At 44.4% G+C, this 143,408-nt stretch overlaps 3 protein-coding genes and 1 pseudogene across 12 annotated transcripts; 2 read left to right on the top strand and 2 right to left on the bottom strand.

Moving 5' to 3' along the window:
• Positions 1 to 10,824: 10,824 nt before the first annotated feature.
• On the top strand, positions 10,825 to 33,392 carry FAM89A (family with sequence similarity 89 member A). The gene is made up of 2 exons (XM_007173779.3): positions 10,825 to 11,173; positions 27,805 to 33,392. The coding sequence occupies exons 1-2, from the start codon at positions 10,901 to 10,903 to the stop codon at positions 28,066 to 28,068; spliced, it is 537 nt and encodes a 178-aa protein (XP_007173841.2). The 5' UTR covers positions 10,825 to 10,900; the 3' UTR covers positions 28,069 to 33,392.
• On the bottom strand, positions 11,395 to 19,048 carry LOC130705066 (short coiled-coil protein B-like; annotated as a pseudogene).
• A 3,924-nt stretch (positions 33,393 to 37,316) lies between the features above and the next one.
• Positions 37,317 to 51,802, bottom strand: ARV1 (ARV1 homolog, fatty acid homeostasis modulator). The gene is made up of 5 exons (XM_007173780.2): positions 51,567 to 51,802; positions 47,059 to 47,178; positions 44,255 to 44,408; positions 41,334 to 41,558; positions 37,317 to 40,530 (listed from the first exon to the last, which is right to left on the bottom strand). Exons 1-5 carry the CDS (start codon positions 51,777 to 51,779, stop codon positions 40,388 to 40,390), a joined length of 855 nt encoding a protein of 284 aa, XP_007173842.2. The 5' UTR covers positions 51,780 to 51,802; the 3' UTR covers positions 37,317 to 40,387.
• A 169-nt stretch (positions 51,803 to 51,971) lies between these two features.
• Positions 51,972 to 121,102, top strand: TTC13 (tetratricopeptide repeat domain 13). Of its 10 annotated transcripts, none has more exons than XM_057531078.1 (23): positions 51,972 to 52,322; positions 68,567 to 68,661; positions 72,510 to 72,585; positions 75,836 to 75,906; positions 84,639 to 84,704; positions 86,429 to 86,521; positions 89,272 to 89,388; positions 90,341 to 90,451; positions 95,885 to 95,967; positions 97,464 to 97,605; positions 97,903 to 98,077; positions 100,090 to 100,246; positions 103,772 to 103,902; positions 104,873 to 105,005; positions 105,611 to 105,703; positions 107,961 to 108,044; positions 108,894 to 108,978; positions 112,888 to 112,994; positions 115,272 to 115,407; positions 116,362 to 116,441; positions 118,390 to 118,468; positions 118,609 to 118,688; positions 120,194 to 121,102. In XM_057531078.1, the coding sequence occupies exons 1-23, from the start codon at positions 52,055 to 52,057 to the stop codon at positions 120,306 to 120,308; spliced, it is 2,577 nt and encodes an 858-aa protein (XP_057387061.1). In that variant the 5' UTR covers positions 51,972 to 52,054; the 3' UTR covers positions 120,309 to 121,102. The 10 variants fall into 10 exon arrangements, with proteins under 10 accessions (XP_057387061.1, XP_057387060.1, XP_057387063.1 ...); XM_057531077.1 differs by having other exon boundaries at positions 112,885 to 112,994; XM_057531080.1 differs by lacking the exon at positions 86,429 to 86,521.
• The last annotated feature ends 22,306 nt before the right edge of the window (positions 121,103 to 143,408 follow it).

The raw sequence follows: 143,408 nt of genomic DNA, 5'->3' as shown, positions 1-143,408 counted from the left end.
TGTCATAATTTTGCCTGGAGCTCACCTTGGGAAGGACAGGGGGCAGTGACTGCTTTCTTGATTTCTAGGCCCATATATTTACCTGCCACTGGTTTTCTAATTGGAAGCTTCCTCTATACCTCGAAACTCAATATGTATCCAACCAACTTCTTCACTGTCTCCTTCAAAGACTGTTCTTCCTCCTTATGTCCCTTCTCTTTGGGAGAATCAGCGCCATTCACCTGCTGCCTGAAACAGAAAGCTGGGCTCCCCCTTGCCTTCTCTTTCCTCCCTCAGACCTAGTCAGTCACTGATACCTGTCAGTCTGACCACCTCAACTCCACCCAACGATGAAGGCCCCTGGTCCGCCTGTGCTCTGCTATATCTCTCATATAATAGGTGTTCAAGAGATAGGTACTGAATGAAAGAATACATGAATGAATAGATCCTCACCACTACTACCCTGGTTAAGTCCTTCTTTTCTTTTGAACTTTTCAGATGAACTGCTCTGATAGCCTAAAAAGGACAGCAAGCAACAAACCCTCCAATCCGTTGACCACAACTCTGCCAAAGGGATTGTTCTAAAATACTCTCAATTCTTGTTATTCACAGCAGTGATGTTCTATGAAGTTGCCACAAACCCTGAATTAGCAAATGCTGAACCATTTCTCCTAAGGGGAAATATAGGATTAGGTTCCTGAGGGCTCCTGGTCATAACATTTTCATCAGTTAATCAGTACATAACCTTGTCTTACGTGCATTTCTGTTTAAGGACACCTTACTTAATATATCTGGCTGATTCATTAACATTGTTACCCAGCCACAGCACCACAGTGAATGCCTGAACAATCTTATCTAACAAACACACAGTGTTTTCTCCAGAGCACACATCACAGCCTTCTTGCCCTTAGGAGCAACAGATAGCACTTCAGCACTCAGCATGGGGACCTTTTTAAACAACAAAGTCACCAGCAAAAAGCGCAAAAATGCCAAAAAAGTGGCACTAAATAGACAACAAAAAGGACACTTTTTTAGAGTAGGAACTGACACAGGAAGGCAGAGGTCCCCATCCTCCAGCTCAGCTGGGGACGTGGACACTGAGAGATTCAGATTTTTCACTTCTCCGTCCAGGTCCACAGATGATCATAAAACTGCTGCAAGTATTGTTTTTGAGGTTACAAATAAACTTTACCAAGTAGGCAAATTGGAAAATGCAGAATCCGCAAATATAGAACCTGTGAATGATGAAGATGGACACCAAACCCCATTATGCCACTCCTTGCCTGAGCCTTCAGGGCCTTGTTTTTGCCCCCAGGGAACTGGGCTTTGTCTACCCTACTTCAATCATAGGACCAATTACGGATATTCAACTTGTGAGCTTATGTGCTGGTCTCCTGTGCTTCTTGAGCGGAGAAACTGTTTGTTTGTATTCCTATCACATATCACAGTGGCTGGTACATGGTAGTTATTTAATATACAGTAAATTAAAAAAAATAAGTTAATGAACCAATAAAGTGAAAAAAATTAATTAGTAATGGTAGATCTCAGGGTATCTAAGATAGATGACAGAGAAGCCATTACTTTAAAACTTGTTTTCAATGTATTGTTAATAAATCTGCCTGGAGTGAGTGCATACATCTATTTAACTGATTAACTTTGGTACCAAACTTCCCACCAGAAAAATTAAAAAGGTAGTAACCTGTTGGCCAGATCACACCACTCTTTGCCATGCAGTTGGATTAATTGGTAGAGCTGAATAAAGCACAGCTCACTTTCACTCTGCTGCATGGAACACTGACGACTTTGTCTGAATTAATTCTGTCTGATGCTCCCGATTCTATGTACATTCCAATTTCCCTTTGCTCTTTGTGTGGATTCTTGGCCAATGTGTGCCGAGAGCTTTTGGTCTTCTTCCACTTTCTGTCCAGTGAATTCTAACCCCATTATTTGATATTCATTTAAACAGTGAACAGTGCCAAGTGGGGAAACTCCATGAGTTTTAGTTTCAGTTCAGCTGTTATCTAAAAGGGATTTGCAAATAATCTTCCAACCACAGGATTCTTGGAAACGCTGGCCATTATAAAGGGGGCTTTTGAATGGCTTGTTTCAACTTGAATCTTGTCAACTGAACGGTTTTTATTGTGTGTGCCAGTCCCAGTGACCAATGTAATCATTCTCTCAACTCTCATTTATTGGGGATAAAAAAAGTAAGCATGCATAGATAGTCTCTGAGGATGATTCTCAAATCTCTGTATCCCACCAGTCATCAAATACTATGTTATTTTTTGTTAAAGGTCTCTTTCATCCTGCTTCTCTTCATCCTCAGAGCCAGGCCCTTGGGGTAGGGGCCAGCTTTAACTCCCGTCTGGACAGAAACATTCGCTTCTTAATTGTTCCTTCCTTCTTTTCTTGTGTCAGCTTCTTCCCCTCCCCGACCCCATCCATCCTGAGCCCTGCCACGTTCATGTTCTAAAACACAGATGTAGCTCATCGTGGTGTGTGCGATTGACTCTGTTCTTGTCGGGTCACCTCACTAGATTTTCAGGATTAAGAGATTCCTGGCCAAGAAACAAAAGCATAATCATCTCATTCTCCAAATGGATTTGGATGAAAACTGGTAATAAAATCAGGTCTAGGGACTTCCTTGGCGGTCCAGTGGTTAAGAATCCGCCTTCCAATGCGGGGGACATGGGTTAGATCCCTGGTCGGGGGAACTAAGGTCTCACGTGCGGCGGGGCAACTAAGCCCACGTGCTGTAGAGCCCGTGCGCCACAACTAGAGAGAAGCCCACGCACTGCCACCAAAGATCCCGCGTGCCGCAACTAAGACCAGACCCAGCCAAATAAATAAATAAACATAAATATTTGAAAAATATATAAAATAAAATCAGGTCTAACTCCAAGAGGAGACAGTAGAGATCAGCCGAGCTGGGTCTTTAAGGGATCCCACAGGGGACAGCACCATACTTAATGCTGTATCAAGGTCAGGAGCATCTAATCTCGTCACCACTAACTGGACAGTTGGACATGTTTTATTGGGAAAATGATGTTTCTCTTTGCTTCTATGCCTCTGCAGTAGTAGGTTCAGTAATACATATGTGAGACCTTTTGTCTGAAAATATCAAAACACAGATTTCATCATTCCTGCACGAAAAATATCTGTCCTCCCTCTCTGCTGAAGAGCAAGTCTCAGAGCCCTACCTGAACTTTTCGGCTAATGATCCCACCTGGTCTCTGTGGGGTTTCTCGGCCTCAGTTACCTGCGCCATTCACATTACCATCCTCATTCTTGCTCACAGGCCCCCTCTCTCTCTCCTTGCTGTGGAGCTCATGTGGGCCCCTGTCCTGCAAGCTCTGTCTTTTTAACTCCTTAAAGGCCCAGAGAAGTCCAGCTCTTCTTCCAAGTCCTTTCTCTATTGATAATCCCTATTTGTGAACTCCTGTAGTCTGTAGCATTCTATTTTGGCATGTATATTATTCAACAATGCTTTTTATGTTTTTAACCCTTTCATATATGTATATCTGAATTGTAAGCTCCTGGGGACTCAGGACTTATTTTAAGCCAGCACTGTCCAACCGCAATACAACGTGAGCCATAAATGCGAGCCTCATATGTAATTATAAATTTTCTAATAGCCACATAAAAAATAAACAGATGAAATTAATTTTAATAATACATTTTATGTAACCAAATATATCCAAAATATTTTTTCAACATGCAATCAATGTAAACAGTTGTTAATGAAACACCTCACATTCTTTATTTCATATTAAGCCTTTGGAATCCAGTGCACAGCACATCTCAGTTTGGAGTGGCCACATTTCAGGTGTTCAGTAGCCCTTTGGGGCTAGTGGCTACCATATTGGACAGCTCAGTTTTAGGTACTCTTAGCCCTTGATATCCCACATGGTTGGGTGATGGTATAACGTACATAAAGAATGTGAGTCAACATACTGTTGTCACACTGGCGGAAGGTCTCTGGCACAAGTTTCAGTCCTTGACCCTGTTCTGTTTATCGTTTTCATTGATGGCTTGGATCGTGCAGTGGTTAAGAACACCCGCTCTGCAAAGTGTATATATTAACAATACTGTACTGTACACTTCACCATTTGTAAAGAGGATAGACTTCATGTTATGTGTTTATTACCACAATTAAAAAAAAAAAAAAGAACATCTGCTCTGAGTCAGAGAGACCTTAATTTCAAATCTCAGTACTACCACTAACCACATGGGTGAATGTGAGCAAGTTAATTTTTCTTCTCTTAACTTTGGTTTCATCATCCATAACTGGGGATAATTACACCAACCTCAAAGGAGTGTTATGAAGAGTGAAAGAGATACTGTCTGTAAGATGCTTACCCCAGTACACAGGACATAGTAAGCCCTTAAAAATATTAGGTTTTACCACTATCATTACCACCATAAATGGTATATTTATTAATTTGGCAGGTGAGATAATTCTGGGGTAAGACGGGTATTAAGTTAAAGAATCAAAAAGCTTTTCCCAGACTGGATGCAATAGGTTGAATAAAACAAGCTGAAATTTCTATAGATAAGTGAAAGTACTGCATTTAGGTTAAAAAATCCAACCATACAAAAATAAGCTTTCAGCTTAATTGTAGTTCATATGAAAAGAGGCACTTAATTGTTTTATAAGTTAAAATTTAATTTAATTCTATAAATTAAAATTTATACTTGACTAAATATAGTTAGGAATATAATTATACTTTTTATTTTATCACATATTTAATGTAAAATGCAAGTAGTACAAAAGGGTATAAAGTAAAAGGTTAAAAAACCTCCCTCTGAGAACCCCCTTTCCCACTCCCTAGAGGTAAGGAGCCCCTTTCTTACATGTCCTTCCAGGAATGTCCTGTGCCTAAATAAACATATATTTGTTTATCCTTTAAAACTTTTAACACTTATGGGGATAGACTTATTCTCTTGTGCAACTTACTTGAAAAGGGGTTAAAACTTAAGTTGGATTAACGGTCAATATTATTCATAAGTGGGATGTGTCAACTCCAAACTTTAATTTGATTTTAAGCTTCAAAAGAAGTAAGCCAATGGTAAAACGGAGGAAATAGTCCAATGCTTTTTAGAACTTGTCCAACACATCTGGAATTTTTCACTTTCATATGGACACTACCTTTCAAGAAAAATACTGACAAACTGTATGTGTCTGGAGGAGACTGAATAAGGGGGCAACGAATTCAAAACCATTGTCTTCACAAAAGGTGAGCTGGAGGCCCTCAGGATGTTTAACGGGAAGTAGGAATATCCCAGAGGAGCGGGACGAAAAGCAGCCGTGCCAACCACCCCAAGGAGCAGCGCCTGAGCAGAACCAGGATTCTAATAGTTGGGGGCATATTTTTGACTAAGTAAAGACTCCTGTGGAGATAAATGAGATCATGGACGTAAAAGGGCTTTTTAAATTGCCACCAAGGAGGAAAATTATTTCTAAAAGTTAGAAAGGTCTGCAAGTTGAATGGACAGGTTTCATCAAGTGTGACCCCCGATCATTTCAGATATTCACGGAGAGGACGGGACTGCATTAACAAAAATAATTACCATGTTCTTAAAAGCATTTCATTCATTATCGCAGAGTGACTTATTTGTATCTCTGAGCCTGGCTCACTGCCTGGCACAAAGTAGATCAAAGGGCAAAGAAGGAAGGAAGAGGGGGAGGGAGGGAGGCAGGAAGAGAGAAATGAAGCATTTTTCCCTTCTATTTATGCTTTTTTTCCCCCCTCCCACTCACTTGCCCATCTTTTTTTTTTTTTTTTTTGGCTGCATCAGGTCTTAGTTGTGGCATGCCGGGTCTTTTGTTGTGGCACGTGGGTGTCTCTCTAGTTGTGGAGTGCGGGCTCAGTAGTTGTAGTGCGCGGGCTTACTTGCCCCACTGCATGTGGGATCTTAGCTCCCTGACCAGGGATCAAACCTGCGTCCCCTGCATTGGAAGGCGGATTCTTAACCCCTGGACTACCAGGGAAGTCCCTTCCCCTCTATTTCTCAGTCACCTCTTGCCTGGATTTCTCACACACATTACTCTAGTTCTCTACCCACTTCTCCCTCTCCTCTCCCACTAGATTTGATGACTGTCCCTTCTCGTCTCTGAAGGGCATATTATTGTCTGGTTAAGCCCCTCGGCTAGATGCTTCACCTTGCACTTCAGAAAATCAAGTTTGTGGCGGATTTTTCCCAAATGTTCTAATTCATTTACTGCATTTTCTAGGTTTTTGCGCTCTCTTTGGCATTTTTTTCTTCTTTTTTTTTAACTTCAAAGGGCTAGTGAGTGACAATGTTTCCAAACGCTGGTTGAGAGGTGCTCTCTCTGTGATCTCTTCCATTTCAAGTGTTTCAACCATCACCTCTAAATGCCCACTCTGGTCCAGCCTTTACACACCCAAACAGCACCTCGGATTCTGCCTCTGGCATCTCCCCGGTAAGAAGACAGTGGCCTGTGGCAAGGTCCCATCATTTACGAGATGAGCAAAACCTAGGCAAGTCAGCTACCTTATTCCTCATTCGTCAGATGGAACTCTAATACTCACCTCCCAGAGGTTGTGTAGGTCAAATGAGAAAAATATATGAGAAATCTATCAAGTGCTAGTTTTCGGTTTCCTATCCTTTGCTTTCCGCCACCTAATTCAGGCCTTCATCTCCTCTCAATTCAAAGATGCATTCGCCTCTCAACTACTCTCCCTGCCTCTAACCTCTGCTTCCACCTGCAACCTGCTGGATATGCAAGTGCCAGAACGATCTTCTAAGGCTCAGGCTGTGTTGCTTTAAAATGCTCAATAGCTTCCCCTGCCTAAGAAATAGAGTCCAAACTTCTGAGCATGCATTCTGAAACCCTCCCTGGTCTAAGGTCAGAGCCATGGTTCTCACCTCTCTGCCCTTTGTCTCCCAAATGTAACCCACCTTCTAACCAACTAGGACTCTTCCCATCCCTCCCTGGTCTGTCTTCACTTACTGAAAGTCTACTTACCCTTCAAGCCCAATTTAAATGAACACGCTCCTGGTATACGTTTTCTGAATCCCCACGAAGAATCTTTCCCTGCTGGGACTGCCAGTGTTTGCTTTCTACTTCTATGACAACGTCATCTCCCCTGATAGACTGTAAATGACTTGAAGTCATGGATTGAACCTCACCCATCTTTATGTTCATCACAGAGCTTAGCACTGTGGTTTACACATAGTAGGTACTCAACAAATTACATCTAATGATACGTTCTTTAAAAAAAATTTTTAATACCCCCTAGGTGCCTAGCATTGTGTCAGGTGCTATGGCAGCTACAAAAAGCCTTGCCCCTAGGGGCTTCCCTGGTGGCGCAGTGGTTGAGAATCTGCCTGCCAATGCAGGGGACACGGGTTCGAGCCCTGGTCTGGGAAGATCCCACATGCCGCGGAGCAACTAGGCCCGTGAGCCACAACTACTGAGCCTGTGCGTCTGGAGCCTGTGCTCCGCAACAAGAGAGGCCGCGATAGTGAGAGGCCCGTGCACCGCGATGAAGAGTGGCCCCCGCTTGCCACAACTAGAGAAAGCCCTCGTACAGAAACGAAGACCCAACACAGCCAAAAATAAAAATAAATAAAAATTTTTTTTTAAAAAAGCCTTGCCCTTGTCCCTGACTCAACAAAATATTGTTGAGGTTACAAGATTCTTTCATATAGTTTTCTCATATATAAAAACTATATGAAAGAATCCACGGAGACAATACTTTGGGAAAGATCTGCAGTGCTCTCCTTACTTGCTGCAAGTAATAAATCCTTCCTTCTCCTGGGGGAAAAAAAAAGGAAGAAGAAGAATCTGTGATTACATGCTAAGTTCTTAGTTCCACTTAGTGTCTACACAGTTGCATGTAAAGATTTTTGAAAGGCTTTGTGTACATTTTTTAATTTATAACTTGTTTTAGAAATGACAGAAACATAAGAAATTACATCTTGAAATAAATACATTTGCTAAATACATTGCACAATTACTCTCAAAGTATTCTAATTTTAGGTCTTGACACAAGTGAAAAATGTTTACTACGGACAAGAAGACAAATTTCTCTCTGGTTAGCAGAATTTAAGGTCATCAGCTCTAAAAAGAAAGCTCAATCGAAATTTTAATGTATTTTTCAGGTTCCTTCTGTTCTATCCACAACCTAAGTTATTAAACTTTTAGAATTATAAAAAAGCACAAAAGAACTCTGTGATGTTCCAGAAAGTACACACCAAGTGGGTAGGGATTAGAGTTGGGATGAAGAAGTGGCTGGATTAGTGGAAGGACAGGGAAGAAGGAGATGAGAATGCCTCTTGGTGAGTCTTTGAAAGTTCACTCTGAGCTCCTGGCTGAAGAGGCTGGGAAACAAAGCAGAGCTCCACTGAGTGTCAGCAGATGTGAGGTCAGTGCTCCCAGGCCCAGGTCCTGGACCTTGACCTACAGAAAAGTCTAAGAAGAGGTGTGGGTTAACAACTAGAGCACTGAATTAAAAGTCTGTATTTTCTGGGACTTCCCTGGCAGTCCAGTGGTTAAGACTCTGCGCATTCCAGTGCGGGTGTTGTGGATTCGATCCCTGGTCAGGGACCTGAGATCCACATGCCACGCGGTGTGACAAAAAAAAAAAAAAAGTCCGTATTTTCTGACTTCCAAGAGCCTGTGAACAAACAAAACAAAAGAGGAAAAAAAAAAAAAAGACTGATTTAGCTGCATAGGAGATGGCTGGGGTTCATTCTGGTTTGAGGTCAGAATGCTGGTGTTTCAGACTTGAATTAAAGCAAAAACACATATTTTCAGAAGTTTTTAAAAATTACTTCATTCCTGATATAAACATGAACCTTAAAAGGTATCTTATATTTGCATTTGAATAAGCAGGTACTATCTGACATGCCCCATGGGTGTCAAAATATTTGGTGGGCTCTTGCCTAATTATGTTTTGGGTTTATACAAATAAAGTCTTAATCAGTACCACAGAAATTCTGTAGAAATTTCTACTATTCACACTGGATGTTGCTTGTTGATATAAAGGGGACAATTTCAATGTGTTCATCTCGTTGAGTATATACCTGAACACAGAAACTGCCTTTAATATTGTAGGGTTTGCATCATGTAAACTGTCTCTCTCGTCCCGGCATCAGGGATCTCATGCTGCTATTCTGCTGGCCCCAAGCCTCTTTCCTTCTTGCCATCCGTAATTCTCTCAAGTACATGCTTTCAAATGAGTTCAGTGCCCAGATACTTTGAAATTATTTCTTTTCGTATTGTACCATCACATAACCGAACCTCCAAACACCTCACTTCAGTGACTTCTGCTAGCTACTGCAGGACAGACAGCAACCTGACACCCCAAATTAAAGGAATTCATGCCAGGGTGTGAACCAAAGATCAAATGTCCCATCTCTTCCTCTCCCTTAGTCCTGGCACCAGCAAATCTGTAACTCTCCCAGACACCCACTGTTTAAATAGGCGAATGAATGAATCCCTGAAATCCGGAAATGTAACTAGGCAATTAGTGGAAGGTGAGGCACGGTGATGAGGAGGAAAATTCTGGGCACTGGGTAGGGTGGGAAGCTTTCCTGATACCCTTGAATCACCCTGCTTGCACTGGGGCTTCTCCATGTTGCTCTCACCCAGTCGCAAGGGTCCAGCGAGAATATCTGCCAATGTCACAAACATTGATTCTGGAGAGGGCTTTAAGGGGGGTGGTAGATTAAAGGGGTAGAACCCCTCAAAAGCGCAGGGCTCTTTTATGTTGAATGCCTGAAGCGCTCAGAACACTTTATAATTGTGATCCTATTGAATGCATTTAGAACAATTAAGTCCCTTTTATAGTGAAAACCAACGATCAATGGGCATTCCATTTATCCACTCTCTATATACTGCAGTAGTTTTTAATCTGCAATGAGGTTGTCTCTGCAAATCAGTCCCTAACTTCTGTTTTTACCTTTTCTGTCTCTAATCTGGTTATAACATTTTTATTCTTCCTCCAAAGGGTAGAGCCTGCTTCTCTCTCTCTTTTCTCTCCCTCTCTGAGGTGTGAATCGTGTTTATTTTCGCCTCAGTGATGACTAGTTTCTGAGCGATAATCCCGTTCTCCACTCTGCTATTTCCGTTTAGAACGACCCTCGCGTTCACAGCCAGGCTGAAAGACGTGTTCGTTCGCATTTTGAAGTTCCCAAAGTGGACCTGGCGCTCTTCTTGGCTGCTGTCGGCACGGCTGGACGTTGCCATTTACTGAGAAGGCCAGCGCGCCCTGGAGTGAACTAGTGACTCCAGAGCCCCGCCTGCTCCCCCCTCGGTCAGCGCGGACGCCGCCAGGTGGATCCTGGCTTCCGGGGACGGTGACGGCCGGCGGGATCACCAGCGCGGCCAAACCTCCCCGACGTCCTGCCCGGCCCGAGGGGGAGCCTCTGTACCCCGACTGCCCGCACCAGCCCGCCTCGTCGGGTGGCGTCTGAGGCGACCCTCCCCCATCAGTACTGACAAGCAGCTTTGGGGGCTGGTGGCGGAGCCCACCTCGCCGGGAGTGGGGCAGCCCGGGCAGGGCTTGATCGCGCGAGGAGGGCGCGGGGGTGAGGCCGGAGTCTCGAGAGGTGCTCAAGGTGGCGCCGGGGATGGGCGCAGCGGTGGGGGTGGGCGCGGGGGGTACGGGGTAGGGGTCCACGGTGAACTGGGACGCGGGGGTGAGCGCCGAAGCGCTGGGGGTCGGGTGGGTGCTAAGTGGGCGGGGCCGTAGGAGAGCCCGGGAGGTGGGGCGCCAAGGGGGCGGGGCGGGGACGCAGGGAGGGGCGGGGCGCGGGGCGGGGGCAGCGCGGCGGGGAGGGGAAGTGGGCGGGGCGCCGCCGGGAAGGGGGCGGGCCCGGGAGCCTGGGCCCCAGGCGGCGGCAGCGGCGGCGGAGGAGGACTTGCGGGCTAGCGGTCTGGCCGAGCGGGATGAGCGGGCCCGGGGCAGCCGGCTCGGTGCGCGGGCTGCGGGTGGACGGGCTGCCCCCGCTGCCCAAGAGCCTGAGCGGGCTGCTGCACTCGGCGTCGGGCGGCGGCGCGTCGGGGGGCTGGAGGCACCTGGAGCGGCTGTACGCGCAGAAGTCGCGCATACAGGACGAGCTGAGCCGCGGGGGCGCTGGCGGCGGCGGGGCGCGGGCCGCGGCGCTGCCCGCCAAGCCTCCCAATCTGGACGCCGCGCTGGCCCTGCTGCGCAAGGAGATGGTAAGGGAGGTCCGCGGGCTGGGGCGGGGGGTCCTTCCCCTGCCGGCTCGCCGTCCCGGGAAAGTTGGCCGGAAGTCCCCGCGACACCCGCCAGTCTCCGGCTCTTTTGCCCCAAGCGCCGGCGCCGAAAGAGGGACACTGTCCGCTCTGTGCCCGCGACTGGACCCTCGCGCTGGGAGGGTACCCCTCTCAAAAGGCAGCTTTTTGGAGACCGGGCTCCCCTAGTCCGGCCCCAGCTGGCTTAGAGACCCGGGAGGCGCGGCGTGGGGCTGGCGCTTGGCCTAGGGCCGGGGGCGGCTGGTCACCCCTCCCCAGAGGACGGCAGACCCCCCGGGTCGGGGAGCGGCCATCGCTGCGCGCGAGGGGTTGAGAGCTGTGTGCGATTGTGTTTTCCTGCGCTGAAGAGGAACAGCTTTTTGTCCTTGCGAGTGTAGACGGCAGATGGGAACAGCCCTCGCCCCTCCCCCGCGCCCGAGGCGCCGCGTGCAGAATTGGATTACGGCGGAGCGGCTCCGGCCCACAGATGGCCGTGAAAGCCGCCGTTCGCCCTGACCGTGTCCGCGCGGTGCGCCGACACCCTGAGCGCGCTGGAGAGGAGTGGGGCGGTGGCATCCTCGCCGTCTGGGTGAAGCCCGTGCAGGTTCTTCAGGTTGTGTCCGGGCTCCAAACAATGGGGCTTGGTTTTTCGAAGTCGTTGGGAAGTATGTTAGGTGTTTGTGGACTAGGACGCACGACTTAAGGTGACGCCAGAAGCAGCTCAAGGGCAGGGATTTGGGTGGCAGGGAGCCTTTCTCCAGCCTTCTCCAGGCTTAGGCCAGCCTAGAAGAGAACAGAAAAACTTCCTCCCTCTAACCCTCCTGCAGGGCCCCTGAGCACCTTCCCCTGGCCACCCTCTCTCTTTTTAGAATTTGCCCATTCCTTTTACCTAGTGCAGGTTTTTCCCCTCTCCTGGCACAGGTAAATACTTTATTAAGAAAATCTGATATATGTAAACTGCTTTTTCCCCAAGAATAAATTTGCCAAAAAATTTATAATAGGAATCCTTTAAATATGCCTCGAGTGCATTAAGATATTCTTTAGAAAAATTCAATTTATGCGTTTTTTCAGGAGCATATCTGTTCTGCAAACTAAGAATTAAATCTAGAAAAACAGCCTTAACACCTTTTAATCAATTAGATATCATCTTCCCACTCTGTGGCTGCCACTGAAGTGATTTCCAGTTCTCTCCGAAAAGATTTTTCTAAGCTTCTTACAGAATGACTTAAATTCCAAGCCAACTGTTTTAAATTTATTAATAAACATTAATCGACACCAGCATTGCACAACTGGTAAGCTGTGTTTTAATTAGATAAATCTACACCGAGTATGTTTACAGCCTGAACTTGGATGCAGCATAAATACGGGGGTGAAATAGGAAGACCCATTCTGGTTAAGTTACCAGAACAGAGACAGGAAAACCTCAGAGAGGTTTTTTCCTGTTGTGAAGCTCTCTCTGCTTTGTAAAAGTGCCTTGGAGTCTCACATACTCCCAAGTGGGAGTAAACATGCCCTTCCCGAAAGTGTTTTTCTAGGTCCCTCCTGGTGCAACTGAAGTATAGCCACAGCCTTCTCATTATGCCTTGGACCAGAGCTCTCTCAAAGCCTAACTATCTGAAGCACAAGGAAAACAAACAGCCATCTTAAGTCTGTCTGATATTTAGCTGAGATAAAGACAAAATATGGCTACAGGCCTTGACAGGTCCCTTCCAAGAAATGTCACAAGGTCTTTCGAAGTACTCTGGTTTTTTGGCTTTTTGAGATTTACTAACCTAGGGCAGTGGGGTCTGAGTGGTCACCTCAAACTGAGGTTCCCACTGGGGGGCCTTGCAAGATCAGAATGGAGAGTTCGTGCCTGAATTACCTGCCTAGTAGTTTGTGTTGATCTATTGACTCTGAAGGCCTGAGGTCAGATCTGTGTCAAGGGACCTAACTAGAAGTCCTGGCAGAATGAAATTAGTTCCTTTTGAAACAGTCCTGTGCCAGCACAGAAAGAGGGCCAGCTTCCAGCAGCAGTAGTGCGGAAGGCCTCAGAAGGTGGCTGCATTTTAAGAAGAGAGAGGGTGATAGGAGACTAGCAGCACAGCCGGCCCGAAGGGCGCTCCCATTGGAATAGCGCAGGAGTGGACATTGCAGCTGCGAGGGGCCGGGGGCCGGGGCAAGGTGGGTTGTGGAAAGCCTCAGGTAGCAAAGGCACGGGTTAAGCAGGAGAGCTGGCTTTGAAGCGTTGATGTGATAGCAGGGTGCTGAGGAGGGAGAGCTGGGCCTGGCAGATGCTAGAGGTATGGTCGGGGCAGGTGAGAGCTTCCGGCAGCATGGGGACCCGGGAACGGGAAACAAGAATCAAATGGGAGCTACTTCTCTGAAGCAGAATCTGCAGGAATTGCTGATACAATGTTAGGAGTCAGGGATAGTGATGCTGAGGGACCAGAGATGACTTAAGTGTTTTAATGGAAAGTGCAGCTAAGCAAAACAATGAAAAATTACAGTCCTAGCACCTGGAGATAATCACTGTTAATATCTGGGTATATCTCCCAATAGGCACGATGTAAATGCTTTCCTTACATCGTCTTATTTGAATTTTATAACTTCTCCACAAGATAGGTACTGAAAGTCTCTGTTTTTAAAAATATGACTCAGAATTTAAGTAACTCACCTAAGGGGGACAAACTCAACCAGATGTGTCCGGCTCCAAGACCCTGTTTAATCACTGCATTTTACTGCTTTTGGGGGGCACATATTACAAATACTTTCTAGGTCACTGTATACTATAGCGTCTTCTCTCACTCCATAGTGTGCCATTATACGGCAGTCATAACCTTGATAATCCGTCATCGGGAAAGCGGGGTTCATCACAGCACTAGGGGAGTCAGGCGGAGTGGCTGCTTATGGGGGAAGGGGGTTTGCCATTACATCAGCGGAAAGAGTATGTTAAACATTTCAGAATGTGGAGCTGGAGGCTGGCAGAGTCTGGCCTGGAGATAACTGATGGATGGACGGTGAGGGCAGAACCTGGGGAAGCTGGTGTCCAGGGGCGCCCGTGTGGGCAGAGGTTCTGTCCCATGACTGGCGACGCCCTGCTCTGCTCTGAGGGTGCTGGTTTCCTGTCCTCGTAACAGGGTAACTCTGAAATTCTGTGCCCCTGTGAGTTCCCTTCCCCTCCCCTAGCGAGCTCATTTGGAGAGCCGCGAGGGTCACACAGATGCTTATTGCTCTTTAGACCTGAGAAAGTCCTTTAAAACAAGAAGCTGAGGTTGTTGTTTGTTTGTTTGTTTTCCAACATCAGAGAATATTTTTGGATCATATTCAACAGATGTTGACCAGGTGTCTGCTAGTTATAAAGTGTTGTGGAGGATACAGAGGTGAATAGGAACTATCTGGGTGTTAAGGAGCTTATAACATCTGGTAGAGGTGGGCCTCTTTGCAGCAATATGATTGCTGTAGTTTAGACCACTGGTCATTTTTTCATGTCTGAAGACTCTGTATTAGTAATAGAGACTCAGTTTGAACCAACTCTTGCAAAAGGAGAACCTTGTAGGGCTGTGTGTGTACAGAGACAGACTAGAACCAGGGTTGATGGGGAGCCCAGGAAGGCCACTGTACTCTTCTTTCCCCTCCTTTTTATGTAAAAAAATTTTTTCCCTACATTTTGGAATGTGGCTGCGAACAGTGTCCACACTCCTAGTTTCAGCCATGTTTCTTTTTTAAAAAATATTTATTTATTTATTTATTTGGTTGTGCCGGGGCTTAGTTGCAGATACAGGGCTCCTTAGTTGCGGCTCGCCGGCTCCTTAGTTGTGGCACATGGACTCCTTAGTTGTGGCATGCAAACTCTTAGTTGTGGCATGCATGCTGGAATCTAGTTCCCCGTCCAGGGATCGAACCCGGGCCCCCTGCACTGGGAACACAGAGTCTTATCCACTGCACCACCAGGGAAGTCCCTCAGCCATGCTTCTTACTGTCACTTTGAAAATACTGTGTGGAAGGATGCCAGTGGGTCCAGCTTGGTGGGGTCTGGCCGGCCTGGGCCAGCTATCGGTGACCGAGGGCAGAATGGTATTTTACTAGGATGGTATGACCATGTGGATGGGGTTCGGGGCTGGGCATCCCTCAAAGAAAGAACAATTTGCAGAAATGGAGCAGGGGGCAGCTGTTCGACAGCCAAAATACTAGATGTCTACCGCAGACCTTTTTCTGGATAAGAATACTTTGCCCTCAAGGGCCCCATAGTTTAAAAGATTTTCATCTGCCACGCTGACAGGCTAGCTTGGCTCAGAAGATCTCGGTTGGCGTTTCAAATCCTTGCGTGTGGTTGAAGGACACAGGTGACTCTCAGGGTCCCCAGGGACCTGGCACACACCTTTCCTTGCAGGGTTCTTCAGAGGCCACTGGCCAGCAGCCCTGTGGGGTTAGCCCGTCAAGCTTAGGTCCTCAAAAGCGTCCCATGGAAGCGGAGAGACACACGAGAGCCTCAGCCGTGGGGCTGGGAGATGGCCGTGTCTCTCCTCAGAGACATGGGGTCCGTGTCTTCTTGGGTTCCGCTCCTCAAACCAGCAGCACGTTCTAGTAGCTTTGAAGACTCTTTGCCTCATTTTTTTCTTTTTTTCTTCAAAGTGTCCAACAGTTGCTTTGGCCACCCACTTGTGCGTGAGTGGGAGGAAGTCACCTGCACAGAACTTTCGAGTTCCAGAACTGCAATGGTTTGGGTGAAGAATTTGATCTGAGAAAAAGGATTTGATTCCTGAGAGCAGCAACACTTATCTTTCCCGCATGTCAGTTGAGACAACAGCTAAAGGCCTAACGAGCTTGTCCAGTGAACTATATTCTAGGAGACAGGCATGAGCCTCAATAGTCCAAATCCCCGCAGAGTTCAGTCCTCATCCTACACACGAAACTAGGGTCTCAGGAGGTTTGAGTCTTTAAATGGGTTTCTGGTTGGAGGTCCAATCTTGAGCCAGGCCTGTGAAATGCCATCTGGAATAAGTGCATTAGCTCCCAATGCAGCGTTCTTGATTGACCTTGGTCAGAGGCGACTGGGGATGGCCGCTGGCCTTTAGTATTGTCTTTGTGTTTCCACTGGTCTTCTCACCAGTATGGCTTATCTTGGTGTTCCCCAAATGGACCAGCAGCCCCAGAGTCCCCTGTGGTGCTTGCTAAAAATGCAGATTCCTGGGCCCCTTCCTATACCAACAGAATCAGAATGGGGGAGAGGCAGAATCTGCATTTTTAACAAGCTCTTTGAGAGCTGGGAAGCTCATGAGCCGGACATCAAGAGCTTGAATCCTGTTATTAAATTATGTGATATAACTTGGGCAAGCCTCTTCATTATTTTAGGCTACAGGTCCCTTATTGGGAAAATGAGATTAAATGCCATAAAGGATCCATTTGGCAATAGTAGTATAATTCTTTTCCCCTCATGTTTTTATGGGTCATTATGGTGCCTGTAGAAGATGTTTGCTCTGTCATAGAATAACGTGGGCACGGGGGCAGGTCCTCCCTAATGCGGTGTGCTTAGTGCCCCTGAGGACCCTTGCACAGCTATACCTGCTTGTTGCAGAACCACTTAACGCAAAAGACTGGGAGCAGAAAAGGAAGAAGGGTGTAAGTTTGCTATTCTTGGACTTCGTTCATCAGAAATTTGGCTGTTAAAATAGTTCTTAAAGATTTTAGGCCATTCTTACCATGTGTAATACCTGTCTCCATCCCAGTATCCACGCAATAAAAGCAAAAGCTAAAAGTCTATATGATAGTTCGTGCGTGTGAAAGCAGACTTGTGTCTATGGGGTCATTGGCCTGGTTTCATTCCCTTTCAAGGTTATCTCTAAGTGAGATTATACTTACAGTCTTAAGATTTGAAGATGTAAAGGATTGAAAGATTTTTTCGTACCACTTTCAACTTTTATCTATTACTGTACCTCCCTGTAGAGACTATAAATTCACATTTTTCCCGACTCATAAGTCTCTCACGAATAGCGCTGCCCTTCTGCTTTTTCTCCCCCTTTTGGTTAAAGGCATTCATCTGTTAAGTGTGGCTCTAAAAGTGCCCCAGTTGTTGGCACTTTGGGTACCTCTTCGTTTACGGAGCCAGTGCCCAGGCCTTTCTGCACCCTGCAGGCCATCAGCGTTCCCCGCTCTGGGCCCGGGCCTGACGTTGCTGGAGATCTTCGAGGCCGCGTGGGCAAGGGTGTTCAGAGAGGGCTCAGGAAGAGGACCACGGCCCTCAGGCAGCTTCTCCCACCCAGCAGCAGTCAGAAGCTGTGCAGTTTTGCTCCTGCAATGCCTGCCTCAACACTACAGGGACTTCAGAACCCAATTTGAGAAGCTAAATTTCTCACGATACTGCGTAAGAAACCTTACGGACAGATCACAGAGTCCCTGAGCAGGAAACCAGCCCTGAGACTGGCCAGGTCAGATATTTGCCCCCTCTTGCCCAGTGCTATTCTCCAGAGCCCTGGCCTCCTGTTCACCTCACTCCTTGCCCATATTCTCCAGATGTTTCCAAGTGATAAGTAGGCAGGGCTCACAAAGGCTGCTCCTTCTTTCCTGTAGCTCATTCCCCCACAGACATAACAGAGATGTTCATTCTCCCCCAAGAGACAAACCCTTAGCCTTCCTTGTGGATCTACAGAAATTCGTTAAGAGAGGTGGCCTTCTCAGTTTTTATGAGCGCTCTCTGTTCACTTCCTTGATTGGCCCTAAAGAGCCATGGGCTGGCCTCGTTTTGCAGGTCAGAGAATCCTGTCTTCAAGTATTCGGAGAGGGAGGTGCTGTCCTTGACTGGAGAAGTGGAGTGGGGGGTGTGTCCTCTGATCGGTGCTCTCTAGGGGAGGGGTAACGTCTGTGGGATGCCAGGCCTGTCCCAGCCTGGGGAGGTGGGGCTGAGGAAGGTTACCAAAATACGTATGGAGACTAGAAACTTGGAAGGAGGGTGTTTGGTGTATTCTTAGGTTGTCAGCTGTACTTAGGATCGGCAATAAAATAGCCAAGTTCATGCAGGTAAAGAGAACCGGCAAGGTGTTTAAAATCCCTTGTAACCACAGATATGCAAATTAAAACAATAAGGTATCATGTTTTACCTAAAAGATTAGCAAAGATTGAAGAGAATGGTCATAGTGATGGTGTGGGTTTGGGCACCGTAAGCACCGTAAAGCACCGTAAAACAGAACGGACACCAACCACTTTCTCTTGCTTTTTTTTTTTTTTTTTTTTTTTTTTTAAAGGATTTTCTTATTTATTTATTTATTTATTTATTTATTTTTGGCTGTGTTGGGTCTTCGGTTCGTGCGAGGGCTTTCTCCAGTTGCGGCAAGCGGGGGCCACTCTTCATCGCGGTGCGGGGACCGCTCTTCATCGCGGTGCGCGGGCCTTTCTCTATCGCGGCCCCTCCCGTCGCGGGGCACAGGCTCCAGACGCGCAGGCTCAGCAATTGTGGCTCACGGGCCCAGCTGCTCCGTGGCATGTGGGATCTTCCCAGACCAGGGCTCGAACCCGTGTCCCCTGCATTAGCAGGCAGATTCTCAACCACTGCGCCACCAGGGAAGCCCCTCTCTTGCTTTTTATGTCAGTTGTCTAGAAAACACTAGATGCTGACATGAAGTTTTCTGTATATTGTCCAAGAACTTGGTTTTCTGATTTTTAGCTTCAGATGGTCTTCCTTAGCTGCATCTGCTCTTGCAGAGAGGCAATTTCAATTAGTTGGATATCATTCAAGACAATGACAAAATGCAAGCTAACCCTCAAATGTGTGTTGAGTTCCAACGTGTCATTAATAAGTCGTGTTTTTTCCTCTAGTCCCACCTGATTTTTAGCATCAACTGCATACACGTTTGCATTCCTCATCTTGAGTAATGAACTTTCAGGCCTTGGACACAGATCCTTGATGAATGGTCTGCTGTTTGTGGCCCCAGGATTGGTGAAGGATTGGAAGGAGGGCATCCCATTCCCCTTCTCTGCCTTCTCCCCTGAAATTTCATTTTCATAAATTTATCTTACAGAAATAATCACACAAGGGAATAACAGTACTTGTACCAGAATATCTTTTGCAGTGATATATAGTAGTATTCTATAATAATAATATATAACAGTGATAGAATACTGTATAGTTGTTGAGAAGAATGTGGTAACTATGTAAATAAACATAGGTGTTCAAGGTATGGAAAAGTAAGTTACAAAACAGCACATGTATACATTTGTGTATGCATGGTGTCTTGAGGGACACATGCTAAACAGCTACAAGTGGATATGTTAAGAACAGTGGTTCTTAAATTATGGTCTGAGGACATCTAGGGGTTCCCAGATCCTTTCGGGGGTCCGTAATTATGTGGTGGTCACCTTGACAAATGTGATTTTCCAAAATAGTACCTAAGAAAATGTATCGATATTTCGAGGAGCTAAATAATTCAGTGAATCATTTTTCCACATTTTTCACACAACCAACGCTTGACACGTGGTTAAAAGATCCATTCAGAGTGCGAGACTGGCGGGTTTTAATGAAACAGTATGAGGAGCTCATTTTGGCATAGTTTCACATTCCACACTGGAGCCAACTTAAGGATAGTGTCAAAGAAAAATAGCCACAATTACCTGAAAGGTGATTAAAATACTCCTCTTTTTCCCAATTACATATCTGTGTGAGGCCAGGTTTATTTCAACCAAAAAAAGCATGTTACAAGGATCAAGTACGGAGCAGATAAGCCAGAGATTAAAAAGATTTACAAAATCTCATTTATAAAAATGTTATTTATATTAACAATGGGTGTAGTGTTTTTGAATGGATTACTATTAGAGTTTCTCAGTTTCAATTTCCAATAAGGTGACTATTGATAGGTATAACTCACGTAAACAAGAGATCCTGGGGGCCCTCAATAATTTTAAGAGTATAAAGGGGTCCCAAGACCAAAACATTTGAAGATTGCTGCTTTAGAACATGAAATTACGGAAGACTCTTTGTATAATTATGAGCCGTTGACTTTTTAATAGTTAGAATATTTTATTTTTGTAATCGGGAAAGTTAAGGAAGGTACAAGGACGTTTCTTAAAGACAATGGTTGATCGCTTTTCTTCATCTTTACCTAGGACACAACGAGAGGAAATGGGCTTCACTGGTACTGTCATTACTTTAGGTTAGAGATGAGCAAGAATATCTTCATGAGAACTGCTGAGTTGCAGAATGGGCTCCATCCATCAGTGCGGATGCCTTCTGGTGTAAGCAGAAAACTCCACTCAAACTGCCTTTCCTCATCAAGGAGTTTATGGGAGAGTGTAGAGGTGGGCCGAGCTTTGGGTCTGGCTTAATCTCTGGCGAGGCCACGCATCTGGTCTGTTTGCAGTCTCTGAGTCACCAGGGCTCTTCCGAGGCGGTCCTCAGCTCAGCGGGGCTACAGTGTTAACAGGAGACGAGGCTGACTGATGTGCGTCCCCCTGGGGAGGAGCCGTGGGACGGATGGAAGCCTGCTTAGGGAGCCCAGAATCACAGCATGCCGGGGAGCTCGGGGTCCTGCAGGGGCAGCTCTGTCCAGCTCCGGCTGCTGAGTTCATAGCTTTTTCTCTATTAGATCAACACCAATGAAGCTGTTCTCTTTGGCTTTCCTTTTCTAAACAGTATGCAGGTCAGCGTCCTTCTGTCAACACATCCTTTATTCAGAAATCAGGTTATGATCCCTTAGTCACTGCTTTATTGCATTCCAGTCCTGTGGATGCGCACTAGACACTCTCATTAAACCGGGGGCATTTACCAAGTCTTGTCTGAAATAAATTTACAAGCTGTTCATTGGATATGCTTACTCATTCATTACGTTTTTAGAAGATAACTTTAAAAATTCTCTTGTTATGAATTAATACATATTCACAGTAGAAAATCAGGAAAATTCAGAAAAGCCCCAAATAAAAGGCACTTGTGATCTCAGCAGCTTGCTGCACTGCAGCTGACGTGGCGGCATCTCCCAGTGTTGTCTGTGCAGGCAGGGCAAGCTGATGGTCCGGCATGGACGCTGGGGTCCTACCACCTGCTTGCAGCCCCCTGCTGTTAGTGAAGGGCCTACATCTTTCAGGGCTTCAGTTTCCTCATCATAACAGAATCCACACCTACCTCACAGAACAAGGATGAGGATTACCTATTTGTGTACAGCTGAGATTTTCTACTCCACGGTCCCCAGAAATGAACTGGTTAGCTGGTTAAAAGTTACGTGAGGGACTTCCCTGGTGGCGCAGTGGTTAAGAATCCGCCTGCCAATGCGGGGGACACGGGTTCGAGCCCTGGTCTGGGAAGATCCCACATGCTGCAGAGCAACTAAGCCCGTGCGCCACAACTACTGAGCCTGCGCTCTAGAGCCCACGAGCCACAACTACTGAGCCTACGTGCCACAACTACTGAAGCCCGCACGCCTAGAGCCTGTGCTCTGTAACAAGAGAAGACACCGCAATGAGAAGCCCGCGCAGCACAACCAAGAGTAGCCCCCGCTCGCCGCAACTAGAGAAAAGACCGCGCGCAGCAACGAAGACCCAACGCAGCCAAAAAAAAAAAAAAAAGTTATGTGATGTTTTAAGGCTTTTGATAGACATTGCCAGTGAGTCCTCCAGAAAGGTTTTACAAGCATGCAGCCCTATTATTACTAGTTTTTAAAATTAGCAGTAACATGCTTGTTGGAAAAAAAAAATTAAGCAGTACAGAAGGCCGTGAACATCCAGCCACACTTTCCAGAAGTAAATTCTGCTAAATGGACATTTTCTCTTCTAGTCAAAAGCTTGCACATGTGTGTGCATAGATGTATAAAGTGAGATCCTACTAAACATACTATTCCGTACCTTGAACTTCCGTGCCTAATGGTGTGTGTTGGTCAGTGTCCTACTCTAGTACTTCGAGAGCTTCTCTGTCTTTTAAATGACTACCTGGTTTTTATTGTATGACTATAACATAATTTCTTAAGTCAAGTTTCTATCATCCATTATGTTCCGAACTGAACTTTCACCCGACAGACTTTTTCTGCATCTGTCCCCGTATTTTGGGGCCCCCTGTACTGTAGTTCCTGATTCTGTAGCTTAACTTTGGATCTATACATCCCTCGCCCCACGTGAGGTGGGATGTTTTTCATCTTAGGTTGAGGAATCACAGCGATAGGAGAGAGTGGATTGGCAGGGGAGGGGGCTCATTGCCCATGCTGGCATCAGATCTGCTTCCCCTGCCCCTGGGCCCAGGCTCCTATACGGCGCTGGGCACAAATAAGGCCATTTCCTTGTATGTTTGTCTTGTTTTCTACTCACTGCTGTGTTTGGGAAGAAGTTGCACTGGTGGATTACCCCAAATTTTGTTTTTAGTTACTTAAATAAAACAGACTGTTTTTCTTAAATGTATTTTTTACTTCTGAGAAAATCTTAAAATTTTTCATGATGCTTTGTTTTCAATCAACATAAATCTCCCATGAAAGTCTTCTTTCATCTTCTAGGCCTTGTACCCTAATGGTAATGTTTCTATTATAATCTGAAAGTCAGGAAGAACTTCCTCCTCAACACCACCCTCCAAAGATATCCAGAGGCTGGGTGACCCCAGACCCAGCTGGGAACCACCACCCTGTCTGAGGTGTATTCATGGGGCCAGCCCACCGTGAACTCCCGTCGCGAGCGAGGGTGGTTCAGGATTGTCCGGCCCCATCGTTGGAGATGTTGCGGATTGGTGAGCCACCTGTGTGTGCAGCAGGCCGCGTGCAGGGAGCTCTGCTCGTGGGAAGAGTTCAGGAAGGAGGCAGGAATCCTGAACAGAGAGAGGAAGGAATCGCGCTAGCAGTTTAAAGAGATGGAAGCGAGTGGCTTGTTCTGAATTGTCTCAGAGGTCTAGAACAAGGGGCTGCCAATTACAGGGTCTTAGAATTCTGTGTTTTTCTACAGTGAGCCTGTCTGAATTTTTCAACTGCGCTTTCAAATAAGAGCTGCATTTTCTGAATCCAGCTGTGAATCAGGAGAGCAGCTGTCCTTTAGGGACACGTCAGTAAGGTGACAGGCTTCTGCTTGCAGGGTGTGGACAGTGGCGAGGGTTAGTGGGCTTGCTGAGGGCATGTTCCCCTGCTTAGCTCCCCACCCCCGCCTCACTTTCTTCTGGAAGAATGAGAAGTTCTTGTTCATGGGTGATTTCATCATGTCCTAAAACATAATTGCAGTTGAGTTCTCTTGGCGTCAGTGTTGAGAGCCTGCTTTCTGGCCTATCATGAGTTTGTCTTCCAGCTGCAGATGGCTGGCTCTGTAATGAGCGCTCAGGAAGGAACCTTGGTTTTGTGCCTTCTCCTGTCAGGCAAGAGGTGAGTGCTTTTTTGATGACGTGGCGAGAACCACGTGGTCTGTGGCTTTCCTCGGGGGGACCTTGGTTTGGAGCCAGGGGCCTGCAGATCCTAGTGCGACCCACTGCCAGGACGCTGCCAGGCGTCCTCTGGGAGGGCATCGAGGTCTCCAGAGCGAGGCGCTTTCCCTCGGGCAACCAGTATCCGAGTTTCCTCTGCAAGGTTCTGCACTGGGTGCTGAGGGACCCAAAGGGGAGATGGGTCCCTGTCTCCTGGGCTCCTCCTACAGTAGGAGAAGGAAGACCGTGTGTGTACCTGTAGCATAAGGTAGAGAGTGATAAATGCCATGAGACAGGCAGAGAAGGCAAGGGAAAGCGAGGCGCTCGGGTGGCTGAGCCCATCCAGGTCTGAAGAGTGGAGGAGACCCTGGGGCTGGGCTTCAACAGATGTAGCTGGAGACGGCCAGGGGACACTCGGGGTGAAGGGGCCTCAACCTGAACAGTGCGTGAGGCGCAGGGGAGCATAGTTTCAGACCAGATAAGGGGATGCTGCCTAGGGGTTTTCAATTTACGTCTAGAAAATTCAAGTGCAAACGTTCAAACAAGCACAGCTGGGGGAGAGGGGTCCTGGCTAGGAAGCTCGGTTGTTCCTAGCTTCCTGTCTACTTAGCCCATGTCCTCCTAGCTGATCTGGAGGATTGCTGGTGAATCAGAGGAAGTGGAATCTAGCGCCCGAAGAAGGAGGTCCCGAGAAGCTGGGTGGGGTGTGGGCGTGTGCGTGCACATGTGTTGCTTTTAAATCCCTGTAATCCTGTTCAGTTAGTCCAAACGCTTGGCATCTGTTGGCTTGTATAACAGGCATGTACAGGGCTGCGCTGTATTCCTAGGCTGGTCAGACTTGGTTTCTAGGCCAGCTTTCTGCTCGATGACAAGGCAGCTTTGTGAGTCACTGGCTGCCGCGGTGCAGAAAGGTCCAGGTCATGATCCGACTCCCAGCCTAGTGTTGTCTCCCACGTAGGCCTGGGAATGCCTTGGAGGACCTCGGCACCTAAAGAGAATAGCCTGGAACCTCGCTTCGGGGGTGGCACGGCATCGTGGGAAGTCGGGGCCTCTGCAGCCTGTCAGGGGTTGTAGAGCCTAGTTTTCTGCATTCACCTGTGCCCACTGCATTCCAGTGGCCCAGCAGGGTGACAGACCTGGGCCAGTCGCATGTCACTCCCTGCTACTTCTGTCTTTTTCCCTTACAGTTTTGGGATTCCCCCAACCCTACTGGTATCAGAGTGACCCAGTAGAAGCATCTCCAGGATTCCGGATGAATGTCTACTACGACTTTCAGAGCAAATATTGGTGGTACTCTGTGGAAGGCGTGACTTCCTTTATTAACGTTTATGTTCCCTGTATAAAATCCTAGAGAAGGTTGGGGCCATGTGAATTTGCCAAGTCTGAACCTTGTGGCTTGGTTGTTGTATTCAGATCCGGATACCGTGGAGGAGGCTTGGAAAGTCCAGAGGAAAGAACTAGATGATTAATAGAACAGAGAGTCATCACGAATAGTGGAAGGACTGAGGATATTAGCTCGGAGAAGGCAAGTGGTTTAGGGGGTGAAGGTGGTGGAAAGAGATTATCCTCAAAGATTTAAAAGGTGGTGAAGAAAGAGAGTAACTCAATTTGTATGTGCAGCGGCGACACCTAGCATCAAAGGGCTCGCAGAATTTGACTCGGTATAAAGAATAATTACATCGGTTTGAAATGAACGAACTGGTTTGCAAGGTCCTCTTTGTTGGGGTTTGAAGTAAGACGTGGGAGGGCCTTTCCTCCTTGAGAGTCTGCAGTTACCACTGCTTCCCACAAAGCAGGCTGGCAGGGAGGGCGTGCATCCGGTGTGGCCGCCCCGGCGACGCCGCCCACACTCCGGGCCGGGGACTCCCGCTCGGGATCAGGGCTCAGGGGGCGGAGGAGCGAGGCGGCACGCGGGCGCTGCCCCGGCCGGAGCTCCCAGGTCCCTGCCATTCCTTTCCAAGCTGAAACCCTGAAGGCCAGCAGAGTGGAAAAGAACAGCGAGGAGGGAAACAAGGGTGGCAGCAGCTGCCGCTCTTTTCAGGAGCTGAACACTTGGTCTGCGGTGCTGTCACAGCTTGGATCCGGGCCGGCGGGCGGGCGCCCGGGGCCGCGCCGCGCCCCGGATGCGGCGCCGCGCCCTGGATGCTGCGCCGCGCCCCGGATGCGCCGCCGCGCCCCCTGCCGGCCTGCGGTTCCGGGCGCCCAGGACAGTCCCTACACGTGGCCCAGGAGAGGCAGACGGATACTCCCGTCAAGAACCCTGGTTCTTCACTAGAACTGGACTTCAGGATCATCTGCGTAATTTTAAAAACACAAATGTCAGGGACCCCACTCTTCCGACATACACACGTACATGTGTGCGCACTCAGGCGCGCGCGCACACACACACACACACACACACACACACTCATTAGGAATAGTGATGGTGTCTTGTCCCGACAGTGGGACATTGTGGCCGCCCGGTCACCTCTTGGTTTGCCTTCCCTGTTCAAGGTGTACTTTGGAGAGTAGGATGCCTTGGGGCATGTCTGCCCTTCAGGAAATGCCTTCTCCCAGGCGCTCGCCGTTCGTTGAGGACTAAGAAGCGGTGGTTTAGGACAAGAGCCCAGTGTTTGCGTAGCCGCAGATTATCTGGCCCAAAGCCTCCATTTATTGACAGGTTGAGGGCAAGGGCCTCAACAAAGCCATGGGAAGTGCCGGAGCTGGGCCTGGAGGCCACGCCCCCGGCTTGTGGCGAGGTCTCTTCCTGGGAACAGCTTCTTTAGGAGTTCTAGGTGGAAGGAATTCTAGAATAATGGGAAACGCTCCAGAAAGAACAGGACCTGCATCTCCGTCTGGGTCTTCCTTTGAGCGTCTTGGCTAATATGCAAAGGCGGTGCGAGCGGCTCCGTTTCTGTGGTCTGTTCGGCTGTACTGGAGGGAGGGCTGGTGACTGGGAGTGGTTGACGGTGTGAAGAGTGACCAGGAATTTATCACCCAATCTTGTCACCAGGTGACCGCTCCTTACTGGGCCCTAGCTTCCCTTGTGTAGAAAATCTCCCTGCTGGGTAATTATAAAGACTAATTCCTCTGACACTCTCTGTGTTTTTCTGTGTATTCTTCCCCGTGCATCGTGACTGCTTTAGCCTAGAGCTTGATACACAGGAGGCATTTGATTCCTGTTTATTTAAATGGTTGATATTTCATTTGATCCTCCCAATAGATTAAGAGAAAGTATTCCATTTTGTCATCAAGCAAGGCATAGAGATGATAAATGACTTGCTCAAGGGCTGAGAAGCAGAAGGCAGTTCTTGTGGCGTCTTGTTTAGAGTGTCTCCCCTCGAGACTCCGTGAGGTTTGCCACCCAGCTGCTCTGCTCGGGGTCCCCGTCACCAGTGGCCTCCCTGGGGCCTGAGTCAGAATCTGCAGGCTTAGCAAGATCCCCAAGTGGTTCTCATGCACAGGAAAGTGTAGATGCGCTGGTCCAGGCTGCATTTCTAGGTGAATTAACCCTTCTCCCTTTGGGATTGTTGGAAACGACGCATCACCTGTCCTGACTGTGCTCTCTTCCCTGGGATGGGCCGCGGGGAAGGGAGGAACCTGAAGGTAAACAAATACGTGACTTTTAAATGTTCTTGGTTCTGTCATCACTTGTGAAAATAGTTCCCAGGAGAATCTGTAGCGGTCCCGGGTCTTACTAGGCTGATTCGGTGGCCGCTCTGGGGAGTGATCCCACAGCCATCTCAGGAGGAGATGTCCTCTTGTCCAGAGGAGAGGGAGTCTGACCACTTGTGAGCCTGGAGATGGAGCTGGTTGGAGGGTGGGCGCTCCAAGGGGCAGTGTGTGACACTGACCGGTGAGCCAGTGGCGGTGGCAAGGAGACTGTTGCCCCAGGGAGGAGAGACGGCCGTAGCAGGGCAGGCACACGTGGGTCTTCTCTGAATCTGATGGTGGCAAGAGGAAATGACACCCTTGAATCTTGCTGTCCAAAGTGAAGCCAGCTGGGGCTTCCAGAATGTGCAAAGCTGTTGCTCTGCAGGGCGTGCTGGGGCCCCCGCCGCCCTGCGGGTGTGATCCTTCCCTGACATGTTGAGTAACGTCTGAGGCGTGGGCATCACGTAGTTAAGGTTTTCTCCAAACTGGAAACCCGAAGCATTCAGTTGATGCTCTGCGTCGTTTGCCACGTGGATAGAATGTGCTGGCGCGGGCAGACGGCTGGCTGAGGGTACAGCTGAGATGCCACTCCACTGCTGACTTCTCGTTTTTTACCTGCCTGCCCCCTTCCCTCAAGGTTGGCCTCCGACAGCTGGACATGTCCTTGCTCTGCCAGCTGTACAGCCTCTACGAGTCCATCCAGGAATACAAGGGAGCATGCCAGGCAGCGTCTGGCCCAGACTGCACGTACGCTCTGGAGAACGGCTTCTTTGATGAGGAGGAGGAGTATTTCCAGGAGCAGAACCCCCTGCACGACGGGAGGGAGCGAAGATCCCCGAGGGACCCCTCACTGCCCGTCTCCCCGCTCTGCAGCGGCGACTGGATCCTGGAGTCCATCTAAAGGGCCCTCTCCGCCCCCACTGCGGGCCGTCCCCGGGCCAGTGGGACCAGTGCCGCCAGTTTAGTTTGCAGGCAGGGAGATCTGCCTGGGCGCGGGGCCTCGGGCCGTTTCGGGGGCCCCTTTCTACTGAGGTGACCTGGAGGCGTTCAGCAATCTCCTCACAGCCTGGTCCTGAGGCCCTGCGGCCAAGGATTTGTACGGAGAGCGTAATGAGGGGGTCCCTGGAGAAGACCTTCTCGGGTATTTTGTGCGAGATGAGAGGACCCGTGTGTAGCTGGCCGCTTTCTCACAGGTAGGGTTTGCCTGCAGTTTACAGTGTAAGAGAGCTAACACTTCCCTGCTGCCCTTCCTCGGTGTGTTCAGCAGCCTCTCCTGCTGTTTCCTGAGCTCTGAAGCCACTGGGTTGAGCTTTATTTATTTGTAAGCTGCATTACTCATGGTCCAGGTGACTCAGTAAAAGCTTGTCACTGAAACAGTAAACATTTCAGGTCACACCAATCAAGAGAACTGCATTCTCTTAACCTGTCAAAATTTTTTGTATCATTGTTTGTCCAGCAGATGTGGGAGGAAGGAAGATAGTACAAAGATACTTCAAGTGGGGAAAAACACTGGAGCAAGCTGTGTTTTGTATCACTCACGGCAAGGCGGTGAACGTTTTAGGTTTTAAAGATTCTGAATGTCAGCTACTATGTGAGAAAGCAAACTCTTCCACTCAAAATGGTCGTCACCTTAAGCCTTACTATATTTATTAAAATCTTTTATGCACACTTTACGCTTTGTAGGTTAAAAGTGAGGATAAAATGCTAAACTGTCTGTGGTTGTGTATCGATATTATTTTGGTCTGAATTAAGAATCATCAACTTCCGTCACTTGAATGCGTTGAATCCGATCAACTACGGAAAGAAAATTGCAGTTTGTTTTCTTGCCATTAAGAATTTGAAAGAAGCTTTATTCCTCTCTTAGCTCATCCTTGGAGTTGTTTTATCAATAGACTGCGGCTTACAGTTAGGTATCAGTGCTGTTCAGTCATTGAATACTCTGGACCCCGTGCTTCTCTTCTTCCCTTTGGTGCAGTAGTTGCTTATTAGCACCTTTTTGGGAGTCAGAGAGAGGAAGTAAAACTCACCATCGTGAACCAGCATGTTGACAGCCTGTTATGTACACAACGCCATGTCAGGAATTGGGGTGATATGCAGAGAAGGAAGAGCATTCCTGCTCATTTGCTATGTTGAAAGTCACCATTAAAATGAGGGGTGGCAGGAAACTGCCTTCAGCAAGTGGCGTGACTGTTCGGTGGGGAAAATTTATTTTATTTATTTATTTTTGGCTGCGCTGGGTCTTCGTTGCTGAGCGTGGGCTTTCTCTAGTTGAGGCGAGCGGGGGCTACTCTTCGTTGCGGTGCACCGGCTTCTCACTGCAGTGGCTTCTCCTGTTGCGGAGCACGGGCTCTAGGCGCGCGGGCTTCAGGAGTTGTGGCTCGCGGGCTCAGTAGTTGTGGCGCCCGGGCTTAGTTGCTCCGCGGCATGTGGGATCTTCCCAGACCAGGGCTCGAACCCGTGTCCCCTGCCTTGGCAGGCGGATTCTTAACCACTGCACCACCAGGGAAGTCCTCGGTGGGGAAAATTGAAAGTGGCAAAACCAGGTGAAGTCTGGTTGTCTACTGGAACCTCTTCCTTCGAGGCTGGGCCCCTGCTTAACAATGAGTTGAACCTGAGCTCAGCTGTTCTGAACCTTGGCCACGTGAGAATCACGTGGGGGAGCTTTTAGAACAATATCGAGCCTGGATCAAGACTCCCCCTTGTGGCCCCCTCGCGCCCACTCCACTCCCCGCTTCGGCCCCTAGCATCATTCAGATTTAATTAGTAAGGAGTGAGGCCTGGGCGCCTGTACGGTTCTAAAAGCTTCGCCCCCCCCCCCCAAGTGATTCTAATGTGGATCTAGCTGAGATCTAGAATTCAAAATGTAGTCCCTGGAGCAGGCGTCCCCGGAAACGTGGTGTAGAATCTCACCCCACCCAGCCTTCTGCCCCCGGCCGTGCATCTTGACACAATTCCTCCTACGATCATGCTGCAGAACGTTCCAGAAGTGCTGCTTTAAGTCAGCCCAGCACCAACACTGCCGCTCTCAGAGGGCTTCGGCCCCTCCCTGTAGCACTAAAGAATTGCCTGGCCTGCCCCAGGCGGAGCTTGCAGGGCTGGCTGTGTCTCAGGGAGCCCTCTGATTCCGAATGCTCGCCTTCCCTGGGTCTGCGGGACCTGCAGTGACTCCCAGGGCCTGTGAGTTTCTGGGCCTTTGTCTCATCACTGTGGGATGGCCTGTCAGAGTTAGAAGTGGAATGAATCAAGGCCAGCAAGGGGCCCTTCCCTTCCGGCTGGGCTGACACATTCCTCGCTCCTGCAGTGAAGTGGCAGATAGACATAAACCACTGTGGTGGTTAGTGCTGCATCTGAAATATATATAAATCACCCCAGACTTTCTCTTACTCTAAATGTAGTACACTTTAAATACTGTAAATACAGCTTGGCAAGGAATCTTAAAGTTTCCCAAATCATAAAATGTTTTCGAATATACCCTTCTACAAAGGTGCCACGGGGGACTAGAAAATAAATTCAGCTGGTTTCCTTTTTTGCTACCTGGCATAAGTCATTACCTTTAAGTTCAGAGTGGGTCTGTCTTGCTACTCGGTGACCAGCAGAGAAACGTAGACGATAAGGCAGTCCAGCGTTACCTGATGAAAGCTGAAGAAATTGTGAACTACTCTGTAAGGCGACATCCATAGTAGTTAAGAAAAACACCTCTAGCTTCCTAAGCATATGTGGAGTGAACTCAGAACTGTTGCTAATTTAAGCCTTGCAATTCACAAGCGATACTGTTCCTCTTATGTCCCCAGTGGAATTCATAGTCGGTTAACCAACCTGACTCCTTGCTTTCATGCCTCTGTAACCTAGGGTGATGTCATTCATTCAGCTAGCATTATCATTTAGCATTTTTGGGGATCACATTGATACGGGCGCCGAGAACAGATGAATAACGTGAAGAGCCTCTGGCCGGTACTCCGCTTCCACAAATAGCTTAGCACGTGATGTTGAGTACTGTGATGGGGGAAGTACCATGGGCCACTGAGTGCCAGAAGACTCCACAGCTCCTCGGGGATATTGGTGGAGATGACATCTGAGCTGGCTTTGGAGGCTGAATAAGTCCTTCAAGAGGCCAAGAGTGAGAAGGCAGATGTAGTGGCTTAAACAAAGTCTCCAAAAACTTTTACGTGCAGTGCCGTGTGCTTTCATAAAACACTTTCATTTCTATAATTTAAATGGGTTAAGTGATTTGCCTAAGACCATGGCTAAATAATAGCAGAGCTGGAGTTCTCAGACACAGTTTGTGCTTTACGTTTAAGGCGCAAGAGGTGCTGGGATAATGTGAAATCTAAGGAGACTGTCTGGTACAGCCCCTTCACCTTCATCACAGTGCTGTATTATTTAATGATTTGTTGTGTAGTGCTTTCTACTGGATCTTGGTCTGACGTCTACATGCACAGGCCTGATTTCTTTCAGAGCCTGTCATAATAAACATATGCCAAGTGTATGTGTGACCCAAAGACCCTACAGCAACCAACATCACTTCACTGGAGGCGAGTTGTCAGTGGAGTCTGATCTCTCTGCCCAAGGAAAACTTAGCGATTGTCAAAGCCCAAGCATGTCCAGTCCTCTTGTCTTCGTGGATTGTACTTTCAGTTCAGAGAGATGTATCTGAGCCCATTCTGTACGGAGGTGGTAGAACTTTGGATGGAAGGTAACATCTGGAGGTTACACCTGAAGAACAGCTGATGCCTGCTGGGTCAGTGTCATGGGTGAAAAGGCTATGGGAACGTGTGGGCCTCCAGACCACCTAGTGTGGGCTTTGGAGAGGGTGTCAACAGCCTGCCTGATGCCTTTGTTCTAATCAACTGTGATAAGGATGTATGATTTTCCACCTCACTCCTCTGGCCACCAGTTAACTGAGGACAGGTCCCTGGAGACCCAGCTTCCAACCTGGTTCTCCTGACTTTCTGAAGAACTTGCACAAGCAAGCTTAGCATCTACAGAATGTTGAGCACAACCCTTGTTAAATACATGAACAAAGCAAGATTAGCAAAATAAAAGCATGAAGCGATTAGTAGTTTAGGAAGAGTTACAGCCCCAGAGAGGCAGGTCCCTGTGAGAGGGGAGGACAAGAGGATGAGAGAATTACGCACTGTCAACCTCAGGCAAAAGCGCAAAGACCCCCTCTCTCTGCTCTCCGTTCCATCTCCAAGGCAGAAGCACTAATGAAAGTCAGTGACCAGTGGGGCCCCAGGAACACAGAAGCCACTGTTACTGGGAAGGCCGATTTTGGTGGGAGGAGTACTTGCATTAGAAATAGACGTGGTTAAAGCCACAGACACCATACGACCTGGGAGCACTTCCCAAGTCTCTCACAAGGGCAAGGTATCGGAGAAGAGAAGTTAGGACTTTGTTCTGGGACGTAGGGAAGAGAGCAGCTTACCTTTCATTCTCTCTCTCCTGCCCTCAGGGTGATGAGATGCCAGGGTGGGCTCAGGGAGAAAGGGCAAAAGAGGAAACCACTTAAGATGACCTCTAGGACATCATTTGTGTTAGAGACGAGAAAGCTCTGAAATTCCTAAGTCCAGCACAATGCTAGGAAAGCCATGGAGACTTGAGGTTGAAGGGCAGGCTGGTAATAGCGCCTATTCATCTGGTGTGTCCCTGTGCACGGACGCCTCAGGAATCTAGATGGAGGTGAGTTTGGAGAACGAGGAGGGTGCTTGCTAACCAGACTCCACCTGCAGTTGCTGTGTGTCCCCAGCCAGGCCATCGCCAGGAGTACTCCTCACTGGGCGCTGGTCCTCTCTGGCCGATCCCCATCTGCCTTCCCCGCGGAAGTACTAGGGAAGATGAGTTCAGCTCATTTCCCCTGGGGTCATACACCATGTGACTTTTCTCAACAAGCTATCAAGACACACCCTAAAGGACCATCTCATTCATCAGTAATTTACACTGGCTCAAGCACCCTGCCCGAAGCACTTCCAGCGTGCTCGGACCTCGAATTGGAAGGAGCCCAATATAAGACGTGGAGGTTGAACTTGAGTCCCCCAGCTGTGGAAGGAAGAGTAGAAACACGCCCCCTAGGGCAGAAGACACACTCTTGTACAGACATATGCCTGGTCACACATTTATGTATTTTAAATGGACTGGTACGATTTATATACCACCTGTGTTTAAAAAACGATTTAAGGCTGCTTTATAAAAATTGACACAACACAATAAAATGCAATTTTTATTTTTTTTAAAGTGGGTTTAAAAATCAGCACAAAGGGAATACGAGGGCAGGAAAGATGAGATGAAGCCAGGTGTAAAATCAGCACAGGAAGCACCTGCTGTGAGAAAGACAAGTAGTTCTATTTGCCCGCAGAACATAAATGAAGGAGTTTCTGACCTTGAATTCAAATGAAGGCCATAGATGGATGGAGAAGGCTCAGCTCTAGAGCAGGTGTTTACCTGGGTGTGTCCCTGCCAAATGAGTCCAAGCAAGGTGATTTCTGGAAACTACGGGAAGGAGTTAGAATGGCATTCTTGACGTGTCGTGAGGGAATCGTCAGAGCTGCACGGAGTCCACTCCCAGCCTATGCGGGGAGTCCCTCGCGGTGCCCTGAAATCTGTGTCTCTGTGACTCTGATGAAGCCACAGATAGAGGGTTAAGTTTCACAGGCGAGTCCTGCTCACATTTGGAAGGTTGTGTGTGTTTGTGTGTGTGTTGGGTGTGGAGTTGCTATTCGCCAGATAATTTTGTGATAGGCTGAAAAAATGGCCCCCCAAAGATATCTGGGCCAAAGATACAGTCTCTGGAACTTGTAAATGTTACCTTATTCGGAGAAAAATGCCTTTGCGGATGTAGTTAAGGATCTTGAGATGACCAGATCATCCTGAATTACCCGGGTGGGTCCTAAATGCTATCACAAATGTCCTTGTAAGAGAGAGGCAGAGGGGGAGGTTTGACTCACGGAAGCGGAGGTGATGTGAAGATGGAGGAGAGATAGGAGTGATGTGTCCAGGAGCCAGGACCTGGCAGCAGGCACCAAAACCCGCAAGAGGGAGGGAACGGATCCTCCCTTAGAGCCTCTGGAGGGAGGGTAGTCCTGTCCACACCTCGGTTTTGGCCCAGTGAAACTCACTCTGGACCTCCTTCCTCCAGAATTGCGAGAGAATACATTTGTTGTCTTAAGCCGCAAGCTTGTGGTAATGGGTACAGCAGCCACAGGAAACTGGCACAGATTTCTGGGCACCCTTGTGTTCCTCCTGCTTAGCTGTTTATCTCTGTTGCGACAGGACAGCATCATTTAACCTGCCGGCCAAATACACTGTGCCCACCCCCTTTCAAAATACCCAGGATACATTTCCCAGTGGGCTCTTAGAAGCAACTTGTAGGGTTATCATGAGGGTTAAGTGAGTTAACGATTATAAAGCCCCTAAAATAGTGCCTGGCGCAAAGTAAATAGTATATATAAACTCTTGTTAAATAGGAATGAATAAATATAATCCTGTTTGGGTACTGAGGTTCTTGCTTTTGCAGCGTATTTCCTCTACTGGCTTAGCCAGAGAACAGTTTAATTTAGTCTTGGGTTACTAACTTTCCCTTCAGAATGAGTCGCCAGCTTTGTAAATAAGGTTATGTCAGAAAGGTACAACACAACTCTTAAGGATCGCAGCAATTCTGAGGAAAGAATACAATAAAACACTCATTTTCTTCTACAGCTTCTTCCTTGGAGACAGAGGACTAATATTTAATCTGGTTCTAGTCATCTGAGTTCCCTATTTATTTAAAACTCTGTTGTTCTCTATTCCTAACTGTATTTGAAGAACATTATCCTTTTTCTTAACAAGGTTAAGAATGACTGCAGTACCCCCCATTAGACTAGGGGTGGAGACTAATATAGATCCAGGGATCCACCCTTAGGCTAGGTAGTAGTGACCAAGATAGACCCAGGGATCCACCCTTAGACTAGGTAGTAGTGACCAAGATAGACCCAGGGATCCACCATTAGACTAGGTGGTAGTGACCAAGATAGACCCAGGGATCCACCATTAGACTAGGTAGTAGTGACCAAGATAGACCCAGAGAGCTCCCATTAAACTAGGTAGTGGAGACCAAGATAGACCCAGGGATCCACCCTTAGACTAAGTAGTAGTGACCAAGATAGACCCAGGGATCTACCATTAGACTAGGGGTGGAGACTAATATAGACCCAGGTATCCCGTTAGACTAGGAGTGGAGACCAGGTTTTAGGCCCAGTTCTATCACTATATGCTTATGTGACCATGAGCATATCCCTGAACCATTCTAAGCTTCAGTTTCTTCATATAAGACTGATTTTAAAAATATCTTCAGCTTTTCTGTTTGCCTTGTTTTGTTGTAAATACCTAAAAATACGCTTTCTTTGGCTCTCATGTACACCATGATGTTTTCTTCCCGATTTAGTTCGAAGGCTTCAAACACTCTGACAGAAAATCTTCCAACAGAAGACCACTTGTCCGTTTTCTTTGTGCCTTATTCATCTATACTATGCTCTCATAAACTGAGTATTTTTTCTCCTGGTTCTTGGCTGTGTTGAAAACTCAAGAGTCAGCAGTGGGCTGTGTAGCCACTGTGACGGTAACTGATCCGTGATTTTAAGGTAGCTTTTCTAGGATGGCTTGGGTGCATATGCTTTTTCAATAAAAGTGTGGATATCTAAAAGTAATTTTTATACCTTCAAGAGAATTTTCATATAAATGCCTTCTTTGTTGTCGTCAGACCACGTTTCAGTGACTGGGGGAGAGGGACGGCTTGGAAGACATAGACGTCATTGTAAGGCACCAAGCATCACCACTACCTCATCTTCCCAGCATAACTGAAAATTCTGCCATCTCAGGAATCACGGGGCAAAATTTTAACAACTGTAAAACCTAGGTGGCGGATAGGTGTGTTTTCACTGTACAGTTCTTTCAACATTTTTGTATCTTTGAAATGTTTCATAAAACATGTTGAAAAAGTAGGGCCACTGATAGCACAGAGATAAGATGAACTCCTGTGCTGGGCAGTGGGGCGCGGCCTGGGCGGCGGGAGAACTGGCCACCTCGCAGTGACTTGGAAGGCAGTCTCTCTCCCTCGTTCCTGGAGTCTTGCCCTTCCTTTTCTCACCCCAGCGAGTGATGTGATGGATAGGCTGAGTGGAGTCAAGGTCAGAGCTGATCTGATGGGTTTCCCTCGCAGCCCTTACCACACATCCTGCAGCGCGTAGCTACCTACCGCTCACGGACACCTCGCCGACACCCCGGCAAGGGATTTCTAACACTTGCTTCGTTTTGAAAGATTAACAAATACCTTTATGGTGATCAAGACAGCCTGGGAATGTACTGAGTACGAATTTATAAATGGGTGATGTGTGTCTCTTTATTTATCTGAGTCAAAGATTTGAAAAGATGATCAGTGTAGGTTTTTTTTTTTGGCATTCTTTTTCCTAATATTTGTTTTCGAATGGATTTTTTCCCTTTGGTCGTATGCCTTTGAACCATGTTTTCTCCCCCCTCCTTAACATTTACAGGCTCCACCTGGTGGTCAACGGTCCTCTCCAGCCTACGGCTATTCTGTGATGTTATCCCAGTGGGTTTTGTCCTGTTTTTTTACTTTGGAGTCTTCTTTTTAACTATCTGTGTTGGTTTCATCATCCTCGGGATAAATTACAGCTCACGAGGCCCTTCATAATCCGACCTTTACGTGTCTTCCTAGTGTCCTTTGTATAACGCCCACTGCCCACATCCCACCCAGTTGGACCGTTCGCTTTCGGCCCCTGCCTGTGCACGTTAGCACTCTGCTGTCTAGGAATGTACGTGCACCGGTATCCTCTCTACCAGAGGTATTGGAAAGTGTGTGTCCTTTCCCCCTCCCCTTGGAAGACCTTCTCGACTTCTGAGACTGGAACAGGTGTTCCCACTCTGCCTTTCCCGAGTACCCTATACTCACCCCTTTATAACACTTATGACACTGTACTGCAATCACCTACTCCTGTTTCTAAATCCATCACTACTCAGTAAATGTCAAGAGGGCCGTGTCTTTTTTACCACTGTATCCATAATGTCTGACCCAAATAGAGTAGGTGCTCAGTAAATATCTGTTGAATGAATAAGTAAATAATGAATGAAAGAACAAATGAATGAAGCAGGGAGAGAGGAGAGAGGTGATATTTATTTATTTAATAACAGCTCTATTGAGATATAATTCACTCCTGTTAAGTGGACAATTCAGTTGTTTTTAGTTATTTATTTTTGGATCAGCTGATTTTAAAGAGGAACTTAGTTACAGGGGAAGACACTGAATTAAATATTCACAAAAGCTCAGTTTATCGTGACTGCCTTGAGAGAAAAGCGTTTCTCTTGTAAGAACACAAAATATTATTTTAACGATTAACATTTAAATTAAAAAGATATAAATATGTCAAAGGAATGAACAAAGATCTTTTCTTATGTGTGACTCATGAATTCACATTCCTTCAATTCAGATGCTTACCTGAACCATCTATAATATACACATCTTCACTTGTTGCCTGCATTAGTTCTTTGTGTTTGTGTGAGTGTCTGTGTGTGTGTCCGTATGTGGTTGTTTCCTACATGTAGGGGTGGGGTGGTAGGGTTAGGAGTCCCCAACGCCATAACTGTTGCTTTCTTTTTCAGGAAGTGTATCCAAATCTTTGCTTCATTTTACACAACAATAAGGAGAAGCTTGGTTTGTATTTTACGCCTTCTATTTTACAGACGCAGCTGGTCATGCCCCACAGAGGAAAAAAAAGGAAACTGTGGATGATAAAGGAAGTGTTCAGAGTGGCACATTCTGCTGAAAATGAAATCAACAGATACTTACTAGGGCAGGCCCTGTACTATGGGGGACACAGTTACCACAGGCATGGCCTCTCCCGGCACCCAACCAGACTGGGGGAGACAAGCATAAAACATGAGGCAACGTAAAGGACGTTAAAGACAGGTGACCTGCTCCTAACCAGAAGCTGTCATGGGTAGCCTGACAAGTGAAGCACTAGCAGAAGGAGGGGACAGGTGTTCAGCACCGGGAGGGTCTCAGGAGCTCCGGCAGCGTGACTGTGCCGAGCTGGGCACCGGGAGGTCTACGGAGGGAGTGAGCACGACAGACTGGAATGGGGGGAAGGTCTTCGTTCCACGGAGAAGCAAAGGCGACTGGACCTGGTTAGGCGGAGGAGAGGCCCCTCCGGGTCCTGGGGAGGGCGTGACATCTTTGGGGATGAGGAGGGTGTAGTAGAGAACGTGGGCAGGAGCACGCCCGCAGAGGAGAAGTTAGCACTAGAGCTCAGAGAACACTAAAAGGTGTTTCTCCGGAGGAGACCAGAAGCTCCTGTCCCCAACAGGAAAGGATGGAAAATTCAGAGACACGCCAGGAGTGGTGCTCTGTGAAGATGGGCTGAAGGTGGGCGAGGCTGTTATAAACTTTGACGCAGGAGACCAGGAGGCTTGGGCTGGGGTCTGAGTGACAAGATGAGAAGCCATCAGGAAGGTTCTGTTTTCCTGGGGACGGGCGGGCGGGGTACTGAGTTCGATTTTAGAGGTAATGACCACACCGTCCTCGCAGTATCTCGGAGGCAGTGGAAGGGCATGGGTGACCTGGCAGAGGCGGAGGGCTAGAGGTATCAGATCTGGAAAGATCTGGAAGCAGCCTGCACTAAGAGATGGGTCAAGGCGTGCGGAAGCCGAGCGTCTGCACGGCAGGAGAGAGAAGCGGGGGGCTGAGGACAGAAGCCGGGCACAGACAGGGAAGTCGGTGACAGAAAGGGCCCGGGCTGCCTGTGTCAGAAGCCAGCTGCTTCCAGAGCAGAGCAGGGGCGGTAAGGAGCCTGACAGAGCTGGCGGCTGGCTGCCTTCTGACTTCAGGAGCAGTGGCTCAGGAGACTAGGGAGGAAGTATGTTTTGCAAAGAGGAAAGGCAGTGGAGAGAGGGGCTCAGGGCAGCTACTCGCAAGTGAAGAGCTGCATGCGTCTGTTGGCAGAGGGGAAGGAGCCAGCGTAGACGAGAGAGGGTGATGAGGGAGCAACGTGTGAGGGTGTGGAGAGGAAGAGGGTGAGCTGAGCAGGGAGGGAGGGAGGGAGGCCGAGGTACCAGGAGAGGCGGAGAAGGTCTGCGGGAAGAGGGAAGAGGAGGACGCGCCCGCCGACAGCTGCCTCGGCTTAAGCCGCCTGCCCCCTCCTGCCCTGTGCTTTCCTCGCCAGCTGCCCCGCCTTCAAGTCGCCCCGTCCTGCCTCAAGGCAGACTGCAGCTGTGGTCCCAACCCCTGAGGGTGACCAGAGGCAGGAGGACACCTGCAGGGTGGAATCCGCCCGGGGGAGGGGCGGGGGGGGGGGTGGAAAGCTGAGCGTAACTCCGAGAAGGGATGGAGGGAAGGAGGAAAGAAGGCAGACGCCCGAACAAGTTCTGGAACGGAGACGGACACTCAAGGAGTTGCTAAGTCTCAATTCTCAGCAAAGTGACGGTAGAAACGGAAGTAGGGAGCGCGGGAAGACTTCAGAACAACTGCTCTAAGGCCGCTGTGTGTGTGTGTGGTGTGTGTGTGTGTGTGTGTGGTGTGTGTGTATGTGTGGTGTGTGTGTGTCTGTGTGTGTGTTGGGTCCCTAGAGGTGCCCTGGAGACAGGAGCAGCCACTGTGCAGACACAGGGACGGCCTGCCAGGCTTCACAGAGGAAACGGGTGGTGAACTCACCCCAAGAGCTCTAACGGGGGCGCTGACAGAAGGGCAGGAAGCTGGCTCGTTTCCAGGGACTAACAGAGGATAAGGCAACAGCTGCCTCTAGGCTCCAGGCACAGTTAAAAGGAGAGGCAAGAGAGGTGAGAAGTAGAGGAAAGTGAGAGGTTTAGGGAAGAGAGGTACAAAAGGCAGCAAAGGCAGGGGTGACGGGAGGGAGGGAGTGGAACAGCTGGAAAGGGCAGGAGACGGCTGTCGGCGGCACAGATTTCAGAGTCCGAGATCGAAGTAGGAGTGCGTTGGAGGGAAGGTGTTACAGAATGTGAGAGCAGGGCTCCAGAAGCAACAAAAACATAGCTATTGATGTCACTGTGGATGACAAAAGAACTAGAGTGCAGGACCCTGAAGACCCCGAGGGAGATGGAGGTGACCTCGAGGCGCCCGGGTGCCGGGGGGCGGGTGATGTATTCTGCGACGACATCTGTCTAATTTGAGGAGGACACCTGTCTGCGTGCATGAACACTGAGAGGTGCTCTGTACCTCTTCAAAAGTCTTGAGATTTATAGATGGCACAGTCACTTCCAAGAGCCCGTGCCACCCTCTGGAAGAAGTAGACCATGGCGCTCTCCACCAGCAAGCCGCTCAAGATGGCCAAAAAGGAGAGCTTGCGGTTGACGTTTAGGGTCACTGGAAAAGAGAAGGCAACTGATAAGTTCTTATGAGTTTAATTAAATGATACCGGCATGTAAATTATGTGGTAGTGTGAATGGAGTTGTTTTGTAAAGCTGTTTTTAGAAAATCTCTATTTGTTCTTATTAATCTAGGCTGTTACTTTTCCATCTGCAAACCTTCTGAGAGAACCAAAGCATCTGCTTATAACAAAAACACTGAGCTTCTCCTGCTCGCATCAAGACACGGATTCCCATGAATATTAAACAGGAAAATGAAAGATTCTAAGGTTATAAAGAGAGTAACAGAAAAAAATTGATACTCTTGGTTTTATAGTTTACAAGATGATAAACATTGTAAGAAGTATCAGATAATAGGTTCATTTAAATAGCACTTCTCACAATGTGTGGGAAAAAGGAAGACACACAGGGCTGCTTACCCCTTCCTTGATATACTAAGAACTGTCCTGAGCTGGGAGGCAGGCTGGCATCCTACCCTGGCTTGACAACTGCCGGCCATGTAACCTTGGACAAGTCACCACGAGTCATAAAGTGGAGATAACAATGGCTGCCCTACAGACCCCACGGGATAGACAGAATGCATAAAGAAGGCATTTTGAAAACTAAAGAGTACCATGTGGTTAAACTGAACAAACACCGAACACGTGCTATATGTAAGGCACTATAGAAATGTTAGGCATTGTGATTATTCTACGAAAAATTCCAGCGTTTAACAGGTTATATAAAAACTACTCTATAGAAACAAGACTTTAAGCCTTCAGATGGGTTGAAAGCTGAGGAAACAATAAGACATAAACGTACCTCTAATTGCCTGAAAATTTGACGTAAGGACAAATACTTTAATGAGTCTGAGGCACAGGGGTGTGTAGTCATGTTCCCAAATGACAGCCGGGATCAGCAAGAGTTTTCCGTAGCTAGATAATAACAACGCTTTCAGCAGCAAAGCGGAGTTGAGGGTTTTTTTCGCTGTTATGGGTCGTTCTACCCACAGGAAAGTAAAAATGCCAGTAAAATAGGCAGTTTGTTCTAAGGAGGAAATGAAAGATAAAGATAATGAATGTCCCAATCCAACCCAGAGCCCCCTAAAAACAAATAAACCACAATTTCCAAAATACAGCCTATCAGCTGACCACAAAAGAAATGCTTTATCAAGATCAAATTTTCTTTTTTGTCCCCTTTTCTTCTTCTTCTTCCTTTTTTTTTTTTTTAAATAAATCCGTGTCTCTTGTGTCAAATCCTGCTGGTGTGATTTCAGAAACATATTTCAATAATTCTTTCATGAAATACTTCATCATCCTCTGAAGAAAAAGTAACTCCATGAGAAGTGTAATCGTCAACATTCTAAAGTTCCTTTTAGGAAGTAAGGTTCTGTTTAAACAGCTTTAGTCCTAGAGATCTCCACAGAAAGAACAGACAGGAGAATGGATGCTTTTAAATCTGAAAGATGGGAGCCATCCTAGGAAGGACATATGAAGATGTTTTTCGTTGTTCATTCTTCTACTACTTATTGAGTGCCTATTAGCCATAAGATTTTGAATACTCTATTACCTAAATGTAAAACTTCCCTTATACATTTTAACAAACGTTTTGAGTGTAATTCCATATCCTTCCAGAAAGCATTCAGAGACAAGAGTCCAGACTAGAAGAAGCAATAGTTCCCCTGGTGTCCCACAGTCAGAATAGAGCACAATCTGTTCTGTTCCCATCAACTAGGAATTTAACATTTCTTTTAACTGCATTATTCTTTTTATTAAGATTGTTAGTGCTCTGATTACCCAGCTGCATACATTTTGAATGGTCTGTCCCTAAATCTATCTTCTCCTATAAGCTGTGTTATTTAGGTTTCTGCAGGATCAGATTTTTCTGGAACACATGTATCACATTACAGGAGAAACAACTGTATTCTTTCTAAAATGTTTTATAACTGAATCTAGCCAAAATAAAGAGGTTCCAAATATAGGTGATTAGGATCGATAAACATAATTTAGGATGGTTAGCCCACATGAAATTTGATATATTCTTCAGGAGAGACACACTATCTCAAAAGGACTGAAGGGCTTGTCAACTGCAAGGATCTGTTCAAACAGGCAGATCATATAGCCTGGGTTTTGGATCAATAATAAATAATAATAATAATAAAGAACTCCCTAACAACAAGAACCATCTAATGATGGTGGGTTGTCTCCTGTCACTGGGGATACTCAAACCCTCTTGCAGGAATCTAGAGAGAAGGGTTTCTTGCACTGGACGGAAGGGCTGACTAGGTCACCCTCCATAGCTTTCTAGCTTAGAACTTGGGAGACTTAGGGAACTGCACCTGCCCTTGGGCTCCGCACAGTCTTTCACAAGGCAGGTGTTGGAGAGCCCCTAGTACTTAAGGCGTTCGTGATCAGGTGGGCTCCGTAGGAGCGGCAGTGGAGAAAACGGGAGACAGGGCGCCAGGAGACCTTCCCCTGGCTCTGCGCTGACAGTAACCTGCGGGGGGACTTAGGGTAAACCATCTGCCCTTCCTGTTCCTGTGCTTCCACAACTGCGGATAGGGAAGGAGCCCCAATCGACCCACCGAAGAGGATGGTTGTGAAAACTGAGTCGATAATACCGTAAAAACAGTGTTTAAGTTGTAAAATACTGTATTTGTGTAAAATATTCTTTATAAGTTGTTTTAGGGATTTGAAACCTAACTAGGGGTTAGATTAAGACACATAAAAAAGTTAAGTAACAGTAGAAAAAAAATTTCTGATCAAGTGCCAAAATAGCCACTATAGAGGAGGTGCTACAGAAATTCCAAACTATTTGAAAACAAGCCTGGTTTGTTTTTTAGAAATTATGGACATAAAGCAGTTTATCTATAGCAATTCTAAGAGGCCTTGCTTTAAAGCTTAAAATTATATTAGGTTCTGGTTCTTGGTTTAGGTGATGTGTTCAAGGATGTTTTTAATATTATTACGTACATTTGGGAATTCTCAGCATATAGATGAATTTTAAAACCCCTGGGACTGGATGAATTTTAAAACCACTGGGCCGAGGGAGTAAGGGCAGATTGAGAAGAAAAAGGGACACAAGAGGACACACAGTCCAGAAATATGACATTGGAGTGGACTGGAGACAATATTACTAAAATAATATTTCAGTATAATAGAAGATTTTAGAAGCAGAAAAGCATGTAAACCAGTAAGTAATAAAATAGTCACAGAAATTAATTCAACCCAATTCTGACCTAAGTCACAAATGCAAATTCTGAAGCAAAGCCATTTCAGAACTTAAAGAATTTGGGGGAGTAGCCCTTTCCCTGCATGCAGTCAGGTAAATAACAAGTTTCCCCTATTAAATACATTGCATTAGTACAATGCAGTTAGTATAATACATTGAATAATGCCTGGCAATTATCAATCTGTTTTAATAAAGATGAGATTCAGGCAATCTTCAGATTGGATAATCAGAACTTATATTGAAGAATTTTACTAAAAATACTGTGTCTCAAAATACTTTATGAAACACTCTGATCTGATAAGCATAATTATTTCCATGCCATATGTGTTGTAACAAAAAGTAAGAAAGCAGGTGATTTATACAAACTCACCTAGCAGATTAGTGGTACAGCTGAAAATTTAGTCTCAAGTCTTCTGACTAGCTCCTCTTTACCAATGATTAAGACCACATACCTTAATTTTAAAATCAAAATGTTAGGTCAACTAAGAATAGAAAGCATGGCTTCTTCCTACCTAGAGAAGCAATGGCAAACATTCTATAGAAATCCCACTCTTTAGCATATCTGATAAAGTCGTCAGGATCAACGCTCCGGCTCGAATCTTGAAGCTGCCACCATCTCAGGTACGCTTCACAAAGCAAACAAAACACGCAGAGTTTTCCGTGCATCTGGTAGTCAAAAAGACATTGCCATTCAATCAGGTAAAGAAACAACTGTACTTAACACCAACAGGCACAGACAGAGCTAACTTCTGTGGTTTTTGAAGAATGTCCCACCTAGTAGCTTGTCAAACTCTGAACTGCCCAATTAAATGCCAATTGTACTCAGTCTGTAACCAGTAGTTCTTAATCAGCAACGTTCAGCAGAAGCATCACATGGGGAGAGTTTTCGAAACACAAATGTCTACGCCCCAGTCCTGATTCAGAATCTGTGGAAGTAAATCCTAGGCATGCATATTTTGAAACAGTTCCAGGCAGAGGGTGAATTTTTTTTTTAACATCTTTATTGGAGTATAATTGCTTTACAATGGTGTGTTAGTTTCTGCTGTATAACAAAGTGAGTCAGCTATACGTATACATATATCCCCATATTTCCTCCCTCTTGCGTCTCCCTCCCACCCTCCCTATCCCACCCCTCTAGGTGGTCACAAAGCACAGAGCTGATCTCCCTGTGCTATGCGGCTGCTTCCCACTAGCTAGCTATTTTACATTTGGTAGTGTATATATGTCCATGCCACTCTCTCAGTTCGTCCCAGCTTACCCTTCCCCCTCCCCGTGTCCTCAAGTCCATTCTCTATGTCTGCGTCTTTATTACTGTCCTGCCCCTAGGTTCTTCAGAACCTTTTTTTTTTTTTTTTAGATTCCATATATGTGTTAGCATACGGTATTTGTTTTTCTCTTTCTGACTTACTTCACTCTGTATGACAGACTCTAGGTCCATCCACCTCATTACAAATAACTCAATTTTGTTTTTTTACGGCTGAGTAATATTCCATCGTATATATGTGCCACATCTTCTTTATCCATTCATCTGTCGATGGGCATTTAGGTTGCTTCCATGACCTGGCTATTGTAAATAGTGCTGCAATGAACATTGGGGTGCATGTGTCTTTTTGAATTATGGTTTTCTCAGGGTATATGCCCAGTAGTGGGATTGCTGGGTCGTACGGTAGTTCTACTTTTAGTTTATCGAGGAACCTCCATACTGTTCTCCATAGTGGCTGTATCAATTTACATTCCCACCAACAGTGCAAGAGGGTTCCCTTTTCTCCACACTCAGAGGGTGAATTCTAATGTGCACCCCTGGTTAAGAATCACTGCTTTAAATAGTAGTTCACCCTTCATTATATTTTCAACATTCGTCTGATACACGGAATCCAGCAAGAATTTATGTGACTCGGGAGAGATGGAAGCAGCAATAAGAGGATAGATTTAACCTGAAGATTTCATGATTCCTCCGAAGAAACGATTAGTCTGAACATGAATTTCTTAAAAAGTGCCCCTAGGTTGGATGAGTATAAATGAAAATGGTGAAAGCAATTAAAAGCTGGAAGTTTTCAAGAGGCTGAAATTTTGGCAAAAACAGAAAATACTAGGCAACAAGAAGTGGCTTTGTTCTATATATTTCTCCCATGGGTTGACGTTTATCATTCATTTATCATTTATTTATCTCCCATGGGTTGACATTTAGCATTTATTTATCTCCCATGGGTTGACATTTATCGATATAAAGTGGGGAAGAGAAAGTGTGTGTGCAAACTCGATGTGGTCCAGGGACAAGCGCGGGTGGGAGGTCCCGAGGCTCCTCCAGCTGGCGCACTGGTGCTCCTGGCTGCACGCTGGAACTGCGCGGGGAGTTCTAGAAATACTCTTTCCTGGATGCCATCCCCAAAGATTCGGATAAAACTGGTTCTGGGTGAGGCCTCGGCTTGGAAGAATGAACTGCCGTCCCGTCTCCTCCCAGGTGATTCTCATGTGTAGCAAGGTTTGAGACTCAGTTATATTACTAATATAAACACTGCCTGGGTTGTTTAACTTGGGGGAGGAGGCACAGGGAAAATAAATTGCACTGTTACTGTCCCCATTAGCCCAAAATTAGGGGTGCCAGATTTGGCAAAGAAAAATACAGGACACCCCGTTAAATACGCATTTCAGATAAACGACAAATACTTTGTTTGTATATGTATGTTCCATGCAATACTTAGGACATATGCTAACAAATTATTTATTGTTTATCTGACTTACAAGTTTAATTGGGTGTCCTGCATTTTATTTGTCAACCCTAGCCAAACTATTAAAAGAGTTCACAAGTCAGTACATTAAATGTATATTTCAAAAAAAAAAAAAAAAATCCAACTTCATATATTAGGACTTTTCTGATTTTTCACCTCATGTGTTCCCTGAACAGCAGAGTATAACTTGTAATAAGTGATGTTTTTAAATCTTTTTCTTTCAATGTTTGCTTACTTCTTTTAGGTATAATTCTCTCCCTACCAGGTTATATTTCATTTTATTCTGTTCAAAATTATTGATGTCTGTTTCAAAAGGTAACCTACTAAAAGGCAATCCAGATTATGGTTTGTCAACTTCTTGCTAGTGACCATATTCTGAAGTATACACTAAACATTGTACACTTTTTTAAAAAGCAGTGCCTGCTATTTCTAGAAATTTCCAGACATTGTTGAGATAAAAGACCCACTCTTGTTAGAATTTCTTTGTTTAAATAATATTCTTTAATTCTGTTCAAAACTGTTGATATTATTTAAAAATGCAAAATCATCAAGTAAAATTAGAAAAGAAAAAAATTATAACAACTTACATTTATTTTGGTATTGAAAAGAATATGCCTGTAGGCCTGGGCTCTGCATAAAATAGCATTAATCAAGATGATAACAGGATCGTACTCGATATATTTGTCTACAGGTTTCTGGCAGGATTTCTGAAATAATGCAAGATAATATTAGAATAAACATATTCATACATTCTGAAATCTTAAAGGATTTCAAAACAGCAGAGTCTATTTTGGATTTGTATGGCAATAAGGCTATATCAGCATTTATTTAAATAAACTTCCATTCAGATACAAAATGTTCATCTGCATAAGACCTGGTTTCAGAAATGACTAAATATAATCTTCTAGGCTAAAAATATTAATCTTTTAATCTCATATTTAAGAAGACCCAAAAGATATTTGATTTAAAGACTGATTTTAGGCAGGAAAGTATCTCAGAACACGCTACTTTCAATTTGTAGGAATTATTATAAAATAAGTAAGTTTATAATGGACTTTCATTGCCTGTTGGCTAGACGGCCCCAACTTTGTGGTTCTTGAAGCATGATTTGGAGACAAGGGTCCAGAAAAGTAACGCTGCACCCAGAGCTTCTGAGAGCTCCAGGCAGGTAGGAATCCTCGGGTGGCACATACCAAGAGAAGCCTGTCTTTCTCTCCATGGAGAACATGGCAAGAAAATGGTCCTTCTCTGCCATAGTAGACACTGGAGAACGCTGGCTGTATGTAAGGAACGGGGTTGTGCCGCCTGGTTCTAAGTTGCCCAAATCAAGGCTCTCTGGGCTCTCAGCCATTCCTATTAAAGGGCTTTCTTTTTTTTTTTTTTTTTTGGACACACGTGATTACAATGTTATGAAATCCCAATACCATCAGAACATATAAAACGCAGGTATAGGAGAACAAGCTCATTTGAAATGACATTTGAAAGAGTATTAGCTACAAAGTTGCATCAAGGCTCCTATTCACTGCATAAACTAATGGCTACAATTCAAACACAACACATTTTGGAACTCTGAGGGGATAAAATAGAAATAGAAGAAGTGATGGATATGCAAACATACTAGGATGGCCTTTTAATTATATCAAAGTGCTAGAAGAAAAATGGAGTGCATTGAAGAATATGAACCCTGCACTCCCAATGTCATGAAGAGTTAGATTCAATTCCAATTTAAAGTTTCTCCACTTCACTCATGTCATTACAAGAAGTGTGCATGTTTGTCTAGTCATCAGGTGAACCAATAGAACCAATAGATCTGAGGTTTAAGAGGTTAGGCTTTTTAGCTGAGCAAAGAGTAAGCCAGTATCTAAACAGAAGCCACAGAATCAGGAATTCTATATACATGACAGAGCTGTTTTCTAGAACCTCTCCCTGTGCTACTCATGTGGAGGACACTTCCTCTCTTTATACGAATGAGAATGGAAGACCAGAGATGCTACTTCACTTTAAAATGAAACTGCAGACTGGTCAGGGATCCTCTCTCTGTCCTTTAAAAGTTCCCTAAAACCCATCTTCTGACAGCATCACAAGTCTAAGACGGGATTTGGACATTTTTTAGGAGGAGGTCGGCAGAAACCAGCAGCAGGAGACAGCAGCGTAGTTACTCCTTTTGCAATCATTTGTCTGACATGTGTGTTTGGAGTGCCTATTACACTCGTAACAGCTCTCTTTCCTTAGCCATGTCTATGGACCAGGCACTTCCACAGTGCTAGATACTTTCCTTGAGACATAAGCTCTACCCTCAAGGACCTTACAGTTTAGAAGGGGAAGTCAAATGAACATGCTACTGTAAGTGCTACAATGGAATGAGCACAGGGTGACATGAACCCAAACAGAAGAGGCAGCTGCTGGTATCATGGGACATGTTATGTGCTATGCCCATCTTCCCTTCCCAACACGCTGAGTATTTCAGAAACATTGAGAATTCATTAAAGTCTGCTGGTTCCCTCCCTGTCAGTTTAGGCCAAATTTTTTCCTTGTTCTGCTTCTGTTATTTGCTTTTTCCTCGAGTGCTTCCTTCACCTTGAATGTAATGAGTCAAACCACACACACACACACAAAACAAACAAATGTGGTAAAACATCCGATTGGGAGATAGCTAAATGTAGTAGAAATGTTTTCTTATTCTGGCAAAATTGTTCTATTCCATATCATTTATTACTTAATAGACAAGTCTCCTGAAAGAGAAAGTTGTCCTCTAAGAAATCCCTACAGCATAGGGACCATGCACACCCTGGGAACTCAAATACTGCTTCCATTTAACATTTTAACATGGATATGGCTTAGTTCCATTTTAACATGGATATGGCTTAGTTTCTGCTGCTATGTTCTCTAATTCTATAGTGAATCACATCTCTTTCAGAATATAAATTGGCCATTGTTTTTTCATGAATATTCTTGCTGCTTCTTCCTTCCCATCATCTCCAGGACTATCCCCTTCCCCACTCATTCTCAGATTAGCTCCACAATAAGCAAACACATATCTGAGAAGTGGAACCTGTGAGGGCAGTGCTGTCTTATTCATCTTTGCACCCAGCACCCAGGGGTGAAAGCTGCATCTTGTTGTCCGAAACAGAACTAAAACTTGAGACAATCTCAAAGGAGTCTTGTTTTGTTTGGTTACCATAATGGATTTAGCAAATATCTGAGCACTTAAAATAGGCCAGGTTCCTCAGGATATTAAAAGTACAATATCTTTAACATAACTATAATAAATTGTGAAGCGCTGAAGCAGAGAGAGTGACTAAAAGCAAGGGACATGCTTCCATCAGAAGAAAATTAGAGAAACACAGATAGGCAAGCTGGGAGGAATGGCAGGAAAAAGCAAGAAGAGCAAAGGGAAGGGAGATTAGAATGAAAAATACTGGTAGGAGATCAGGCTGAGTACACTGCTGACTCCAAATACAGCAGAGATCAAAGTACCTATAAGTTACCGGCTGTGACCACTTAGAAACTTTGTATATTTTTTCACAGCAAATAGCCTGATGTCTAAAAACTTTTTACTTTTCATCTCAGGACTTGGACAGTCTTTACAAAGCTAATTATTTTATGGTTTAATTTTCAGAGTCTGGCATCACATGAATGATTTTTCTGAGTAATGCAATCATGCATATCATTAAGCATTAGCATGATATAAACAAGGATACTACCTACCCTGTTTCATTAGGGAACGACTGTGTACAATAAGCCATAATGTACAGTACCGCCATTCAATATTCCAAATATTACTCTAAAATCTGTCTCCTGGGTGAGAAAGTGCAACGTCGGGGGGAAAAAAGTGGGGGAGAGTATAGCTGTTGACCTAAATAGCTATCCAATAATTATTTTCTCTTTACATAAGTAAAGGTATAGAGAAGCCAGCGTCTGATGAGTTGAACAGGGATTTTGTTGTTGTTAGCCTAATGCCGATAATTTTTAAAAATACAGATTATATTACAAATCACTGCTAACTAAAATGCATAGGCATTTACTAGCTTTTCTTTGGACAAACTGTATTCACAGTTATGTGGCTGTCGTCTCGTAGATGGGTCATTTAATTGGACTAGTCCAAAGCCATTAAGTTTAGACCGCACATAACTTACTGTTCTCTCATACCGGATGGCCTAGGATATGATCATCTAAAAAACCTAGAAATGGTTCATTCATTCAACAAATATTTATTTAATACCTACTATGTGTCAGACACTGTTCTGGGTGGTCCAACTACATTAATGAATAAAATATACACAATCTCTGTCCCTGTGTCGCTTACATTCCAGTGGGAGGAGACAGGCAATAAATAATAAAGTCAATTATATACAATATTAGAAGATGATAGGTACTATGGAGAAAGATGAGCAGGGAAGGGTGATAAGGTATACCAGCCTTGAAGGGGGGGATCATCATTTTTAATAGGGTGGTCAGAGTAGGCCTCTCTATAAGATATTCGAGAAAAGTCCTTGAAGGAGGTGAGGGAATGAGCCACACAGATACCTGAGACAAGACTGTTCCAGGCAGAGAATTTTTACTTCTTCATTTTTGGTTTTTATATCACCAACGTCTAGCATCGTGCTTTGTACATAATACTGTACATTCAAAAACCACAATGGATGAAGCTTGAAAAAGTATTCTAGGAGAGTTTACTATAGGTTATTAAGTGTAAAGATGGTAACATCTGTCTATCAAAGGGAGAATAAGAATGAAATAGCTTTGGCGTGAGCCCAAATGTCACGCTAATCCGATCTTTAAATTTCTACGCACAACACCTGCATCCATCTCTGTCCGAAGATTCGTTCGCCCGGGTCAGCAAACGTGACCGGTATGAGAAAAGCGCTGTAGGGTATGACTTCTCTACCACTATAGGTATTCATGCAAAGGTTCGACTGAGCAGGAACGGGAATGTCAAGCATCGAACTGAAGTCTGTATTAGAGGACCCTGAAACTCGTTGGTTTTTTATTTTTATCACCCTAAAAATCTGGTAAAGGTACCATGGTCTCTCACGGTTCCCAAACCTCGCTGCGCCATTTTTTCCCCAAGGACATCCCACACCTGACAACTCACACAGATGGTTATCTTCAGCACACCGTGGCTGTAGTCTCGATACAACTCCTTGGCCTCTTGGTTGCATTCGATGCACCTGTACTGGCAGGAGGCCGAGGCAGCAGCAGTAGTAGGAGTCACTGCTACCCCATCCGTCTTCCCCTTTCCAGCTGTCACCCCTTCGGTGTTCCCCTTGCCGGGCCGAAACCCACTCCTCCGCCCATCAGTGCCCATTTCCACGCAACTGCGGGCCAGAACTTCCGATTCAGTGGCGGGGAAGACGTCAGACGCCAGACCGGAAGCCTTGCGCCGCGCGGTGCTTACCGGGACTCGCAGTCCCAGCACCGAAAAGGGGATCGCAGGCTGGCTGAACTAGGACTACAACTCCCAGGAGGCATTGCCACTCTCCTTCTCCCGCCCCCTCGCCACGGCCCACCTGCCAGCCGCAGGTTCAGGCTGGGAGGCCGCAGAGCGCGGCGTGTGCCGCCGCACATGCGCCCTGAGGGAAGATGGCACCTGCCGGCTGCTGGTGCTGCGGCTGCTGGGGCGGCGCTGTGGCCGCCGCGGGCGCCGCCCGGCGAGTCTTGGTTCTGCTGCTGCTGCTGGGGGTTCTATCCAACGGGCCGCGACCGGGCGCCCTAGCCACCGAGCACTACTCGCCGCTGTCCCTGCTCAAGCAGGAGCTGCAGCACCGGCAGCAGCAGGAGGCCCCGGCGGGCGGCGGCTGCAGCCCGCAGTCCGGGGACTGGGGGGACCAGTACTCTGCCGAGTGCGGCGGTGAGTGGGCGGCGGCGGCGGTGGGCGGGCGTCCGGGTTGCCGCGGAGCGCCGGCGCGGCGGGTCTGGGGGCTGCGGGCCCCGGGGCCGATGTGTGGGCAGCCCGGGCCTCGCCGGCACCGGCCGCGGCGTGTGCCCCTGGGGGAGCCGGCTCCGCGAAGTGTCACGCCGGGGCCGCTTCCCGCCGCTCACACCCACGCCGCTGCGCGCCCTCCTCCCGAGGCCGCCGTGGGGAGGGCGGTGAATAGTGAAAAGAGCTGACAGCATGCCCCCGAGGCCAGGGCGGCCTCTCTGCAGCCCTAGCAACTTTTGAGAGGGTGGAGGAGCAGATGGCAGGTGGCCCGGGGCAGCCCCAGTCCCTGCTCTGGCCCCCGCGGGTGCTGTGGGAGCGAGGGAGGGACTGACGGACAAAGAGGACCGCACCCGCGCCCGGAGCCGGGGTGTCTGGCCCATCTTAGGCCTGGAAATCAGGTTTCCTGACCTCCCGATTGACGTATTGTATTAAACATAGCCTGTACAAATTTGATCCCTGGGAAGAAAGGAGGAAACAAAAGAGTAACCCCACTTAATCTGTTCATTGACATCTTGCTCCCAGTTGTTTTAAGATTGACCTGTGATCTGTCAGGTGTCTCCCAGAGAGTCAAAAGGGCCCTGCGGGCCTGTGTATGTCAGAGCTGTGTGTGTGTTGGAAGTGGGCCAGTTCATTCATTAAGATTGGGTGCTCTTGGCCTCGGTTTAAGGTCCTGGGCAGATTCCTCAGGGGCAAGGTAGATACGTACATTTTTCGTTTTGAAGGTCTGTAGTGTGTCTTTTTATTCTTTAATCCCCTCCCTTGTCCTTTCCCTTTCCTCTTGCTCTCCGTGAGTTCCCTTAAGGCTTGCTTTTGAAACGTCCGTGTCTACCTAACTCACTAGGAGCTTGCTGCTTGCTTTTATGGCCTGACAGCAGTCTAGCATTGTGTACCTGGGGAGACAATAAGTGTTTTTTGGTTGAGATGAAATGTCGAGGTTAGCACAGTCTGATTTCCTTTCAGCACAATCTGACTTCCTTGAGGACGTCTCGCTCGCCGAGGGCTATGTGACTTCTGTATTTGGAAGTAAGCCGTGCCTGGTAACAGCATGAATGGCACGGCCGGCACTGCACAGTGGAGAGAGAATGGCTTTTACCTCTGTCACTTTCTGTGACTCTGAGCAGGTTAATTGCCTGTCTTTGCAGAATTGCCTCCTCTGTAAATTGAAGACACTGTTCCCTGACTCCAGGGTTTTATTTTCTTCCCAAGGATGCTGTGAGGGAAATGGGAAATCGCGATCGTACAGGTACGCAGGTGCCTGCTGCGTGTCCTGTGCTGTTGTGACAGCTTTAGGTTGGTTAGGCAATACTCTTAGCCTGTCAGAGCGCTGGTAACGACATCATTGGATGCTAGCTCCTTTTTCCAGAGGGGAAAACTGAGGCACAGTGAAATCATCACTTTCCTGAGGGCCCACAGCTGGAAGGCGAGGAGCCCAGGTGGTCAGACTCCAGACGACATTTGTCTGAAACACTCAGTGGTTATAGTTAGGGAAAAAACATCTGTAATATTTACAAGCATATAGTAGGTAGCGTGTAAATCCTCCTTTCCTTTCCCTCCTATATTCACGTGTTGCTCACTGGGTAAAGGAGACCCAGATTCTAGGCGATGAAAGAGACAGATTATGAAATCAATTGATATTATTGATATCGGTGGTTCATTTCACTGTGTAGCACCAGGCTTACGCCAATGGTTAAGAGTCCTCGTCTGAGCCACCTCTGACTTGTATTATGCTTTTCACCCAAATAATGATAAATGTAGGTTTTCAGAACCAGGGCGTTTGGAGGAATCCTGTTCAGCCTCCGTTCCCTCACGTATGGAGACCATTATCTAATGTTCTCTGCTTCAGAGGATGAACACTGTATTATGAAGCTTGAAGCATCATTTATTTAAATGTTTCAGTAACCCTCCATGTAGTACTTATTTTCTTAGTTTAGAATGAAAAACGTGCTGTTGAAAATCGGTGACACGTCTTCCAGGCAGCCTTCCCTGGGCTGACATGAGTGTCCCAATAGCTGCCGACAGGTGCTGAAGTGGCTTTGCTGCTCCTGCTGTCACCTCAGGAAATGATTCCCAGGGTCAACTGCTTATGCTACTTGGGTCTCCAGGTGTTCCCCTTAGCTTTGCTGGCTGCAGTGTGTGACAAAAGCCGTCTCTTTTGTGGTAGAAACTCACCCACGTGTCTCTTATTTCTCCTTCCTTGTCCTAGACAGCCAGGTAGAAGCAAGTGAAACCCGCCTCAGCCCCTCTCTGTTCCAGGAAGAACAGCAATTCAGGATTTACAACGAGCCAGATTGTAGCCTGAGGGGCTCATGCTCTGCATCCAGAGCCCCCGTATGATCAGCATTAGGGTCTAAGCAAGTGCCAGGATCCAGAACCAATCAGTTATTCAGAATCAAGCCCTGCCCTCACCAGCTATTAATCACGTCACTGTCGCTGCTGGCTCATCCAGCGCAAGCCTCTCCAAATCAAGCCAGCCCCTATTCAGAGGGCAGCCGCGGCTGCACGGCCACTTTGCAGAAGCCTTCCCCCCGCTTTGGGGTATAAATGACTGAGCTGATGCCTGCGTGGGTCTGCATCTGCACACCTTCAGGTGAGCTGGTATGTATCCTCTTAAGGCAGAACCTCCAGTGATTGTAGGGCCGAAGAGAACAAATTGGGAGCTGTCTGGACAGCACAATGGCAGCGGCCGGAATCCGGGCCGCAGGGAGCAGCCTCGGGGCCCAGCTGCCCAGACGACAAGCACGGGTGATCTCAGTGCCACGGACCTCAGCCCGGCTTTCCTGTCCCCCAGCCCCCCTTCAGCCTTTTCTCCTCTAGCGCGTTTTTACATTTCGCTTTTTATTTGAAAAGCATGTGTAACCACAGACTTGTGATATTCTGTTTTCCCGTGGTGAAAATTACCTTGCTCTTTTAAAAACACGAACACTGTAATGTACATATTTTTCAAATAAAAGTAAATGTTCCCTCCCTTCCTTGTTATCTTTGCCCTGCTTGTAGTTTGGAACTGTGGGAAGCAATAAGGAACAGAAGTTTTCCCCTGATTCTTTCCCTCGGTTTTATCCTTGTCAAGACTGCATCCTTATTTCACACAGTACTTGACACTGAAGTAGGTACTGTTTTTGTCTCCATTTTGTGTAAGGGGAAACTGAGGCAAAGAGAAGTTAAGAATGGTCACACAGTAGAGGGTCGAGCCAGGATTTGAACCTGGCTTCCCGACCGTTTGTGAACTTCCCGTCAGTAATATTTGCGTGTTAGTATAATTTCTTACTAATATAATTGACAAAGTCCTATGCCCTTAAGCTTTGTTTGTTGCAAGTTATAGTCTTAGGTAACTTGTTCTAGAATTTTCTGTTTACATTATGTGCAAGGATGCTCCACTGAACTTAATACTTGAACCATAGAGGGCACTGGATCTGTTCTTTTTTTTTTTTTTAGGATTTATTTATTATTTATTTTTTTATTTTATTTACTTTGGCTGTGTCGGGTCTTCGTTGCAGCATGTGGGATCTCTGTCGAGGCATGTGGGATCTTTCATTGTGGTGTGTGGGCTCTTCATTCTGGTGCGTGGGCTTCTCTCTGGTTGCGGCGTGTGGGTTTTCTCTTCTCTAGTTGTGGAGCGCAGGCTCCAGGGCGCGTGGGCTCTGTAGTTTGCGACACGCAGGCTCTCTAGTTGAGGCACGCGGGCTCAGTAGTTGTGGCACACGGGCTTAGTTACCCCGCAGCACATGGGATCTTGGTAGCCTGACCAGGGATCGCACCTGCGTCCCTTGCATTACAAGGCGGATTCTTTATTACTGGACCACGAGGGAAGTCCCTGGATCTGGTCTTTAACTGAAAACCTGTTTGTGTGCCTCCTAGATTCTACTCAGTGTTGTAGACCCTGGGGTTACAGCATGGTCGGCTGAGTTCCTCAGTGGAGCCTGTGTTCTGGTGGGGGAAGGAGCAGCGTGCAGCAGCCCTGGTGATAAGCGCCTTTAGGAATAGAGTGGTGTGGGGATGCTTCTTTGAGAGGTGGCCTGGGAAGGCCTCTGCTAAGGTGACACGAGCAGAGACCCGGATGGAGTGAGGCTTAGAGAGAGAGCTTAGCCATATCTTAATTTGACCCCCTGATGTCACAGATCTGGTAAAGTAAGGTCTAGTTAAGTTGTAACTTGTCCACTGATTCAAGAATTCAGGATTTCTCCTCTGCTGTAACTACCAAAGCTAAGCTGCATCTTATTCCAAGGCAGCATTCGTCTGTATTAAATATGTCTTTATGGGTTCTTTACAGATGGTCCACCTGTATTTTAGTTCAAACATATGCATTTCTAGTACTTGTTTCAAAAATACTTTTGTTTTCCTTATTTGAAAATGTATTAATAAGAACTGAATTTATGTGTTTTTCTCTCTTTTTTTTTAACTGCCTTCTTGAGAGTTTTTTGTCTGCTCCTAGGTGAGGTAGTTTTGTACTTGATGTCTTTGTGGTCGTTTTCATCTAACTGGTGACATTAGCACTATCCATGCTTAATGCCTCAGTCCAGTTCAATGATTAATTTGCAACCTGAAGTACTTTTCTTTAGTTTGTTGAAATTAACAATCCCAGATTTGAGTTTATTTCATTTTCCCACTGTTCTTTGTGGAGAAGGGAACATTTGTGTCTGTCCCATTTGGGAGCTTTAACTGCCAGAAAAACAAGGAAGTAGCTGTGAACCTAGCTCTGTGTTTTTGACAAAGTCAGTCAGACTTGAAGAGATTTTCAGTATTTATGGTCTCTCTCTTAACTGAGGAATTGGTTATTTAAATACATGAAATCGGTCTTATTGTTCACAGCCTTAAATTACTGCTGTGTCTTAGAGGTGGTAAGGAATCAATAGAGGGAAACGTCTATAATGAGAGCTGTTTCCTCTTTTGCTCTGGCTGCGGGGAAGTTAAGAGCCAAGTTTTTTATGCTCAGTTACGGCAGCTGTGGTAACCCTTACTGTTAGTGTATTTGCTTGATCCTTTTTCCCCTTGGCCCTGATTTTCTGCGTTAGTTATCATACACAGTTTTGTGGCAGATCTCTTCTGATCTTTTCAAGGCATACACAGTAAATTTGACAGTGTAAAGGAGCTAGCTTATTTTGAGCACAGAGACTGAGGCACAGAGTGATGAAGAGATTAATGTATTGTTAGCCCAACCAGCCCAGACGACTGATCACTGGGAGGGTGAACAGCATTTTTCAGAAAGTCATCTGATTTAGGGGTGGCTCTTTGTCGTGAGAGCCCTAGGAAGCTGATAGCCCATGGTATTTGCATACTCGTTAGCTTCTTCCTGTAGATTATGTTGTCGTTAAGAATTACATTTACCTTTTACAAGTTTCTGTGCACTGGTAGATGTGTTCAGCTTTGGGTGACAGAGGTTAATTTTTTACCCCTCTGGATGAGGGCAAAAGATTTGTGGCCTGGGTTTTTAAACCTACCTACGTGGAGCATACTACAGGAAGTGGCAGAGTACTTTCTGTATAAAAACTTTTCAAGGAGTCTCTTTTACAGCCTATAGAGACAGCTTGGCTTCTTTGCACTCAATAGATACTGGCCTGACTGACCAACTTATAAAGCATCCCCTTTTCACAGTGTAGTGTTTTAAAGAGGTCATCTTATCTTTTTGTTTGGGCTTGTTATCTTGCAGATAGAATAAGTACAAAATTTATTCAAGTAACAGAATTTTAATACTTTTCACTTCGGGTTAATGCTTTCCAACATCTTCCTTCTGCTGTCTTTTTAAATTTTTACTCTTTATTGAAATATGACATATGCAGAAAAATGTGTGCATCACAAGTGTAAAGCTCCATACATTTTCGCAAACTGAGTAACGCGTGTAACCGGAAAGAACCCCAAATCAATAACTTCTATCTGTTTTTAAGCATGCTAATAAACTCTTATTCTACGTCACCCTTGTTTCATCGGGAAATATTTGCTGTGGCGTCATTTCTGCCTCAGGAACCGGCACAGTGCATAGACTCTGCTCAGGTGCTGGCGTTCTTCACACAGGTACCCGGGGGGTCCTGTGTCAGGTGGTCTGTCCTCCGCCTGGCACGGCTTCTGCACGAAAGACCAGTGGACTTCTCTTGTGACTTTTTCCTGCCTGTGTCTGGAGTGTTCTAAGTGACACTGTGTTTCCTTGTCTCTAACGGTTTCACATCACTGCCTAGATCTGCTTCAGCTTTCCCAGTAGAGCTCATGATGTCAGTGCGTGTGGGCTTATGCGAAAGTCTTCAGCGCTTCAGAGCGCGCGCCACCCTGAGCCTGCGATGCATTTTCAGCGCGCAGTGTATAGCCCCAGGCTACGTGAGCAGCCGTTGCGGGTAAGGCCCGCTGCCCAGTACGCTGGCGGCGGCACCTGCCATCCTCTTCTGTTCCTGGATCGGCGCCCCGTAACTTGCTTCCATGCTTCCTTTTCCATTCTGTGCAGCTGACCAACTCCGTTTCTTTTGGTTTTATACATTGTTTACAAGTACTTTACTTTTATGTGAGTTAATACAGCTTCAGTCAAATTATATTCATGTTTTGCTAGAAAGCCGTTCTGTCTCTTTTAAGATGGCTTTTGCAGATCCTTGTTCTAGAGGACTAGTTATATGTTGACTTTATAATCTAATTCTCAGTGGGCAGCCTCTATTTTCAAGTTGTTTTATGATAACGTACACATCTCAGGTACTGATGAATAGTATTTTATTAGAACAGAAGAAGCATATAAATTCTTCAGAGGAGAATTTTCCCTGTTATTACTTTTCCTGTTATTACATTCTAAAGGAAAAGTACCACCTGGGACCATCCAGCAAGGTAATCTACAACCTCCTTGTTACTGAACCGAACTTGAGTCTGCACGCCCACAGCACCGCAAAGCCAGTCTGCTGACGCCGGGCTGTGGTGAAGGAAAGTTCAATGATTATTTGCAGGGCACCAAGCCAGGAGGGCTGGCAGCTGATTCTCAAAAAGTCCAAACTCCCCGATGGCTTTCAGGGAAGGGTTTTAAAGGCAACATTTGGGGTGAGAGTTGTAGCCTGTGGACTTTCTTCTGATTGGTTGGTGGTGAGGAAATAAGGTAATGTTTTGGGGATCTTAATCATCAAGGTTCTGGTTCCAACCAGTCTGGGATCTACAGGCTTGTGATCAGCAGGTAGTCGCCGCCCTCCACCTGGGTGGGGTCTTAGTTTCTGCCGAACAACTCCAAGATACGCATCAGATGTTTATCGTCCTTTAGGAGGAACTAGGACTTTTATCGGGGAACTATTGTTTAAGCTACCATTAACGTTTTTTGCTTGACTGCTTTTCCTTACTTTCTGCATTCCCTCACTTCCCTAATTGGTAACTGCTTGAGTCTGCTCTTTGGAACTCAGGGAAGACCTAGGAGACTAAAGCCTTTTTCCACAAACAAAAAACAGGTGACATGGAGGGGCTTTGGTACCCGGGAGGACTCCACAGGGGTCAACCCTCCTCCCACCCCCACCTTTTCTCTGATACTCCTCAATCTTGAGGGGAACAGGGAGCAGGATAAGAAAGAGAATAAAGTTTTGGATAGAAAGGTTAATCATGAACTTGACAGGGCAGCTCGGTTTCAGGGGGCCCTAGCTTCACCCTCAATAGTGGTTGTCTTACAAATGCAGAAACTGATAAAAGCAAAGTTTCTTGGGTTTTAAGCTCTGAAATATATATCACGTTAAACTTAGTCATGGCTGTTCTCAGATGTACTTGAGAGAAGGAATCTTTTTGTTCATTTTTTATATGTGTTTTATACCTGCATATCTGTGCAAAAACGCTTTTACCAGAATTACTCATTAAAGTCCAGTTATTGACCAAAAAAAAAAAAAAAAAAAAGCAAAGGCACTACAAGTTGATGCCGTGTAGCACCTCCTTGACCTTCAGGGAGCTCCTCCAGCCACGGTAATGCGGTCTGCTCTTCCTGGGTTTACCCTACACCTGGGACCAGATTTGTCGATAAATATCTGGCGCTTGACTTCCAAGTTCTGGCTCCTCCATGGGAAAAGTCCAGTCATCCTTGTGTTCAGGTGAGCCTGGCCCACCGTCTGTTATACCTAGAGCCAGGCGGTCAAGTGATGAGCACAGAAGCGGCTGTGGAATTCCTTATGAAACATTTTCCTTCGGGGAAACACAAGCTTTCAGTCAGTTTTCCCTTGCAGGACAGGAACGTGTGACAGACGCATGCTCCTTTCAGTGACACCTCCTCTTCTCTCCTCTTCTCAGCAGGAGGCCATCCTCTCCTCTTATTTGATTGAGAACTTCCACGCTTTCCCACCATTCTAGCTGTCAGCCCGCCCACAGCTGTACTGATAGCCTTTGCCTGCAGTCCTGTCTCCTTGGAGGACTCGTGGCTTCTGCCTGGTGCAGCGCCCATCTTGAAAAAACAGGCAATGAAGACAGGACCACCGAGTCCTTCCAGCCACCACCTCATCTCTCTGTTCCCTTTTACAGCAGAATTCCTCAGAGAAGATGTTTATATACACTGTCTCAATGTCCTACAGTCAGCTCCTGTCTCTCCACCAGAGATGCTCTTCTTAAAGTCAGCTGTGTGTAAGGTTGAGGGGGAGAAGAAAGAAGTTGGATGGCATTGCTGTAGTAGACTATTAACAGGACCCCGCTTCGGCAGAATGAGCGGTGACAAATGTGCCGTGTGCCCCTATCGATGGGGTGTCCTAGAGCGCATCTGTGGCGAATCTTCGCTTCATTGTTTCTTCATTTGTGTGACCTTAAACGTGTCCATTAACATTGAGCATCATTCCCCACATGTACAGTGAGCCCAAGGTATGTTCCACCAGCCTCAGAGAATGGAGGACCAAAAGAAATAATGTCTGTGAAAGTATTTTGACATCTGTAAAGTACTGTGAAGGCCAAAATAAACTTCAGGAAAGCAGGAAGAAGAAATTTACAAGAAAACCCCAGCAATTTTAGCCTAGATGTATATACTAACATTTAACAATCATTCTGTGAACTGTGGGCATTACGTCTATTCCTCACAGTTGCCCTAAGAGGGTATGTGGTGGTAGTTATTCCTGTTTTACAGATGAGGAGACTGAGGCTAGGAGAAACTAAAGGACTTGCCCAAAGTCAAACAGCCAGCTAGGCATCTAATCTGAGTCAGTCTGGTACCACAGCCTGTGCTCTGAACCCCTCTGTTACTTTGCTGCAGAACTAATTAATTACATCTGAAGTCAGGGAAAGAGGAGCTTTAAGTAGAAGAGCTGGTTGTCTGAAAATAACGAGTAAAGTTCAGACAGTCATCTAGCAAGGGTAATCAAGAAAAATGAGAAGAAACAAATACAGCCGACCCTTAAACAGCACGGGTTTGAACTGTGCAGGTTCACTTTTACATGGATTTTTTTCAGTAGGAGATACTACAGTGCTGCACGATCTGTGTTTGGTGAATCTTCAGTGGTGCAGCTGCGGATTCGGGGGGCTGACTACAAGTTATACGCAGATTTTCAACCGCATGGGGGATTGGCACCCCTAACCCCCATGTTGTTCAAGGATCAACTGTATTTGCCTTTAGGAATCCTTATAACTCTCTGTATAGCTTTATGACAAAGATGTAGAACAGTTCAAAGAAATAGGTAGCCCTTTCGAAAAAGGTAGATTATCAAGTTGATTCTCCCTCTGCCTCTTAAATATCTTGTTCCCACCAGGGTCAGCTCTGCTCTTCTCATTAAACTTAAGCTTCCTAAGCTTTCTTAGAGATCCTACCTACATTTCCTGCTTAATCATCTACCATCAGTTAATGATTATCAAATTTATATTCCAGCTCTTTCTCTGGAATTTCCTAACTACATGCAAGACAGCTTCCTGGTTTAGCATCTCACGAGCAATTGCTTAAACCCAGAGTTAGCGCTTTACTTCCCTCTAAAAGCCCTCTTTCTCTTAGACTCCCCACTTCAGTTAGGGGCACTGCCCCTTTCTAGCTGCACACACGGGAAACAGTGCCTCTTTCCTCTTCCTGTGCCCAATTTTCTCAAAGGCCTGTCCTTTTTCCTTCATATCTCTTTAGACTCTGGCCCCGTGTTTTGACCCAGTGGCCTCTGCCTGTGTTGGGACTTTCCTGTTTTGTAACTGGCCATGGCTTCCACCTGGCCTCTCTGCTCCGGTCTCCGGTCCTTCTCTCCCCACTGTCTTTGATCTTTCTTCCTGCTGAAGCTTTCCATGGCATCTTAATACTAAAGAAGAAAGGGAATAAATGAACTGGATACTAAACTTGGGAAACTAGAAGAGGAAATAAAGGAAATTGCAGGACTAAGAAGAACAAAGCCAGAATAAATGAATTAGAAACAGAGCAACAACGGAATGGATCAATAGACCCAAGAGCTGCTTCTTTAAAAAAGAATAAAAGATGAATCTGATAAGGCTAACGTGTAAGTAGGGAGCAGATGCAAATGCGCGTAATGAATGAGGGGGTATGTGCACAACTGTAGCGGCTGTTAGAGTTTAAGAGACAACGGTGCAGAAATCTCTGCTAATAGGTTAAAAATAAGAAGCAGTAGAGAAATATCCAGGAAGATGATGTAGAAGAAAAAGATCAGATCCTGTAATGTGTTTTGAGACTATTTCTGTAGTAATCACGATGAAATGACTCGTATGACCTGAACAAGGAAGAAAACAGACTTTTCCTAATTTCATGGAAATCTGTAGCATTTAAATACAGCTGGTTGGGTTATTATTTTTAGATTAAAGAACAAATTTAACCTCCTGTTCCAGAGAACTCTAGTTACAACTAGAACAAACTATTTTTGTATCACAGACCTTACCAAACCAGCAAAAAACACTGATGCCAGAATCTGATAAAGTTCGGGGGGAGAAAAGAAAGCTATTAACATAGTTATAAAAATCCTAAGTAAAATATTAGTAAACTGAAGCCAGCAAACAAAAGAATAATCTGCCTTGATCAATTAGTTTATTCTAGAAGTACAAAAGGTGGTTCAACTTTTTAAGGAATTGATCACCTTGATAGATCAAAGGAGAGAAATCATGATTATCATAAAGAAATATCCAAAATCACTTGATAAATTTCAGCCAGCTTTCCTGATTTAAAATTTTGGGTAAAGCAAAGAATAGGAGAATTCTTCCTTTATATGGTAAAATACATCGATCTCCACCCTTCCTTTATATGGTAAAATATATCAATCTCAAAATAGGCACATAGAGCAGCTTCCCACTGGATGTTTGTAAATGTTAAATTTAAAAGTATTACTGTCAAAAGTTGAGGAAATTCTGGGTCATCAAATGACATGTTAACATCAGGACTAAGCAGGAGTGCCTTTTATTACTAGTATTATTGAGCACTTTGGGGAGGTTTTGTCCAGTAAAATAAGATGCTAAGTGAGTGTAAATATTAAAAAAGACCTTGATATAATTACGTGTAGATGGCACAGTTATCCGCTGTGTAAATGAAGACATTAATAGAGCTGTTAAAAGTTCAATAATGTGGACAGATGAAATCTTCAGTTCTAGTCAGCTAAGAAGGCAAAAGATTGACAATGTGCTGTGTTTCTGCCTGGGCCACTCTCCCAATCCTGCCAGCCTGCCATGGACCTTCACCTGTTAAGTCCTTAACCTCGCTTAGATCTGCCTTCACTCTTTCATGGCAGACAGCCAACCAACACCTCCATTGCTTTGCTGGAGGGTGGCCTTTTGCAAATTGCTTAGGCTGTCTGCCTCATTTTCCTCTTCTTTAAAATGGGGATTGGAAGGGTGCCTATACATGGTGACTATATCGGTATTAGCTGATGTTACTTGGTCCTCTGGAAGCTTTTCCTGAGCGCACACACCTCTTCTCCTGATTATGCTCTAGGTCATGACTCTTAAACTGTTGCATTCTGACATATTTTTATGTGGCTCTGATTGCTGTCAGCTTCCCCACTGAATGCTATATACAAGGACTGGGGTCATTTATGGTTTTAACGACCATTGAGGCTAAGGCCATGACTGGAACATAGTAGATGCTCAACAAATAATAGATTCAACCACCGATGAATCTGTGGTTATCAAGCGATTTTTTTTTTTTAAGATCACAACAGACTTGAACGTGTACATCCTGTATAAAAATTATAAAATTCCACATAGGTTAAGAAAAGATTAAATTTTGTAAAGAAGTCAGGTGTTTCTCCCCTCATTAATCTACAATTTTAATGCAATTCCGATAAAAATCATACAGGGCTTTTTGTTTTGGAACCATAACAAAATGACTGAAGTTTATCTGAAGGAAGAATGTTTATCCAAATAGCCAAGAAATTTTTTTAAGAAAAAAGGTGATCAGGCTTTGGTTTTACATTAACATGTATGCACTCATTGTAAGGCTATAGTAATTGAAACAATGATACTGAAGTCAGAATAAACATCATTATAAGGGATTAGAAAGTCTACAAAACAAAACAACAAAATGCAGGTTTATTGTAGAGAATTGAAATTTTATGTCTAAAGTATTAAATTAATGTGATATATAATCTCACCAAGTTTAAATTTAAATAATGTAGAAGAAAATGTAATCATATGGTTAAGTGTTTAGGGCACCTTACAAAACAATGTTGCTCATTCAGTTCTCACAACCTCATGATAACAATAGTAGCAAACATTTTTTGAGCTCCTTCTTTGTGTCAGAAACTATACCACATGCTTTACTTATATTTCCTTATTTAAATCTCACAACCACCCCTGTGATGTAGATAATTTATTACTGACCCTGTTTTACAAATGAAGAAACTGAAGATTGAGGAGGCTAAGTCAGTGGCCAAGAGCTAGAAAGCAGTAGCAGAGAACAGGAATTCAAACCCAGCCGCCTGATTTCAGAATTATCACTCTTAATTGTACACACCAAAATTTTCATGGTGGTTCTCAGCGCGTGGTGGTATTCTAAGTGACTTTTATTTACATTTTGTGATTTTTCTGTATTTTCTACAATGACCGTGAATAACTATTATAATTTTTTAGAAATAAATGTCCATGTAGAGATTGAAGAGTCATCTGTCAGAGCTATTGCAGAAGGTAGATGTAAATCATCTCAAAGATTCCTTTAAAAAAAAGGAGTCTAGAAACGGATTCCAGTGACTATAATGTGTTATAAAGGTGGCATTCAAATTGATAATTTCATAAGTGGTCTTGAGGTTAGAAAGTAGATAATTAGAAATTCTTCTCTAAATCTTAGACCAGAATAGATCAGATGACTTACAAATTAGCAAAGGATATAAGCAATTTACAAAAGAGATACAAATGGCCAATAAACCAAAAGTTTAATCTTACTAGTACTATTTTCAGATTGGAAAAGATTAAGAATGGCACTCCTCTGAGCAGAGGGAAATAGTGGTGTTATATGCTGCGAATGGGAATGAAATTAAGTATTGGGATGGAAATGGAGCAATATATATGGAAAGTCTTAAAATTGTTTACACCCTTTGCCTCAGCAATTACATATGTTATACTTTAGTTTAATTGCCCAGTTATGTAAATTTGCAAAAAATATAGGCCAAGGATACTCATTGAAAGTGTCTGTATTAAGGAAAAAAGAAAGGACATCCTAATTATCCAATGATAGGGGTATGGTTAAGTTCCATGCAATGGAATACTGTGCAGACATTTAAAATTAAGTAAATGTTTGGACTTCCCTGGTGGCACAGTGGTTGAGCATCCACCTGCCAATGCAGGGGATATGGGTTCGAGCCCTATTCTGGGAAGATCCCACATGCCACGGAGCAACTAAGCCCATGCGCCACAACTACTGAGCCTGTGCTCTAGAGCCCGCGAGCCACAACTACTGAGCCCACGTGCCGCAACTACTGAAGCCCGCGCGCCTAGGGCCTGTGATCCGCAACAAGAGAAGCCACCGCAATGAGAAGCCCCCTCACCTCAAGGAAGAGTAGCCCCCGCTCGCCGCAACTAGAGAAAGCCCATGCGCAACAATGAAGACCCAACGCAGCCAAAAATTTAAAAAAAAATTTTTAATTAAAAAAAAAATCAGTACACCTGAAACTAATATTATAAATCAACTATACTTCAATTACAATAAAAAAAATTATGTAGATGTTTATTTATTGAAACTAAAAAGAATTCCATAAAGTGGAGAGATTGTTAGAAGAGAGTACAGCCATGTCTACATAGTGCTTTGCACAGTACTCAACATGTGGTGAGTTCTCAAATGGTACCTTTTTTAAAAGGTAAGGGAGACAGGTTATTGATGAACGTATATCCAACTGCCTATCAACAAGCATTACTGGTTCTTCATTCTTGTCAGACTAAAGCCTTTCTCTGGGTCCATGACTTCCTAGTCTGACCACTCACCTTCCAAACTCATATTTTTTATTCTCCAGCACCAACTCCCTCCTCTAGCTAGGGTGGTCTGCTCACTGCCCCTTTGCATTTGCTTGCCTTTGTGTTTCTGTACGCCACTCATTCTGCCTGGACTATCCATTCCCTTTCTGCCCGCCAGTCTGAACCCATCCATCCTTTAAACCCCGCTGTGCCTTGTGAGACGTAACATTCCAGCTTCAGTCCCTGCTCCCCACCAGGGCTCTTGGATCCATCATGTCCTTCTGTCGTTAGGATACACACGTGTGAGAATTCAGCTAAATTGGTTCACGTGGTTCCCTGAACATAATTTTGTGCTCTTTAATGACTGCTGCCTTAGAGCATATTTAAAAAAATAAGTTGTTGAGGCAAAATTCACGTAATGTAAAATTAACCATGTTCAAGTGAACAGTTCAGTGGCATTTAGTACATTGACCAGGTAGTGCAATTACCTCAAAACATTTCCATCACTCCAAAGTAAACTCCCTTGCCCATCAGGCAGTTTCTCTCCATTCCCTCCTTCAACCGCCAAGGTGCATACTGTGTGGATTTGCCTATTCTGGACATTTCATATAAACAGAATCATACAATATGTGACCTTTTGTGTCTAGTTTCTTTCACTTAGTTTTTGTTTTGGAGGTTCTTCCATGTTGTAATATGTATCAGTACTTCATTCATTTTTTAAAAAATATTTATTTTTGGCTGCGTTGGGTCTTAGTTGCGGCACATGGGATCTTTCGTTGTGGCACGTGGGTTTTCTCTCTCGAGTTGTGGCACACAGGCTCCAGAGCGTGTGGGCTCTGTAGTTGCAGCGCGGGCTCTCTAGTTGTGCCACACGGGCTCAGTAGTTGCGGCGTGCGGCTTCGTTGCCCCGCGGCATGTGGGATCTTAGTTCCCTGACCAGCACTCAAACCCGCGTCGCCTGCATTGGAAGGAAGATTCTCAACCACTGGACCACCAGGGAAGTCCCCACTTCATTCATTTTTAAGGCGGAATAATATTCCACTCTATGTGTATACCACAATTTGTTTATCCGTTTTCTGTTGCTGGACATTTAGGCTGTTTCCACCTTTTGGTTATTGTAAATAGTGCTGCTATGAACATGTGCGTATGTGTGCTTGAGTCCCTGTATTCAAGTTCTTTGGGGTACGTACCTAGGAGTGGAATAGCGGGACCAGGTGGTAATTCTGTCTTTAACTTTTTGAGGAACCAGCCACCTCTACAGTGGCCACACAGTTTTACATCCCCATCAGCATTGCACAAGGGTTCAATTTCTCTGCCTCCTTGCCAGCACTTGTGATTTCCCGTTGAAAAAAAAATTATAGCCATCCTAGTGGGTGTAAAGTGGTACCTCCCTGTGGTTTGATTTGCATTCATTAGTTAATAATGATGTAGAGCATCTTTTCATGTACTCAGTGGCTGTATATCTTCGGAGAGTTGCCGGTTCAAGTCCTTTGCGCATTTTTAAAATGGGGTTGTCTTTTTCTTGTTGAATTTGAGGAGTTTTTAGATATTCTGGATACTAGATCCTTATCACATACCTCTTAACATCAGGTCTTCCTGGCTTGACTTTGTTCCCCTCTTTGTGTTTTTTTTTTAACCTCTGGGAAACGCTGCCACATAGGAGGTATCCCATGAAAGGATCTTTACAGCTGTGTTCACTGTTGTGAGGACAATCACTGATGCGTGTGTGAGATACTTGGAAACTATAAAATGTTACCCAGTTGTAGAGGTGGAAGGCAGGATGCCCCTTTTAGTGTGTTTTACGCTTGTCCTTGTTTTGATTTTGTGGATTCTTCACATTGCAATTCATAGTTAAGCACCTAAGAGCCATAAATCTAAGGTGAGGAGAATAACAAAGACTGTTTGCTTTTCAGAGTCATCCTTTTTGAACTTCCATGACTCCGACTGCGAACCCAAAGGATCACCACCCTGTGACTCTTTGCTTTCCCTCAACACTGAAAAGATTCTGGTATGCATCTTCTATGCCTTCTGTTTCTGTGACCTGAAACATGGTGATACTAGTTCCAAAAGGTGGAGATCGCGTCTGTTTATCAGCTAGGAGCTGAGTCCAGTTGCATAAGATAAAGATTGGTCATCTGGTGTTTAGTCACATTGAATTATTATGTCTTATGAATTGATGGTTGGTCATTCTGGACCTAGGACTCTTTACTTTTAAGTTCCAAGGAATAAAGGAGATCATGGCTGAACCTTATTTCTAGGAGCCTTACGGATTTGAAGGTAGCATATAATCTTATTTTTCCAGCCTTTGCCTGTGTATCTTTTATATCTATGTTTTTTTTATCAGTACCAACTAAACTGTACAAGAGACCTCTCCATTCCAGGGATGAGCACCTGGCACTGTGCCAGGTAACGTGCATCTGCCTATCGTGCTAGCGTGTGTCCCCCTCTGGCCCGGCTGCCTCAAGGTGCCGGGGTATTTTTGTTCACACTTAATTCTGAGAGGCTGTTATTCTTTCAGTGCCCAAGGTTAACATTTTTTCTCCAGGCCTTTTCCTTCAACATCCACATAGATATTCTTGGCTTCTTTTGTTTAAAATTTCCCTTTAGGATACTCTTTTCTTTTCCAGACCAAGCTCTGCCTTGTCATGTAAGAACTACTCAATATGGGTAGAAACTGCAAACTAGAGAATGATCAACTGATTTTACTTAACTCATTGCATAGCCGTCAACATGGTCTATGGAAAAACTTTTGAATTAGACTTGTCCCAAACCAGAATGGGCTAACTTGTGAAGTAGTGAGTTGGCCATCACTGAAAACATTTAAATAGAAACTGGATAATCCCCACCTTGGAGAAGTGATTAGATTCTTAGAGTTATTAGGGACCTTCTTGCTGATAATAATTCAAATATTATCACTATTTGCCTTTCCAGTTTAAGATGGGACTAGCTAGTAACCTATGGGAGAAAGCTTATCAGTCTAGGCCTTTTGTTTTCCCTAGGTTAAAAATATGGAAGTTAAACTCTTCATTTATTCATTCATTTTCCAGATATTTATTTTGCACCTATTTTTGCCAAGCGTTGAGCTAAGTAAGTACTTAGGCAGAGAGTGGTGAGCCAGATAGGCTTGGTCCCAGCACTTAGGGCTCTATAGCTACTAATCAAATAATTATACAAGTAAGCATAGAAGTATAATTGTGCAAATCATACGAAGGAAAAACAAAGGGTCAACATAATCTCCCTTAAGTTAGGGGTATCAGGCAAGGCAGCTTTCAGGAACTGAAACATGAGCAGGGACCTCACAGGTGGATTGGAGTTAGTCTACTAGCAATGTGGGGTTGTGTGTTTAAACTTCCTTGATCATAGCTGCTCCACTCTGTACACAGAAGATATCTATAGATGCAGTATTAGACGTGGGGAAGATTCTTTTTGATCAGGAAATTAATTTGTCCATACTATACTTTTCCTGCCCACTTCTGTTACAAATTTTATTTCTAATATAATAAAAACACTTTAATCAGATACGCTCTTCAGTATATTCTTAATGTTGCTTAGTAAATGATTTCTTCTTTTTATGGGATTTCATTTCTGTTCTCTTCCCATCTTTTTGCGCAAAGGCTTGGCAAATGGTTGCCAAGACCTTCGTTGAATACTGGATGAAATAATAAAAAGTTTTTAAAGTATTAAAAGCGTTGTTTATAGACCCCTTTCCTTGGCTCTAAGCAATTTATTAAGTAGAAAATGTTTTGCACTTCTGTGTTTGTCTGTAAGCAGCTGGTAAAGAGGAAGGACTTGTGTCTGGTCACACCTGGAAGTATGTACAGTGCTGTGCTGCCCTCACGTGTTGTGGAATCTACCACTTCTTAAAGAAGCCGGATGAGGTTCCCATGTGTGGAAGCTCCCAGTTATAGAGCAAAGCAAGAAAGAGCTGACAGAGTTCCCCTCTAGCCATCGAGGTTTTACTGGAAGAAATAAAGTATAAACATTCCCAAAGCAGTAGAATTTTCAGGTGTTTCATTTTGTTTGGGGTCCTGAATGGAATGAGGTGAGAACTGAGTCTCCTGAGATGGGATGCCCTTCTGACCTGTATCTTTTAACTTGTGTTCTAAGTAGAGGTAGCTTATTCTTGACTTGTTTTATAGGCAAACCAAAAACCACTCTGTATCTGGACATCAGTCTTGACTTTAAGAGTGTAGGGAATATAGGTGGAAATACCTGTTACTCTGTTGAGTCAGTGAAGCCCAAGAGACCATGGCTAATGAGTACCAACCATTAGCTAAAGAGCATATCCATCAGTCAGAAGAGTCACCTGTGTAGAATTATTTGGCTGTCATACATGCCTGTAGGCAGCTGTACAATGGATTAACAAAAAGAGGAATTCAAATAATTGAGATGTCACTGGGTTCTGATCGTAAAGTTTTGCCAAAGGCGACATCTTTAGTCTTGTATTATCTTAGCTTTTCCTGTCTATGTGTGTGTACAAGTTTTAATCATATCTTAGGTGAATCTGGTATGAAGTTACCATTTTAATGTGTACCCTGTAGGCTAAGCATATCACAGCTTTGCGTTGACAGTCAAATCTTCTGGCAAAGTGACAGCTGTTTGCATAATCAGACATGATTTGTCTCCAAAACACAATAGAGCCGTCATTTTGTATGTTGGGCCATTGCTGCCTATAAAATCATTCCAATTACTAAGCTCACTTACTTACTTTGTTTTTCCCTAGCTTCCGCTTTTGCTTTAGCTTTTCTGCCAAGTGTGCATATGCGTGTCTGCATATGCATCAAGTAGGGTGGTTATGTTCATGGCCTGCTATGCATTATTTAATAGCATGTCTTGTTTCTTGGTCAGGTTTTGCTGGTCCTATTATGGTGTCATCCCTGTACCACCTATAGCTTTTTTTTTTAAAGATTTTTTTGATGTGGACCATTTTAAAAGTCTTTATTGAATTTGTTACAATATTGCTTCTGTTGTATGTTTTTTTTTGGTTTGTTGGCCACGAGGCATGTGGGATCTTAGCTCCCCAACCAGGGATCGAACCCGGGCCCCTTGCATTGGAAGGCGAAGTCTTAACCACTGGACCCCCAGGGAAGTCCCAACAACCTGTAGCTCTTGCTTCTAAAATATTTTTAGAGTTTAAAAAGCAATATTCTGGGGGACTTCCCTGGTGGCGCAGTGGTTAAGAATCCACCTGCCAATGCAGGGGACACGGGTTCGAGCCCTGGTCTGGGAAGATCCCACATGCCGCAGAGCAGCTAAGCCCATGCACCACAACTACTGAGCCTGTGCTCTAGAGCCTGCGAGCCACAACTACTGAGCCCGCGAGCCACAACTGCTGAAGCCCGCACGCCTAGAGCCCGTGCTCCACAACAAGAGAAGCCACCACAATGAGAAGCCCGAGCACTGCAATGAAGAGTAGGCCCTGCTCGCCACAACTAGAGAAAGCCTGCGCGCAGCAACAAAGACTCAACGCAGTCAGAAATCAATAAATTTATTTTAAAAAATACTCTGTAATCAAGCCACTTTGGAGACCAAACACTAGAATGTGATCTTTGTAACATGATCGATGTCATTGAGTAGTCTGTGGAGGGAGCTTTGAAACAGCTGGGAAGATTAATCCCCATGAAAGTAAAAAGATAGGTGTTCCTGGAAACCGAAAACCACTAGTGATAAGGCGAGGAAGCAAATCAGTTACAGCACAAATTGTGTCCCTGACGTACATGATTGATATGACTTAATGTGAATATTTTCTTGCTTTCATATAAATCAAATATAGCTTTAATTTTTTTAAATACAGGTTTCATGGTAAGTTTCTCTTCATCTGCGATAAGCTAAAATGTATGTTTGTTTTTATTTCAGAGCCAGGCCAAGTCTATTGCCGAACAGAAGAGATTCCCATTTGCTACTGATAATGACAGCACAAATGAAGAGTTAGGTGAGACTTGACTCGGGGGCTATTCCTGGGATATTTGCCTAGAATTTATGATCAGATGCAGATCAGGTAGTCAGGATGGTGAGGCAGAAAGAGCACAGAGCCTGGCTCTGCCAGCACAAGAGGTTTGATCTTGGGTAGGGCATTCAACCCTTGTGAGGGTCTCCGTACTATAAGTCATAAAATAAAAGGTCTGGGTGGAATCCGTAAGGACTGTTCCACGTCTGTGTTTCTATGGAGATTAATAATTATGGTAACGAGTTCTTATGAGCTATTAGCATTCATTAGAAGGTTATTTGTGTGCTGTCACCAAATATGAACAATAGAGAAGTGAAAACAGGAGAGAATCACACCCACTTCAGTCTTCTGTGTAATAAAGTAGCTAGGTTTGAGTTAATTTTACTCATGGGGCCAATCAGTTATTGTTGGGTCTAAGCATGTGGGTGTAGAAAGTTGAGTTCATTCTAATCTGCAAATGGGTCATGCAGTTTGGCTTGTTCAAGGCACGTCTCAAAACGGTCTGGTTTCGCCAGTGTCTGATACGCTCTGGGTGTGTCTCCGTCAGTGCCTGGTCAGCTCACACTTGAAAGAGTGGAAACAAAATTGAATAGAGCACTGAACACTGCAGCTGGACAGATTTCACCTAAGTGCGTGCTCCCGCATGTTGCCTGGTGGCCCAAGGCACCTGCAGAAATTTTTTTCTGTCCAATTTACACATAACCATTTTATCCTTTCTTCTGCCATACGCATTGTATATTAAGACTGAGCACTTCTTGTATTGGCTTCTTTCTTTGTTAGTGCAGATAACTGAGAGTTGACTATTTTGAAAGTATTAATCCCTTTTTGTTTATATTCTTTGAGTGGGCTTTGAGAATTAATTATCCTTTAAGGCATCAGATTTGGTCTCTGTTGTAGTCCTTGGATTCTGTTCAGCCTTATGTTCATTTATTAAATACTGAATTAAGAGCCTAACGTGTGCCAGGCCTGTCCTGTGCTCTAAGAATAATCCTAGTACACCCTGGGATAGGATAGGCCCTGAGCTGGCTTAGGAGCTTTTGAACCTCAGTATTTTTTTTTCTTGGAAAAATGACCTTTGTCAACATACATGTTGTGGGGAGATGTGGAATTGCTGGTTATTAACAATTTCTGGGAGATTCCAGCTCTCCTAGTTTTTTCTTTATGTCTTTGAACTCCCACAACCAAATTTAGATCCTAGTACGAATAGTTATTTATATTTGTCCAAGATTTAGATTACTTTTTAATGCATACTTTTGGGTTTTTCTCAAAAAAATATTTACTTTTAGATGGAAAGATTTGAGAGCTGCATTTGATTTTATTTGAGTGGAGTTCAGTAGGCTAGCCAAGGACGACAATTTTCAACATGTTCCTAAGTATAACATCCGCTAAAGCCGTATTTGTTTTTATGGGTCACTTATTCATTTGTTCATTCAACAGATATTTACTGATTATGGGAAGATAGATAGGAAATTCTGAAAATTTAGATCTGAAAGGAATCTAAGAAAATTTTCTACAGGCTTGTTAAGCAAGACCCAGAGAGTCATGAGAGTGACTGAGGTCCCCGTGGTGACACAGCCAGTGAGTGGCGGGGCCAGAATCTGAGCCCAGATCTTGGCTTTCTAAAGGATCTTCCTACACTCAAAAATGCACAAGTTTATGTTTCAGTCCCTGTTCATCCGATCAAGGAATTCAAGCCATTTTGCAGTCCGGCCCCGTGCACAGTAGTTTCAATGCAGCCCAGATTTTTCTCAGGGTAGCGTGTTGGTGAGGAGGGTGGGTCCTGGAGCCAAGCAGCCTGTTTCCTTTGTCTCACTGCATGCTGTCTTTGGACAGTTTAAATGCTTCATTTCCTTGTCTGCAAATGGGGATGACAGTTGCACCTACCTCACTGCAATTAAGGAGTAAATGGGTTATAATACATGTATATAATTAGGATTGTGCCTGGCACATATTAAGAGTACTGTACATGTAACTATTATTGTTGTTGTTGTTGTTTTTTCTACTAATGCTGCTGATCTCCACCGAAGAGGTCTCTGGTTATCTCCTTGTCTGCTACAACTACCTGAATAGTATCCATTCCCATTATTCTGAATAGGAGTTTGAGCTTAATTGTCTTTTCAAAGAAATTAGGATGGAAACAGTCCTCTTTTCATGTTGAAGAATGCCCCCAAAAGCTCTTGTATTATTATGATACTCGATGTTTCTGAACTTTACTTTTCTCAGGTTAGTTATAAAGAAACTCTGAATCTCATTCTGCATTTAATGTTTTTACTACTTTTTACTGTCAAGGAATTTAAACTCTGAATGACATTAAAAGTTTTAGTTGCCCATCTTCTTGAACACGTAATTATGTCCTTGAATTAGAGGGTTGCATAAAGCTTTTTTTGCAAAGAAATATGATCAAAATAGTATTATATTGAGTTAGGAATACAATTTTTCAGGGATATTTGGGGCTTTAGGGAGTTAGGGCAAATATTATAGATAGAAATGTAATCTAGAATATTAAAATTTATTGGTTTTTTTGACAGGTGAAAAAGTTTAGTCAAAATTTTACCATGTTTTAAGAGATATTCATGGCTCTAATTTCAAAATACCACTTACATAAACAATTTGATTAAAAACTATTTGTGATTTTTAGAGTATATTTTGAGTAGTATCTTGACTATATTTTGAATAGAAGAGCTAGGGAAAAGACTAGTGGTCTCTTGCAGTGGTGTGAATTATATCTACAGTTGAGTATTATATTAATATATATTAATTGGAGCCTCTGTTTTTGTTCTTACTAGGTAATTGGCAGTAAATTCAGCACCTGCAGGAATCGAGATATGTGATGCTATTTGGGTATTTCTTCTAACTTTCACAGTCAAGTCACATTGCCATGTTATATGGATATTATTCAGGCTTATTACTAGCTCTTTTGTATACATAGATAAGAGACATCATAAAGATTATTTGGTATTTGAAAGTGAGTGATGGGCTTAGAAAAAGATAATTACTTCTTGTAGGCAGATGTTTTATAGATGGTTTTAATAATTTAAATCTAGATGGAACTAGACGACTGATTAGCAAGTGCTGAGTGGTAGGAGAATTCAATTACATCTTATTAACTTCTAGGTTTTCTTTAACTGCTTCTAGTCGTTGGAGCTGCCTTTTAAGATTTGGTAAAGAATTTAGTTACCAATTCCAGTCTGAGATCCTTTATTCGTTCCTTTAATGTTTCTGTATTTTTTCATAGCTATTGCATATGTGTTGATTGGCAGTGGTCTCTATGATGAAGCAATAAGACATTTTTCAACAATGCTTCAGGTAATTTTTCTTCTTAATTATATAATTGCAAGTTTATAGTCACGACAAAAATATGGACTTATGCATAGCTAAAGTGCTGCAATAAAACATGGATTTTAAGATTTTACAAGAAAGTAAAGGAAATCAGCCCTGACTGAGCACTTTCTTAGTGCAGGCCTTGTAACATGCTCCCATTTAATCTTTGCAGTATTACTTTATTTTAAAGGAGGAAAATGAGATCTAAAGAGATCAGGCAATTTGCTTGTAATCTCCCCACCATCAGGTGGCAGAGGTGAGATTCAAACCAAGTTTCAAAAAGACAAACGTTAGCTTCCGTTCGTTTTCCTCTCTACCTTGATATCTCCCATGAGATGTGGACACTGGAAATTCTTGGAGTTACGGATGTTTACTCTCCATGCAGGAGTTGATCTGCACACTTAAGTCCACTTGTGGATTTGTTTCTCACCTTAAAGTATAATTATGAGACTCTTCAGTGGAAGTATTGGGCCTCTATTGATTGATGGCTGTGTTAAAATCCGGTACAGACCAAGTGCTTTCATACGGAAGTATAAGAGTTGCATAGGAGACCTGCAATGCAGCCTGACATTGCTGGCTGTGTATCTCGAGTCATGATTTAACTGTACTCTGGTAGATGCCTGGCCATTATCCATTCTCTGTCCAGGAGGGTCAAGTAGAGTTAAAATACCCAAGTTCTCATCTACTCTGCTGCTTACTAGCAAGTTATTTAACCACCTGGATTATGGGCATAATAATAACTACCTCCAAAAATATTCTCATTCAGTTTGAATGAAATATCTTAAAAAGTACTTTACTAGGTGCCTGGCACATAGTAAGTGCTCAGTTAATTTCAGCTATTCAAAGGACCATTCTGGCATATTCATCTGTGCTAATACAGTAAGAGCCAATAGATAGTTTACAATCCAGCAGGCAGACTTAATTTGAAAGTATTATTTTTGAAATTTTTGCTCTGCTTTTGTTTTCTCTTTTTAAACATATGATTAGTTATGTTGACAATTCTATCTTCACTCTCAAATAATCAGTAAGATATTTTTATAGTTATTACTTTAAAGTGCTTAGATCCAAGCGGCTATGTGTTTGAGTGGTCATATGGAATAACATTCTGCAGTGGAGTTTAAAGTACGATGGGTAGATTATAAAGTTTTAAAAATCGCCTTTCTGTTTAACATTGCAGTATTTAAAAAGGTAAGAAAGCGCTTTAACACCCTGGTTTGAAAGGGAGGTTTTGATACATTTATAGGAGCAAATGTCAATTAATTTACAGTAGCCAACAGAAGACAACAGTACAGGCTTGCAGACATATTAGCAATTCATATAACTTTTTGAAAAATATTGTTATCAGTCCAGCTGAAGGCAATATAACAACGTTAAAGAAAAAACTTTAAGTAATAAAAAATTTTCTAATTCTGCCACTCTACCATTATTTAAGTTTATGGCCTTTTCAAAGTATGCATTTGTTTTTTATAATCTGAGCTTATTTTGTATTACTTTTTAACTTAATTTTATAAATGTGTTTCAGTGTTTCTCTACAATCATAATTTTAGTGACTCTATAATATCTCTGTTGTCCATTTACTATTGTAAAACCTATTTTTCTTGCAATTGCGTTCAGAAAGTAGATCAGAGCTTTTCTCTTTGTGCTAAGAAAAGATATTAATATATTGAAGTTTGATATAACATTTTCATCGATCTGCGTTGGGTTGCTTTCGACTGGTAAATTTTTCTTTGAGAATGTGTGGATTATAAGGTTGGACTGGTGATTTTGGCGATTCAAGCCACGATGGGGCAGGAATAGAGGATGGGCTCTCCTTGGGGATGTCTCTCTTCCCCTTTGTTTCGGTGCTTCCCAGCCTCTTCTGCATTATAACACATGTGGAAAATCATATAACACAGTGGAGTAAGCGGGAGCAAATTTAGAGGCATCCAGATAGAGCTTGGTGAAAATCTGCCACATTCTCTTTATGTTATATGACTATGATAAATACAAAATACAAAGGTTTGATATTAAGTGCTAAAATTCTTTTTTAAAATTTTAATGAGAGACCTGATCCTGCTTTTCTGGACATAACTTTTCCATATTAGGCTTTATGTTTGAAACTGATGCACATAATTCCTGCTTAAGAGCTTTTCATTGATTTCTTCAAATTTGTCATAGCCAATCTCATCAAGAAACTGTACAACCACATGGTAGCAAGTGTCCAAAGAATAGTTATTGCTACTTCTCTAATTGACCAAAACTCCTTTTCTCACCATGAATCAGAATTTGCATAAATCAGTCTCTTTATGTTGTATTTTTAAAGTATGACCATTCTTTAAATCTAACTGCTCTTCCTTTTCTTTTATTGGCAAATACAGCAATACTGGGTCTTGCAGTAATGAAACTGATTTTTACCCCAGCAATACTTTCTCGTATCCAGTGTTCAGAATAGTGGTGAAGCGTTTCTGCAAGCGTGGAGGGATGCCAAGTTAGGACTGAACTCAGCGTCACCAGAGGGTCATTTTTTGTCAGTACATGCTATCAGATGTTCACCTGTTCCTTGCAGGACCCTTCCACATGTGCGAAAAACTCTTTATTTTTAAGCCAATAAACATTGTTTAACAAATCTTCAGTGATAACTGTTCACAGACAAGCTTTTCCAGTTTTTTTTAGCTTGTTATCTCCTGACAAAGTGTTTCTCTTGGGCAGCCCGCGAACTCCAGGGTGAAACAGGAGTGCATAGAATCGGACTCCATTCATAGAAAGCTGAAGACAGATGGGGCCATAGGGGCTAGGATTTTATTATATTCACCATTTATATAAGATCATTTAATGTGAAATTTGGATCTATGCATGAGGGCCACTCATATTCCAGAGTGACCTTTTGATGTAAAGCTTTTATACTTTCTTGTGGTCTTAGCTCCAGCATCAGAGAACAAACTTACGGGCTATTTCCCTAATCTTTGTTGTTTCAAACTGTTCCTTTGAATATTTATCCAAGTATGGGTTGTTTGGCATGTCTATTAAAGGAATACAGTGTTCCTTGAGCATCAAGGTTTCCAACAGAGCACAATTTCAAGACTTAATAGATCTGTCCGTCTTCATTGGAACCTCTTGATTTTAAAAGCGTATCAATTAGTATTGTCTCCATGTCAGTGTCCTTGTGTCACTTCCACATGTGTCAGCACTTCTATCATAGTGTTCTTGAAAGTGGGACCCTTTCCTGATGTCTGTGCTGCTTTGATGCTCATGCAGGGCTGGGCGACGTAAGTGCTGTGACAGTGTTATGAGACAGTTGGCCTTTGCTGTTAGTTGTGTGACCTTGAGCTCATCTGATTCTGATCTGATTCTGGTGGAATTGAATTCATGAAAGAACTTTGTTTCTTTTTTACATTAGCAGACAAAGTGTAAAACATTCCTCTGCACATGATCTTGTAACCATCTTTTATGTACATATGTATGTGCGCCTGCCACTTACACAGAACTTAATCCTTGTTACATTGCTGTGCAGTGACGTTTTTTACTTATTTGTCTTTGATCCAGTGACTTTCGAGTTTTAACAAAAAGCCAACCTTGTGGTGGAAAAATAAATATTTTTAAATATTTTTAAAATAAATTTTTAAATAAATTTTAAAATCACTATGTAAATAATATAATGAAGATGGTAAATTAGACTTTTATGGGTTTAAAAAAATTGATTATTTTGAGAATTGAGACATCTAAGTGGACATGATCCAGTAAGATAACAGTTTTATTATACCATGATTTTGCATTTGCATAAAGTAATATTGGACGATTGAAATATCAGTTTAATTTAATTCATTTAAAATTCTGAAAACTTTATGAAGTGTAAATATTATTAGACTTGTGTATTCAAAAATACTTTGAAATGGTATTCTGAGCTCAATTTGTTTTTAGAAATAAACATTGTTTTTTGTTTGAAACAATAATTCATTGTGACGTTTCATAAAGAAAGAGTTTTGACTTGTAAACATCCAAAGCCAGTGATAAAGGAATAAAGTTGTATCAATCAAAAAAAGCAATAAAATCTCCTATTTCAATTTAGGAACCTGTAATACTAGGCTATACTGTGGTGTGGTAACAACCACAATAATTATAGATCCTTCTACGCTGTCGGAAAGAAATTCTAAAAAGAACGTGTAAATTGAATAATAGAGAAAACAAACATGTGCATCCGTAACGTGTTCAGGTTTTCTCCCTTCGACTGACTCTTCTTTTCAGAATTTTCTTCCAACCTCACAGAAGGATGTTTAGTTATCGTGGTAGGTATCATAGTTATAGTCTAATATTACGGGTTCCAAATCGACTGCCTGCTCTCCCCTGATCCCACCAGATCCTCCCCAGCCACAACTGAAAAAGAATTCCTCCTCGTATCCTAGTGTCGCCAAGCTCAGTCGTCTCCGCAGGGCTCTGTGAGGCCACATGTTCCACACATGTGTGTGCCGCTTACTTCATCACCAGCTCTGTCTGTGTGCCTCCTAAGTATCTCCTGTGTCCATCTGCTTCTCCCAGCTCTGTTCAAGCCACGGCTGAGCCGCTTCCATCTGCCAGATGACAGATGGGGCTCTCGGTTCCTGGCTTCTCTCCTCACACCCTCCACACACACGCACATGTACACACCATACAAACATGTACTTTAAACACACATATACTTTGCTGCTACTTTTAAGTTAGAGATAAAAATCCTTAATAAGGTCCGTACCTGCCTCTCCAACCTCAGCGTGGAGATGCCGTGTTCCCTGCTTCCCTCTGAGCCTTTGCACCGTCTGCCCCAGCTGCCTGGACCAGTCATTCTGGGATTCCCCCGTCCTCTACAGATCTCAGCCCAGGTATCTCTTCTTTAGGAAATCCTTCCTAACCTTGTTCAAGTCTTTATACATTTTCTAAAAGCACCATTCATCACTCTAGCATTTACTGAAGGTATAACTTTACATTTATGTCTGTGATTCTTTGGCTATGCTCCAAGAAGGCAAGAATCTTTTTTGCCTTCTGTGTTGGTTCTCGCTTACTATGGTATTCATAGCACATGGGCCGGGACATGGCTCATAGCTGGCCCTGAGTAAATATTTGTTGAATGAATGACTCACATCCCTATGACATATAGTGGAACAGAGGAGAGGGGCGTATCTATTTTCCAGGGGCATCTGGAAGGAGTCAGAAGAGAGGGTTCAAGGATTGAAGGACTTTCTTGGGCACAGAGGCCGTGGGTGGGTGTTTCAGGCAGATGAGAGCATTTGCAAATGCACCGAGCTTGGGAGACCCTGTTGTATCTAGGGAACTACTAAGTAATGCTAATTTTTATTATTATTATTATTTTTTTTTTAAGTTTTTTCTTTTTGATGTGGACCATTTTTTAAAAGTCTTCATTGGATTTGTCACAATACTGCTTCTGTTTTATATTTTGTTTTTTTGGCCATGAGGCATGTGGGATCTTAGCTCCCCGTCCAGGTATGGAACCCACAGCCCCTGCATTGGAAGGCGAAGTCTTAACCACTGGACCGCCAGGGAAGTCCCATTAAGCTAATTTTTAGAGCATGAATCGTGAGTGGGGCAGAGGAAGGAGGTGAACAGAGAGGCAGGAAAATGATCAGTATATTTTGCAAAGGCATTTGGATGTTACCTCACTGTTTTTCAAATTATGAGGCGCTACCCTTCAGTGGGCCCTGAAATTAATTGGTGAGTCAAGACTAGCATTTTTTTAATGAAATACACCAGACGAGGAAATACCAGATTACATTGTGTGTAGTAAGGCTCTTGATGCGACGTTAGTGAAACTTCTGTTTCTGATGTGTTTGTGTGTGTGTTTATGTATATACGTACAAGTGTACTGGGTTACGGTGTAAGATGTATTTCTTACTGTGGGTGAGAGTGAAAATGTTTGAATGTTGCTAGTGCAGGTACTGGGGGGCAGTGAGCGGTCTCCGCCAGGGGAGTGTCATGATCACCCTGAGGTGGCTCTTAGTGTGGGCCTGGAGCCTGGATGGGAAGAAACAAGAGCGTGCTTAAGGCCGTTGCAGTAGCCAGGTGAGAGAGGAAAGCTGTGAACTGGGCCGTGGCTGATCGATCAGCAGGTGAAAGCACCGGGATATCTTGAGTACATACGTTGGCTGGGGACATGAGGACGCCTCCCAGGGTGGCTGGAGTGGCCACAGGGTGTATGGAGATGCCCGTCACGCAAGCAGAATAACTCTTTATTTAAATGCACTTTTTTCTAACTAACCTCCTGTCATCTGGTATAAAATTTTCCTCAGTTGAGAAAAGCTTCTCTGAAAGTGGGGTTTCCTCTCCCTGGAGGCCTGTCGTCAGCAGGCGTGAGCTGCGTGGGCTCACCAGCCCCACCCAGCCTGGCCGAGGTGCCGCTCTGTTGACTGTTCGGTCTTCTGGCAGGTGCCGTTGCTAGGGAGAAGCGTGAAGACCGTCTGACTTTGATTCCTCAGTGGGGAACTCTTTTTCCTGCTTCTCCTCACCCTCTGTACCTGTATCCCTCTCTCAAACTACTTGCTCTGCCTTTCTTTAAGCCAGGAGGAATATTTATGTGTTTATTTATTTATTTATTTATTTATTTTTAAAATTTTATTTATTTTTGGCTGCATTGGGTCTCCGTTGCTGTGCGCAGCCTTTCTCTAGTTGCGGCGAGCGGGGGCTACTCTTCATAGCGGTGTGTGGGCTTCTCGCTGCGGTGGCTTCTCTTGTTGTGGAGCATGGGGTCTAGGAGCGTGGGTGTCAGTAGTTGCAGAGCACGGGTTTCAGTAGTTGCAGCACGCGGGCTCAGTAGTTACGGCACGCGGGCTCTAGAGCTCAGGTTCAGTAGTTGTGGTGCACGGGATTATTTGCTCTGTGGCACGTGGGATCTTCCCGGACCAGGGCTCAAACCTGTGTCCCCTGCATTGGCAGGCAGATTCTTAACCACTGCACCACCAGGGAAGTCCCCAGAGGAATATTTAAATGTTTAAAGTGTTATCTCTGGGTGACAGGATTGTAGGGTGCCTTTTACCCTATTTTTTGTGCTTTTCTTCATCTCCTAAATTTTCTATAATTTATAATAAATTTTCTCTTTATTTCTTTAAATACAATATTTTCAATTGACAGTAAAGTTTTCTATTATTTTCTGTAATACGTCTTACTTAACACATTTTTTTTCTGATTATAACTATATGTGTGTTTGTTTTAAACAATCAAAAGGAATGCATCAGTGTATTAAGCAGAATAGGAAGATACCTAGTAATCCCACTCTCTAGAGAAAACTACTGTTAGTATTTTGGAGAGCTTTTTTTCTGTGCACCAACTGACCCACATAATCCTATATAAGTATTATTTATAAGAAGTGACTACCATTCCTCTCTCGTTCTGTAACTCATACTTTTTCCCATTTAGCAAATAGCATGGACAACCTTTCATGTCAGTTACACATACGTTATGAATCAGAAATCCAAAACTCTCTGGGAGCCAGAGAAGCACATTAAATGAGCAAAGTGAATTGATGTAGTGTAGAGACAATGGGTGGGCTCATGGTAAGCTGGTGAATACACACCCTTCATCGAAATAGGCAGCTGGTGCCTATGTTTTTGTCACGTTCTCACCTTCTCATGCCCAAATGTGGGTCTGTCATTGTTGGATTTTTTTATTTTCCAGGAGAAGCTAGAAATCTGTAATTATTTACTTGAATTTTTCCAATTTTCCATATACCACGAGGCCCGTCTGCTGGCTGGGTTGTAGCCAGTGATGCACCCACTTGCTACCTGAGGTGATGTACCTGATTTTGTTTATAGTAGCCTTTTTTTGTTCCTCAGCGTATAGCATCTTATCCTTTATTTTTTCCCACTTTCTCATCATTGAAGTCAATGTGTCTTTTGCGGCAATACCCGCAGACAGCCTATCTCAGATTTGAAACTGATAATAGATGAGCCTGTAAAATAGCTCGTCTGCTGTAGTCAAGTTCTTCCTTCAGGACCTTATAGCCAGAGGCTGTGTACTCTTCTTTCTTAAATATGCAGGGAAGGATTCAGAGAAGAGGCTAAGAATTTCATGGGTTAAATGCAGATGGAAGTTCATGCCACTGCCCCACGCGTAGGGACTTGATGGCAGGGGCAGTAGACGCTCTGTCCTTGGGCCTGAGAGGCGTTGCATCCAGTGCACATGGGAGCAGCTTGCAGAAAGGGTCTGGTTCTTGCTCTGACCCGTTAGAATAAAGGACTGTATTAACCCCCAACAGACTGTGGAGCTGACTCACCTCTTGTTCCTTGTTGTGCTGGCTCCGACGGGTTCTTTCCTTTGCAGATTATTGCATGACTACCTGAAAGCAGACAAACTAGGAGAAGGCGTCACCCAGGCCCTTACTCCTGTATCTGCTTCTCCGAACCTCCGTTTTCTCTCTGGGCTGTGTTTGCTGGTGCCGCCCATCATAGAGCTGCTGAGAGGATTGCATTTTAAGTAAGACGACTGTGCGAAAGAAACTGGCACAGCGCTCAGTAATGTTGGTTTTCTCTATTTTTAAGTGTTTTTTTTTTTTTGATGTAAAACTCTTATTCATGTCTCATTCAAATGAGCTTTAAAAAGATAGACTTTTTTGGTTGGGGACTGTGTATGGACTGACACGAGTGGTGGTAGCATAACGTAGAGCTGTCATGTGTGGCGTTAACGTGCTTTGAGCAGAAACTGATTTGTTTTGTTTTGTTTTGTTTATGGTTTTTGACGTGTTTCTGTTTTGGTCTGACTAGGAGGAACCTGATCTGGTTAGTGCAATTTATGGCCGAGGGATAGCCTATGGAAAGAAGGGATTACATGTGAGTATGGAATAGTCACGCCTGCCATAGTGTCTACGTGACCGGGCTCGGGCCAGGGTCCCCATAGAGCCCCTCACTGCTCCCCGAGCTCTGCTGGAACACGCAGTGGTGTCATTCCAGTTCACAGATGAGACCGTGGCCGTAGGGGACTTCTCCAAGATCAAGTGGCTGGGACGTGGGGGGATGGGAATTTCTGCCCAGGTCTTCTGAGGTTACTTTCTATTCCAAAAGGACAGCCTTCGGCAGCCTAAGCTTTATTTCACGATGAGCTGGACATAAGCCTAGAAAAACACGAGACCTTGACTGAATTCCCGAGAAACACTCATTGCTGTAAAAGAGAGACAGGGCATCAGTAGTGTGGTAGGACTTAGAATCTGAGTTCCTTCCACAATTTTTAAAGGTTGAATAAAAGAACAAGTGTTTTTGGTAAAATTTATTTTTAATTTGTTACCATACATTACACTTTCCCAGATAGATATGTCTTTGGAGCCTTATTCCCCTTATTTCTCTGAGGAGTGCAGGAGGAAGGTTATAATAAGTATTGGATGGCCAGAAAGTTCCTCCGGGCTTTTCCATAAGATGTTCATATTTATTTCTAAATAAGTAGTTATGTCATTACTAAATTACTAGTTTTTTCAGAAAATCTATTGAAGCTGGTTTTGAATAACGGTATGTCTCATGATGTTATGGAAAAACCTGGATGAACTTTTTGGTCAACCCAATATATTTTGGTCAAACAAAGGCACTATGGTATAAAAGTGAAGACTTTTCCTGAGAGTATATCGTAAATAATGAAGTGGTCTAAGATCAGATGTCCAAATTTTCAGTCTTGAACATTCTACATAAACTTTTTCTATTATTTTCTATTAAAAATATTCAAATGAAATTATGTCTTGAGGGAGAAACGTCACTTTTGTATCTTTGCCAATTAAAAAAAACTGTCCTAATTGCCTGCCGGCCTACTGGAGAAATCTTATGTAATATTTGTGTACTTCTGAGACTTGAGAAGGAAGACTGAGCAGGAACTCAGATTTGGGAATGAAGACATTTAGGAAGGAAACAATGTTACATTCAGAGCATCAATAAATAGCCCTAGTTAGGTTCAGGGCATCAGTAAATGACCGAAGTTGCCCTAGTAAAGGTCAGCGATAAACTGCTTCTTCCTCATCCTCATCTCTTTTAATTTTATATCTTGATGTGAAATTTGCTTGTATCTTTAGTGCACTTTTAATGTAAAAGTAACATGCTCATATATTTTTGATATAAAGTACTGTGTAAATTTTAAAGAGAACAGGTTTACCTAGACTTCTCCAGGTGTAGGTGTGTAGGCCTAGGGGTTTTGATGGACACTGACACGGGTCCTCTCTGTTCCCACATTGCCACTGGTCAGCATCATTTTGTACACTGGTGTCCCTATGCTCATCCCTTGAAATTTGTTGATGCGGTGTTTAAATCAGTTAAATTGAGAAAATGTCTTGCCCTCCGTGGAACTTGGGATAGGTAACCAGGTCCCATGTGCTGTTGATGGGTAGGTAGACTTGAGTGAGTTAAATAATTGTAATAGAGCTTATTTAACTTGGCCGATCTCTTATTTAGAAGCTATGTTCATATTTATTTCTGAATAAGTAGTTATGTCATTGCTAAATTATTAGTTTTTTCAGAAAATCTATTCAAGTTGGTTTTGAGGAACAGTGTGTCTCATACTAAGCTAATGCCTTTTCAAGGACATTAAGAATGCTGAGCTTGCTCTGTTCGAACTGAGCCGAGTAATTACCTTGGAACCAGATCGTCCAGAGGTATTTGAGCAGCGAGCAGAAGTGAGTGCGGTTTTCTTTTTCCCTCTGTTGTTATTGGATTAGTCGAATCTCAGATTTTTTTCCTATTATTTTATTACTTAGAAATTTTAAAACTCCCGTATACCTATTGTGTTTTCCTCCATACATACATAACGCCTTTAAACACAGTTGAAATTACTAGAAAACTATGGGCCGAGTGATACTCCTGATTTAACATATGACAGTAACATTGAGTATTAAGGTGTACAGTTATGATGTGTACTACCGCTGTCAATGTTTGTTGAAAAATATGTCACCGTGTTTACTGTATACATGACATACTTTAGCAAAACAATATGACAGTATGGTCAAATGAGATTTATAGCCTTTGGAAGCGTGTGTGTGTGTCTGTGCGTGCGTGCGCGCACGCACTTGTATGTAATTTTTATGAGATATACCTATCTACATAGACATGTAGATCAGGTAAGGGTGACCATAACCGGAACTTGGGGCTCACGGTGGAGACAGAGAGGCAACACATGGTGACAGTTCCAGGTAACGTGTGTGACAGTGGACACCGAGAGAGGGGCTGCTTGGTCAGGAGCAGAGAAGCATGGTCTGCTGGAGCCCTGGGACAGACTGGCGAGGGGAGAGGCGTGGGCGGTGTTTGCAGAGGCCTCACTGAAGAGGTGATGCTGGAGCTGGTCAGAAACCGTGTCCTGGGGAGCAAGGTAGAGAAGGGCGTTCAGGCCAGAGAAAGGAATGTGTGCAAAGGCACCCCTTTTAATGTTTTCAAATGAAATGGGTCCATTTTACCATTTTCATAAAACAATAGTAAACTCTCCAGGTTTCACGTTGTATTTATTTTGCTGCACATTTAACCATATGAAATGCTTTAGAATTTTGTTAATGTTTTCAATCTGAATAAGACGTAACTTTTAATTATCTGATCTGGTGGGATTTCATAGTTGGACTAAAGGGACAAATGACTTTTTCCCCCTCTCTTGGAGGGAGAAAACTTAGCAAGCAAAGGGCACGCTAAGTGTTTTAGTATTTTTAAAACTGCATTTGTGATGTTTCTATTCTCAAAATTATAGTGTCTTAAGTTACAGTTCAGTTTCTTAAAATGAGTTTTTTGTTTTACTGGGGATTTGGCTTTCTGAAGGAAATTCCTTCTCAATTAATGAAAGAATTCGTTTTCTCATGTCACTTTTGGATTGTAACCCTAAGGGTTAAGTGACCGTAATCTGTTCGCTGCTGCACGAGAGTCCTGTTGGTGTTTAGGGTGAGCGTTGGGTGGCTCACTTGGTGACTTTCTGCTCCAGGGAGCGGGTGCTGTGCTTTTCCCCGGCATTATGCTGATGCTGTGCTAAAATGTTATGATAACGCATGAATTTAATCAAGCACACTTAGAAAGAAGACTGATTTAGCAGCTTTAAAAAATTTGTATATCTAATAATAAGCTAATCGTGTACCCCAAATGATGTTAGTAATCAGAAAAGTGATTTCCAATGATCTTAAAAATATATAGTAAAAAAATATATATATATATATATAGAGAGAGAGAGAGAGAGAGAGAGAGAGTAATATCCCCCTTTTCTGGCATTATCAGGCAATAATGTCATGACATAGTGATTCTTCCAGCTAAATTACACGACACCATTTATATATGTCAGGAATTATTTTATAAGAAACCTTTCACTTTTATACTTTCGGAAACAGTCTATATTTAGTGAACATAATTTAACCTTTTTTAGTTACGCTGGTCATCATTATGCATATTGATTGTTGTGCTGGGGTGTGATAATTCACTTACGTCTCTAGGGGTTAATATGCTGGGTTGGGATGTTCTTCCTTTGAAAATATAACCCTAGACCACTGTGCTTCTTGAATTCTAAGGGCATATTTTCCATTTCTTTCCTCTCTCTGAGCTTTCTTGCCCCTGGTGATGTGCCTCCCTGAATCTTCTCCCTCTTGCTGGTTTTAAGGTCCTGCAGAGGAGGAAACCAGTTAGTAAACCTTGATGGAAATGACCTATTATGAGAATAAAAGTAACCCTAATTTAAGGACCTTTGTTCCGGATAAATTGCTTGAGCTTGATTGCATGAATACTGATACCCATTTTGGGTTTTCTTATGTCATTTGGGTGAACTTCTGCATTCTGAGCTGTCTTCCGTATTGTCATTGTTGCCTGAACACAACCGATTGCTGGATCAAAAGAGCATTCAGAACAGGCCTGCAGATGTTTCTTCACGGCCTTGCAGATCATGACTGATGAGTTGAGAGTCGTTCACAGAAGAGGGCTTACAAAACACCTGGAGTCCTAGAACTTGCCATTCAGCACTTAATACTACAGACGGCATAGCTAGACACCATGGAGGACTCCAATCTGTGTTTAACAATTCCTCTATTTTAATGGTTCAAAGTTATCTTTCAGATTAATTTGACATGCCAAATTTTGTTTTGAAAGGTAAATGATAGGTTGGGGAACAAATGGTCACACTTCGAGAAAAGCAACATCTGTTTTGACCTAGAACATGAAACAGTGACAAGGCAATTGCCATGGTCATAGTTCATCCGCATCCCCTTGGCTGGACAAGATCGGCAGCCCCTCCTCAGCTGTTGACTTTGAACCTCACTGCATAGTACGTGGCGTCAAGGGTTCTAGACTGCTGAGAGAGTCACACTGTGATTGTGGGGTGGTGAAGCGGAATTGAAAAGTCAAAAACATTGACAGTTGTAGGGACGATCATTGGGACTTTTCTCCCCTAATTACATTTTTGGGTTTATAGATTCTGTCCCCTCTGGGACGAATTAATGAAGCAGTGAATGATCTCACTAAAGCTATTCAACTTCAGCCCTCAGCACGGCTGTACAGACACCGCGGGACCCTGTACTTCATATCAGAGGTGAATTGTTCTTGCCTTAAAACATGCCCTTTCATGATGATAAATAGTTCGCCTTTCCTTCTACTTCAGAAAGCTGCTATTTGATAGATTTGGGTTTGGGGCTGTATAATAATAGTTCGTGATATAAGACAGTTATGAAAGCATTTTCTTTAGCTGAAGTCGAACCCAGTGGAGAAATATTAAGTACCAGGAACACATTTTCTTGCTTGAACTGTCAGCAGTAATTAATTCTGGGCTGGGGGAAAAAAGAAAGCGTGAGAAACAGAAGAAGAGAAATTTGGTTTACAGATTATACCTTAACTGTTCTTGCAAATGTCAGCATAGAGAAGCAGGTGTGCATGTTGTCAATGTGTGATCATTCAACTTAGAGGTACAATTTGAATTTCTTTGGGTATCACAACCCGAAAACCATAACCTGAACTAATACGGCTTCCCAGACTGTAGCTTCTCAATCTAGCAAGATTATCTTTTATCATCAGAGTGGTATTTATGACTGCCATAGCTATTTTTGTGGGCTTACAGTCATTTTAATAACAATTTTCTATTGCAAAAGAAAGTAGATTTAAAAAATCTCAACATGACACATTTTAAGGTTGATCTATGTCCTAATTATTTTAGAATTCAGTATAATAAAATGCTAGTACCAGAAAATAATTTTTAAAGTTTCTATAACAGATTATGACTTTAATGGAATTTAAAATAATATTCTTTTTTGTGGTCGAGACAGTATGCTTAAATTAAACCTTTGTGAGTTTCTCCTGTCAATTGAAATCAACTCTTTCCACAAACAGTGTAAGCATTCTTCTAATATTCGTGGTCATGAAATGTTTCCTTTAAAGCCAGAAAGGGCACAAACTAAATTGGGATTTTTTTTCCTCTATCAGTCGAAAGTAGGACATGTCCAAATATCTAACGAATACTACTTTATTTTTTTTCATTCTCCTTTTTGTAGGACTATGCAACAGCCCACGAAGACTTTCAGCAGTCCTTAGAACTGAACAAAAACCAGCCCATAGCTATGCTATACAAAGGTTTAACTTTCTTTCACAGAGGACTTTTGAAGGTGAAAGTGCTGTGCAATATGTGTACCTACAGCGATCCTGTTTCTCCTTTGCGGTGAATTGAGTGGGGTTTAGTCTGGCAGGTTTTAAAATGATGTCTCAAGTGTCTCATTGGTTTATTTTAGAAAGTCGTTTGCATCAAGATATTTATTGAGCGCCTACTATCTGATAGGTACTTGGAGGAAGGTGCAGAAGGGGAGAGGATGAAAGGTTATAAGGGAGAAATAATGCTTTACACTTGGGACGAATACACTTTACAAAGGCTTTCCCCACAGATAACTTCTCATAGGGTGAATACCCTAAAGAAAGCAGTAAAAGCAAACTGCTTTGGAAGCAGAGGTGAGAAAGATTCATTTGAACTCGGGAGTTAGGGAAGGTCCAGAGAACAAGCGGACTTCGTCCTGACCTGGAAGGCAGAGCAGGGTTGGGAAGGAGAAGGGCTCTGAGGACGAGAGGAAGGTGTGAGTGATGACGTGGGGAGCAGGGCCATGGTCAGGCCCTTGAGAAAATAGTCAGGCTGAGTGTGAGGGGCTGGAGCGCGGGGCAGGGGCCCTGAAAGGTCTCAAGTACTGACTTTAGTTGGTAGGCCCAGAGGAGCTGTGAAGTCTAGATCTGGGGGAAAATACAGAGTTGAGACCCAATCTGTACCGAGGAAGTGGTTACTGATGCAGCGGTGGCCGAGGAGGATGGGGACAGGGGACTGATGAGGGGTCGCTGGCCCCGTTCAGGTCAGGGGCGGCCAGACTGCCTCGGGTCCTCTGGGGGCCGCAGGAGCGGTCCCAGCACTGTCCCTTGAAGACTGCTGTCGGGAGAAGGAGACGAGGGACAAAGGAGAGGCTCTGTCTCAGTTGAGTGGGGCAGGGACGTCACTGCCAGCGTGCCTGCCCCTCCTCCTGCCCGGGACTCTGCGTTCTGTCCTGCAGCAGCTTCTCTCCGGCCGGGGCGAGGGGCAGAAACACGGCTGAGAGTGGAGCTCTGGCTCTCACCCAAGGCCTGACACCCCAAACTGCCCGACTGAAGACAGCCGGCCTGAGAGTCACAGACGGTGCCCGCCTAGGTGAAGACACTCATTCTGACCAGGAGGTGGAGAATTCAGAGTAGGTCCCACTTAACCCTGAACTTGGAAAGGTGGGAAGAGCTTCAACAGCCTGGGGCAGAGAAGGGTACTCTGGCAGAAAGAACATGTGTGTTATTGAAACTAGTTCTGAGGATCTGACACACACATAAACACGCACACTGGGAGGGTGGGGAGACGGTTTACCTCTAAAAAGGCCACAAGTTGTAAGTCCTCCGTGTTACAGGCAGTGCCTGTCACATAGTAGGTGCTCAGTAAGAATCCGTGGGGTAAATGCATATCAAGGGCAGAGAGCTGAGTTGGAGTTGGAAGGCCTTGCTCTGAGCTCCCGCTCTGAATCTTATTAACTGCACTGCTGAACCCGCTGCTTGAACTCTTTCAGCCCGTCCTTCCACATTTATCAGGCAGAGGTGATGCTACTCTCTGCCTCTTCAAGTGACAGTGAGGATTCCATAAAACAACATGTGTGAAAAGTCCTTTATAAACTGTAAACCTGAATCAGGTATTGATTATGATACAGATTATTTTACATGTGAGAATGTGATTTAATCGAAGTTTTGTGGACTCTAAAAAATAACTCCCGTCCATTAAAAACCAAACTAGAAGGAATTTTGCAGATCTTATTTCATACACCTCATGTCCGTTTTGCAAGTATGTGGAGGTGGTCCTAACAGGGACCCTCTCCGTCCCCCTTCGAGGATTCAGACAGGCAGTGCAGGCTTTGAGTTATGTAACGTGTGCTTTGAGCAGCTGCCAGGTGATGTCTTCCAGTTTATTTTGTCTCTGCCCTCTGTCTTCTCATCTTCTCTCAGTCCCCTTCAGTTAAAAAATTGAGAATCACAGTGCTGTGTTCAGGGTCTCTCCCTTGAGTATCGCATGAAGGAGAAAGAGATCTGAAATAGAAAAAAAAAAAAAAGGCCAATTATTAGTACTAAGAGGGTACAGATAATCTTTAAAGTAAACAAATGCAAACAGTTGATTTCACTTTTAACTATAAAGCCATGTTTAGGAAGGTGGGCAGGGCCCTTTGTGTTATTTCGAAATGAGAATTTTTCAGAAAAGAGCCATGACAGAGACACTAAGTAGAAAATGGACATGGACCAAAATTCAGTTTGGTTTATTCCAAACCTCCCGGATGAAGACCTAGAAACAGTGCTTTTATTCTCTGAGTGTTAGCAGCCCCTCAGTGAACCAGTCTCACCAAATGGTTTGGTCTTCCCTCCTTTTCACCACGCCTACCGACACAGCAGCAACGTGTGTAACAGATGGGAACTTTTTCTTTGCATTTTATAGATCTGCCGTCCGAGGAGGTCAGAGTGTTTACGTAGTGTCTCACTCATCCCAAAAGCATTCCCGTGAAGTACAGAAGGAGCAGAGGGTGTCCCAGTTACAGAGATTGGAAAACTGAGTCAGTGGTGAAATGCCTTAATTACATTAATGAACTTAGTTCAGGTATCTCTCTTTCTCTCGTTAACTGTAGAGGCGAAGCATTAAATGGACCAATGAGTTTGAGCTATCTCTGTATCCTAAAGGTGGTCTCTCCAGGTCAACAGCAGTTTAGAAATTAAGCGGGCGATGGCTTATTTACTTTATGACATAATACATTAGAAATATATTAGGATATATTACATGACAAATTTCACGATTGTCCAATTCAGAAGATATATCAGACATTTTGGATTTTCCTAGGGAGTAAAACAGCAAGAACTTTTCTACTGAATTCTACCCATGTTGTAAGGATATTTCAAAAGTTGTATATTATAAGCCTTTACTTTGAGAGTTACCTGCGATTGTTCTGTTCAGTTATACCGAGCAGCCCCAGGGTGATGGCTGCCCTTTAGCTAGTAAAGAAGATGGTGACTTAAGTGGTGGTGATTGCATTCACGATGCCAACGAATTCAGAGCCAGTTCATGTGCTTAGAGATTGATTCAACGAACGTAGTTTCTTTGTTCCCAATGGCTCAAAATCTTGATTCTGCTATGTCCCCTCTTTGGCAGAATGAGGTAGAGAGCTGTGCAGTGATTAGACAGGAACCCCGAAACCAAAGACTCTTAAAAGCTGAAGAGAAATCAGACTTTGAAGAACTGTGGCGTCCAAGCATGCAGTAAGTGCAGTGGGCAGCGGCCACCTCCTGGGCATCTCCGCTAGACGTCCACGAACACCCCAGACATCGCACGCCCCAGTGGACTCACCACCTCCCCCGTACTTCCTAACGTTCCTCAACGCCTCCCTCCACCCGGGCTCTCAGCCTAAACTCCTCCTGCCCTCTCTTCTCCCTCATCCCTCCCTCGTACCCAGACAGCCACCGAATTCTCTCTTAGTTTGCCTTTAAAACTCTCTCCTGAAGTTGACCCTTCTTTCCCTCTCCTCAGAGGCACTGTCTCAAGCTGAGCTTCCATTATCTCTTGCCTGTTCCATCACGGCCGCCTCCCATCTGGGCTCCGTCCTCTCCCCTCTCCAGCGTGTCTTCTCCCTTTTTACCAGCAGTTTTCATATTTACAAAAGAGTAACTTTTGTGAGGTCCCACACCTCCTCAGAGCCCCCAGTCCTCGTTGCTTTCTTCCTTCTGGCCCCGGCTTTCCCTCTTCCCCACTCCCCCCGACCCCATGCCCCCTGCGCTCCTGCCCCTCCGGCTTTCCCAGCGTCGGTGAGCGCTCTGTGCTGCTGTGCGGTGCCCCCTGCCCCGTCCAAGATGCCCTCTTGCTTTACCAAACTCTTCGTTCTTTAAGACCGAGCTCAGTTGTCAGCGCCTCTGTACAGCCTCTTCTGGTCTCCCAGGCTCAGTTGGTAGTTTCTTTCTCTTTATTCCCAGAGCCTCTTCCTCATATCTGTGCTGTAGCTCTTAGTTTGTATTCTAATAACCTGGTTACCTACTTGGCTTTCTAATGACACTGTGAGTTCTCAGAGTACAGAGGTAATGACTCACCCATCTTCGCGTCCCCTTACCTCCCGCTATCCCTGGCACATAGTAGGCGCTCAATACATGTTTGTTGAATTAAAAGTACAGTTGTACAAATCCTAAAAGGTCAAGACTACGTCACGGCAGGAAGCCCAATGAAGAGTGGTCTTTTACATTTCTTCGCTGTTAAAATTTATCCGTTCTCATCTTTCACCCAAACGGTAGCTATTCAGTGGCATTCCTTCATGAGGCGATTTTGTCCTCAGTATTGCCTTTGAAGAGTTTCAAAGCCAGCCTCTCTTGCCCTGCTGGCCCCCTCTGAGAAAATCAAGAAGCAGGGGCTGAATGACTTTCTGAAAAGAATCAAGATTGCATAGCTTTTGCAAAACTATTTTGTGTGCCTACCGGGGCATTAAATATTTATTGAGTGCCTACCATGGGCAAGGCATTTGATATCTTTAGTGGTTTTCTGCTCTGAATTCTCTAATCAGGTTGAAATGATCTATTCCAGAAGTCTTAAAGTCAAGTCTTTCTCAATTAAAGCTCTTAGAGATTGTGAACCTTTATAGCCATTAAGTAAGATATGTCTTTTCCTTGGGAAATGTGTGAAATGTCTTTGTAATTTTTTTTATCACAATAAATAGTCATAATGAAAAGTACGTCCAATCCCAGTGTAAGCCTAGGATGTTTATTCTGAAACATTTCATCACCAATTTTTATTTTATCACCAATTTCCCCACAGAGTCCCCCTGCAGCCAAGTGCACTGTGATTCCGAGGGCTCCCCCGAAAGTGTAGTGTGTGCAGTTCTGGGCCCTTAGTGCCGCCTTGAGCTGTGCTGGCAGGAGTCATGCCCACCTGCCCCCAACTTGAAGGTTTCTCCTGAATTTTACGGTTTCTTTTTTCCTCGTAGATCATGGGAATCCTTCAGGTAGCTATCCTGGGAGCCTTTCTTCATGTTCCATAAATAATTTCACATTGGGCTTGCTTTTTTTGTCTCTTCTGTTGGTTCACTTTCAAATGCTGCTAGCTGTGATCATTTTGCATCATCTCACACAGCTATTAGGCTTACTTTTGTTCCATAGGGTTTTTATTAAGTAAGGAAATGATATTAAAATGCAAGTGTTATCAGTACTCAAAGTCCTAATGAAAAAGATAGTGAGAAGCTGTTTTCCCATTTTGGAAGGAGAAACTTAAGGCTCTGTTGTTGTTCATAGTAACGCATTTGTTTACTATTGAAATTAAATCCTCCAGACTCTCATAGTTTATTGTACTTTCTACCTCTCTCTTTTTTTTAAGTCCTCCTATTTAAAAAAAAAGTACTCAGAGACCATGTATTTTATATATATATATATATATATATATATATATATATATATATATATATATCCTTTAGTGATTTGAGAGAAACTCAATTTTAACAGTTAAGCAAATGAAATAATTTTCTATATACTTTTTACAGGAAGCTATTGAATCCTTCAAAGAAGCTTTGAAGCAGAAAGTTGATTTTATTGATGCATATAAAAGTCTGGGGCAGGCCTATAGGTAAGTAAAGTACTAATAGTTGGGGTAGGAGGGAGGGCGTAGAGTGGGATAGCCTCACATAATAGTGATTTTTTTAAAAAAAAATGCATTTCTTAACCAAAAGAGATGGTCATTCTAAATCACATAGGCATTCACATACTTATTGAGATCTTCTGTGGAACATAGAAAGAACCACGGGTAAGAGGATATCGTGATGCCTGTTACTGTGTCTTAAAACAACCTCAGTCTGTATATATTAGTCTAGAAAACGTTAGTCCTTCAAGCGTTGTTGCTTTGACTAGTGGCATTATAAGCTGCTGAGTTACAGACGCTGCTGTCTTTTTGGGCAGTAACTAAGGTTAATACCCACATCACTAGGATCTGTTTGAAGATTCCTAGAATTGCGGGATGGAAATGTTACAGTTATGATGCATCTCTATCGGGAATGAGCAGTTGTGCCTGGACCCTGGCTTCCTGACGACATGCGTTGCCCTGACCAGCAAAGCTATTCTGACTTTTGGCTTAAAAAAGTTTTAACATTCTGACTTGTATAAAGGTACTATAAAAGTTAGGAAAGAAAGAGACAGTAATAGAAATCCCCTGTAAAACCCTGTTAGGTGCCTTATTCAGGAAGGATTACATTTAAGAGCTTATTTATCTGATGCCATAGTTGGAAAAGCTCTCTCATACTAACTTGGAGAAAGTGTGTTTGGATTTGTTCTAGGTTTAAGGGATGATATTTATCGTTCCTGTCTCACAAAATTGTTGGGTATATAAGTTGAAAACAGATTTGAAAGCACCTAGTAAATAGTAAAGTGCTGTATAAATGTAAGTGGGTGTTATATATATATATATTTTAAATCTTCATTGTTTATAGAAAGTTGACATATGAGATATTTTGAAGGTTCTTCAATTATTTATAAAAATTTTGATATATAAAAGAGGGCAAGGCTGGTCAGCAATAACCATTTCAACTCTGAAATGATCACAATTCTGAAATATACTTCTTATTTCAGAATTTTAAAGTAGATAATGATTTACTGGATTTTAAGTGAAGTACCTTCAGTGACAGAAAAAATTAAATTATAAGCCTATGAATTTGATTCGCAATGATATACCTCTGTATGATTATAACCTACTTACTTTTTGCCAAAGGAGAAATATATGTTTCTATCCAGATAACTAAAATTTACACAAAGTTTTCTTAGGGGTTGGAGCTGATCATGAGTTGAGGAAAGGGATTTGAATAAGCATTTGTCTTTGGAAATCAATAAATTAATTTTCCCCCAAAGAATTTCAAGAGCTCTATGGTGATCCTATAATCTGGTAAGATTTAGAAAAAGTAAGTAGGATATGGTGCGTCAAAGGCTAAGTAGCTATAAAGTGGTAAAATAAAAAAGCAAACACCCACATTAAAGTATCATATTTGTAGATTGAACCATAATTCTGAGGATCATTTATTCTGTATGTTTACTGAAATGCCTATACTATGTTCATTACTATTGTTAAATACCTAGAGAGCTGGGCAATTTCGAAGCAGCCACTGAGAGCTTTCAAAAGGCTCTGTTGCTGAACCAAAATCACGTGCAGACCCTCCAGCTTCGGGGAATGATGCTTTACCACCACGGCAGCTTGCAGGAAGCCCTTAAGAACTTCAAGGTGAGCATCCGTAAGTGAGAAGCACCGTAACTGTGATTCTGCGTCGTTCTTCAACAAAGTTCAGTGAAGTGAATGGGGTCGGCGGGGAGGGCGGGCAAGAATAGTGCTTATCCTTCAACAGAAAGAAAGAGGAGAAAACCGTGGCCCGGTCCTGTAGACTGATTTACTGAGGATGTATTTGGTCTGATTTAACCTGGAGAGAAAACTTTCCTAACTCCAGATTAAAGAAGAAAGCACTTTCAAGTTTCCTTAAACTGTATTGATGCTAATACAGCGTTTTCTCCTTCGATGCCTCAGCGGTGTCTGCAGCTGGAACCGTATAACGAGGTGTGCCAGTACATGAAAGGACTCAGCCACGTAGCAATGGGACAGTTTTATGAAGGGATAAAAGCACAAACTAAAGTTATGCTAAATGACCCTCTCCCAGGCCAGAAGGCCAGCCCAGAGTACCTTAAAGTGAAGTATCTCCGAGGTAAGTCAAACAGCTGCAGAATCACTGACCCTGAGTGCTTGGAGTAGGAGCCATACTGCTTGTGTCTCTGATGTTCCGTGTTAGGCAGTTGAGTCTCAGAGCAGCTGGGTGACTTGTCCTTAGCTGTCCCTTGGTTAGTGGTGGTGTCTGGATTAGAGGGACGAGCCCATGTCTTCTAAAGGCCAGTCCAGTGCTTTTTTTTTTTTTTTTTTTGCCTCTTCCTCACATTTTTTCTTTCTAAAGTTAAAAAATTTTACTTACGCCAAAAAAACATATTTTGACCTAAATGTGACAATCATCTGGGTATCCATGACTTGTCACACCTCACCCAGAGATATAGGAATGACAGGAAAGGAACATTTTATGAGGTTTTCACTGTTAAATAAAAACTTGGTATCTCTGATCTGTCATTCCTTCATATCAGAATTCCCACATAGTTTGGAGAATTTAAATTGAGACGAAGAAGAAAGCAGATCTTTGGGTTATCCTTTTATTAGTCAGTCTTACCCTTTTTCTGCCATACATAAAGACATTTTTGTTTTTCATGTAAAGCCCACATCTTTACTTTTATTCCTTCTCTTTCCTTTATCATTAGCCCTCTGTATTAGCACTGTCCAAGTGAAAACATTTACAAGCCATGTGTGTAATTTAAAATTTCTAGTAGCCACACTAAAAAAGTAAAAACGAACAGGTGAAATTCATTTTAATAATATATTTTATCTTATTTAACTCGGTACATCCACAATATTAGTTCAATATATAATTAATATGCAAACACTATTTATTGGATATTTTACCTTTTTTCGTACTAGTCTTTGAATACGGCATATATTTTACACTTACAGTTCATCTCAATTTGGATGCTAAATTTTCATTGGAAATACTTGATCCGAACTTAGATTTCATAAAGTTTACAGTCGTAAAAGTAGACTGATATATGTAAGTTTTTCCAAACATACGGCAGTTTTCTAATAATTGAATAAAATATCAGTTTTAATTTTAAATTAATTCAAATTAACTAAAATCTAGAGTTCCGTGTCTCAGCCACATTAGCCACCCCTTAAGTTGTCAGTAGCCCGCTGGCTAGGGACTACCTTTTCGGCAGCCCAGCTCTTTACTCTAAATTGTAATTCCCTCTTTTTTCCTGGTTTAGGAGAACTTGGACTTGTGAACTATAGACTGAAGATAGGGGCACTCCATATCCTGGTTTTTTCTACACCGCGTCCCTAGAGATAAGCAGCAGTTGGTCAGTCAGTTGATGAAATCGCATACGTAGTCACTAGATCTATTAGTTGACAAGGAAGCGGGATCTGTCTCACACTGAACTTGCATTCCCACACTCTGGAACTGAATAGTGAGATCTTTGGTGTTGCTTATGGAAAGGTGGTTAAAATTTAGCCGAAGTGGACCCCGATTGACTGGCTTGTATTTGACCCTGGTAACTCAAGTCAGCGGCAGGCCACCTCCGTTATCGTATAATAGTGACTTGCTAAAATTTGGAGTCTCCATTTAGAATTCTTGTAATTTTTAAAAATAAATTTATTTATTTATTTATTTTTGGCTGCGTTGGGTCCTCGTTGCTGCATGCGGGCTTTCTCTAGTTGCGGCGAGCCGGAGCTACTCTTCATTGCGGTACGCGGGCTTCTCATTGCCGTGGCTTCTCTTGTTGTGGAGCACAGGCTCTAGGCACGCGGGCTTCAGTAGTTGTGGTGCATGGGCTCAGTAGTTGTGGCTCGCCGGCTCTAGAGTGTGGGCTCAGTAGTTGTGGCACACGGGCTTAGTTGCTCCGCGGCATGTGGGATCTTCCCAGACCAGGGATTGAACCTGTGTCCCCTGCATTGGCAGGCGGATTCTTAACCACTGCACCACCAGGGAAGTCCCAGAATCCTTGTAATTAAATAATGGTTTATTTTGAAGTATTTGTACAGACTGGCTATAAAAAATTACAGTTAGCTATAAAAACTGTCTCTTTGGCATATGCGGGTGTGTCAGATCCCATTTCCCATCTGCAGAGTATTCTCGATATCTTCATGCACACCTTGATACTCCCCTTACGGAATATAACATTGACGCGGACCTGCCCGGAAGCTTTAAAGACCACTGGGCTAAGAATCTGCCTTTCCTCATAGAAGACTATGAAGAGCAGCCAGGGCTGCAACCCCACATAAAGTGAGTGCTTTCTTTCTTTCTTTCTTTTTTACATCTTTATTTGAGTAGAATTGCTTTACAATGTGGTGTTAGTTTCTGCTGTACAAGGAAGTGAATCAGCTATACGTATACATATATCCCCATATCTCTTCCCTCTTGCATCTCTCTCCCTCCCACCCTCCGTATCCCACCCCTCTAGGTGGTCACAAAGCACCGAGCTGATCTCCCTGTGCTATGCGGCTGCTTCCCACTAGCCATCCATTTTACATTTGGTGGTGTATATATGTCAGTGCTACTCTCAAAGTGAGGGCTTTAAATGAAGATTTTTTTTTTCTTTTTCAACACTGAGCTGTAAGTTCATCATAATATCTCTTGGTCAATAAATGGCTTTCTATTCATGTTTCTGATGAATTTATTTTTGAATTGGATATGTCCGCAAATATTTCTTTTAGCTTACCTTTGGACATCATCTTTCCTTTTAGCCCGACATTCCCTGCTAATGTGGGGCACCTTCAAACTTCAAATGTACTTATACTTCTTGGTAGCGTTTGATATTCATTATTCCTTTACCGTGTTACTTTAAAACAAATTTCTTAACATATTAAAAGTTTGAAATTACAGCACTGGCCAGTACTGCTGCAATATGACAAAATGGATATGCTAAAAGGCTATCCCATTACAGAACAATTAGATTTAGAATAGAAATTAATTCCTGGCAGTCTAGCAGTGTCTTAAAAATTAGGAAAAATCTGTAAAGATCAGCCCCCTCGATGCCTAAAAAGAAAGAAAAGAAAAGGTATTCAAACTACAGTGATGGGTGGTAAACACATTTTAAAGGAAGAAGGTATCCTATCCAATGGAGTGCCTCGAGGCATGGCAGGGTGGGTTTGTTGACCTTCAAAGGGCTAAAGTGATCCCATATTGGAGGCATTCCCAGGATCTCAACAGAAGCAGACACAGATCCTTCCTGGGGAGAAATTAGTGCCAATTTGTACCCCAAGTACTCCCACAGATTAAGATCATTAGTGTGAGAATGAAAACCAAGATGACCAAAACCATTTGTGAGAATCAACAGAAACAACAAACAATAGACTTTGATCCTTAAGGACTTCAGATATTGGAATTGTTGAAAACAGACTCTACAATAACTCCAAATGAAATACTTAAAGAAATTATGAAGAGATCACAAAACATGAGCGAGAAACATGAGATTATAAAAAATGACCAGACAAATGCCACAGACCCATACGCCACAGATCAAAAAAATAATTGGAAGCTCTAGGAATAGAAAATATAACCATTGAAATGAAGAATTCTGTATACAGGCTAAAAAGCAGATTAGATACAGCTGAGAGAAAATTGCAGAATTGGAAGATAGAGCACAGAGAGTCAAGGAGTTAGAAAACTTGAAAGAGAGAAGGTACGTAAAATGTAAGAAGGGCTAACACGTGTCTAATTGAAACTCCAGAAGGAGAAAATGGAGGAGAGGCAATATTTGAAGAAATAATGGCTAAGAATTTTCCAGAGCGAAGGACACACATACATTCATAGATTTTTTTTTTTTTAAAAAGCAGAGTAAACGAAAAGAAATCCATTCAGACACATCATAAGTAACTGGAGAACACCTAAGGTAAAGAGAAAAATCTTAAAAATAGGAAAGTCATATCACCTACTTAGGGTCAATTATTGGACTGACTGTAAACCTTTCAACACCAACAGTTTCTACAAATAAAAGTCAAACAGCTAATTAGAAAAGTGCAAAAGACATGAACAGGTAATTTCACCAAGGGGAAAACATGAATGGCAAACATAGGAAAAGATGCTTCAGTTCATAAATATGTAAGACCACATGAGATGCTTCACCCACCAGGTAAACAAATATTAGCAATACAAAGTCTGATAATAGTAGTATTGACCAGAAGGAGGATAAGGGGAAATTTCATATAATGGGGTATAAATTGCTCCATGCACTTCTGCCAGCAGTTTGTCATTATTGTGTAAAATCGAATATTTGCACGTCCTACAGTCTTTAAGTTCTGCTCCTGTGTAGATTCAGGAGAGAACCATGTCCTTGTGCACATGTCTGCTTGGAGACCTGTTGATAGCAGTTTATTTGTTCACAACTGAAAACGAAATCATCCCAAATGTTCATGAACAGAAAAATGGATAAATGTGATACTGTCACATAGTGGGGTATTATACAGCAGTATAAACAAATGACCCAAGCAACAGTGTGGACTAATTTTGAAATATAAAGTTGAGTAAAAACAGCAAGTTGGTACACTGCAGTGTCACATCATTTTTCCCATAGAGCTCATAAGCAAAACTATAGAATATATTGTTTAGGGATTTACATATGTAACCTATTTTTTGAAAGAAGAACGTCAGGGAATTGTGGACACAAAATTCAAGAAAAGTCACCTCTTCCTGGGAGGCAGGAGGATAGGACAGGAAAGTGGCATACAAGTAGGTAGAGCTACATAATTGTTCTAGTTCTTTCGTTGAGTAATGAGGTTGTATGCTTTTTAAGTTTCAATAATCAAGATAATGAAAACAAAACAGATTGCTCAAAGAGGTGTGTATGTTCTCTAGCACCCCTTTTTAGAGAAATACTTACGTGCAGAAAAGAGGGGGGCCTGAAGGGCTGTCCTTGGAGAGGTCTGCTCACCAGGCTGGCCCTGGGCTGGCGTCTGGGAACGGGGATTTCGGGATCTCCCCCTACCCCCAAGTGCCCAGAGCTAAGAATGGCTCCCAGCACCTGCGCCGTGTGTATGAACAGTGCGGTTCATGCTGAACACCTGCCCTCCTCTGGGGGCCTCGGGGACCTGCCAGGCAGGGGTGCTCACGTGGTCAGCCCCCAGTACAGTCCCTGGGCACGGCGTGTCCAGTGAGCGTTTCACTCGGGGAATTAGTGCCACGTGTCTCCCCAGGGTCCTGGAAGTGCGCCTGGATTCCTCTGGACCTCGCCCCACGTGCCTTTTCCCTCTGACGATTGTGCTGTGTCCTCAGAGCCACGAGGACAGCTGTACCCAGAGCCTGGGAGTCCTCCTAGTGAATTACTGAACCCTTGGGGACGCTGACACAGCCTGTAACTTAGAATTGCAGTCTTTGTTATGAAAACTTCTAGCAGGTTGGAGGGTAAACAATAGCAGTCACATACACAATCCCAAGTACACTTGGCATCATATAACTTGGGGCCGGAGCAGGGGATGGGCATAGGGTCGGGTTTGGTTGGTTGTCAAAAGAGGCAGTCCCTGTATTCTGGAGAAGTTTACAGAACAAATAAGGCTCAGACGTGTCTTCTGAATTGCAAACTACTTATCAGCGTTACTAACAAGCACGTGACAGTGATTGTGCCCACACTGTCATGAAGAGTCCTTCTTTGAATTTGTGTCTGGTTGGGTACAGACCACTGAAGTAAAGATTATGTGGTCAGAAGTTCCTTGATGATTTTTCCAGGGGAGGAAGAGACTGCTTTTCAGGTGAAATTGGATAACCAGATATCTGTGGAAAAAATCTTTATCATGTATGTAATGTTTCTTCCAGAGATGTGTTACATCAGAATTTTGAGAGTTATAAGCCCGAGGTCCAAGAGCTGATTTGTGTAGCTGATCGTTTGGGATCTCTGATGCAATATGAAACACCTGGTTTCCTGCCAAACAAGAGAATACACAGAGGTATTTTAAAACTATCTGAAAATGGAAGTGTTTATGACAAAGGAGCAGAGGATTGGTAAACCGTGTTGTACTTTTGAAAAGAATCATTTGTTGTGCTTACTGAAAATCTCCATGTGATCAGAACAGAAATGTATAGATTCATTCACACTGAATTCTGAGAGAAGACTGCTTCCAGCTTTGGCTCTTATGCCGTTGCTTTGGTGTAGATGTAGAAGGTAGGTCTTCAGTCATTGCTGTAAATCAGGCAGCTCATCCACCAGAGCTGTCTCCTTACTGTAGGGTGAGGAGGGATTTGAACCTCAGTTCTTTCAGGATTGGGAGGAGACAAGTGTGAGGTTGTCTCCAATTTCCTCTGATAGAGTTGAGTTTTAGTCAGGCCATCATGTAATGCATCTCTGGTCCTGTTAAATTACCAATACTTGTGATTCTTTTTTTTTTCCCCCGGTTTATTTTCATATTTATTTTTATTTTTATTCATTTTTTTTGCCTTTAAAATTTTTTGTCATTTTTTTTAACATCTCTATTGGAGTATAATTGCTTTACAATGCTGTGTTAGTTTCTGCTGTATAACAAAGTGAATCAGCTATATGCATACGTATATCCCCATGTCCCCTCCCTCTTGCGTCTCCCTCCCACCCTCCCTATCCCACCCCTCTAGGTGGTCACAAAGCACTGAGCTGATCTCCCTGTGCTATGCGGCTGCTTCCCACTAGCTATCTCTTTTATATTTGGTAGTGTATATATGTCAGTGCTACTCTCTCACTTTGTCCCAGCTTACCCTTCCCTCTCCCCGTGTCCTCAAGTCCATTCTCTATGTTTGCGTCTTTATTCCTGTCCGGCCCCTAGGTGCATCAGAACCAATTTTTTTTTTTTTTTAGATTCCATGATTCTTTCGCCGAGTTGTTGACGAAGATCATTCCCTCTAAAGGGTACCTACAAACTCTGTTTTCCCCACGTTTCCTTCTTTTAGCCATGGGTTTGGCAGCCTTAGAAGTCATGCAAGCTGTACAGCGTACGTGGACCAGTTCAAAGGTTCGAATGAATGGGAAAACGCGGCTGATGCAGTGGAGAGACATGTTTGACATCGCAGTGAAGTGGAGACGGTAACTGACGTTTCAATGAAAATAAGCTAGACGTCTTATCATTGTCAGAAAATGTTAAGTCTCCTCTAGTTCACAGGTTTTGAATCCCATTTTATTTACTAATAATGGGCCTTGTAGGTTATGTTTTCCTCTCTGAAATTTGTCAGAAATTCCTGACATCATTATTCTTTGAAATACACTTGACGAATATTTATGAAATAGGAATTGATTGTTGCTGTGCTTCCGAGCACATTTTTAAGTGAAGTGTTGTAGAAAAAAGCGGTCTCTCTGGAAGAGCATATCATTCATTACCTGTGGTACCCAGTCTTCTTATGCTTGAAGTGTGGGCCTAGCAACCAGCTACAGTTTAGAGGGGGAACCGCTGATACTCATTTTCATGAGAAAAATCCTGCTCTACTAGTAAACCTGTACTGACTTCTTCCTTGGTCCAGTTAGAACATCTTTTTGGAATTTGCAGGTTTGTGTTTCATACTTATAGACGTAATGGACTGAGCAGTTGTTTTCTCCCCACTTTTCCAAAGACCTCTACCTGTTTTATTTTGAATGCTTTTGAACATTTCTAGGTTTTATAAGGTCTTCATTTTTAAATAAGCTCTATTTTACAGGATTGCTGACCCAGACCAGCCAGTGTTATGGTTGGATCAAATGCCAGCACGAAGTCTTAGCAGAGGTTTTAACAACCACGTCAATTTAATCAGGTATGAACATTCCGTTTATCCTTCCTGTTCTCCTAGGAGTTTATTTTAAATCGTCAGTTCATGGAGACCACGAGCAACCCAGTGGTCCCTCCTCGGTGACTTTTTGACACAAATCAGCTCTGCACCTGCAAGGCCCTTCCCACATTCCTTTGAGCTAGCCTGGTTGCAGAAAGAAATGCTGTGCCCCTTCTCCAGGCTCTTTGCTGCAGAGCTCAAGTGAAGGGTAGAGTGCCCGATTTTTGCCTAGATGTCAGTCTTTAAAGGGTCCTAAAACATCATAGAAAGTAATTAGATGGAGAATATTACGTTACCATAAGATCCCGATAATATCGTGTGGCTTAAAGAATTCTTGTGGTGAGGGAAAGACTCCCCCTTCCAACCCTGCTGCACCCGAGGAGGTTGGATGAAAAACGCTGTCTGGGTGCTGAGCTGCCTTCCTGGGAGGATGAGCCAGGTTAACTGGAGAGCTTTTGTTTTGTCCAGAGGCTCTGGCAAGTTAGGGGCATGGGTGAAGTGCTCACCTCGTTAACCGAGCCTTCATGGGCTTACCCACCCTCTAGATGTATGATGAGCAAATATCAAAGAGTGTCAGCTTCAGTATCAGACCCACTGAATTTAATTTTAGGTAAATTTTACACCTATGGTAGTTGTGTCACATCCAAAATGCTTCTAATTCCAGAACCCTGAATCAAGAAAATATTATAGTATACAACTTTGACATGTAAGTTTAATGGAAATGTTCTTAAGACACTTATTTTTTTAATTCCTAGACAATAAATTTCCTTTCCCCTTATGACTTGTATATTCCTGTTTCTTACGGAATAATTTATGACATTCACAGGTAGACTCAACTAGCTTTAACTAAAGGCCCCTCTCCATGTGCTGTGCGGCGTGATGGTGATTTAGCCGTGAAGTACAGCCTCTCACTGCAGAAGGCTTGTAGCTTAAGGAGGAAGATGGACCTCACTAAGCTGTGAGCCTACCATGTAGTGTGTTAAGAGTGGTGGTGGTCACGTGTACAGGATGCCAGGGGTCCCAGTCCAGCCTTCAGGGGATGCTGTTTGGAAAGATGGAAAGCAGAGAGAGGTGGATGAGGCATGGACCCACCTGTGAGTCAGGCGTGGTCAGGGAGGTACCACTAATGCATTATGACTGGTGATTAGTTTATGATTGAGGGACTGTCAGCAGTCGAGGCTGGAAAGACAGGCAGAGGCCGAAACATAAATAGCTTTTTTTCCCCAAAATATAGCTAACATATCCATGCTAAGGCACTTTTTGTCCTGAAATAAAAGAGAGTCATTCAGAGATCATGAGCAGAGACGTGAGCTGAACAGATTGACACATCTGGGTGATCACGTTGGCCACAGGTGGCAGAATAGATGAGAGGGCAGCGACTTCCCTTGGAGGCGTGCGACTGGTTAGAAAGTTGTGGAACATTCCGGTGCACTGGTACTGAGGTCTGGAAGGCTTTGTGGAAGTGAGCTGGAGGGGAAGAGTGGATACTGAGAAGGCAGGGTCAGAACACTGGGGGTGGGTTAGAAGTGAGGGCAAGCGTGCAGCTGCGGGTAGGCTGTCCCATTGCCGGGCGGGCACGTGGTTGCCCCAGTAGGCCAGGAAGCCCCAGGGCAGAACGTAGGTGAACACGCTGGGGAGCTGGAGTGAGCTCCTGAACTTGAGGTTTGGCACGCCTGTGGGAAGTCCAGGGAGCGGTGTCCGGGAAGCAGTCGGCTGTGTGTGTTGCCGGACACGTACATCAGTTGGATGGGTGCATCGGCGTGTTGGCTGTACATGAGGTTCTGGGAGAGTTTTACAAATGGGGGTGGGGATAGAAACGGGAGGAAAATACTATTTAGAGCGGTAGAGGAGATGGAGACAGCTAGTAAGCTAGACAGCAAGAAGGAGTATTATCAGCTAATGCTATCAGGAGCGCGGAGGGTTAGGAGGGAGCACATTGCCGAAAAAGGGAAAGGACCCATGAGGGGAAAGGGGCATACAAGTCTGAGCCCCGTTTAAGTACCTGAGGACTTTTCTTCCTGTTTTGGCATCTCCAGGGCTGAGTTTGGTGCCTTTCCCACCAGAATAAGCTCAGTCGCTGACCATCAGTCTCGCTTAGACAGGTGTTTGTTTCTCCCGTTCTTTGGCTGCAAACAAGCGAATTTCCCAGCTCTCTTATTGTCCTTTTGAATTAACTTTGAAATTAGATATTGTGTGGAACATATTTCTTTGTAAAAACATTCTTAACTGTTTTTTCTTACAGGGGTCAGGTGATCAACATGAGATACCTGGAATATTTTGAGAAAATTCTTCATTTTATTAAAGATAGAATTCTAGTTTATCATGGGTAATCTTTTAATTTTCTTTTCATAATAATGGATAAAGTTTGTGTATTTTACGTTAGTTATATTTATGAAACTTGAAAACCAAGCCTATTGACAGACTAAACAAAATATATCATATTTTTATGGAGTGTTTGGAATCATAAAGCCTTTCATAATCATTTATCAACCTTCTTTTTAAGAGCTTCACAAAATCCATGGACCTTAACTGAGTATTTTTATCTTACACACAATGCTGTGACTTTTCTAGCCTCTTTGAAAGCGTCTAGCCTTTCTTTGAATTCAAAGAAAGCAGGATGTTTCTTTGAATTTCTTAATTAGGGATTAAATGAGGGATTTCCGCCTTAATACTCATTCTCCCTCAACTGAGAGGCAGTACAGTATAGATAGGACAGTGGACAGAACGCTGGGGAAAAAGGAATTCTGAACGTTAGTTGTCACCAAGTAAATATAAAATTGGTGTAAGAGCCTAGTAGGATACTTCCATTTGAACAACTTTAGGAAGAAAAAACATTTACTTCTAATTTCAGAGTTGGAATAGGAGAATCAAGGTTTTCTGATCAAGCCCAGACCCATGCATATCCACACAGACATTGGCTGTCCATCCTTTCAGGTTTTCCCCAGTTCACATTCTAGACAGACTGCTGTCTTGTTTCCTTAATTCTCATCTGTAGCCCAATACTCATTAGATTAAACCATCCCATTATTTCAAAACTTTGGTTGTGGTCCACCATTTTGAATATTGAGCCACTAGTAATTAAGGATGATTTATTTAAATTAAAGGTAAGAGCATAATTAATTATTAATTTCTGTATTAATTTTAGTTGCCATCTCTCTGTCTTTCCCTTTTTAAGAGCTAATAATCCTAAAGGATTGTTGGAAGTTAGAGAAGCTCTGGAAAAGGTCCACAAAGTGGAAGACCTCCTTCCAATTATGAAGGTAAATTTATCATCAAAATCGCAGCAGGTGTTTTTAGGGGAAACAATTAGTACTTTTAAAAAAAATTTATTTATTTTATTTTTATATTTATTTTTGGCTGCGTCGGGTCTTCGTTGCTGCGCATGGGCTTTCTCTAGTTGCGGCGAGCAGGGGCTACCCTTCGTTGCAGTGCGCGGGCTTCTCATTGTGGTGGCTTCTCTTGTTGCAGAGCACGGGCTCTAGGCTCATGGGCTTCAGTGGTTGTGGCACGTGGGCTCAGTAGTTGTGGCTTGCGGGCTCTAGAGCACAGGCTCAGTAGTTGTGGCGCACGGGCTCTGTTGCTCCGTGGCATGGGGGGACCTTCCCTGTCCAGTACTCGAACCTGTGTTCTCTGCATTGGCAGGCGGATTCTTAACCACTCTGCCACCAGGGAAGCCCAGTACTTTTTAAAAAAAGAACTCGTAATTATTAAATGCATGTTTGTTATTAAGTATTTTAAGTTTTATAAAGTGTGCTACTTGAAAACACTGATAAAAACACATTCTGCATAATAACCAAAATAAAACAGAACAGACCCTAGAAGGTAGGAAAATGGAATAAGGAAAACAAAATCAGTTCAACTAAAAGCTTACAGAAAGGGGAAAAAAGGTAAGGAGGAAACGTCTGTAATGGATGCTGTGTCTCAACATGACGTTAATAATCGATCCCTCACTGAAAGAATGAGCATCTCAGATCGGTATTTTAAAGCCCAGCTATGTCCTGTTCACAGGAAACACCTACAACAAGATGACATTCAAAAAGTTGAAGGCGGAAAGGTAGGCAGGCACATGCTACTGAAGAAAAGCAGGTGTGGCAGTATCAGTATCAGAAACATTGGAATTCAAGATAAAGGGCATGTCAGGGGACAGAAATTATATTGTTTAAAAGTATAATCCATTAAGAAGTTATAATTTTATGCACCTTTTCTCCACCTAGGAATATAACTACCCAAAAATGGGCCAACAGCAGGTAGATTTGGTTTTTTTCAGTTAATGGTTTGAACTATAACATAAAACTTGAGTCAGTGTTCTCCTTGTAGCTATAGTAGATAGGATTGATTTACATCAAATAAACATTAAGAAATTTCTATGACTGACCAAAGCTTATCCATTTCTAAAGAATAAGCTGGAAGCATCCCGTCATGGACAAAGCCATGAGCTGACTCTGCACCCGGGGTCCAGTCTGCTCGCCGGGTTTGACAGGCTCTCCCGGTCTCATCCCAGGCTCTTGTGTGCTGCAGAGCCTTGATTCCGGCCGACCTGGTTGTTTAAGGTCTCATGAACTGAGGCAATGGTTCTCAGTCTTCTCAGACCCGTTTTCACTCAGTAAACATGTTCAGATGGCCCCTTTATTGCACTAGAATGAAATTCATAAAGAATGTATCCCACCTACTCAAAAAATTCTTTCAAAAGTCACCACAGGGCTTCCCTGGTGGCACAGTGGTTGAGAGTCTGCCTGCCAATGCGGGGGACACGGGTTTGAGCCCTGGTCTGGGAGGATCCCACATGCCGCAGAGCAACTAAGCCCACAATTGCTGAGCCTGCGTGTCTGGAGCCTGTGCTCCGCAACAAGAGAGGCTGCGGCAGTGAGAGGCCCGCGCACCACGATGAAGAGTGGCCCCCGCTCGCCGTAACTGGAGAAAGCCTTCTCACAGAAATGAAGACACAACACAGCCATAAATAAATAAAATAAATTTATTTAAAAAAAAAAAAAAGTCACCACAGTGCCGTAAGGGAGTTCTAAAAGGTAAGTTGTTTATAGTAGAAAACCATGTATTTCAGTATGTCAACATTCAGGCATGTCTTCATGAGAAGCCACAAAGAAGTAGCCAGTTGCTTGCACATATGTGTAAAATCTTGGTGAACGTGACAGCGACAGATGCAGCCCTGTATCCATGTGTCATTTGGTGACTCAAGTATCATGAGCTACGATGTCGGCGATACGGTTTTCTGTAATGGTGAACCACACTTAATAAAGTTCCACACAAAGTATAGTATCCTCTTTCCTCAATTTATATGCTGTTTGCATTCCTAGGAAAGTCAGTGTGTATTAAAACTGTAACAAATATTTAGCGTGTGAGTGTAAAACGGAGTCTGGTTCCAGGCCTAGATAATCATTACATTATAAACAGGTTCTTCACCTACATGAAAGTCCAGTGGGGGTCGCGCCTGTGTGACCGTCCCCTGCATCTCATCCCCGCAGCCACCACATTCTCCCATAGATTCCCCAAACGCCCCCCAAGGGGCAGAAGGGCCTCCCCGAGGGCCGCGGGATGCACCAGACAGAAAGAAAACTAGAGCCTGTCCCAGGTTTTGGTCTTTAGCTGTCCTGCGGGTATTTTAGGCATTTAAATTTACTATATTAGGCAGAATACAAAATCAGCTTAGGGATATTTTAATATATGTATATCTCTGTCTAAAAAGAAAAGCACAATGGACAAAAGGCTGCAGTTGCCTGGAGAGCAGCTAAGGGGCCGGGCATCGCCCGCCCAGTGCCTGACTCCCAGTGCCAAGTCACTGCCTGTCTGGCCACATCTGGGAGTGGCCGTCCCACTGTGGTTGTGCTCACTGCACCTCCAGCCAGGCTGTGGGTACACTGGCCTTTCTAAAGGCACACGTAGAAGTATATAAAAATACGCCTTTGTGTTTAAAGTGCTTGGTGAATATGATGCCATGACAGCTTCCACTGAGATAGATATACGTACTTTTGCTGAAAAGTACATGTACTTTTTCAGCACATGTACTTTTGCTGAAAAGCCAAGTTCAGATGTACCTCAGCTCCCCTCAGGGCAGCTGGTTAGTAAATGAGGGGACTGGACATCGAGAGGGCCTGGGTCCCTGTTTCCACTCTGCCACTCCCTCGTGCCAGCTCGGGCCAGACCTCACCTCACTTCATCTCACCGACTTGGTTTCCTCACCTATAAGATGGAGGTCGTGTCCTGTCTTATGGGCATGCTGTGAGCGTTAGAGAGCACGGGCACGTACTAAGTGTGCCAATGCTTCTGCCTCTACAATTCCTTGTCCTCATACAGGACACCTCCCGTCTCGGCCCCTGCTGCCGGCTCTCCTGCTGACGTCCATTCAGCTATGTCCTTCTCTGGACCTTGGTGAATGCCTGCTGGCTGTCGCTGTTTTTGGACAAACTTTCCCTCCAATGTGTTACGCGAAGCATGACCTCTTTTAATTTCACCATTGATTCTCTTATTCAAGTCTGTCAATCCTAAGAAAATGTTGGCTACGCTAAATAACCGAACTGGGGAGGATTCTTCTGGAGCAATTTATTGGCATTTCACTTTGTCAAAAGTGTTTTCAACAGAAAGCCGTGTTCACACTCATCACCCTTAAGGGCCACTCTGATCTCTGTGTAATTCCTTTAGAATACTCTGCTTTGTCACTCTGTGGTCTGCAGAGCTGGGGTGTGTGCATGTGTGTGTATAAAATCCTCAGTTGACAAAATTCTGAGTACTTTTCAGTCAGATGAGAGTCTACTTTGAAGAAGCATTAACATAAACACAAGGTGCCCTTCTGAATTATAGGATGTTGAGTGCAGCTATTCAGCAAAGTATCAAAGTGGTTGCCACTTAAGATAGATGAATGAGAGAAAAGACCCAAAGGGAGCTCTTAGCAGTGAGCAGGGGCCTTGCCATCGCAGGGAGGCTGTGTGCCTTTTGCTCTGAGGTTCTCTGCTGGCCTCTGGCAGGGGCCACGGGGAGCGTGACTCGGGCTGAGAGTCTGGGTCGGGGCATGGGGCCAGGACAGAGAATACACGGTGTCTGGCACGCCGTGACCCGTCTTAAAAACATGAAAGTCGGAGTCGGCGCTGCAGAGTGGCAGTTGGGAATTTACAGTGAATCTCACCAGTAACGTGAATTTTCTTTTTCCCCGAAAGCAGTTTAATACTAAAACGAAGGATGGGTTCACTGTGAACACAAAAGTTCCCAGCCTCAAAGACCAAGGGAAGGAATATGATGGCTTCACGATCACTATTACAGGAGACAAGTACGTGTGCTTCCCACGTGTGGGTGTGCAGACGGGGGTTGGTGTCAGAAGGCATGCAGACGCTTGGTGCTGCCGCGGGAGATCGGACCTCCTGGGCTTTGGCTGTCTCCTAAAACGGAGATGATCAAGGTCCAGTGTGTAACGAGAACCAGCTTTTTTTTTTTTTTTTTTTTTTTTTTAACGTGACATTTAGATTATTACACCAGCAGATAGATTTTCTGACTGTGCTAAATCTAACAACTTTCTAGATATTAAGTATAATGTCTGATGTGGTTTGTGGAAAGCATTCTTCCGGGTTCTTGAAGTTTGTCGTGGGGAAGACTTTTACTAATTAAATGGAAAAAAGATGAGAGATTGGCAGGTTGAAGGCTATTATTGGATTTTTAAATATAGGTTTTAATGTAGTATGAGAGTATAAGTGCAGTCTTGTTGAAACTTTAGAATACAGATAAGCAAAGATTAAAAAATTTTAATCATTATTTCCTTTAAAAACTGAAATTATACTGCACATATTGTTTTATAACCTGTTTCTTTTCTACCCTTACTACGAACATTTCCGAAGCATTTTTAAAAATTGCATCGTATTCCATTTTAGGGATATTGTAGAGTTGCTCCTACTAATTTTTTTGTCATTGATCATTTAGGGTGTTTCCCGTTTTTTCACCTTATCAGTAGTAGCGCTGCAGTGACTGTTTTTAGTAATGATCATTTTATTTACATCTGAAATCCAAACTTCACCTAGGAGCCTCCGTATCCCTTGAGTTCTGGGTGGAATGACCTTGACCCTCTCCGTTCACTGCCGTCCCCGAAACACGCGCTTCTCAGTTGCTTCCCTGCGAGGCTCCACCGCCTCTGCATCAGGGACTCCGGCAGCTCAGTGGTGGGAGCCACGTCCTCTCAGCCCCTCCTGGGCTCTGGCTTCCTTGTCCCAACTTACACGGGCCTTCACGAGGAAACACCCGTTTAGCAACTTCCAGGTTCTGTGACTCTTCCACGTCGCTGAGGTCTCCACCTCTAACCCAAGCCACTTATCAAAGCACTTTCCCAATAAAGGTCATTCTCCCCCCAGAAGGAATTCCAGGGTTTTCTATCGAGGTGAAATTTTTTCTCCTACCTCTTCACCCACCCATGATTTTAAATTCCCAGGCAGAAATGGAACTGCCGAGAAAGAGTCCGTAAGTCCTTCCCTGAAACACAGCGTCTTTGCTCAGATGTCTGTCTCACCCCGTTTGTTGTCAGTCTTGCTCAGGGCCTCTGACCCCTACCTAGACTCGTGACCCATGCCTCCACCTCCGGTCTCCTGTGGCTGACCAGTGCTTCCTCAGATCCTAAGGCCGGGTCCACGGGGCGCTCCCCTGGCTCCGGAACTCCCTCCCCAGTCCATGCCCTGCCGTTGCCCTGTTGACACCAAAATCGGCCCCCATGCCGTACATTCAGGCCTTTTGTAATAATGGCCTCAAACAACACTTCCTGCCTTCCCTGAAGCACTTTCCTGCCAGCGCCTGGCCTGCTAATTCAGCTGGACTGCTTGTTCCCCGAGGTCACCTCCCACCTCCTGGCTCTGGGCCTCTGGCATCGCCATCCTCCTCTTCAAGACCCAGGTTCAGGCCCCTTCCTCCACAAGCATTTCCCGTTTTCTTCCATGTCTTGCAGAGTAGATCAGCTCTTTCTCCTTGGAACCTCTGATGAACCTTTACGGCTCTACGCATGGTCTCATCATAATCTGTGGCCTCGTTTCCCCCTCCGTCCCTCCATCAAGGCGGCAGCTCTGCTGTGTTGTCCTTTAGAGGGTCTGAGGAGTATTTTCAGCGTTTGGGTACCGGTGTTATCCAGTAAATACCTGTTGCATAGAATTTATATCCTCCACAGAGCCTCACACGGAGCTACATATGCAGCAGAAGCTTAAAGAAAAGGAAACAGTGGAGGCCCCGAACTCGCTTTCAGGGCACAGCCCCGGCCCCTGCTCTTCTGTTGTAATAGGGTGGCTGTCTGATAAAATGTTTCCTGGGCATTGAAGTACATTCTACTCTGTGTAGTGTCCTCCTCCTGTGTTAGCTTAAGCTCATGTAAGCAGTGCCTACAGTTAGACTGAGCAAAACCGTATTTTGTGGAAAAGCTGCCTGCTGTGAGACACGCCCCATCTGTCTGCTCAGAGAGGCAGAGACAGTCTTCCTCGCGTCCTGTGCCCCCATCGCCACGCTGCCCTCCCCACCCTTCTGCGCTTAGCTCTTTGAACCGTATAACACATGCCTTCGACACACCTTCTTGTATTTCTAGGGTAGGCAATATACTATTTTCCGTGGAAACTCAGACCACAGAAGAAAGAACACAATTGTATCACGCTGAAATAGATGCACTTTATAAAGATCTAACAGCAAAAGGAAAAGTACTGATTCTCTCATCAGAATTTGGGGTAGGTTTTTGTTTATCTTCATTTTATCCATGCTTCTTCTGATTCTTTTGTAAACTTCTTCAAGCCTTTACCCTTTCCTTGGGATTACACAGTTTATGCTTGAAATCAGCTTCAATTGACCGGTAAATATTTCTTTTGATATTCTTATAGAGACAATTCCCGTATTTAGTAACTACAGAAACTGGGGAGGGGGAATGATAAATGTATGTAGCGACTGTGTCATAGTATCAGAAATTTGGGCTTTGTCAAGATCTAAGAGAACAGGTTGGTGCATGATGGGCATGACCTGTGCTGCATTTAGTGATGCTCTTCTGGCCTGTGACCTCTTCCCTCCGTTGCTTCCCCGACTCAAGGGGGGGCTCCTTGGGAGCAGGAGCTGCAATGTCACCTCGTCGCTGTAGCTGTCACTGTGCGGAGAGTGTGGGGGCCACTCCATCCGCATTCTGGAATGGATGCCCATGGCCCTTGGGAAGTTACTTTGTTTCTCAGGATTTTAATCAGTTTATACACATAAATTAAGTATACTGATCACCTGAATCTCAGTGGGCGGGGGTAGGGCACTAATCAGAATCCTGGAGTAGAGAGGCCTGTAGTCTGAGAAAGTGTATTCAGTATTAATAAGGGCTTTGTTTTATTTTAATCTCAATGTATATGTTGACATTTCAAGTAACATTGTAGACTGAAACAGATGTCTAGGTTTATCAGAAAAGGTTGCAGTTTTAAAGGCAGCTGGGGACATACTGCTCTAAACTGAACTGAATGTATACCCTCTCGAGAGAACAGAAATCATTGGAAAGAGTATAAAATATTCAAGGATGTGAAAAGTAGGTTCTTGTAGAAGAATGAAATAATCCTCTTCCTAATGTAAATGCTTCTGATGTGTCTTGTCACCTAATAAGAAATGAGTTTGTAATCTGTTATCTAAGTTCCTAAGCACATGTCTTTTTTTCCTAGGAGACTGATGCTGTTGGCAACTTAATCTTATCCTTAGTTTATTACTTTTATAACTTAATGCCGCTCTCTCGCGGATCCAGGTGAGTGATATCCTCTAATCTGACAGTTTTTGGGGTGAAGAACGCACTCCTTTTGCTTCCATCTCCCGTGTGGCTCTGGGTACAGGTACCCCAGCAATGACGGGAAGACCCCTTGGTGTTTTTTCAAAGTCCACCCAAGCATGATATTCTCGATCTACTGCGTCACCAAGAGTCCTGGAACGTAGTTCTAAAAGAAGGTGCTTGGCGTTTATAGGCTGGAGCTCGAAGTCTCACCGTGTGCACACGTGTGCGCCCTGTGCTTTAACTCCTGATATTTGCCCAGGCTGTACCCTGCCCTCTTCTCCCCTCGCCCCCAGGTTTTGGCCATTAATTGACCTTTAGCCCTAATGTTTAATACTTTTGTGTCACCAACCATTGCAAAGTATTTTTGTCATTATGAATGAATTCTTGCTACTTAATTCATCAGGCATCTTTCAGGTGTCATTCAAACAAGGATGTGTCTGTAGAGCTTTCTTTTTCTTCCCTTTTATCTGGTACCGTGTACAGTAAATCATGCGAATGGCGTATGCCATCGTTAGCACATGTTTGACTTTAGGATGTTTTGGCTAAAGTAATACACTTAAATGTCTTGATCTTTAAGTACTACTTTAGAAAGTAAAACTCTCCAAAATGTGGCAGTAAATTTTGTTATAATATGACAAAAGCGTTGGGGGCGGGTGGGCGAAATGGGCGAAGGGGGTCCCCCGTGTGGTGATGGATGGAAACTAGGCTTGTGGTGATCACTCTACAGTGTAGACGGGTGCGTGCCCTTACACGGAACTTACCTAACGGTAGCGACGGCATTGAAACCAAATGGGAACATAAATCTCGTGCCATCAGCACAGTCGTCGTTAGATGTGCCCACGATGGGTGACAAGCAGGCGGCCTCCACGTGCCGCTGCCCTCGCAGGCCCCTGCACCTGCTCAGTCCCTCAGTCTTGCTGACCCTGCCCCCTAGCCCTGCCCTCCCATCCCCCGCCGCCCCTTGCAGCTCAGACCTGCTCCATCTCTTGCACTGACCTTTCTAGCTGGTCTCCCCGTATCCAGGCTTTTCTCCGGCCCTCTCTGCGCTCCACGCATCTTCATACCCGTTGGCAGGTGCCAACGCGGCGGGCGGCGTGATGCGCAGCGCCGGTCCCCGCCTCCCCGCGCCCCCTGCTCGTGCCCACACCTTCCTGTTCCCGCTGCCGGCCCGCTTCCCGCTCCTCTGCCTCGGGGGCCCCGCCCGTGGCCCTCGAAGATGCAGCGCACGTGGCCGCGGCCTCAGGGAGGGCTTCCCTGGCAGGCGACCCTGGGACGGGCTCGCTCTCTCTGGTGTCCGCTCGCAGGGAGGGGCAAGAGGTCTGTCTTAGTTGTCTTCGTCCTGGGCTGCCTGGCACAGGGCACAGAGCTGGTGTCACAGAGACGTCAGGATCCAGAGTGAGTCCGGACGTGCCGGGAAGTCCCCGTAACGCAGCAGGCTTCGGACCCGTCTGTTAGTGCGTTCTGCAAACGCCTTCTGCTTGCTTCTTCTTCGGGGCCAAAGTGTTTAATGTTTAAACACTAATATTAATATCTTTGCATTTATAAAGCATATCGTATATATTGCGTTTTAAAGCCAAGCCTCATGAAGGTGTTAAAAATATAAGCAGGCACATTTTCTAATTCACTCTTTCACCAGAAGAGAAAAGCCAAGTGAGGAGAAAACTCCTAATTAAAAGAAACTTTCTGTTCTCAGAAAAATATTATTCTTACACGTTTACCCTTCAATTAGTAAATCAGTAAATAGTTTTATTAGTAAATTAGTGAATATTTTTTAAAGCAAATGAAAATATTCTTATGTTTAATGTCCAGAGAGTTCTTAAGAGAAATAAAATGTCATCTCTTAGGATGGAAAATCCGTGGGAGCTCTAACGTGGTAACTGTCCGTGGCCTGGGACTGACTTGCAATTGTTCTTTACCTAAACAGTGTGATCGCTTACTCAGTGATCGTGGGAGCCCTGATGGCGAGTGGAAAAGAAGTAGCAGGAAAAATTCCCAAAGGGAAGGTATGTCGGAGCTGGAGCTGGAAGGGAAACATTTAAATCCCAATCTGTGGAGTTTTGTGTTGAGACACACGAATGCAACGGATCCTAAAGGGAGCCTCCCCTCCTGTTTGATCACATTCTTAAATTTCTTTCTTTTTCAGTTGGTTGACTTTGAAGCTATGACCGCCCCTGGTTCAGAGGCCTTTAGCAAAATAGCTAAAAGCTGGATGAACTTGAAAAGGTAACTGCTTGATAGGGGTCAAACAAAAGGATGTTACAACTGAAAAGGGAAAGAAGGGGCTCCCGGTTACTTTTGGAGCGCCCTGAAACTGGAATTGTACCCATTTGTATGAGTTATGATTATACAATGAATTTAATCCACTTTTCAAGGTTAAAATGTTTTTGCTGTTGTGTAAGACCCCTTAACAGGTGAGTATATGGATTAACGTGAATAATGAATAAAGTAAGGAAACCGGTTTGTGAAGAAAGGGTTACAAATGTCTTATTTATATAGTCAGATATCCACATCTCTTGCCTAATCCGCCCTTTGTCCCAGACTCTCAGGGTCAGTATTCGGGAGTGACTTTGAACATTGAGCTGCACCCGATTCAGACTGAGTCTGGGTGGTAGTGCCTGCCTTTCAGCTACATTTTCCCTGCACTCTAGGTTTTGGGAAGGTGGTACTTTATTGTTATTTAGGTGCGGAATACACGTGAGTCAGGAAATGCTAGGCAGAAATTACCCCTGACGATTACTGTGGGAAAGCCTAGCAGACTCTCATCTTTCCTGGCCCTTGTTTTCAGAAGCACCATGGGGAACGTGTAAATTTGCCATGAAATTAAACTCACAGATGCTTTCATAGTTAGTTAAGAATAAGCACATCTCACTGTCTAACCTTATTTATTCCTGCTCCTTCTCCATGTTTTTTATATCATAACCACCTCCAGTTCTGCCTTTCATTACCTACTGAACACAGCAACCTCTCTAAAAGTTGCTGGATAATTTGTGCTCTGTTTAAAACAGAAATTTGTGTCTGTAGGACACTTTTGTCCAGTTTGCAAGGATTCCATGAGCTCTGTAATGGAAACTCCTAACAGCTACACCTTGTTGCAGTATATTCTTGTTTCACGTTTACTAGTTTACACATGTTTTAGTAACATGACCATAGGGACTGACTGGTCCCTCGCCTCTGTTTCCTACATCATTTTACAGTGTTGAGCTTTCAACAACTCTTTAAGGAAAAGATAGCAACACTACCCTATGTTGTGCAGCTGCCGTTTCACAGCGTACCTTGACACCCATCCCATGCTCCTGCTAACTCTGGGAGTTAGGAACCCTCTCCCTCTTGCTGCAGATATGGGAAGCGGGGCTGAGAGGAACCCCTAACGCTGATAAGGATCAAGGCTGGACCCGAAACCTGTGTCTTCCGGTTCCATGTCCAGCATGCGCCCCAAAGGGACGTGCGTGCGTAACACTCACTGTGCAAATCAGGGATTGATTTTTCTTTCCGAAGACTGGCTGAATTTCCCAGCAGCTCATGGTGGGAGGCTGCCCGTACCCCAGATCATCGCTGCAGCAGGACCTGCTCTGTTCACAGCGCCCCCTGCTTTGTAACATTGTCTGATGTCGTGCGTAGGGAGTATTGGAAAGTGAATATCGTAATAGGAATTAATAGACCGTAAGCTTTGCCTTTTTCGTACAGTTGTGTTGATTTTCACACCCTCGCTTTGTGTTTTTCTTTTTCAGTATCTCACCTTCTTATAAGACTCTTCCGTCCGTGTCTGAGACGTTCCCAACGTTAAGATCAATGATCGAGGTGCTCAACACGGACTCCTCCCCACGTTGTCTTAAGAAACTCTAGTTACGCTGTGGTATTTATACAAGTAAAGGGCCGGACCTCTTGCTTCTTAAGTTATTTTTTAAAACATGGAATTATAAAGAAATTAGGTCCTTTATTACTTTTGATACCAATTTTTGATAGGAATTGAATACTTGAAATCATTTTCCTTACCTTTCCGAACCATAACAAAAATCATGGAAGAGGGTTTTGGGGCGACAGAAGATCTCTGTGGGAGGGGAGGCATACGTATTAGCCAGCGGCCTCTTGGCTTACACTTATGAAGTCATACAACTCCTTCCTCCCAGTGAAGAAAGTTTATTCCAAAAACCAAAAATCAATCATTAAAAGGAACAAAACCAACAACAAAAAAGAGGAGTGTTTTCATTCCTTTAAAGATCTGGATAGTCTTCAAAGACCTTCTTTTTAGGCACATTGTGAGAAGGCATCTTGTTTTCAACTCACATAATCCTCATGCGTGGGCTCTCCGTGTTGTTTGAGCCACGGGAGATTCGTGGCCATCAGAGTGCTCCCGGAGCGCGTGGCCGGGAACATTGAATGAGGCAGACAGTTTTTGCCAGTGATTCAAACACTGGATTATGGAAACATGTTTGTTTTTCTCCTCTTTGCTGGAAAAAATAAATGGGGGTGATTTCTGTAAATCACCAGTTTTTGACACTGGATTATGTACGTTTTCATTGTGTGAACCAGTTTCACTTTCAGGTTATAAGAACAGTCAGAAAATTACTGATTTCCTTTTTCAGACAGGGTAGTTGACCGTAAATGGGTTCAATTAAACTGTTGCCATTTCCAAATCATTTTCATTTTTCTTTGATTTTTGTTAAAGAGTTAAACTAGTCACTGCTTCTTTCCGTTATTTAGTTTTTGTCTCGCAGGCTTGCACGAGAGGGACACAGCAGTGTCTGCAGGCGTCCATGCTCGTTGGCAGGGACTTAACGCTGGGCCCTGGCAGAGTTGTCTGTGGTCTCAGCAGAACGGGGCCATTTGGTCAGATAGGACTTGCCCTTTGGACAGATGCTGTTCTGGGTCCTTACGTGTGCTTCAGAACAGCCACCAAGATTGGCTCGTGTTCTCCTCTCATCTGGATGGTGACAGAAATTGTCAGGCACACCTCACTTTAGAAAGAGATTTCACACCCACAGGCCAGCTTTCCCCTGGGTCTTCATTTTCATATTACAGATGAGGGAGTTGAGGCTCTGGCAGGTTGATGACTCTCCTGGGTCCCCCAGCTATTAAAAGCCAAGGTGCTAGGATCCAGCCAGGCCTCTTTGACCCCCCAGGGCCTAGCCTGCCTCACCAGGGTCTCGAGGCACCAAGGATTCAGTTGCAGGTTCTTCTCAAGGTTCAGAGTACTTAACACTGTTCCATGCAAAATCTCCATCTATCTGTTACATTTCTCTGCACTCTCAACTTCATGCTGTTTGACCAAACTGGGCTATGTAAAGACTTCTGAAGCCACAAAGGAGCTGCATCCAGATATAGCCTACAGCATTGCAAAGTGAGATAGGGATTGCAGAGATTAAACAAAGGAGAAATGAATAAGTTTTTAAACTTTTCCCTCTTTTTGCTTATTATCTCAAAAGCAAAATCTTTCAACTTTATCAAGGACTTTTCTTCACTTTATCACCAACTCTTCAAGATTTTAAATTGTGAGACACCCATTTTTCAGTTGGGGAAATGGTCCAAATAAATTAGCTGACTTTTCTAAAATATACGACAGTGTGTCGAAACCCCAGAATTAGTATGTAGTTTTTCCCTGAAACTTAGTTTACCAACTCCAAATGACTACGTTTCAGCTTTTATTTAAATAGCCCAGTTTCTCCTCATGCGAGTATTATAACTATCATGTCATTAGACATACTGAAATGCCAAATTCTGTGATCCCAAGATGTTCTGGGAAAACCTTTCACTTCTGCTCCAAGTCCCCAAATACTTGAGCCAACCTGACTGTGGTCTGAACAGATCAGGTCTGTTTGGTGGCCGAGAGGGTACTGGGCTCCCGTTCCCATCTTTGAGGGTTCTTGTCTCGAGAAGGTCATGAAGATTTGGAATGCATTTTTATATCATAATGTTTAAAGTTCTCTCATCACATCTTCTGCTACATTGAGCAATTTCACCTAAAAATCAGAGTTCCATCATACAAGCTGTCCTCTGTTTAAAGATTTTTTTAAACGTAAGTCTTTAAAATCGGAATCAGGTTCACCTTTATCCTTAAATTTTCATATAGAAAACTTTTGATCATTCTGAAGAAACAAGGCTGCTCTGTGTCTTCTGTCTGTGTTTGGTTTTTAGCTCATCAGATACCCTGATCCTTTCGATTTCATGGCACAGAAATCAGGGCTCTCCTGCTCGGCCTGTGATACCCTGAGCCTACCCCCAGCTCTGTGATGAGAACTGGAAACGCCAGGTTTGAGAGGCTTTTCTGCCCCAGGTCAGATCTGAGTGTGAGAGGCTGGGTTCCCAGTGTTTTGCGGGTTGGTCTGATTGCGTACCTGTGTTCTGGTTCTCTTATGCTACAGCTATTACCATTAGAAATTCTTTGTGTAACTCGTTTGCCTACTAGCTGTCTGTCTTAGGACCCCTTTACCCCCTAGATGATTTGAAGTGCGTGTTAGAGGGGGCTGTGCATTGGTCCGGAAATGTCACCCAGGACGCAGTCTGTTAACAAGCCAGCGCTTCTCTCCCTCCTACAAAATACCACCCCCTATCGCTCCACTCGCCCTCAGCTCCATCGCTGCCTCCCCCGTGCCTGTAATCTCTCCTGACCCCTTTCTGCAGTCTCGACGTGTCTTCCTGCTGCTGCTCTGATTAATCCCCGCAAAGCATCTCAGCGCCCGGAGATAAAACCCAGTCTTCTACAGTAGCGGCCCGGCCCATGCCCGACGTGGCCTCTCTCTGCTCTTGCCCTCACCTACACGCTCCAGCCGCTCTCTTTTCTTTCCATCGGCTCTCTGAGGCTTCTCCTTCCCTGGGGACCTCACAGTTAATTCAGCACCGTCCAGTGGGACTGTCTGCCATGATGCAGATGTTCTGTAATTTGCCTGGTTCAGTGTGGCAGTCGCCAGCCACATGTGATTGCTGAGCGCTTGAAGTGGGGTGAGCGTGGTCGAGGAACTGAGTGTTTATTTTAAAGAATTTATATAGCCACATGGAGCTAGTGGCTATTATATGGGATAGCACAGCCATGAGAGTTCTGGATTAGACTAGAAGAAGCTTTGTCATGGGAATAATCCCAAATGATGTCCCCCGGTGGTAATTAACTGTATTATAAATAAGTTGTTACAGACTTTTCCAAGTATCTCAGCTCTATGTGTAAAAAGGCTCCCATGAACAACATGTTCAGACTTTCAAAAGACTAAAAGATCCTGTAGGTAAGACTTGTTAGCAAACTAGGAATTTTGCGTGGAACATTATTTCTGTTGAGGAAAGTGTGAGGGACAGGAAACTAAGCTCCAGCTCTCCAGTGCTTGCCTTTCAGGCAAGATTTATACGAATCAGAGCAGAGATCAGCAAAGTCACCTGAAGAAACCTGTGTGTCCCAGACCAGCAGGAGTTGGCTGTATGTTCACGAACATTCTCAAGATGTCTGTCTTGGAGCCCGTGACTCCTCACCCCAACGTCACTTCCCTCTCCCACTCTTCCTTATGCCCTAAGTGACCCCCTCCCACCCAGCAGCTCCGGCCAGAGCCCCAGGGGCCTCCCCGAGCCTGCCCTGGCCCGTCCAGTCAACTCCAAAGTGTCCCAGATACGCTCTTGTCCAGCCATCATCACTGTCATGCCCAAGCTATTTAAATTTAAAGCGGTTAAATAAGATGAAAGTACACACTTGTTCCTCAGTCACACCTGCCCCATTCCGAGTGCCCAGGAGCCGCCGGTGACTGCTGGCTGCTGTACTGGACGGGACAGAGACGGGAACGTTTCCATCATCACAGAAAGTTGTGCTGGGCGGTGCTGCTACCCTGAAAACACGCCGCCCCTCCACGCTTGTGCATCAGACGATAACTAGAGTGGGAGTCCCTGTGGTTTTAAGCGAGAGTACAGGTTTTGAGGGGTTTGGGGTAAAAATCACAGAGTTTAGTTGCAGCGCAGGGAGATGAATGGGAGAGAGGAGAGAGAAAGGAAATCACCACCACCAGCTTGAAAAATCTCCACTGATTACTGACTCGGGGATCTGGGGATAGGCCTGGGGTCTGCATCCTTCCTGAGGAGATTCACACACAGGTGGTCCAGGAACCACACATGAGAAGCATCAAGCTAGGATAGGAAAACCTGCCTCGCTGCCTTGGGAGTTTTTTTTTTTCCTCCCCTTTATGAAACCCCATAGAACCAAGTATCTTCTTGAATAATGTAGCTGCGATTAGAATTATGGTCGTCCTTCTGTTCTTCAAGCTACGTTCCCACGAATATAAAATCACTTTAGTGCTACAATTTGCAAGCCTCAACTTTACCAGTATTGTAGCTGGTAGTCCACAAAAGTTGAGTATGCAAACATATATGAAACTGATATTTCTCTATAATTGAATACAACTCAGTTCACAAGCTCCAGTTTCTACCAGTACTGGAAAATGTAACCCAATCACCGAATCACGGTGATTTGGACATTTCCAGTTTCAAGCTGCCTTATTGGGGGACTTCCCTGGTGGTCCAGTGGGTAAGACTCTGAGCTCCCAATGCAGGGGGCCCGGGTTCGATCCCTGGTCGGGGAACTAGATCCCACAAGCATGCTGCAACTAAGAAGTCCGCATACTGCAACCAAAGATCCCACATGCCGCAACTAAAGATCCCGTATGCCACAACTAAGACCCAGCACAGCCAAAATAAATAAATATTTGAAAAAAAACAGAGCTGCCTTTTTGAAGCTCCCCGTCACACAGGACAGGAAGGTCTGACCCGGAGTGGGGCGGCTCAGCTGCCCGCTGTGCTCAGTCCCAATGGGCCCCACTGGGTGCAGCGTGCGTGCCCTGCTCACTGGCAGCGGCTGCGTCTGTGTGGCCACTGTGTCCGGCCATCGCTGGCCCACAGGTGCATGCGTGGCCTCTTCACTTCCCCTTCCCCTCGGCGGCCACTGGACACCGTGCTGCGTGAGCAGGGTGGGGCTGAACCGTCCACCCACGCCGGAGGCTCCCCCATTGGCTGTCGCTCCTCTGCTCTTGGGGCCTGTGCTGGGCTGGGGACTTCTCCATGGGGCTGGCTGCCATCTTCCCCGGGGGAGGGCCCTTTGGAGCTAACACATCTTGAGCACTTACTATGGCTGGCCTATTTCTAAGTAAGCACCAATGTTATCTCTACTTCGATGGCTCAGATGGGGGAGTGACTTGCCCGTCACAGCTCTTGAATTTTGCCCGAGTGCTTGCCACTGAGTAAGCAAGCACTTACTTGGTGGGGCGGGGCAGTGGGGATGGGCTCCGGTACCATCGGCCTTAACCCCTAAATATATGTCCACTTACTAAGTCAATCAGATAAAGAAAAATAGAGTTACAATATGATACATCAATCCCACTCCTGGGCGTATATCTGGAAAAGACAGAAACTCTAATTCAAAAAGATACATGCACCCCAGTGTTCATAGGAGCACTAGTAACATAGTTCATAGCCAAGACATGGAAGCAACCTAAATGTCCATCAACAGATGAATGGATAAAGAAGATGTGGCACATATATAAAATGGAATACTACTCAGCCATAAAAAAGAATGAAATAATGCCATTTGCACACCACAGATGGACCTAGAGATGATCATACTAAGTAAAATACTTAGAGAAAGACAAATATCATAGGATCACATATATGGAATCTAAAATATGACACAAATGAACTTATTTACAAAACAAAAACAGAATCACAGACATAGAAAACAAATTTATGGTTACCACAGGGGAAAGTGGAGGGAGGGACAAATTAGGAATTTGGGATTAACAGATACACACTACTATATATAAAATAGATAAAGAACAAGGACCTACTGTATAGCACAGGGAACTATATTCAGTATCTTGTAATAACCTATAATCGAAAAGAATCTGAAAAAGGACATGTGTGTGTGTGTGTAGCTGAATCACTTTGCTGTACACCTGAAACATCGTAAATCAACTATACTTCAAATTTTAAAAAAGTATTGAAAGGAAATAAAATGTGAAAAGTACCATGTTTCATTGAAAAATAAAACTGCCTTGAGCACAGCAGGCCCAGGGATGAATCCCCCCTGGGATTTGACCTGGGCGGACAAAGGAAGGAAGGAAGGAAGGGACGGAGGGAGGGAGGGAGGCAGGAAGGAAAAAAGCTGTAAAGTGCACTGACTGCTTCCCGCCATATACCAGGTAGAAATGCCACCATGTTTTTAGAGGATCTCCCAGCGGTCATCCACTGGGGGACCATATGGATTGGCTTGTAATTTAATGCAACTCTAGAGATTGCCTAAGAATGAACAAATTTGTCAAGGCTTGTAATCTCAACTAAGACTAACAATTGTCACTTATTAGGATCAGAATTTAAAATAACACATCTCTGACCAAAAATAGATTCTGAATCAATGAATCTTTCAGTTAGTAAGCTTAGTAGGTCTAGAACAATTTTTACATGCAAATTAAGTCCTAAATTACCATTGTTGTGTAAAAGTCACTCCTGAAGTGAATATAGCATCTTCTGCTTCAGGTAAATATGTGTATGTTAACTATCCATCCCATTTCACAAAGGTTTAAAGTAATGCAAAAAAATACATGCAATACAGAAGAATAGTACAAGGGGGGGGGGGGGGAAACCAACAAACCATTAAAATACACACTTCAGGACTTCCCTGGTGGCGCAGTGGTTAAGAATCCGCCTGCCAGTGCAGGGGACACAGGTTCGATCTCTGGTCTGGGAAGATCCCACATGCTGCAGAGCAACTAAGCCCGTGCGCCACAACTACTGAGCCCGTGCGCCACAACTACTGAAGTCGGTATGCTTAGAGCCCGTGCTCTGCAACAAGAGAAGCCACCGGAATGAGAAGTGCAAGCACCACAACACAGAGTAGCCCCCGCTTGCTGCAACTAGGGAAAGCCCGCATGCAGCAACGAAGACGCAACACAGCCAAAAAAAAAAAAATTGAAATACACACTTCACGTTTTTAAGGTACATGCCTTTCAATGCGTCCAGCAGTTTAGAATGTAAAGGGTTCTCAGATTATCTGGTTGAGCTCTTGCAATTTGTAACAGAAGAAACTGGGACACGAAGAGGTGAGTTTCCCAAGTTACACAGGGAGGGCTGACAGGGCTATAAAGGGTACCATCACTGATTCTACTGCACAAAGCCTCTGACCACCACCCCTCCCAACCCATGGGCCTTCTCCTCTTCAGGCTAAATAGCCCCTTACATTGCTCTTCTCCCTTCCTCTTTAAACTTTTACCTTTTCTTCTTACTTCTTAAAATGAAACATTTATAAAAACAACAGCCCAGCTATGGTCTGGCCAGCACAGTGTGTAAAGGAGCTATCTTTTTCTTTTAAAAAATCTTTTTTTTGAAGTACAACATAATATGAAAAATGCACATATGTGTTCACATTGATGAATTGTCACAAACCCAACACACCTTTATAACCAGCATCTAGATGAAGAAACAGAACATTACCTGAAGCCCAGGAATTTATATATGTATATATGCATGGTAAATATATGTCATAAATTTTATGTAAATATAATAAAGACTGCAGTAATTCTGTGAGGCAGTTAATCACACTACTGACCTAAGTCAACCAAAAACCCCTAACCTAACTCTTCCCTAGCTGTGACTATGTTTGTTTAATAAAGCTTTACCATTTGATCTTTTAATCTCCATCTAGGACAATCTTAATCAGTATGGGTCCATGCTTTCTTATACCTGTTTTCTTTTTTTCACTTCATTACAAAATCTAGTTGTCATTCAATACATTACCTGCCCTTTAGTTTTGTGTCAGCAGTAATTGACTTTCTTTCTTTCTTTCTTTCTTTTTTTTTTAGTGTGTTCACAATGTTTTATTTGTATATGATTTCATCAGCTAATGGATGAGGCAGAATGTACCACTGCAAACCCTGCCCCATTCACTGCCTTCCAGCAGTTTCTCTCCAGCATGTAATGACACGTATTGAAGGAAAGGAATTCCCACTCTTATATTTTTACCCAGTATAAGCTCACTGATGACCTATGGTGATCACTGATGATAGGGTCTATCTTCGAAAACACAGCTTTCCTAACCTCTGCATTCATAGGCTTTCTGGTTATACATAACCATATAATCAGCTATACATTACTGCTCAAGGCTTTTCCACATAGAATGTACCAGGTTTTCCCTATGTGTTTTTTGTGCCATAAAATAAGATGTAATTGGCCACTGCAGGCATAACCACATTCAGCGCATTCATAAGGTTTCTCTCCTGCACAAACTTTCTGTTATGTCCTGAGGGTGCACCTCTGGCATCTGAGTGTTCCATAAGGACTACATTCCTACCTGTGAGGAGCCCACTGATGTGTAATGATGAGTGAGGGGTCGCAGAAGGCATCTGCACAGTTACCATATTAACAGGGCTTTTCCCCTGCAGGAGTTCACTAGTATCTAATAGCTGTGACCCTTTATGGAAGGATATTCCACCTTCACTGAATCTACTTCTTTCTCTCTTGTGCGTGTCCCCTTGTGTTTAACCAGGCATGGCATGTGGGAGAAAGCTTTCCCACACTCGTTGCATCCATAGAGCCTCTCTCCCGTGTGAGTTCTTTGATGGACAATGAGCATTGTCTTTGTAGTGAAGGCTTTCCCACAGTCACTGTATCCATAGGGGTTCTCTCCTTTGTGAATTCTCTGATGTTTAATGAGTCCTGATTTCTGTGAACAAGATTTTCCACAGTCAGTACATATATACAGGGAGTCTTTCCTGTATGAAATCGCTGATGCGCTATGAGGCATGCCTTCTGGCTGAAGGCTTTACCACATTCAGTGCATCCATAGTGTTTCTATCCAGTGTGAGTTTGTTAGTGTATAATAAGACTGCTCTTCTATATGAAACTTTTCCCATATTCACTACATATATGAGATTTCTCTCCTGTATGAACTTTCTGATACAAAATGAGCTGTGATTTTCTGGAGAAACCTTTCCCACACTCATTGCATACATGGGTTTTTTCTCCTCTTTTGTTTCTCTGATGTATAATGAGCTCTGCCTTCCTGCAGAAGGCTTTGCCACCTTCAGCACATTCATAGGGGTTCACTTCTGTACGAGTTCTCCAGTGTTCAGTTAGCTTGAACTTTCTGTAGAATGCTTTCCCATATATACTGCATACATGGGGTTTATTACCCATATGAGACTTCTGATGTTCAGTAAGCTGAAATTTCCTGAGGAAGGCTTTTCCACACTCACTGCACACATAGGGTTTCTCTCCTTTGTGAGTTCGCTGTTGTTCAATGAGCTTGAACTTTTTGGAGAAAGTTTTCCCACACACACTACATCCATGGGGTTTCTTTCCTGTATGAATTCTCTTATGTTCGTTGAGCCAAGACTTCTTGAAGAAGGCTTTCCCACATTCGGTACATTCGTGGGCATTCTCTATTTTGTGTATTTGCTGATGTTTAATTTCAGTATAAGTTTGCTCATGATTAGCATGGAGAAAGGATCTCCCATCTCCATTAAACTCAGCAGGCTCCTTTTTAATCAGAGCTTCTACTCTGGTTGATTACATCTGAATATGATTTCAAAGTTTTCCTGTGTAAATCAACTACATCATGATTTGGCCTTAAAGGAAAACAACTTTTGCTCTGACAAATAATATTCCCAAACGTATTCTGTTCATAACACTGTTCCATCCTCTTCAGCATATTTTAGTTTTGCCGGTGCAGCTGCACATGATCATCCACTTTCTCAATTTCTGGATGGGGGTGACTATGAACTTAATCTTCTAAGGTCTGTGGTGGTTCTCTTTGTTCCAGGTTTGCTAACTTGATACCCCACTGACACAGGTGATTCTCCAGCATCACGTCTCAGTACAGGTCCTTCTGAGCAGGGGTCAGGAACTCCCACTCCTCCCAGGTGAAGTCAACAGCCACATCCTCCAGTGTCAGTGATCCCTGAATTCCTCTTGATCCCACTCCCATCTCCTAGTGGCTATACTTAATTTGTGAATTCTTTCATTTCAGGTCCTCTCAATAAGCAATTTCTTATTAGGATTAATCCAATGAGAAAAACTATATAATATCTCAAGCTTATTCCAGACTTTATGCCTCCAATTTTTAAAAAAAATTCTATCATTATATAATTGGTATTATATATCTGTGATTTTAAAACTCTTTGGTCTATGAACATTTGCCTCTTAAGTGCCTTTATTGACTAATAAAGTCTTGACTTCTGCAATGCATTCAGTATCAAGAACACCTTCATTAAAATAGTCTTCACCTACGCCCATGTTCTTAACCCCTCTTCTCTCCCTTTCTATATCTCCTTCCTCTCCACCCTTGGATCAACTAAACTATACTCTAATATTGGTGATGCACTTGCGTGGTAGCCCAGTCCCAGCCCACCTGGTGAAACACAGACTGATTCAGCCTGAACACTCCCAAGCTTCCCAATACTCTGGTGGCACAGGATGAAACCAGAAAGTATTGAGATTACACACTGCTACATTTCTCCTAAAATTTTTTGAACACCCACGCATGTGTAATAATGATTAAACTCAACTGTCTGGGACTTCCCTGGTGGTACAGTGGTTAAGAATCTGCCTGCCAATGCACGGGACACGGGTTCAATCCCTGGTCTGGGAAGATCCCACATGCCATGGAGCAACTAAGCCCATGCGCCACAGGTACTGAAGCCCGCGTGCCTAGAGCCCGTGCTCTGCAACAAGAGAAGACACTGCAATGAGAAGTGCATGCACTGCAACGAAGAGCAGCCCCCGCTCGCCGCAACTAGGGAAAGCCCATGCACATCAACGAAGACCCAACACAGCCAGAAATAAATAAAATTTTTAAAAAAATTATAACTGAAAAAAAAACCTCAGGTGTCTTTGGTATTTTGCCAACCTTGGAACATATAAAACCTGTAACCTTACACGTATTTTTCCTTTTCTGTTGTTATTATGAAATGTACCAAGATAGGAGGACATAACATATTCTATTTGACAATGGGTTTACAACCTCCAAATATTCAGGCATATGAAATGTGGGCTTCTGTCTCTAGTCTTGCTTCAGGCCCTCAGAATGTTAGGGCCGGGCTGGAAGTCGGCGGTCCCGTCTCTGCTCCTGTTGCTGTCTGCAGACCCTCGGTCCCCACGTGGTAGGCTCAGGGCTACCACAAGCACTAGGCTTTGGTCCAGGACCCAAAGACAGGCCATCAGTCTCAGTTCTAGTTCCAGGATGGTCCCAGGGAAAGGACTCTGATGGGCCAGCTGAGGTCAGGTGACCATTGATGGCAGAAGAACCATCAACTGTGGCCATAGGGTAGAGTCCTGTGATGACCTTGTAGTGACGACGAAAAGGGGATGGGTATTGCTGGGCTGACAATCCCCACCTTGTCCAATATGCTTTGATAGAATGTAGTTGTTTTATTTTGTTCAGCAGACCTTTATTCTTAGCAGTTTCAAGTCGTACATTTACCTGTATTTAGAATAATGTATCTTTTCTAACTGAGCATGATTTCCAGAGGAGAAACTTCCCAAACCTAAGTTACAAGATGGGTGGCCATACAGCCCAGTTTGCTCAGAACAGTCTTGATTTATGCCTGTTATCCCACTGTAATTATTAATAGTGCCCCTTTTCATTCAAAGGTATTCTGATTTAGATGAGCGTTTATACGCTCAGCGTGCCTCTGATTATAAGTGGCCTTTTGTTCGGCGAGCATGGACGTTAATTTATATTCCTGATTGGTCCACATGGAGCCTTCCTCCCAGACACATTTGGCCATCATTTGGTCCCAGCAGCTACTAGAGGCCAAGCAGTGTCCTACATAATGGAGTTGGAGTTGAGTAAGAAACCCTGTTCCAAAGGAGCCCATGGCCCTACTAGGAGAGAGAACACAAATTAGGTCGGTATAATACAGCCTGCGAAATCTGGTGTGAACAGAGCAGGGAAGAAACTCTGCTGAGGAAACGGGGAAAGACCCAGAAAGGATGAAACATAACCCCATAGAGGATGGACCAGGTGACATGAACCTCAAAATTGCTGACTCTGGCATATTAACTTGTGCCTCTTCTTTTTGTCAGCTGCATAATCCAAAGCTGAGAAGTTCATCATCACACAGATGACTGCTGAAAGGAGATTCCCATCAGGATGCCTTTCTGACAGTGAATCTGGGCCACCTCATCCAAGGTCAGTCCTGCACTAGGTGTCGCAGTGCCTGCAGCTAGAGGAGCAGACCGGGATGTGCTGTGCCACGTGTGAGGACACCAGAATGTCCTCACGTCCCTGTGAGACTTCACAGTCGGGAATCCCCCCGAGGCTGCTCTAGAACCAAGGCGGCCACATGAGCTGTGCACAGCATCCAGTCAGGAGACCTGGGTTCCAGAACCAGCCCTGCCGCCTACCACCAAGCAAATCCCTTAATCCTTCCAGCCTTAATTTATATGGCAAAGGAAAGTGTGAACCTAAACAATCCACAGTGTTTCTTCTGGCCCTAAAACTTTTGTTTGTTGTATAGTCATCCCACTACAAATTCTTAAATCAAATGATCTCTAATTAGCTAATTTGAGAAGATTCTTTCAGAAAAGTCAGAGCTACTTTAAAATAGTTTCTCCTTTTTATATGCATTTGGTGGAACCACAAAGACTTTTCTACCGATAAAACCTCTACCCAAGGCCTCTGCATTTTGAATCCTTCGTGGCAGACGTGGGAGAAACCAACCACTGTTGTAGTTTGTACCGCTTTGTAGACCAGTACAGTTCTGACTCTCACTGTCCTGAAACCACCCTGTGTTGGGCATAAGGGCCATAAACAATTTCATAGTCTAAACTTTGGGATTTTTCTGCCTCCTCAGACTCAATCTCAGGAAAGCCTTTCAAATCCCTCACTCTGTCCTAACGTCAAGAGTTGGATGGGACTTCCCTGGTGGTCCAGTGGTTAAGAATCCGCCTTCCAATGCAGGGGACATGGGTTCGATCCCTGGTCAGGGAACTAAGATTGCACATGCCGCGGTTCAACTAAGCCGGCGTGCCGCAACTACTGAGCCCACGCCCCGCAACTACTGAGTCTGTGTGCTGCAACTAAGACCCGACACAGCCAAATAAATAAATAAATATTTTTAAAAAAAGAGTAGGAGGCAGAGTGTGTGAGTGTGACTCACTGCCTGTCCTCCTTTACCCTCTCGTTACACAGCTGCTTCTTTCCTCCTCTTGGTAGAGCCTTCTCTGCTCTGTCCAGCTAGGCTTTCTTTCTTGATCTCTCTCCCCACTCCCCTCTCTCCTTCCTTCACTCCCTCTCTTTCTGTCTCTCTCTCTGTCTCTCTCTCAATCTCTCTCTCCCTCTCCAGCCCCCAACTTTAACAGCTTTTCTTGTGTTTATTGGCCATTTGTATTTCCTTTTTGAACATCTTCATGATCTTTGGCTATTGCGTTCAACTTATTAAACAATAAACACAAGGAGTATAAAAAATGATACACAAACACCTAGGCACTCACCACCTGGCTTAAGAAAACAGTTGAAGCCCTCCATGTACTCTCCCCCCAGTCTCATCAGCAGCCCTTGTCATCCCTAAGAGGTAACTGTGACCCTGAATTGTGAGATCACATGGTCCATGTATCTCTTTATATTTTATTACACATATATGTTTCTCTGCTATTTCTCTTTTTTTTTAATTAATTAATTTATTTTATTTTATTTATTTTTGGCTGCATTGGGTCTTTGTTGCTGCACTCAGGCTTTCTGTAGTTGTGGCGAGTGGGGGCTGCTCTTCATTGCAGTGCACAGGCTTATTGCGGTGGCTTCTCTTTTTGCAGAACACTGGCTCTAGGCGCGTGGGCTTCAGTAGTTCTGGCACACGGGCTCAGTAGTTGTGGCTCGCAGGCTCTAGAGGTCAGGCTCAGTAGCTGTGGCACACAGGCTTAGTTGCTCCATGGCATGTGGGATCCTCCCGGACTAGGGCTCTGACCCATGTTCCCTGCATTGGCAGGCAGATTCTTAACCACTGCGCCACCAGGGAAGCCCCTCTGTTATTTCTTTTTGCTTGTGGCTATATCTGCAGCAATTTGCATCATGAGAAAACAGATTCTGTAGAACCATGTTTTTGTTGAGATAGCTAAACCCATCGCTCTTACCTAGTCTACCTTCTTGGTCGTAAGTGTAGGTAGGTAGTTTTTGTCTGGGGAAAAACGTTGGTGACTATGGTGAAAAGATAGTTCTCAGACCATGACACAGTAGACAAGGGACACGATGTCCACCTCACAGGGATGCGGAGGAGCGTGTGCTATGAAACCTCTCCCTATACTGGTTCTCAGTGTTACACGTGTCTTTCCAATACAAGAAAAAAGAGCAAGATGGGACACAGGACACTGCTTACACTGAACTGTCTGTCTCCAGTTCATACATTCTTTCATTCATCCCATCCATCCAACCAATAGATGTTTACTGAGAACGCATCATAAGTGCTAGACACTGAGCTAAGTAAGTGCTGGGGAAGAGAAGCAAAAAAGACATAATCGCTGCCCGCTCATAGTTGAGTTACGGAAAGAGACAAGCAATCATAATAGTCACAGCTGAGAGTTGCTGAGCATTTACTATTTGCCAGGCACCGTGCTAAGCACTCACTTGTCTCATTTAGTCCTCCTGCGAGACACGTAGAAGCGGAAAGAAGATAGCACCTATGTAAAAATGGAAGAGGAGAAAAAGAAAGTCACTTAAGATCACACAGCCAGCAGATGGTGGAGCTGGGATTTGAGCCTTGGCCACGTGACCCAGAGCCTATGTCTTTACCATCTTCAGCAGGTGTCTCTGGAGAAAATCAGTAATGACGGCTAAGTGAGAGAAGGGCTATGACAGAGGAGTGAGAGGTGCCCGGGACACTGACATTTGCAAACGCAAAATTGAAAAGGACTTGGGGGTGAGGCCCAGCGAGGCCTCTGTGGAGCGAAGGGCGGCTCTTCTCTCTGCGCAGACACGTGATTCCGTCCTCGCCCGACAGACGCTTCAGGTTTCACTTTACTTTCATTAGTCTGGTGTTGGGACACTATAAATAAACTAGTTTTGAGGGTTGGGGAAAAGGCATCCCCCAACTTGCTAACTTTGGGCAATAGCGAGGTTCCCTGTTTGTAAAACGCAGGGGGCGTGGCTCTTGCCAGGTGCCAGTCAGCGGATACCCGAGGGCCTAAGAGCTTCAGGGGAATTTCTCCTTTTTAAAAGGAACTCAGGAAAGCAGGCTGAGCTGTATGGTCCAGCCAGACCCTCACGAGGCACATGAGGCTCTTTCCCTCACCTTTCTCTACTATGCCTTGGTGTGAAGTCAGAGTGTCCTGCTACTAAACCAACAGACGGTTAGAAGTCACGAGAAGCGGAACTTCCCTGGTGGTCCAGTGGTTAAGAATCCTCCTTCCAATGCAGGGGACGTGGGTTCGATCCCTGGTCGGGGAACTAAGATCCCACATGCCACGGGGCAACTAAGCCCGCGCGCTGCGACAAAGCAAAAAGAAAGAAATCACAAGAAGCAACAAGAGGTGGCAAGTTAATAAAAGAGCGAGTCATGGAAGGTTTGAATATGAGGACTCATGAACACCAGGGTAATGACATCTGTGGGCCATACCGTGGACATGGCCACCCAACACTGCCTCACCTTTACTGGGCTTCAGTCCTCCTCTGGAGAGACCCCTCCCCAGGAAACGAGGAGTTAACCTTTAGTTGCTAAAATGAGCTTAGATGACAGCAACAGGCCCCCAAGTCTTCTGCCTCTTTGCAAGTGGGCTTCGATTACTGCAATTTATAGGAACAGTTCTCTGTTTCACATTAGTCAGGAAAATTACCCCAGCCTCAGCCTCTCACAAGGAAAATTCCACTTGTACTCTGGGTCCTGTACGTACGCACGTCCACTATGATTATAGCATACATCCCTGTAAATGCAAGTTAAGGCCCTGTTGATACCTTGCAAACAGATAAGCTTACTTCTTTCCCTTTGGTAGCACTTAATGTTAAACAGTGGACTTGATTCCTAGCAAGAACTATATCCAGTAAAGATCCTCTGTGCTTCCCTTGCAGGGGGTGCTGGTTCAATCCCTGGTCAGGGGAATTAAGATCCCACATGTCGTGGGGTGTGGCCAAAAAGTTTTTTTAAAAAAAAAACTTGCGATGTTCTATTTAAATGCTTCTTTTAAAGTCAAGAGTTTGGGGCTTCCCTGGTGGCGCAGTGGTTGAGAATCTGCCTGCTAATGCAGGGGACACGGGTTCGAGCCCTGGTCTGGGAAGATCCCACATGCCACGGAGCAGCTGGGCCCGTGAGCCACAATTGCTGAGCCTGCGCGTCTGGAGCCTGTGCCCCGCGACGGGAGGGGCCGCGATAGAGAAAGGCCCGCGCACCGCGATGAAGAGTGGTCCCCGCACCGCGATGAAGAGTGGCCCCCGCTTGCCGCAACTGGAGAAAGCCCTCGCACGAACCGAAGACCCAACACAGCCAAAAATAAATAAATAAATAAATAAATAAATAAGAAAATAAATCTCAAAAAAAAAAAAAAAAAAAAAAAAAAAAAACATTATAAAGTCAAGAGTTTGAAAAAGTTCCTGGCCTGAAGTCACATTGTTTTAGAAATCAGGTTTTAAAACATCTTAAAAAGCCGTGTCTTTTTTTAATGTATAATTTAAATACTGCATGCAAATTAGGAATAACAATAACTCTACTATTAGGAATAGTAGAGGACAATAGGACAGTACTAGGAAAAGGTGGACAAGTCAGAGAGAGAAACATATTCAGTGGGAAAATGACAATCACATTGTTCTATATAAACCACTGGTTTTTCTTTCTTTACAGTGAAGTGAGAGAATTGAGGAGCGAGAAACAATTTCTCAGTTGTTTAAGCAGCTATATGGTGTGATCAATCTAGGTGGACACTTCTCGCATTACTTAACCAGCATTTAAAGCTTCAAAAAGACAATAAAACCACTGAGGGGAGCATCCTATAGGAGGTTTTGAAAGAGGTTTTACCAGGAGTCTTGGTGATGTGATCCAATCTGGAAAAGTTGGGAAAGGTGTCAAAATGAGTTAGAAAAGTGTGTTATTAAATCTCAGGAGAGACAAGTGTGTCTGGCCTCATTCTGTTCCCCAGCACTGCGAGTGCAGAGCTCCTGGGAGATCAGGGAGGGCTCCGAGAAGCATTTCCTACCAGCTGCCATCAGTGTAAATCAGATGCTGTCACTCTGTCCAGGCTTACCAGTTCTGGACCGTGCTCTGTGCTCTGGCATCACCTGCAGATGGTCTCTCGTTTCTGTCTTAGCCTCTGATTTGATACCCTTATCTTACTCTGTCCAGGGCCCTAGCGTTACCCTGGCTTTTGCTATTTTCCAACTGCTTTCTTGTTGGGTGTCTTTTCTTGCTTCCCTCACCTGGATTGCTTGATCTCGGGCTTGATTCAGAAGGAAGACAAATAATACAAAACGATGATGATTGTGGAAGAACAAAGTGCTGTGGGAAAACCTGGGAAGCGGCAAAATCGGGAGAAAATAATCAGAGATGTGAAAGTGCCCGGCACCTTGAGATGGTTTTGTAGATGGGGCTGGAAAGGTAGTGTGGAGCCAAAGGTGGAGATCTTGCACTTGTACTAAGAACTGTGGACTTCATTCTCTGAGGGAGATGTTAAAGCATGGCAATGACTTGATTAGATTTGTTCAGAAAGATGGGCTTGGGACTTCCCTGGCGGTCCAGTGGGTAAGACTCTGTGCTCCCAATGCAGGGGGTCCGGGTTCCATCCCTGGTCGGGGATCTAGATCCCACATGCATGCCGCAACTAAGAAGTCTGCACGCCACAACTAAGAGTCCACACGCTGCAACTAAGAAGTCCACATGCCACAACGAAGCTCCCGTGTGCTGCAACTAAGACCCAGCGCAGCCTAAATAAATAAATAAACACATAAAGAAATATTTTTTAAAAATAAGGAAAGATGGGCTTTACCAAGACTGACTGATTTCTGACATCTATGCCTCCCGGTCCTACTTGAGACCTCCATGCTGTTATAGGAACAACAGCCCCCGAACTGGTCTCCCAAGTTGCCAGTTGCTCTCCTGGGTCATCTCATTCTGCTATAATTTCTAAAACACTGTTCTGATTATAGAGAACCATGTATAAGGTAAATATTGAGCAGAGTCCAGATTACCCTTGAATGCCATATTGAAGTCTGACAAACCATCTCTCCAGAAGTCCAACAACAACATTAAAACACAATATTTTTTTCTTCCAGCACGGGGATAAATTGCACTTTCTTATGCCCAGCACTACATAAGGTAGTTTTTTTTGCATTTAGAAGCCATTTTGGGGGGGGGGGGGAATGTATTTTTAAACACTTCTTCTATGAAAGACAAGCAAGAAAGAATTGAAACTGTGGAAGAGGGAAAAGAATTTTCCCTCTACCCTTCTGAGTTCTTGGCTAAGACCCCTGCAACAAAAGGCAGATTAACAAGAGAAAAGCACACAGAAGTTTATTAAGATGTATACCTCAGGTATACCTGGGAGAAACCCAGGGAAAAATGAGAAACTCTCCAAGGTGGCTTAGAACTCCAGCTTAAATACCATCTCGAGCTAAAGATGAAAGAAAGAAAGGTGTGGGGTAGAAGAGTTTTGGGAGGTTACCTGGAAAAACACCGTAAACATGAGTGAGGCTTGTTATGCAGACCTGAGTCCAAGTTTTCTCCCTGGATAAGGGTCTAAAGTTGTCTAGGGGAATTAGCCTTTGTCTTTTCTGGTAGGGAGGTGAGGAGGGACAATCTTTGCAGATTTACATCCTGCTTTTAGGCAAATAGGGGGAGGGCAGGGAGCTTTTCTGGTATCTTCTTCTTCCAATTGCCTTCAGCTCAAAATAATCTTTAGAACCAAACAGCATGTTTTGGGGTGGCAGGTTCTGCTACCCTTCAAGACTAACAGAGGACACAGCAGATTTGCATCTTCCCCTCTTGTACACACTCCAGGCGCATGCTATGGAAAGGGTGGCACGGAACATCACCCACAATGCCCCCTCCGTTAATTTCTTTTTCTTTTTTTTTTTTTTTTTGCTAAGCACTGATAATTCAATAGGTAGGAATTAAGCACAGATATGATAGTATTTTGCTGACCTAGCTCAAATGGATGGGTCAAGGTGTCCACATGCCTGCACTCGAGGCCCTTAGCAGTGCCATCCAGAGCTGGGAGGGCAAAGAAGGTACCTGGGTGCCACTCCATGCCACCGATTCACGTGGAACTCCAAGGGTTCTAAAACTTCTAAATTCAAACACGGTCTTCCAGGTCTTTACGAAGGTACAGTTTTCAAGTTAGGAGGCTATGGCATATACTTTTTAAATAGTTTGTTACTCTGATTTATAACTTTTAGCTGTTGAGACACAGGGCATATGACCCTCTGCCTGCCCTCTTGCTCTGGCCCGTGAATGTCAGGGTGGCTGGCTGTGTATTCAGCACATTCTCCTGAGTCAGAGGGAGGAGAAGAAGCGGGGGCTTTGCCACACGACCGCACAGCACAAACGTCTTCAAATCATGGTTGGGATGCTCTGTGGCCGTTCTCACCACCTCTTCCCCATACCTCCCTGGCTCCTCCATCCCCCCTCTTCTAGATCCTCTTATGCTGCAAGGAAACCCTAATGCTCATTATGTCATTAGGTAGGGAATTTAGATTTCTGCATGGCATTTTGCTTTTTAGACCTTTGCTACACAAAGTGTGGTCCACAGGTCCTCAGCCTCGCCCTGGAAGCGGGGTGGAAATGCAGACTTTCAGCTGCTGAGGGGCAGTATTCACTCACTATTCCTTGGAACCCTAAGGAACGCATTTGGAGGACAGGCAGTCAGTGCTATAGGTAATCCTCAGGCAGGGAAGATGATGAGAGAACAGAAGGCCGGGGCTTGGGCCTTGGAGAAGAATAGGAAAACAGAGAAGGAATGGTGAGAAAAGCAGAAACAAATCCAGGACGGCAGCACAGCAGTGGGAGCCTGAGAGAAGAGAGTTTCCCACCAGGTCCCAGAGCCACCAGGCCTGGCTGTCTCGTTCAGCAGGGGGACCCTGAGGCTTGGCAGTTAGGGGACAGAGTACAACAGCCAGATGTGTTCGGAGGGTCTTGTCTTATAGGGCCAGAGGGCAGGGGAAGGTGACAAGAATCTGAAAGTGGTGAGAAAAAAGAATGAAATAAGTAAGGAAATAGAGAGGAATCCAGTCTACTTTTAAGAGACGAAACAGCTAGGAAATGTCCCACACACATCTGAGTGATGAAGGGACCATGGTGACAGCACAGCAGCCCCAGTGCTTTGGGGGAAGCAGAGAAGGATCTTGGGCAGAGGGTGAGAACCCAGCCAGTGTCAAAGAAAAACCAGAGCTGGACACCAGTTAAAGGGATAAAAACAGATTTTATTTGGGACTATTGCAATAGGGCAAAAGACACCTCAGTATAGAACAGGGCTCAATTCCGAATACAACATGGGCAAGTGGGAGTTGATAGCCAAGGACCAGAGTCGGGACCAGTGGATGGACAATTATGCATCCATGGAAAATTGTTATTATGGCCAAAGGTCCTCTGGGGGATGTGGGGAGGGAGTGGTGAGGAACCCTATCAGATATGGAGGGTGGAGTTCTGCTTAAACTGACTTAGCAAGGCTCTTGCTGAAACTGGATCTTACAAAGAGGTCCACAGATGGGCCTAGAGAAGGTTCAGGAGTCTGACTAAAGTTTGGCCAACAAAGAATCTTTATCCCTGGAGATGGAGGGACAGCTTTGGTCACAAGGTGCAAACACCCAGCCGTCCTCGAATAACCCTGTGCACCCCACACCCCTCTCCACATCAGGCTGCCACGGCCATCGCTCTCATCTGTCTCCCTGGGCCCAGCTCCCTGGCCTTCAGAGGTGCTGCCATCTAAGCCACAGAGGGTTTCCTTGTTTCTCAGCCTCCTGGGCTAAGTAAGGACGTTCCTGGTCTGGGTGAAGACAGGAGAGGCTCCGTGGTAAGAGGCCGCACTATCTAAAAACCCATCTGGGTGCCTTCTCCCTTGCCTATGGTTCTGAGACCATGGGAATCCTGGCAGTAGTGGCTTTTCCGAGGCAAGCCGGCGTCCCCCTTGGACCGCTGAGGCTTCTGCACTCCATGTTTCCTCCTCAAATCTAGCTCCTCCAGGCACCGAGGCTCTGCTCCCCACTCCCTCCCCACCATGGCAGCCCTCCTCCTTGGCCTGGTTTCCACTCTCCCACAATCACCCTCCCTCCCCTCCCACTCTTTGGCCTTGTGATCCCAATCTCTTCCTGCTCCTTCCTCTACCCTTCGCAGCCCATTCGTATCTTCTCTGAAGTCTGGCAGCTCCCAGAACTTCCCCTCTCGTCCTCCAGAGTGGAGGTCTCTCCACACAACGTTCCTTATGAACGCGTGCCATCCAGCCATATCCCACTCTGCTCTGGTGGTGGAATTTAATTCTGAGATCCTAATAGCTTTGAGAGCTTAATCTGTGCCAGGCGCTCTTTGAAGTACTTTATGTATGTGGAAATTTGTCCACGTCACACTGCACCAACAGTGGTGACAGTATTGGGCTGCGGGCTGCCTTGTTCCACATCCCACACGCTGCCTCTATGAAGACACGCTTTCTCTTCCCAGCCCATGACCTCCTCCACTGGGGGAGACACGGTCTTCCAGCTGGGGAACATTGGCCCCCATGGAGGAGAAGATGCAAAAGCACCCAGCAGAATGAAGGGCCAATCGTCTTTCTCAACACAGAAAAAGCAGGAAAGTTGATATCCAAGATGTTTCTGACTTATATGTACCAGTTCCATGTGTATGTAGGAGAAAGAGGGGTTTTTGTTTTTTTGAGTTTCAGAAGCTTAGCTTTGAATGTCAGGAGGCAAACACTTCATGTATGGAGCTCAGGCTATAAGGATGAGAGTGGCCGACAGCACCGTGATGGAGGTGGCAGGCTGGCGGGGCCGGGGGAGGAGAGTGATGGAGTGGACTCCTGGTGCGAGCGGGCCGGGGTGGAGACTAGTGGACCTGCAGGGGATGTTGAAGAGCCCTCTGGTGCTGCGTAACCCTGCGAAGCTGGCTTATTCTTTGGGTGGGAATTTGGAGACCGTCCTGTGTTCTCCTCCAAGGCCATGAAGTCTGTCTTCATGTTTCCCGGACCATTCACCTGTTCTCCTGGGTGAACAAGCAAGGAGAGACTCAAGTGGCATCCAAAGGATGCTTGAGAAAAAGCAGGCACCATGGCCCAGGCCAGGGCTGGGCTGCCCATGGGAGGCGGGTCCTGTGAGTGAGAGGACGTTGGCTGCAGGGTGAATGGGCACCGGGGAAACAGCAGCATGTCAGGTTCCTGCTCTGCACGTGCCGGTGGGCAGCCTCTGGGCTCCCGTGTCCTGGCTGGTAAATCTTTCCTTCACAAGGTGCTGTGAGGAGGAATGCCAGGCATGGTGAGGACTCAGTGGAGACTGCTCCCTTAGACCCACCCTGGTTACTTTGTCCACACCTATTAGACGATAAGCTGGCTGAGGGCAGGCTCTTGCTCATGCTTGCTTCCTGTGACTAGCCCTGTGTCTGGCGCACAGTGGATGAATGAACAAATGAACATCAAGGAACAGGTCGTGAGGCACGCCAGCGTGAGACACTGTCTCCGCCACTGTGTTCCCTGAGTGCAAGTAAATCACTTTTCTCTGTCTTTACTAGTTTCCCCACCATTGGGGGAAGGCAATGTAACTTCCCTCTGTTTAAAATTTTTTATTAAAAATTTTTGTATGAAGGTATAATTGACATATTAGTTCCAGGTATACAATATAATGATTCAATATCAATTGACATATTAGTTCCAGGTGTACAATATAATGATTCAATATCTCTATACATTGCAAAATGATCACCATAATAAGGCTAGTTACCATCTGTCACCATTATATAGTTATAAAAACTTTTTTCTTGTGATGAGGACTTTTAAGATTTAACCTCTTAGCAACTTTCAAATATGCAATGCAGTATTATT

Source organism: Balaenoptera acutorostrata, chromosome 16 (genome assembly GCF_949987535.1).
Source record: "Balaenoptera acutorostrata chromosome 16, mBalAcu1.1, whole genome shotgun sequence".
Classification (NCBI taxonomy): Eukaryota; Metazoa; Chordata; class Mammalia; order Artiodactyla; family Balaenopteridae; genus Balaenoptera; species Balaenoptera acutorostrata.
Note: the sequence above shows the minus strand (reverse complement) of the source record. Positions and strands in the feature narration are given on the sequence as shown.

Coding starts and splice junctions, on each gene's coding strand:
- FAM89A (XM_007173779.3), top strand. CDS start 10,901: ATGAGCGGGCCCGGGGCAGCCGGCTCGGTGCGCGGGCTGCGGGTGGAC. Junction 11,174..27,804: donor CCCTGCTGCGCAAGGAGATG/GTAAGGGAGGTC, acceptor CCTTCCCTCAAG/GTTGGCCTCCGACAGCTGGA.
- ARV1 (XM_007173780.2), bottom strand. CDS start 51,779: ATGGGCACTGATGGGCGGAGGAGTGGGTTTCGGCCCGGCAAGGGGAAC. Junction 47,179..51,566: donor TGCTGAAGATAACCATCTGT/GTGAGTTGTCAG, acceptor GCATTATTTCAG/AAATCCTGCCAGAAACCTGT. Junction 41,559..44,254: donor GTTTGCCATTGCTTCTCTAG/GTAGGAAGAAGC, acceptor TTTCCTCCTTAG/AACAAACTGCCTATTTTACT.
- TTC13 (XM_057531077.1), top strand. CDS start 52,055: ATGGCACCTGCCGGCTGCTGGTGCTGCGGCTGCTGGGGCGGCGCTGTG. Junction 90,452..95,884: donor TTCACAGAGGACTTTTGAAG/GTGAAAGTGCTG, acceptor TACTTTTTACAG/GAAGCTATTGAATCCTTCAA. Junction 118,469..118,608: donor GAAAAATTCCCAAAGGGAAG/GTATGTCGGAGC, acceptor TTTCTTTTTCAG/TTGGTTGACTTTGAAGCTAT.